The sequence below is a fragment of the Megascapheus bottae genome, chromosome 2 (assembly GCF_031878675.1).
Source record: "Megascapheus bottae isolate mThoBot1 chromosome 2, mThoBot2.hap1, whole genome shotgun sequence".
NCBI lineage: Eukaryota > Metazoa > Chordata > Mammalia > Rodentia > Geomyidae > Megascapheus > Megascapheus bottae.
Genome location: NC_143510.1, coordinates 58,113,757 through 58,257,935, shown reverse-complemented (window position 1 = coordinate 58,257,935; position 144,179 = coordinate 58,113,757). Strand labels below are relative to the sequence as shown.

The 144,179-nt window shown below is 42.0% G+C and overlaps 2 protein-coding genes across 3 annotated transcripts; one reads left to right on the top strand and one right to left on the bottom strand.

Annotated features, from left to right (window-relative positions):
* Positions 1-26,573: 26,573 nt before the first annotated feature.
* Positions 26,574-96,142, bottom strand: Tbc1d30 (TBC1 domain family member 30). Of its 2 annotated transcripts, XM_090328005.1 has the most exons (13): positions 95,701-96,142; positions 92,126-92,290; positions 70,468-70,529; positions 69,181-69,246; positions 66,425-66,550; positions 63,317-63,502; positions 57,331-57,499; positions 54,558-54,726; positions 49,476-49,581; positions 40,285-40,397; positions 37,536-37,675; positions 34,102-34,308; positions 26,574-30,847 (listed from the first exon to the last, which is right to left on the bottom strand). In XM_090328005.1, the coding sequence occupies exons 1-13, from the start codon at positions 96,125-96,127 to the stop codon at positions 30,087-30,089; spliced, it is 2,697 nt and encodes an 898-aa protein (XP_090184131.1). In that variant the 5' UTR covers positions 96,128-96,142; the 3' UTR covers positions 26,574-30,086. The 2 variants fall into 2 exon arrangements, with proteins under 2 accessions (XP_090184131.1, XP_090184128.1); XM_090328002.1 differs by lacking the exons at positions 92,126-92,290; positions 95,701-96,142 and adding an exon at positions 74,240-74,420.
* A 6,121-nt stretch (positions 96,143-102,263) lies between these two features.
* On the top strand, positions 102,264-133,068 carry Gns (glucosamine (N-acetyl)-6-sulfatase). Its single transcript, XM_090327997.1, has 14 exons — positions 102,264-102,604; positions 108,065-108,124; positions 112,406-112,612; positions 114,367-114,432; positions 115,520-115,618; positions 117,265-117,432; positions 119,773-119,855; positions 121,081-121,199; positions 123,063-123,166; positions 126,391-126,492; positions 129,783-129,890; positions 130,228-130,338; positions 131,686-131,846; positions 132,834-133,068. Exons 1-14 carry the CDS (start codon positions 102,410-102,412, stop codon positions 132,910-132,912), a joined length of 1,662 nt encoding a protein of 553 aa, XP_090184123.1. The 5' UTR covers positions 102,264-102,409; the 3' UTR covers positions 132,913-133,068.
* Positions 133,069-144,179: the final 11,111 nt, after the last annotated feature.

The following is a 144,179-nucleotide window of genomic DNA, read 5'->3' as shown; positions in this document are numbered from 1 at the left end:
TCCTTCCTTCCTTCCTCCTTGCTTGCTTGATGGAGAGCAGGCTGTCAGCAAACTCCTGGGCTCACTAATCATCTTGCTTCAGCCTCCTATGTATCCAGAGCTACAAGTTTACATTCTATATCACCTAGCTCCAAAGTCTCAATGTTTTTAAGCAACTACTCCTACATAGATGCCTCCTCATTGTAGCATAAATCCTAATACAGATTTATGTAAACTAGAAAGGGAATCCCCTGTCATTTGATTTCCATTCTACTGACGTTCCCCCAAATAACAAACCACTGCTAGGAACTTTGCAACTGGTGTTTTGTTCATTACAAACTTGACTATCTGGTTGACTTTATTCAGCTATATAAATGGAAATTAATGGGTATGGTGAACCTGAGGGAAACTCCTCTGTCCTTCTACATGTGTCCATCTGAGGACACATCTCAAGACGCCACGCCCTCCAGGACTCAGAAGGCAGGACTGCACCAGACACTGGGTCAGCCAGCACCTTAATCATAGATTTTTCTACTTCTGCCACAGGAAGAAACAAACATCTGTTGTTTATACATCCCAGTTTATAATATCCTGTTATAGCACCTTGATTAATTTAGACACTTATCTAATGAGCAAGAAGCAAAGCAAATTCAGACTCATTTGGAGAGTTTCTCCAAGCAACCACTGTATTCCAATACCTCCTAAGGCGTCTGAAACATTCCAGACAGTTATGGCCATTAAACTGCCAGAATCTAGATCTTCCTTTCTCTAGCATTTTAGGTCAGTGTTTCCTGAGCTCTGGGTGAGAATGTGAGGTTGACATCATCACAACGAATCGGTTACACTCACTAAAGGACAAACACTTTCCTTTGCTCATTATTGACTACAAGAGAGCTGTATTGCTCCTGGGGAATGTAGAAACTATTTTGAAGAATAAAAGGATCCCTAATGTATATTCCACCTGCTGCTGGTGGGTCTTTGAAAGCCATTCATTACCTTCCCTGAATAATTCCAGCTGTTGCTCTCCTTTGTGCTGGCTTTTATGAGCTGTAAGGACGGATACATAAGGTGTAGGTCAGGATTTTAGGGAATGTAGAATGCTTGCCCTCTCTACTCGACACATGCTTCTCTTTTCTTTCCTCTTCCTTCCCTCCTGGAATTAATAGGGATCGAGGTTGCGAAAACATCTCATTAAATGCTCTGAGACAATTCTGGTCTTATGCAGATGTCTACAAAAGTGAAATGACTTCATCTGAAGTCATATATGACTTCAATATCTGGGGGTGAGGAGGAGGAGGAGTGATGGGCTTATAATATTTATGTTTTCCTGTCTCTTGTCTGAACTCGTAGGCAATTTCCAAAATAAAATCCTTACGTGTTTTTTCCATCAGTTGAAGAAATTCGAATCAATATTATAGGCAGAGCATTTCCCCTTGTTTAAATTCCCCCCACCCTCTACCTTACAATGTGTCCACTATAAGTTTGTGTCATAAAACCTAGCATAAAATTCCCTGTTGCTTAAGTTGCTCATAAATGTGGAGTATGTAGTCATGATATCCAATTCCTGACCTGAACATAAATTTCCTGTGGTCTTAGCAGCGCCTTTAAGGGGAGCTAATATGTTCACCTGCTTGTTTTCCAGGCAATAAACCCAGAACAGGTGAACCAGGAGGAAATTTGAATAAGATCAAAAGGTAGAGTGAAACGCGTATATGCAGCCATCTGGAGGATCTCAGCACTGCCAAGCGCTGTTAAGTGGCATTTCTAGTTTTCTCTTCTTTTCAGCTCCAACTTGTCTTTAAAAGGAAGTTCATTATTCTCACACAATGGCAAATAAAACATGAATTTCTTCTCAGCACACTTCACCAGCATCTTTTTTTCTCATCAACCCCCAGGTCTCCCTCCTGTTGCTTCAATATGTATTTACCCTTTTCTAGCATTTTACTTTGTTGGATGCACTTATTTGGAAGTTATTTTCTCAGTTATTAGTGGGATTATTTTTTTACTTTGGATTAATTCCATTATTAACTGATGGAATAATTCAGCAGATGACAACACTTATTGCTGAAAAGAATTTTCAAGGCAAGAAATAACAACTATTGCAGTAGGGGTATAATTAGCTGAAGAGCTCCGGGACAATACCCAGGCCAAAAGGTAGGGTGGTAGCCTTGAGCTGAAGTGCTCAGGGACAGCACCTAGGCCTAGAATTCAAGGCCCACGACTGACAAAAACAAAAAACAAACCAGCCCCCCCCAAAAAAACCCAAAATTGGAAACAAGCTAAAGTCCAGTAATATAAGATTGGTTAAATAAACCCTGAAGTGTATGTAAGGAAGAATATTGCTTAGACATCAAAATAATCACCTATGTCAATGGTCATAGGTTTTTACAGATAAGAATATCTGCTACACATTAATGAAGTAAAAAAGGCAAACTACTACACAAGTTGTATAGTTATAGCCTCTAAAAAAAGTGTAAGTTTTCTCCTGTGACATTCTTTGAACAGACCACACATACTGAAGTTCAATATGTACACTTCAGAGATCTGTCATGCTAAAATACCATTACATTTTCCTCTCCCATTACAGTCAAGGAAAATCAACAAGATTTCCCCATGAAGAATTGAGCCTTTAAACTCCCTCATGATGGCTCATTCCACGCGTGCTATTTTGGGGTCAACATGACATATATCTCTCTTCCATTTTAAAATATTTCTCGTTGCAAAGAAGCGGGTTTTATTTGAGGAACTTTTGAGGAACCCTGACATAAATACACACACATCAAGGACAGCTATTTTCACATCGTGTCAAGAAATATTTCATTGTAGTGGCTTCTTTTGAATGGAGGCCAAAGCCTGAATTGGAATTGGGTAAAAAGAAAAAGTCTCACAACTAAGTCTCTCTAAAACAGATTTAGTATGCATTTCTATGAAGAGCTTTACACACATTTCCATTCTAATTAAAAACATAATTGGTAACATACATCTTGATGCTCTGAATATTTTGGTAAAGAAAACTCAAAGACTAACAATTACATACATCTCTAGGAAGCCTAATTATTAACTTAAGGTAAAGATCAAAAATACCTTTCAACAACAACAAAGGAAATTTTAATTTTCACTCTTGATAGCTAATTATCAAATTTTGATAATTAGGAGTTGAAATCAAAGACAGTCGTACTCTGGACACTAGGTAATACCTCAACTCGGGCTGTCACAGAGTGGGTGGCACTCTCTAATAATTCTGCAGTGGGATCCAGACATACAGAAGTCTCAAAAGAGCTTCTAGGGGCCGGGAGTTTGGCCTAGTGGCAAGAGTGCTTGCCTAGCATGCACGAAGAAACCCGGTTCAATTCCTCGGTACCACATACATAGAAAAAAAAAGCTTCTAAATCTCTAATATGCAGTTATAATTCAGAAGTACTGTACCTTCAGAATTGATTAGCAATTTCCAGAAACTGAAGTGAAACAGATGGTTTTTGATTGATTGCTTCATTGGTTGGTTGGTTTTTGGTGCTGGGGATCAAGGCCAGGACTTGAGCAAACTAAGAATACACTGTATCACTAAGCTGTATCCCTATCATCTTCTCCGGAAATCATTCAGCTTGAATGATGACCATTGTCTCTTGGTTTCTATGGCAATATAAGTAGCTTTAATGCATTATAGAGTTAAGGAAGAGGTTGAGTTTCACATTGGAGTGGATGTGTAGTGAACTGGGAAAAGGTCATTAAGACAAAAGAGCAGAGAATATAGGCGGGCACAGTGGCTCACTCCTGTAATCCCAGCTACTCAGGAGGCTGAGATCTGAGGATTGTGATTCAAAGCCAGCCTGGGCACTAAAGAATTAACCACCACAAAACAGGAAGTGGTACTGTGGCTCAAGGGGTAGGGCAGTAGCCTTAATCTGAAGAGCTCAGAGTCAGGACCCAGGCCCAGAGTTCAAGCCTCATGTCTGACAAAAAAAAAAAACAAAGAAAAGAGTAAATAATAGTGATTTTCACAGCTTGCTGTGCCTCCCTAGCGGTGTCTTCCAGAGTAAAGAGCACTGAAACAACCGCTGGCTTGTTGTGAGGACACTGTTAACACACGGGAGGTGATGTAATAACCTGCATGAAATGAACCAACAAAGCAACTGTGGCTGTAGTTAGACCACACTGGGAAAACCACCAGGTCTAGAGCTTCTTTTGTAGGTTAAACACAAGAAAGTGTGACAACTTCAGAGCACAAATGTGATGTAACATTCAGGGGACAACACAGCACACCGGGCCATCAAAAATGTTCCCGAATGATTTGGATTAAGTTCTAAAAACTGAGTGCCAGGGATTGTATATAGAGATTCCCTTCTTGAACACTTGTTTGTTAAACTTGTCATTTGAAATATGATGTCAAAATCAATGTTAATAAATTCTTTAATAAAAAAAATGTTCCCAAATGCACCATGAAACAGCACAGCTCTGGACATTCACTGCAAATAAGTGTCCCGGGCTAGGACTAGGTAGAAGGGTAGAGGCACTCAGATATGGCTACCATGTAAGTAGACATAGGACTTGAGGCCGAGGGGATTTCAAGTATAAGAAAAAGAATGGAGAAGGCACAGCTCCAAGAATCATTGAAGGAACCAGAAATACTTGGCCAAAAACACCACCATCTGGCCCTGAATAGGGTTTAAAGAAAGAGAAGCTCTTCACATGTTTCTTTGCGACTTTGAACTCATGACTCATAAAGGCAAAATGAAACATGAACTGTGTGGCACTAGAGGGCAGATGGATAGAAGACGGCACGTGAAATGAGTTCAGGGTCACAAGTCTAGCACTTGTAAATTAGTAGGAGTTGTGATCACTTCTAGTCTAGTTAACACCTGAGTGGTTACACGTCATTTTTATTATGTTTCCTTTCTATTACTTCTCTCTTTGTATTACCATTTGTTTGGCTTCTATGAACCATAGACTTCATTTTAGAATAGAAAAGTTGTCATCAATTACACAGTATGAAAAAGGAGCATGGAGTTTTCTTACAATGGAGGACAGACCCCACTGCTGTAATAGAAATCTACCCTACCAAATAGAGCTGTAGGATTTGTTCAGTATTCTTCAACAATCTTGACTTAATTGCTGACATTTAAGAGCTGGGGAATCCATAAGCATCCAAGAAGCAAGGCGACATTGCTGCCCTCTTCCCTTTGGCAAAGAGATCCAGCTCCCTGGTGACCATCCATCCTGTCCTCAATCTTGCTTCATCCACTTACGTCACATGCTGAGGCTTTGAGAGTTGGAGTGTGGTCCCTCCTCTCTGTTCAAGCTCAAGATAAATCAACGTAGTCCTCAACCACCGCTGGCGCTCCTCCCTGAACAGGCCAGATGTGGGGGAAGCAGGGGCTGGTCCACGTGCTGGGAAGACTGAGTCATCTTCTTAGGAAACACTTCTAAGCTTTTCAGGGCTGTGGCTCTTTGGGGAAACCTCATAAAGACTACTCATGCTTTCTCCAGGAAAACTCACAGCCACACACAATGTTGCTTCTAGTTTCGGTGGCTGGATGACCCCTGGATGTTACCATTCAACTTAAATTTAAGATACCAAGTCTACCTGGCCGAACAACACACCCCCACCCCAGCTCTAATTTAGATGTTTCTCATATATGCCCAGATCATTTATTGATGGGTTCCCAATAAGGCATAATGACATTCAATGTGCTACACTGTGAACAGTGAAATAATATGAACTCTGGTTATATGGTTGGTCCTTTCAATAAGGCAAACAAGTAACATCTAAAATCCGCTGTTCTTGAGAACTGTTTGCTTCCCTGGGAACTCCTGACTATAACCAATAAATAAAATCCATTGTAAGATCAGATGTCAGAAGGGACTCCCTAAACCTATAATTAAATTATGTAGGCAAATATCAACTACGTTAGACAGAAGACTTTAAGAAATGAAATAGAGAAAGTAGAGTTATGGTTCAAGTATTACAATACCAGCCTTAAGCAAAAAGAGCTCAGGGCAGTGCCCAAGCCCCAAGGTTAAGCCCCAGAACCGAAACACACACACACAAGTTCACAACAGCAAATGAAATTCACAAAGTGAAGCTGTGGCTCAAATGATAAGAGTGCCAGCCTTGAGTGGAAAAAGCTAAGCAAGAGCATGAGGCATTGAGTTCAAATCTCAGTACTGGCACCAAATACCAAAACTCATATCCTAAAAAAGAGAGAGAGAAAAAAAGAAGAAATGAAATGAAACAACATTTATTTATTTTCAAACGAACAAATGCTTCAAAGCTACTTATTGAGCATATTAATAATATTTTATTTTTATGTTTCTCTTCCAAATGATTCCCCAGGTCCCTTTCCTACTTTGTAGAGCTTTCAAACTTCTTCATAATTCACGCACAAAAATCCAGTGGCTCACACCTGTAATCCTAGCTACTTAGGAGTCTGAGATCTGAAGATTATGTTTCAGAAGCAGCCTAGGCAGGAAAGTTCATGAGACTCTTACCTCCAATAAGCCAGAAGCAGTGCTGTGGCTCAAATGGTAGCATGCTAGCCTTGAGCACAAAGAGGCTCAGGGATAGTGCCCAGGCCCTGAGTTCAAGCCCAAGGACCAGCAAACACAAACAAATTTTAAAAAGTATATATATTAATAAAACCCTACTTTCCCTCAGCAAATGGAGAGGGTTAAAAATACAGCATCCAAAACAAACAAACAAACAAAAAAGAATTGCCATCAAACCTTTAATTTGGCACATGCCTTTCCTGTGATTTAAACCCATCAAACCACAGTGGTCCCTGGATAAAATTAGGGTCAGACAAAACAAAAACAAAATATATAAAAGATGAGACTAGAAGAGATTAGGAACAGTCTTCGGAACTGATAAAATAATATAATGATAAATAAATAAACTAGGCTCCCAAATCAGACCAAGAGCAATATTTTAACGAAGACACAGGGAGAAGATAACTATAAAACTTGATCAATGTTTTTCTTAAAACAAGGAAGTGTTTTCTCAAAGCATATTTCATCAAGCAATCTTATGACTTCAGAAAGCACTGGATAGAGAAATATTCCCCTGATCCAATAAAACTGTATCATACCATTTAAACAAACTGCCAAGAAATAGGACATTCTGGGACAGAATTTTGGCTCAACCCACCATGTTGTTATATCACCGTTTAGAAATGGAAAAATCAATTATGTGACTGAAGGTCCTGCCTGTTTTGGAATTACTAAAGGACTTTGAAATAATAGATGAAAACTTTTCTCTTGTGTATGCTCTCACTGGTATAAGGGTGCTTTTTCCAGTTGGCACTCAAATTCACATCCTTTAGACACATTTTTTTTTCTGGCCAGAAATGCCAGAATTAGAGCAGGACACACAATTACAGCTTTGACTTTAAGTCTAGCACAACAGTGAGTTTCATACAGTGATAAGAGTTCCCAGAAATGGGACTCATGAAGACTCTATATTATGGTTGTTTTTGTTGAATTAAGTTGCCTACGGGTTGCATTTCTCAAAAGCCAAATACGCTTTTCATCTGGAAATGTTCTACAAGGTGAAGCAATGAACTGGTGAAATCATATCTTCACTTCGTAACTCCTAACTAGAGTGTATACTAAAGGAATGCACTAAAACAAAAGCCTTGGACTTAAGCAAATTAAGCAGAAAAAAATTCAAGGAAGCCAGGAAGGAACAAGACCAGCCAAATAAACTATCTCTGTCTACCAGTGAAGGAAGTTTTGAAAGACCTAATAAACATGAGTTTTATTTTCCTTCTGGCATTAAGAAATTGAAAACTCCTTCTTGGCCTTGTGAGTTTCTTTCTTTTTTTTTTTTTTTTTTTTGCCAGTCCTGGGGTTTGAACACTTTTTGCTCAAGACTAGCACTCTGCCAATTGTGCCACCGCACCACTTCTGGCCTTTTCTGTGTATGTAGTGTCAGGGACTCGAACCCAGGGCTTCGTGCATGCTAGGTGAGCATGCTGCCACTAGGCCAAACTCCCGGCCCTGCAGGTTTCTTTTGAACAGAGGTATGAATGTAAGCAGGATCATGTTCCACCTGAGTCTACTGCCACCAGCCTTGAGTGTGTTATCTATCAAAAGCACCCCATCCATGTCTGCAGCAAAGCTTCCCATCCACATGCAGTCAGAATGCCCCTACCATCTCCTCTCTACTCCATCCTACACATCCCTGCCCCTTGGCTAGGAAACATAGCCCACACCGCTACATCCACGAAGTAAGAGGAGGTAGAAAAGGAAGCCTTAGAAAATTCAACCGCACACTCTTTTCTGAACACCCTTAATACCCTCTTCGAGTTTTCTGTCCTAAGTAGGCTTTAGAAAAAACAAACAGGAGGGCTGGGAGTTTGGCCTAGTGATAGAGTGCTTGCCTAGCATGAACGAAAATCGGGGTTCGATTCCTCGGTACCACATACAGAGAAGAAGCCGGAAGTGGTGTTGCGGCTTAGGCAGTAGGGCTCTAGCCTTGAGAAAGCCCAAGGACAGTGCTCAGGCCCTGAGTTCAAGTCCTAGGACTGGCCAAAAAAGAAACAAAAAAACAGGAAGGACTAGCCTATGTTCACATGAGACTCCATATACCTTCTGATATCTAAGTCCCAGAACCCAGCCACTGTAAGCTTACTAAAGTTTGACTGTCTCTTCCCCAGTCCTGAGTACTCTAACGGAGGCCCCGATGTAAGAAATGGAATTTCTCCACCTCCTGAGGTACAGTCCTATGGGATTTCAAGAGGGAGAAAGACACAGGAAATAGGTCGGTAATTCATGTCACATAAGACATAGATTTTTTTTTAAATTTCCCCAGAGATGCTGAGCATATTTCTCAATCTAACATCCAACTTGTATTTTAACATCCTCAACTCATATTTTGGTTGGTTCTCATTTGGCATTTATTTTGTTAAAGAAGTCTCTCAATAGAGTCTGTCAATAGAATTAATTTATTGGGATCACAATTAGTTCTAAGTCAAGGAATGAGGACATCAGAAATATATAGAGATATGGCTTCCCCCACCCCTGTTAGCCCTAGGCTCATTAAAAGCTGTGTGTCTATAATACATAACATTACTTTAGATTTTTCTTTTAGAAATTATTCAAACTAAACAATCCGAGGGCCAATGAAACTTCTTAAGTAGAACAAGAAAAAGACACAGAATCCTAGTGGTGCCGGAAAGACTCCAGGGCACATAAACCTTGAGGTCAGTACTGCCTAAAAGCTAAAAGAAATCATAATAAGACTTAGTTTCTTTTCATCTTCAAAGTCCTTCCTAAGCTCTAAATCATTCATCCTACCGCACTACTGTAATCATGCGATTTGGCAGAAGCAGGAGACCTTTCATCTCTGGATCACAAAGCGCTTTATAAATGCCAATTAATCCTTACAACTGCCCTGGGAGGTGACGGAATATCAACTAACCCATTTTGTGTATAGAGAGGTTAGGTGATTTGGTCCAACTCACATAGCAAATTGACAGCAGAAGAGCACTGGTCTGAATATTCTGCATCTAGCTGGAGAATCTAGATCTGTACTTAAAATATGCATGTATGGTGGCTAGCTCATCATGGGTGCTTGGGTAACGATTTGTCCACGAATGATAAAATGAGACATCTATATTTTTAATTGCCTGCTGAATGTATCTGGGTTCTCTGCCAATGTTCTCAATTCGGGTTCAGATTTACTCTTCCCAACTGGCTTGGGTTCTGAAACTTTCATTCACTTGCCCTCCACCCAGAGCCCACAGGAGAGCAGAGGACTTATTTTAAGCCCTGTAGACACATTGGTGAGAAACACAGGCAGCAGTCTTCTCTTGCATGCAGAGAACACAAGGCAAATAATAATTAAGACCAGAAATAATGTCAGAGAATCAGAAGGTAACATAATGTGACAGTTAAAAAAATGTTTTTAATGGCCAGCTACTAGAAACCAAAGGGTCATCCTGTCACCACTAGCAGATACCAAAAAAAAAAAAAATATGCCAGAGCCTCCAGCACTAAAAACTGCTTAATATTCCAGCACCTTAAGGCACAAAATTCTAATTTGTTTCTACTCTGTACAACAGACAGCAAAAATCCTTTGGTCCAAAAAGACCTAACCATTTGTCTTCAGAGATAATGAGAAAGACACAGATGGTGTTGTAGAGTCCATGAGCAGAGTGATGGCGCCACTTCCTGCGCATTCGCTGACTTCCAGGTGTAGCCTGCAATTGACACTGCCCCAAGTCACAGCATGGACCGGGGCCTCTACAAAGGCTGCTTCCCTCCTTCATTTACAGATCCATGTATCCATTTATTATGGACTTACTAAGCATCTATTCTGTATCAGGCTCTAGGTTCATTTCTGCCCACAATGGGCATGAGAATCCAAGCCAACAATGACCCATCACTCAACTCTTTTATCTGCTTGCTTGCTTGCTTGCTTGCTTGCTTCCAGTCTTGGAGCTTGAATTCAGGACCTATGCACTGTCCTTGGGCTTTCATAAGGCTAGTGCTCTACCACTTGAGCCATATCACCACTTCTGGCTTTTTCTGTGTATGTTACCACATACACAAACCGAGTTTTACACATACTAGGCAAGCATTCTACACCTAGGCCACACTCCCAGCCCTCCTTGTCTTTTTCATACAGCTTGTTTTTCTGCTTGTGAAGTAATTTTTGGACCAGTATTAATTAAAAGGGAGACAAATATTTATGGTTTTCTCTTTTTGGTTTTAGGTTTGTTGTTTTTTATTTTATTTTATTTTGAAGGGTGGCTGTTTTCTTTGGAAACCAAGAGGCATTATGTAGTTCAGGTTGGCCTGAAAATTGCTGTGTAGTCCAGCTTACCTCAGACTCACAATCCTCTTAATTCAGCCTCCTAAATGCTGGGATTATATGTGTGCACCACCATATCTGGCTTTTAGAATGAACTATTGTTATGAATTACATTTTTCACTGTTACTTTTAAGGAAGTTTTAGGATTACAGAAAAATTATCCCTTGTCTCCTATAGCTCTGCACTCTTGATCACTCCTAGAAATGTGTATTTGCTTCCATAAAGAAGCTGGAGAGGCCACTGAGTACCCTCACCTTATACTTTAGGGGTTTCCAAACTTCACCAAAGTACTTCGTAGAAGAATCTGCGATACAGAAATTGTAGCCTTGCTGTGATCCAGCTGTGCTCACGTAAATTCCATTCATGCTTTCTGAAGATGGCAATATCACCGGATCCATCTCCCTACTCCTTCCTGGACTCATTTCTGTCCTATCCTGAGTTGAATTCAGTGGGTTTGAAGACAAAGTGGAAAGTTGACCCTTCTGGCAATGACATTAATAGTATCTGGAGATTCACCTTGCTAGGAGATGAGATTGTGAAAACATGTTCACTTTTTACAAGGCACAGCAGATGATTCCAGGGCTCTTGAGCCCTGGTTTGGAGAGGGTCTCTTCTCACTGATTCTCCAGGTTGTTGTGGTCTCTTCTCTGAACATACCTAAGAAGGTTAAAGTTCCATCAACTCCATCAGGCATCATGGGTTAGCTCAAGTTTTGTTACTATGAGAAGAAACGTGAAGCTAGGTAGTGCTACACAGACCCCCCCCCCAAAAAAATGCGTTGATTTGGGTCACCATTTGGGAGGCTGAAAGTTCAAGGTTCCACCAGATTCTGATGAGGGCCTAGGTCTAATGTTAGAGGTGCAGCAAATACATGAGCAAGAGATTATACCATATGTAGGATGTCAGAGAGCGATCCAAGGGTCAATTTTGCTCGTAACATAACTTGCTCTCTCAAGGACTAATTTAGCAACCCACGATCACTGTCTGAATATGTTCTTAACGGCATGCCCTCAGTGACCCAAACAACTTCCACTCAACCCATCCCTTAATCATCCCACCGCCTTCCACACCGCCACCCTGAGACCAAACTTTCAGCATAGAGATTTTTAGGGATAAACCACATCCAAACCACAGCACATTGTAACTGTCATTTAGCCCATGACAGCAGAGATTTTCCTCCCAGGTGTCCATATCCTGTTTCCACTTTATCAAGAAAGAATCCACAAAGAGAGATGAGAAGAGGCTCAAATTAGAGATCCTCAAATTAGAGACTTGTTCCCTAGAAATGACAATTCACAGAACAAATTTCTACTGAAGCTATCTTTTTTATTGTATTTTATTGTCAGGGTGAGGTTTGGAGAGGTTACAGTTACATTTGTCAGGTAGTGGGTATATTGCTTCTTGAACATTGATACCCCTTCCCACATTTTTCTCCCACTTTTCCTCCCTCCATCCCCTCCCAATCATCTTGTTTTTTTCCCTTCACTTCCCATTTCATATAAACAAATAAACATATATACACACTCCATTCATAAGGAAAGGGAAAGACTTGGAAAAATCATATTAAATGAAGTAACCAGATCCAAAGAAACATAGTTTCCCTCATTTGTAATCAGTAATAAATATCTAGGACTCTCCTAGCAGAGGATCCAAGATATGGAAACAAGAGGTTTATCTTTGTGATTGTTGTTCTTAATGTACTATGTGAAGTTATTCCTTTTCTCATTTTTTCCCCTGATGGTTTATCTCATGTTGTTACTGAACCCATTTTTCTAAGGATATGGTAACTACATTCAACATGTTTAAGAAAATCTGAAAGCATCCAGGGTGTTAGAAATTCATCGAGAGAAAATGATGGCCATAAGCTGGATACTGGTGGCTCACACCTATAATCCTAGCTACTGGTGAGGCTGAGATATGAAGTTAGCAGTTCAAAGCCAGCTGGCTCAGGAAATTCCATTAGATCCTTAACTCCAATTAACCACTAGAAAACTGGAAGTGGAGCTGTGGTTCCAAGTGGGAAGGCACAACACTTCTTCGTGACCAAGGAAGAAAGTAAGAAAGAATGAATGGATGAAAGCGAGAGAAAGAGAGAGGGGGAAGGAAAGGAGGGAGGGAGGAAGGAAAGAAGGATGGAGGGAGGGAAAGAAGAGGGGGGGGAGAGCTGGACATGTTCTTCCTTGAAGCACATGCATTTAACATCAATCCTAAGAAATTTGTTGATGAAGAAAATGAGGCTCTGAACAGTGAAAGGGTCAGCTCTACATCAAAGAGTCAGGATGAGCTGGAAAGTAAATGTCCTGGCTCTTCTTGCATTCATTATACACACCTGGTGAGGGTGATTTTTCTTTTGACCTCACAATTATCCCTATTTTCCCAATGAGAAAACTCAAACTCAATTAGGTTAATCCATTGGTCTCCCTCCAAAACCTGCTGCTGCCCTCGGGCCATGTTTCAGTCAACAAGGAATCAGTCTGCTCTTCTCTGTGTTCTCTCCAAGAGTGGAGGAGCGTTAGGAGCCAAGTACACCTCCTGTGGTTTCTGCTCCCGAGGTTGGAGATGAGACTAACCTCAAGGAATCAAGGCTCTCACATTATCAGACACCAGGCTGGGCAGGCACAACTGAAACCTTACAACTAGCTACCACAAAATCACAAAGCCTGAGCTCTAACACATATATACATACACACAATTGATTATATGTTTCATACAATTAATTCCATTCTTCCCTATGCATTTCAGCTGGGGCATTATGTCTCTTTCCCCCAAAGGAAAAAAAAAATCTATCACTTCTAAACCGAGGTAAATAACTAGTCCTTGTTGATTCTTTGTGCATTTTTAAGTCTTTGCTTCACAGTGGCAATTAGGGTGATATCATCATGGCCAAGGCCTTCTAATTCCAGAGTACCACTGCCTCCATAAACTTTGGCTCAACCAGAGTTGGTTTTTTTTTTTAACCAGGTGTTGGAAATCCACTTCATTTGCCAATATGTTGGGATACCTTAGAGAAGGGATGTGGGTATTTAGAGTTGACAAGTCCATGCCTGCAAGGAGACAAGGTAAGGATTTCACATGAATGCATCTCTACCCACATGCCTGTGATGACATGTGGTTCAAAGATCATAGCTCAGTGGACTCTGAACCCAGTGTAACCTGACTCACATTTCTCTTTCCTTCGGGTTTTTTCCTTTTACTTCCCAACATACGCCTTCACATATCCCCACTACCTCTACCTCTGCAGTATTATAGCTTTGTCTTTCTCCAATTTAAGAAACATATGAGGTAAAGGCAGGGATCATACCACACTTTGAAGGAAAGCTTGAAGCTACCTATCACTTTCTGGGATCACATAGTATCAATATGATTATCAATCTAAAAGCAAATAGCTCATTAAAGGTAGTGATAAGCCAGGCACCGGTAGCTCATGCCTGTAATCCTTGCTACTCAGGAGGCTGAGATCTGAGGATCTCGGTTCAAAGCCAGCCTGGGTATGGAGGTCTATGAGACTCATCTCCAGTTAACCACCAGAAACTGGAAGCCTTGAGCTAAAGAGCTCAGGAAAAGTGCCCAGGCCCAGAATTTAAGTCCCACGACCAACAACAACAATAAAAAGTAGTCATAAACGATCCCAAGTTGGACAAGTAGGATTAGAAGTAGGGGATTTTTGTTGTTATTTTTTCCATGCTGAGGATGAAACCTAAGACTTAGAGCAGGCTTATAAAGTAATTGACTGGGGCTGGGAGTTTGGCCTAGTGGTAGAGTGCTTGCCTAGCATGCGCGAAGACCCGGGTTCGATTCCTCGGTACCACATACTTAGAAAAAGCCAGAAGTGGTGCTGAGGCTCAAGTGGTAGAGTCCTAGCTTTGAGAAAAATCCAAGGACAGTGCTCAGGCCCTGAGCTCAAGCCCAGGACTGGCAAAAAAACAAACAAAAAATAAAGTGATTGACTACTGCGCAATAGCATTAAGCTCAGGTCTTTTTAAAAAAGAATCTTCAGTATTATACATTTTACAATACAATTAACAAAACATCAAAATTTTTAAATCAAATTTTAAGGCTTCTCACTGAATTCATGGATCCCCAAGTATCTTCGAGATAGAAGTTATTCTTTATGGTGTGTGTGTGTGTGTGTGTGTGTGTGTGTGTGTGTGTGTGTGTGTGTGCTTGAGCTGCAGACACACACGCGCACGCGCGCACACACACACACACACACACACACACAAAAAGGAACAAATATTACAGTTAAGATTTACTGTGTATTTTGTATATGGCTTGTTAAGCACATAGTATATTGTATTAACCCTCCAGAAGCCCCATAAGCTAGATTCTATTTTAGTTGTGTTTTTATTGATGAAGAAATTGAGCCTTAGAGAAATTAACTTGATCAGGCTCACTACAGTCAGAAAGCCAAGGAGGCCTTGGATATGGCTAAAGTCCACACCCCTAGCAGACCACTCCTATGAGATGTGTACATTTCTCATATCCATGCAGTCCACGACATCGGCCTTGCATCTCCCCCACTTTCTTGTTACCATAGCTAGTCCCCCAGTGAACACACAAAGAGAATCACACAGAGGCCTGCTTGGACATTCCTCACAGTGCCAAACCAGCAACAGGCCCTGATAACTCCTAATTAAATGCTGTTCCCTGGCTCTAAAGGAGCAAAAGGCTTGGAACAATAGATACATGTGTGCTATTATTTGTTTCAATTATCCTTGTTGTTCTGTTCTCCATTTTATGGATAACTGAATACCAGCTGGAACCAATCCAGGCAAATTAAGTTTCTATTATTGACAGTGAAATAAGGAAATGAAAATCAGGACCATATTCCTAAATGGGCTCTCAGATGCTTTCTCTGTCTCTTCTGGGACCTACTACCTGGATGAACTGTGGGAAAAAGCAAAGTTCCAGTGGTTTGTCATGGGGGAAAGCCTGGGTGGGGATCCTTTCTTGGGGAAGGTGGAGCTTTGGCTGGCCATTTGGTTTTCCTTCTTCGTGATTTCAACAAGTACCGACGACATCGGGGATACCTCCCCTGTCTACCTTAGAAAAGCACTGCTACCCCACCTCTCTTGGTATGACCACCTGGAAGAGACCTGATTGGAAAAGCATATGTTGCAGCCTGATTAAATTTGCTAAGTTAAAGAGGTATTCAAGTCAGGAAATGAAAAAGAGATGAGCCATATTGCTTTACCTTGGGGATCCTAGCATATTTATATGGTCATCCATGAGGTAAGAACATGGAAGGGTTCCAAAGTGTGGCATGATCTAACCTGTGAGACTATTTTCTTGTTTTCCTGTCCATATTCCTCTCCTTGGGGCAGCCACGTGCTGTCTGATGCTAAAAGTTCCCAGTCAGAAAACTTGTAACCTTTCTCCAAAGACTCTCCCAGGTAAATTAGTAAGTCTGATTTTTCTTTCTTTTCTGTTCTCTTTCATCTCTCCTCATTCTATTGCTTATATTTTTGGTATTAAGCTAAATAAAATGTGTGTTTTGGTGGTTTACACATCTCAAATACTTGCTGTTTGTTATCATGTTCCCTGAAGCCATTTCTGGGTCCTGGCTCTGTGCTTTTGGTTACTTTAATCTCTTCTCATAAATCAATTCCCTTCATCATTTTTATTGCTTTTCTCTAAACTCTGTCCAATTTGTCTACATAATTTTAGTGCTGGGTGTCTAAATATAAGTTGCCGGACCAAACTCCATATTGGGAAGGATCTCAACAATTAATCCCCTACCTGAATATTTTCAAAGGGCCTTTCGTATGGTTCTAAATACCCCTAACTTCTTTCCTCCATTAGTGCATCAGAAATATTCCCAGAAGAACCAGATGACATCATGAAGCCACATGTCACAAGACTCCATTAAAAAAGAGGCTACTATTTTTTTCCCATGGTCCTTTGGTCCACAGTAATTAAACCAACTTGCAGGACTTAGCATATTTTCTTTTTTTTGTTGTTTTTTTCTTTTTCCAGTCCTTGGCTTGAACTCAGCGCCTGAGCACTGTCCTTGGATTTTCTTAAGGTTAGAGCTCTACCACTTGAGCCTCAGCACCACTTCTGGCTTTTTTCTATATATGTGGTGCCGAGGAATCGAACTCGGGTCTTAGTGCATGCTAGGTAAAGCACTCTACCACTAGGCCAAACTCCCGGCCCAGGACTTAGCATATTTTCTAATGAATGATATCAAAGAAAGATTTCAAGGTATTTTTCACAGATAACTGCATATTTACACAGGAAGACTATTTCTAAGTTGACTGTTTAGATAAAACATTCTTACCTAGTAAATCTAAATCAAAAATTATACTATGACACCAGGCCTCAAAATACATCCAATCAAGTTATAAAATATGAGCAAGCCTAAATTGTCCAAGAGTAACATAAAAGGGAAATACTCACATGCTGGCAACAGCCCTACAAATTTACCCAACTTTTCTATAGAGTAATTTAGAGCTCCGTATCTAAGATTTTGACAAAATGCAAGCCTTCTGACCAAAAGATAACCAGTGGTATTACTTCTAGGAAACAGTCCTAAGAAAATAATTGGAAAAGGGGAAAAAATATAAGCATAAGGATGATTATCCAATAACTATTCATGATCATGAAAAATACTAAGAAAATAAAACCTTAAAAATTTTTAGAGTGGCCAGGTGTTATGGCTCATGCCTGTAATCCTAGCTACTCAGGAGGCTAAGGTCTGAGGATTGCAGTTCAAAGCCAGCCCAGGCTTTGAACTCCATTTAACCATGAGACTCCAATTAACTATCAGAAAACCAGAAGTGGTCATGTTGCTTAAGGGGTAGGGTTGTAGCCTTGAGCTGAAAGCGCCCAGTCCCAGTGTTCAAGTCCCATGTCTGACAAAAAAAAGAAAAAGAAATGTATTTAGAGTGCTTGAGAAAATGTAATTTTAAAAGGCACACAAGTTGTACAGAAAACACCATTTTGTCCAGGATTCTTTATAGTAATGGGAAAAATGAAAATAAGTGCAACATAGAATGAATGGTTAAATAAACAATGCTCTAGCTCTATTTTTCTCACAGAAACATACCTATGGCTTGTTAAGCTACTTGATAAAGGATTCTATGAGGATGAAGTGACAGAGTGATTTTTTACTTAGAAAAAATCCCTACCTCTATGCTCATATATACTTAGGAAAGAACTTGAAATAAATATACCAAAACACTCATGGGGATTGTAAGTGGTGGGCTGAGACAGGATTTTACCTTTTTGACTGTATTATCTGACCACAGACCAGTAAGTCTGGTTACTTACAAAATTAAAATTAGCAGAGACATGCATCATTTTCTTTAAATTATAACCTTAAATTATAATCTTATCAAAATGTGTTGAATTTCTGTTATCAGGACATAAAAATAAATCAAGGTTATTCTCCTGTCCTTGGTGTATACCTATGTGCAGTGCCCTGGGACACATACAGCTCTGGTTTGTAGCATTCAAGAGGATCTGACACCTCATTCAGACTTGAAGGATGATCAACCAAAGGGAAGGAAAAATCTAAGTTCACCACAATGCCTGTCAGGCATCAAATGTACTTCTTAAAACAAACAAACCCAACAACAGGACTGGGGTACAGAATGGAGGGAGGAAGGGAGAGCAAATGTAGTCATTATATTCAATGTATACTACGTAAAAATGTATACTATATTATCTGAGAGTTTGGACAGGAAGGGGAAAATGGAAGAGAACAAAGGAAGCAGGTGACATTACCCAAGAAACAATGTACTCATAATTTGACTGACAGAATTGTAACCCCTTCTATGCAACTAAATAATAATGATGATGATAATAATTTTTTAAAACCCTGAGATCTGATGATTGAAGTCTGAAGCCAGCCAAGGAAGAAAGACCATGAGGCATTTCCAGTTACCAGCAGAAAGCCAGAAATGGAAATATGGCTCAAGTGGTAGAGTTCTAGCCTTAAGAAGAAAAAAAAAAGCCAAAAACCAAGTGAGAGCACAAAGGCCTGAATTCAGATACCATTATCAGCACCAGAAAACAAAACAACAGCAACACACACACATACACACACACACACACACACACACACACACACAACTTCCTTTGCAACTTGTTTGTATTCCTGTGCAATAACACTAGCATAAGATTTTTTTTAATTTTTTATTGTGATTAATAGAAGGGTTACATTATATTCACCAGATAGAAGGTGCATAACTTCACAAACATTGATACCCTTTCTTACAGCATCAGATATTTTTATGATAATCAATTATCTTTATAGCATATACTTGTTATCATGACCAGTAAAACAGTGACCCAATGTATATGACAAGCATTTGATTGATTTTGCTAATAACCTCCTATCAGTAAGGAAGTTCAAGATCCAAGATCCAATACAACTAACAGTTCACTGAAAATTAGATCCAGTCACACTTCCAGTAAAGAAATACCCATTCAGGGGTCGAGAGTTTGGCCTAGTGGTAGAGTGCTTGCCTAGCATGCATGAAGACCCGGGTTCGATTCCTTGGTACCACATGCATAGAAAAAAGCTGGAAGTGGTGCTGAGGCTGAAGTGGTAGAGCTCTAGTCTTGAGAAAGTCCAAGGACAGTGCTCAGGCCCTGAGCTCAAGCCCAGGACTGGCAAAAAAAAAAAAATACCCATTCAGAGTTACACTGTATCTACATTGAGCTAGGCACTGAAATATCTTCCTAAAATTCTCCAGTGTTCTTCCTCATCCTCACACCTACAGAAATGCCTCCTTCATCCTCACCTGACTGAGCAATTGCCCATTAAACTGAGTGTTGATAAGTTTTCCTTGGTGCCATTCTGAAACACTGTTGTTTTTACCCACTTTCCAGGTCCTTGCACCTCAGACAGAGAACAGTGACTTGATTTCAGATGCTAGGGATCACTTTTCATCAGATAGAGGAATAATTCTGTGAGCAATGGTATTTTTTTTCTCTGCAGGTGATCTGTAGACATTCACTCACACCAAGTCTGTATAGTCTAAATCATCAGATCTGCCTTTGGCCCAGGAAGCCAATACCCCAAAATATCCTTGGACCTCTGCCTCTCCTTCACCTGTATCCTAAATCATTTCAGGTGAATCATTTCAAGGGCCTTGATCTTGACCTGGGACCCGACGTGTCAGGTAATTTCACTTCTTGCTCAAAACTCTTCAATCTCTGTGCTAGACAGTTTTTTGTCCTTGTGACAAAACACCTGATAGAAAGAGAAGGAAAAAAAATCTAAAGAAAAAAGGATTTGTGTTGGTTTAGTTTTGATATTTAAGCCATAGCCACATTGCTGTGGACTGGTGGTAATGCAGAAATTCAGGGTGGTGCATGAACATGAGAGAAGAGTGGCTACATCATGGTAGCCAGGAAGCAGATAAAGAGACAGACAGAGACAGAGGAAGACAGTGAGAGACACAGAGAGAGGCTTACAACAAGATACCCTGCCCATTAACTACTTCTTCCAACTAGATCCCTGTCCCCCAGAATTTCCATCACCTCCCACTGACACCATCATATTATGATCCATTGGCACATTCATCCCTTGATGTAATGACAGCCGTCGCTATGAAATCACCTTCCCAAAGCCTCACATCTAAACACACTGCATTGGAAACTCAATCTTCAACACCTTAGCCTTTCAGAGACACTTTGTATCCAAAGTATAAAAATATCTTCTTCTTACTTAGAGGAAAAGGCTGAGTCCATACAAGAACCTAGAAGTCACCACATGCACTCCCTCCTGTTACTTTTACAACCTTATAAACAGCTACCATCAGCCTGGTCCACTGAGATGAGAAAGCTGAGGGCCACAGATTTGGAAGAGAAGTCAAGAGTTCATGTTGGAATGCTTTTATATATCCACTGCAAACATTGTGAGGCTTCTTTGATCTACAAGTCTGGAACTTGATTGTCTTTAAGAAGCACACACCTGGAGGGTTGAACATAAATGTAGAACAAGAAGCTTGGAACAGATCAATGAAGTAAACACTGATAAGGCACATCATGGGTTAAGCTCTGGGGTACCCAATGTTAAGTAATAGAACTAGCAAAGAAAATTGAAAATAGCTATCAATAATGGCAGGAAAACCAAGAAAGTGTCGTATCTATAAGCTAAGGAAAAATACCCTGCCAGTGAATCAAAATCCATGAATCTAAGGTTTCTGTCATAGGTTCATATTAGGGACCTTTCCAGGAAATAGATAATAAAAACAGTTGCATCCCAATGTACAATATAAACATTCTTTTCACCACTATGCTATTAATATATCACATATCGTTCTTGTGGTTCTGATTATCTATTGTCCTGATTGTCTGATTATGTGTCCTGTTCTGATTATCTGATTGCCTATTGTCCTTTTCTTTTTGTTCCACAGTTTAATTACGTAACCTAGAAATGCAGGTAGTATATGAATAGGGCATAGGATGTGGAAATATCAAATCAACACTTATGACTAAAATTTTAATTATTAACTATAATATTATATTATACTAAACTTGTCATTTGGCAAGATGAATAGCTAAGAACAAAAACTGGGGAGGAAGCTAAGATTACAGACATGAACCACAATGCCCAGCCATTTGAAGTTTTTTTAAAGCACTACTTTGACAAGATGGTAAGTAGAATCCCAAATCCAAGCAAAGGATTACTCAAAATTCCTTGATATTAAATCAGATCCTATTTAAAAAGAATAGTCCAATCCATCTAAAGTTTCAATAAAGCAAACAAACAGAAGCAGGTTTTGCAATCTGCCAAAGAGGCTAAACACACTATATGTATAAACACACTAAGTAAACAAGAGATAAACACACTGCCCTACCTCCTAAGTGGCATTCATTACCTTGAATTAATCAATAGCCACTAATGGGTGGATAGATGGATGGAGGGATGAATAAAGACTTTGGTTTATGGTAACATTTTTCTATTAAACAAACAAACAAACAGGGCCAGGTGTTTGACCTAGTGGTAGAGTGCTTTCCTAGCATGCATGAAGACCAGGGTTCGATTCCTCTGTACCACATACATAGAAAAAAAGCCAGAAATGGTGCTGTGTTTCAAGTGGTAGAGCACTAGCCTTGAGAAAGCCCAAGGACAGGACTCAGGCCCTGAGTTCAAGACCCAGGACTGGCAAACAAACAAACAAAAAACAATTACAAAGTGTGGGGGGGGGGAGTACTTTATAGTAATCAGGAGAAAAAAAGACCCCCAACTCAAATCTACCTCAAACTCAAATGAACCAGCATTATTATAGTATATAACATCTGAATACGGTCTTATTGGATGGAAATTTCCAAACTGAGTACAATCATTGCCACTACAACTGCAGCAGCTGACATTTGGCATGAAACAACAGTGACATCTAGCGGTCATATAAGCCAATCACAGTCTACACAAAACAAGTGAGAGAAAAAAAAACTCAGACTTTCTTATCCTTCCTTTGTATCTCTTATTCAGCCTTACTTGATGGGAAGTTGGTTGGAAAATCAACAAGTAAAATAGAAAATCATTACAATAATCTATGTAGAACTCACAAAGCACTTTATCCCACATTTCATATCCAGCCAAATCTTGGATACAGATCCACTAAGCGTTTGCTACTACCATGTATCAACTATAGTCTTTGGGAGGATGGGGTTGAGAGAATTTGATGGTTTTGGGGGGGGGGATTAACTAGATGGGAAAGAATCTTTAAGACATTTATGAGATGAAATTCTCTGATATTTTTCTCTTACACTTGTCTCTCATCTTTTACTTGAAAGCATTTTTTTAGTAATTCACCCTTAGTGCACCTTTCCAAAACTTTCATCCTAGACTCTATAGAAACTGCAATTCTCTTTAGACTTTCCAATCATCTATGAAATATCTGATTACATAGAAATGCTCTGAACATAAACTGGAAGTGAGCAGGGAGGTAGTTACCCAAATAAAGTTCAACTCTGCTCATGTTCTTTCACAGCTGGGTTGGGTGGGAGTTTTTTAATTTAAATTTTGATTACTATCTCTTCTTTTTGCCAGTCCGGGGGCTTGAACACAGGACCTGAGCACTTTCCTTGGACTTTCTCCAGGCTAGAGCTCTACCACTTGAGAGCCACAGCACCACTTCTGGCTTTTTTCTATGTATATGGTACTGAGGAATCGAACCCTGGTCTTGGTGCAAGCACTCTACTACTAGGCCACACTCTTGAGTCCCTAGTCTCTCTTGTTTATTATTTATTTATTTTTATTAAATTTTAAATTTCTACACCTCACAGAATTCATTTTCTTTCACTTGTCATTCTCCTCTAGACCATCTTTCTGTCACTTTGTTCCCTTCCAACACAGACTGGAGTCTGTCACACCCTCCCTTCTGTCATACTGTCTTCTCTATGTGACTACATCCTTCCCCAGCCATACTTCCCCATAGTGTGGAAGCCTCCTGTTTGTCATCCCTATGTCCTTGATACACGTTAAGCCCTGTAACAGAAGAAATCTATAGCTTTATGGAGTCTGTGAAGTTCCAGCTTGCCTGCCTGGCCTTGGGGTGTCCAGAGAGCCTGTCCCAGGATCTATTCTTTTCTATAACAGAGCTATTCCTCACAGCAGGGAGACCTTATTAATCCCGGGTTACCTTCAGGAGGAACCTGAGATGCTGAGTCAAACCACTTAGTTTTGTTGGTGGTGTTTTTTTTTTTTTGTCCACTGTAGGACTTGAACTCAGGACCTGGGCACTGTCTCTGAGCTCTTCAGCTCAAGGTTACAATCCTACCCCTTCAGCCACAGGGCCACTGTTGTTGTTTTTTAAGCTAGGCTGTAACTAGGATTTCCAGTTCCCACACATCTCCATTCTCCCACCTCCAACCAGTAACAGACTCCACTCACTAATGCCCAAGGGAATCACGCCTGGAGGGACTTTTGCTCTTTCTCTGGTCCTGCTATTCAATGACTATCTCACACAGCTGATCAGTTCTCCTACCCTAACCTCTAGAAAGAACCAGGACTAGGGAGTTTTGCTTTCACAGAGGGGGAATTAGGTGCCTTTCAGCTTGTCTTTAAGTGCTACTGGCAAGAAAGAGAGGCCCTGGAGCTATTGTAAAGAAATTAGTTAAAATAACAGAAGAAAAGGAAAGGCTTGAGGTGACTTTATGCAAATGTAGGGCCATTCAAGGCATTCTGCCTGAGGGAGATAAAGTTCCATCCTACTTTCTTCCACCTAGTGAAAACCTAATCTGTTTGAACACTGTTTCTTTGTCACCCTCTTATTAGTATTGAACAACATGAATTTTTTCTTCCTATTAACAACAAACTGTTTTTTCCTCTTTGAACTAAGAGATGACATTGGTCCTGCCAGCTTTACTCATGAGTAGAAGTCTGGGCAGGTGACCTCAGCGCTTTCCTGTTCCAGCTACCTGGCTCCCACTAGCTGTGAGACTAGAATGTCTTCACTTTCATTTTCTGCAAAACTAAAGTTTCCAAAACTGGGAAGGCTTTGACATTGAATAATGAGGATAGGGGGAATAGTTCTCCTTCATTCAGTTTTTCCAAATGCTAGTAACCCTCTGTAGAGGCCAATCTCCTGGGGGCTGGTATAAAATGTTCGATCACCTATTAGAAATCACAGCTGAAGTTTGTGATATTTACATATATGCATGTAATGTAATTTGTCCAGATTCATTCCATCTGTATGACTCTGAGCCTTCCTCCTCCTTGCCAGTTTTAATGGGTTTCGTTATGCTATTTTCATACCCATGTAATACATTTCTGCCATTCTGTCATACTCCCTTTGCCCCCTTACCTGCTCCTTTACCCTCCTCAACTGCTTTTTCTTTCCTTTTTTTTGGGGGGGGGGGTAGTGTGGGGAGGTACGGGTCCTGGGTCTTGAATTAAGTGCCTTGCCTCTGTCCTTAAGCTTTTTTGATTGTCTAGTGCTCCACCACTTGAGCCCCAACTCTGCTTCTGGCAATTTTTAGTAGTTAATTAGACTTAACTCTCGTAGACTTAAGCTGCCCAGTACAGCTTTGAACTGCAATCTCAGATTTCAGCTTCCTGAATAGCTAGGATTACAAATTTGAGTCACCAATACTGGGCCCCAACTGCTTTCACAAATCGTGTCTTTTTTTTTTTTGTCACTTTTATCTGCATAAGGGCATGAATATGAAGTATTTGTCTCTCTGAATTCAGCTTATCTCACTTAACAAGATGATCTCAGTTATATCCATTACCTGTAAAAAATTCAGTTTCCTTCTTTATGGTTGAATTATACTTCATTGCATACATATCTCATTGTATTTGTGTGTGTGTGTGTGTGTCTCAGTCCTGGGATTGAGCACTGTCCTTGGGCTTTCTCAAGGCCCTACCACTTGAGCCACAGCATCACTTCAGCTTTTTCTATGTATGTGGAACCAAGGACTAGAACCCAGGTCTTCATTCATGCTAGACAAGCACTCGGCCACCAGGCCAAACTCCTGGCCCCACCACTGATGCATTTTAGCAAAAACAGAAATGCACTAGATAGTTCTGAGATAGCAAGCAAAGACCCCTGCACAGTGCCAACCTCATCAGGCAAGTGCAGAAGCTCTCCAGTCCAACTCTGACTCAGAGGTGGAGAGACTCTGGAAGAGTCTGTGGAGTACACAATGTAATACTGTGTTTTCTGCCTCTGCTCCTGCCCCTCTTCCTTACATTAAGTTCTTCATTGCTAGACAATTTGCTTCCATGGGGGATTCTGTTTGCAAATTTCTATTAGTAAATTTAACATTCATAATGAACATTTTACACATCACAATTTTACTGGTATTATTTGCAGCTCTAACATAACTAATACCAACTCTTGTTGGTAATAGTGCTCATTAGGTTTGAACTCCGGACCTAGGCACTGTCCCTGAGCTCTTTTGCTCAAGGCTAACCCTCCACTACTTTGAGCCACAGTTCCTCTTCTGGGTTTCTGGTTGATAATTGTGGTGAGTCTCATGGACTTTCCTGCCTCAGCTGGCTTCGAATCACCATCCTCAAATCTCAGCCTCCTGAGTTAAGCTAAGATTACAGGCCTGAGCCACCAGCACCTGACCTGGCTAACATATTTTTTTTTCAGTGAAACCTGGTAATCATCATTGTCATGAGTACAGACATACCAGGTCTTGCAAGATGGAATTAGAATTCGTTGGATAAAATTCAACCCCTGCCACTTTTAGCAAGAAAAACACTTGTAGCAAACAAAATATAAAAGGTGACTTCCTTGACCTGATAACACTCAGGGGAAATGGCAGCAAACTCCTCACTTAAAGACCTGAAGTATCAAGAATTAGATATGACTTATGAGATTTCCTTCTTCAGGACTGCCCCAGGAGGTTAAGCAGATGTTTAACCACTGCGCTACGTCACCAGAGGGAATGAGAGATACTGAAGACTAGTAGCAAAGTTTCTAAGGAAGCTTCAACATTAGAGGTTAAGATAGAAATTTAAAAGGGGGGGGGGAAGAAGGAAGGGAAAGAGGGTGTAAAGGAAGGAAGGAGGGAGGGAAAGACAAACGCTGATTGGTTGTGGGAACTATGACAAGAACAGGTACTGCAAAGACAAAGACAGCCTATACTTAAAGCTTGTCAAAAACTGTTGTGCTCATGCATGTACACACACACACACACACACACACACACACACACACACACACACACACACACAGAAGAGAGAGAGAGAGAACTGATGACATCCAAAACATCTATTATTTTTCTAATTGGGAAAACAGTTTTAATGTTCAGCAAAGAAAGTCGTTTGGAAGAGAGATTTTATGAGGATGATCGCCAACTTGAGACTTATTTTGGGGGGTAATAACTGTGGTTTAAACTCAGGGCCACTCACTTGCTAGGCAGGGGATGTATCATTTGAGCCACTTCCCCAGTCCTTGATTGCATTTGCTTTGATTTTGTGGTGATGGTTTGTTTATGTGATTGGAATAATTTTTTCTTTTTTTTTTTTTGCTTTAGTTATCTTGCAGGTAGGGTCTCCCGTCTTTGTTCAGGACTAACGTCAGGCCAAAATCCCCCATCTGTGGTCTCCTGTATTGCTGTAATTAGAGGCTTGTGCTACCACACCTGGCTTACTAGTTGAGAAAGCATTGCTATCTTCTCTGCCCAGGCAGTCTTTGAACCATGATCTTTCTGATATCTGCCTCCTCCTGATATTAGACCAAATTGGGATTATAGGCATGAGTCACTGTGCCCAGCTATATTTTTACCCTATTGTATTAAAACAAATGAAAATGTTGGAAAGTTCACATATATACAAATATTCATTCTCAGTCTCTCCTCCTCTTCCCCCTCCCTCCTTCACTCACATTCAGAAACCTGCTATTCTGCTTGTCCTAGGGCACACTAGATCAGGGGTAGGGAGATGGAGTCTAGTGGGCTGGTTCCTCGGTTCACATGAACAAGTGGGAAAATGAGAAGAGAGAGAAGGGAGAAGGTATGCTAGCACAGCACTTCACGCCTACACTCAGAGAACAGCACAAACGCCACAACAATGGGAATCTTTATGCATATATCTTTGTAATCAGTACAATTCTTGAGAACAAGAAAGACAAAAACAAAATCCAGGAATAAAATATTCCAAACAGTAACAAGCCCATTGGTCCACATTACAAACTAGATTTAGATCATCTAGAGGTGGTTTTGTTTTCTGTTTTTTTTTTTTTTTTTGAGAGGACTGAGGTGCAGAGTTGACACTTAGAAAAAGTGCTGAGAAAGTAGGCATATCTAGACAGAAAGATACGGCTACCTTAAGTTCTCCTGGTGTTTGCATATGCAGGGGATGTGCAGGTTCACGCTGGCCTTCATACATGCTGTGGAAGAGACTACTGTGGAGGTCTTTTATTTTCTAAAGTAGGCAAGGCTTAGAAGTTGATTCACATTGTAATTACTTAGTATAATGCATGCACATGTAACTGGCACAGAGTGCTTGACAGAAATCTGTCTGACCTTTACAATGCTGACAAGGTCATTTTTTCCTCAGGAGACTGGTTATCTTTTGATTATTCATTCAGCCAAACTTTACCAGTCCATGCCACGTTATACACCCACCTCTCAGGAAAGGAATGGATGAGAAGGGACGGAGACACAATACAGCACCTGCTGCTCACACTAAGACCCCAGCCTTCCCTGGCCCTCACATTTCCCCAGGAAGCTGAGTCCAGAGAGGAAAGAACAATTCTCCATTGAAGCCAGCCATCCCTCCACAGGAACATGTCATTCTGACTCATTGGAGGTGATAGAGCAAAGATTATGAAGTGGAATCATTCTTATCTGTAAACATTAGCAGATGGGGGTGAGGAAGCCATGTCGTTTTGCTTAACTTTAGAAAATGTTGTGTGTCTGTCTCCTGGGGGTGGTATGCAAAAGTAAGTCCAGCTCTCCGCCCCATCCTTCCCCAAAACAGGCTGTGGGGTGTGCCTGCTTGTAAAGCAGCTGCTGCTAGGCTTCAGATGGCTCAGAACTCAAGCCCAGAACTGCAACCATTTGTTAGTCACCCTTTCCATCTTCCATTCCTTTGGAGGTAAAAATATCCAAAGGGGATTACAGGGTTTCTCTCAATGCCTATGTCATTCTTCTGTGTTCTGTTCTAAGAAACCCACACAACCAGATTTCTTTTTTTGATCAGTCGTGGGACTTGAACTCTGGGCCTAGGCATTGTCCCTAACTGAGCTCTTCAGCTCAAGGTTAGTGCTCTATTCCTTGAGCCACATTGCTACTTCAGCACATTTTTATTTGATTATACAAAATGAGTGCCTCACATCGTACAAACCCTTGCAACAATTATTGCTATAGCAAACAAAATTGCTCAAACTTATATTGATTGCTCCAAAAATATTTCTGCAAGCACAGCTTAGATCTTGAAGAGAAATATGTGTGTCTGTTCTTCTAACGATGGTGGGATGGTGCAGGGACCCTGCATTTATCCAAACCAAAGGTGCATGGCACATGTTGAAAATGAACTAACTGTGCAGGATAAGGAGGTCAGAGCCAGTTTGGGGAATATGCTATGACAAGCTGCTGTACCATCTGGAGAAAGATCATTTCAGTCAGGAAAGGATGTCCTGTGTAGTTTCCCAGTCCTGGGTGGTAAAAGCCCTCAATCATCAGTGAGCCAAGTTTACTGCACTGGAGAAACTACAGCCAAGTCCCATGGGATACCAGGAGGCTTTACCTTGAATAACTGAAGAAGTAGGTGATCATTCTTGGGTGGCACAGAGTTCTCAACTGCATAGTGAAGATAAGAGGTACTACCTCTGACCCACTGGGACAAGAGCAGGAAAAATAAAGAGTGGATGAGAGAGAACTTAAAAGCACTAAGGCCTTCTCCAGAGAAAGGCAATATTCAAGTAACCACGTACTTCAACCAAAAAAAAAAAAGGCATAAAATTCAAGTAACAGTCGTAAGTGCTGTGTTCTGGCTTTTGAACAGAGCCCACGTGTCTCTGGCATAGAGAGCTGGTGGGTAAATGAGCTGCAATGAGGACTCAATACAAGCTCCATGCAGAGCTCAGCAAGTCCTCAGTATCACTGAGTACCAGTGCTTTCCTCAAAAAAAGAAAAGGAACCTGGGAAAATCTTAGTGGAATTAACACAGTCCATAGCAATTGCTTAATGTCTACCGCAATGGCGCTCTCTGCAAACCATCTTCAATTTGGTTTTCAACCTTCATTTCCAACAGATTAAAAGTTTTCTTCCTTTCACAGGTAGAAATAGAACATTACAGAAAGTGTATTTGATTTTTTTTCCTGCTACGTTTTAGCATAAGAATTAAAAAAACAATCTGGACATGATTACTGAGGGAATATTCACACACATAAACCATCTCCCAAAAAGAGCAGGAAAAGGAAAATCAGGACTTTTTTTTTTAATTTATAGTTACTGTTCTAAAAAGCTGGTGTGTGCATGCTTGAATTGAGTATTAGTAACACCCATAGAACTGGAAGGTTTGGGGGTATTGGGGTCATGAAAAGGCCCTCAGAACAGAAGCACAAAAGAGGGCTTAGCAGCCTAAAGACAGTCTTTTCTAAACAGTTCACAAGGAAAGTTGGGGGGAAACTTCACACTTGAAAACCACAAGATTTATTTTGCCACAAGAATCCACTTTCTCTATAATCCAGGGCACCGGGAAACTTCCCCACTCCGGCTCCCATCACAGAACTTCCGGTCCCCATTTCAATGGGCTGCTGTCACTCACTGCTGAAACTATACTGGTCTTCACTGGGTGAATAAGAGTGGAAAGGCGCAGCTGGGACCCGAGTGCCACCAAGCCAGGGGGAATCCAGATACCAGTCACGGGGAGACATCACCGTTTCTTAGTGCCACTGTTCCCGTGGCTGGATTTGCTGACGCTCCTACTCATTTGAGGGAAGTGCACAGTTGGGGTTCTTTCTGTAGGACCATATAACCCCAAATTCCTGGCAGTGGCTGATTTCCGCAGTGGCTTCACACTAGGAAAAGGACTAAAGATGGGGGTTTTGGAGTGGCTGCCTTGGGGAGGTTTGCTGGTGGCTTTGTTCTCTCCAGGTATAGCGTCAAGTGGCTCTGGGACATGCTTCACCTTGGGCTCAGTTTCAGTGAGGTTATCTTGGTTCAATTCCAAGGCTTCTAGCTTCACCTGAACAGCAGCTACATCCACATCGCCATCCCTAAACACTGGCTCTGGAGAATGCCCTTCTATTGTCCTCGTGGTGCCTCCGTCTTCTCTGAGAGTTGTTGCTGTACAACTGTTGGAAAAGTCTTCCATGGCCCCCAGGCTATTGGTCTTACAGCCCTCATTTTGCTCTTCTATCAGTCCGATAGTGTCCCCACAGCCCAGGTGACTCTTGGTCCTCGGCATGTTCTTTTTGTGGACTCGGATGTGAGTCCGCCAGGGAGAGTTGAGCTTTGCTTTAAGATCTTCATAAGGGACAGGAGATAGTTTGCCTGGTGCATGGCCAGGAATATGGATAACTGCATTCTTGGCAGCTCTATTTGTCATTTTCATCTTCTTCCCTAAAAGAAGGTGATTTATAACTGGAGAATTGTTTACCTGAGATGGAAGAATGCTGGTCACTGGCCCTTTGTCTGGAAGAAATGTTGAAAGATTGCGTGAAACACCTCAGAGAAACATCCATCTGAACACCTTATTCCCGCCCCCCCAACTTCCTCTCCCCACGATGGACTACCCAGATACTGGCAGAACCATGTGACTGAGGACAACAGAAAAAGAAGTCAACCCTAGCTCTTGGATATGTTATGGTTCTTAATTGCTTTTATGTTGACGGCTTGGTTCCCAGCCTAATGGATCCAATCATTGTTGATTAAATCATGAGTCCTCTGGCCTAATCAATGGATTTATCAACTGATGAATGGATTCCTAATTGAATGGACTATTTATTGGGAGGTGGTGGAAACTGCAGAAGTGGGTCTCTAAAGACATGTCTTTAAAAGGTCTATCTTATCACTGGCTTCTTTTGTTTAATTTCTTGGATGCCATGAGGTAAACAACCTCCTCCACCAGGCCCTGCCGCACGGTGCTGTCTCACCACCTTAAGCTCTTAGTAGCGGAGCCAGGGCTGAAAGCCCTGAGACCATGAAGGAAGATATATCCTTCCTCCTTGAAGCACTTCTCTCAGGGATTTGTCTTAGCAATGAAAACCTGGATACAAAAATAAACAGGAATTCTGCTGACCCTTTAGTTTTAATGACAGCCCAATCTCTGCATTTTGTTTTGTTTTGGTTTTTGGCCAGTACTTGGGCTTTCTCAAGGCTAGCGCTCTACCACTTGAGCCACAACACCATTTTTGGCTTTTTCTATGTATGTGGTACTGAGGAATCAAACCCGGGTCTTTGTGCATGCTAAGCAAGCACTCTACCACTAGGCCAAACTCCCAGCCCTGTTTTTTGTTTGTTTGTTTGTTTTGAATTTAGCAATTCTGGCTCTGTTTAAGAACCTCAGGTCTTATGTCTAGAAACCTTGGAAAAAATTTTAAAATAACAAGACAAACACTATGAACATATGGATTATCTGATTTCAGCTTCTGAAAGGCAGCTGAACATGACAAAATGAGAGACAGCAGAGTGAGAAAATGCTAACAAACAGTATAATAAAAGTACAGTGGAATCATGCTGTTTAGTGACTGGTTTTAAAAATGAAAAACCACTTCTGTGTCTTCAACAGGCTTTGAAAGCCAAATGACAACGGGAAAGCAACAACAGTTTTATTGTCCTGGAAAGTACTGTGGACAGCATCACTGTCTGCCTCCCTGGTCTCTGATGCAGCCTTAAGTATATATCCTAGGGATATCAGAAACAGCTGAAGTAATAGGAAGCAGGTCCTTCTGTCATCTTGATGTTCACATCTCCACCCTTCTTGACTCATAATTCCAGTCCCACAGCAAACCTGAAACTGACTCTACATTTTAACATATCCTCAAGAGACTGATATGTATACCACAATTAACTATGCAAGGCTTTAGAACTTGGCCTTTGAGCATCTATCTATTCTCAGCCCTGATTGAGAAGAACCAAATAAATCATGGTCTAGGGACCAGCAAACTTTTTCTTTCAAATATCAGGTTGCAAATATCTCAGCCATTGTGGTATGGAAATAGCTTTCAACAACATATAAACAGAATGAGTATGCAGGGTGTAGTGGCTCATGCCTGTAATCCTAGCTACTCAGGAGGCTAAGATCTGAGGATCAAGGTTCAAAGCCAGCCTGGGAACAAAAGGACCTGAGACTCTTATCTCCAATTAACCTCTAGAAAAGGGAAGTGGGCCTTGGCTCAAGGGTAGGGGGTATTAGCCTTGAGCTGAAGAGTTCAGGGACAACGCCCAGGCACAGGTGTAGGGCAGTAGCCCTGAGCTGAAGAGCTCAGAGACAACACCCAGAATGAATTCAAGCCCTATGACCCACCAAAAAAAAAAAAAAAAAAAAGAATGAGTGTACCTGTGTTCTAATAAAGTTTTCTCTACAAAAACAATGGGCAGGATCTGGCCATAAACTACAGGTTTGTGGGCACTGACTACAGTACAAGCCACTGCGCCAATTTAAAACTTAATGGAATTAGTTTACCAACATACGGGGACTTTTTCAGTGTAGTTGAAAAACAACTACGTAAAGAATCAGAACATCTGGGCTCTAACCCTGACTTGACCCATCACTAGAGCTAGAAATCCTGGGCAATTGTTAAGCCTTCCTCATAGATGTAAGAAATCAGGAAATTAATGTACAAGTATTTTTAAAATTAAAGTGTTATCATGATTACTTTTTTGTGTGATTTCTTTCTTAATGATTCAGACTAAAAAAAAAACTTTTAAAAGTTACTATTGAACTGGTTAGCAGTGACTCATACTTTATAATACTAGCTACTCAAGAGACTAAGATCTAAGGATTGTAACCAGAACAGGAATGTTTGTGAGACTCTCATCTCTAATTAGCCACCAAAAAGCAGGCTCAAGTGGTAGAGTGCTAGACTTGAACACGAAAGCTCAGGAATACCACTTTGGCCCTGAGTTCAAGACCCAGGACTGGCACAAATTGAAAAAAAAAAGAAAAGGAAAGGAAAGGAAAAAGGAAAAGATTACCCATTTCTTCTAACTAAGGGCAAGGTGAATTCAGTTTCTGTACAAGAACAGTCACATGTTTCTATGCCATTGAAACACATGTCAAATTCCTATTTTGATTAATTCTTGACAGGTATAACATTATAACATTCACTTAGAACAAAGAAAAAACGATCATCAAATCAGCATCAATTAACAATAAAGCAAATTGTATAGTTAAAAATTTTAGGATGAAAGGAAAAGCTTTACAATTCTTGGAAAAGAGCATTTCCAACTGCATTATAATTTGTTCTTCTTAGCACTCCCCAGTTACTGCTAACTCAGCAGCCAGACACAGGCTTAATAATTTTGTTTCTTTTTCCTCATCACAATGTCTGTTCAATTATTGTCTAAAAAACTAGAGAATGGCTTAATTCACGAGCACACAGATGACTAAATGACTATTTTCAAATTTCCTAAAATTTCTAACGTTTCTCAAGGATTGCATGATGTGGCCATATTCTAATCATCTGGAAACCTCTGTCACAAGCCCACATAGGAGACATATTTAATAGCATCTACTGCCTGCCCTTTGGACCTAAAAAGAACCCATGATCTTTTTCTTCTTTAGAGCCCGATAGGATTAAAAAAAAAAAAAAACGAGAGCTAAGTATGCTGTTCTCTCAAGCTATCTGACTTCTAGAGGCTGAGTTACCACTGGCAATTTGGAAATCATTTGTCCCTTGCATAAGTTGAGATTAAGCTGAACTTGATTTAAAGCACCCCATTACCTGCTCTGATGTACACCTGATGGACCTGCTGCTGCTGCTTTTTTTTAATTCGAGAGTATTGCTGCTTCAGGGCGTTAATGTCCGTGGTCATGCGTTCTGTCATCATACTGCTGAATGCAGCATGGTAGTCGCTGCGACAGGAATTGATTGCCCCTGGACTCAGCTCTGCAATGTTGTTAGAGCTCAGATTCTGCTCCTCATTTGGCTCTGAGTCAGGAAGGAAACACAGAGAGCTCATCAGTGAAGGAGAGCAGGACCAAATGAGAATTCATTACCCTACAGCTCTATGGAATATCTCATCCTCCAGGAAATACTAATCCACAAAACATGCCATGGACTGCATCTTGCGTTTGTTTGCTTGGTTCTTTTATCTTTGTTTTTCACTCTTTCTTGCATTTTCTTATTGTGTGGTGTGTTTTTCTATGTATTTCAGAAGGTATTTATAAATGATTTTTTAATTATAATTAATAGAGGGTTACATTATATTCGCCAGATAGAAGGCGCATTACTTCACACACAATGATACCCCTCTCATGTGTTTGTCCCCATTTCCCTCCCCTGTCCCCTCCCCTCATCTTGTTTTCCCCCTTCCCTTTCCTATTTCAAATAAATAAACAAATATACAATATACCAGATAATAAGGTAAGATACTATAACAATATGAGAATAACCAAGGGACAACAAAAGAGATGAGAAATAGCATTGTACATTAAGAACAACAATCATACATTATATGGCTCTTGTTTTCATATCCTGGAGGTCCTTTCATTTAGCCTCATCCTATATGGCCTTATGTATCTGGGTTTTGAGCTATTGTAATCCTCTGCTAGGAGAGTCCAAGGTTTGTACTAATTATTACAAATGAGGAAAACCATTGAGCCTATGTTCCTTGGGATTTTCTTTCCTCCTTCTTTTATTCCTTCCTTTCTTTCCTTCTTCTCTTTTCCTATCTTTCTTCCTTTCATTGTTTCTCACTTTTCCTCCATCCCCCTCCCTTCTCCCCCTTCTCTTGTCTCTCTCCTGTCAGGACTAGGGCCTGAATTTAAGGCCTGGTGTTTTTGCTTGGTCTTTTTGCTCAAGACTGGCACTCTACCAATGGAGCCATGCCTCCACTTCCAGCATTGCTGGTTAATTGGAGAAGAGTTTCAAGGACTCTTTCTGATCAGGCTGGTTCTGAACCTCAATTCTCACTTATCAGTCTCCTCAATAGCCAGTATTATAGGCAGGGGCCACATGTGCTTCTCTTCCATTTTCTTATCACCTAACCATAGGTCTGAAATGAGCTGTGTAGGTTCATTCATTTTGCTACCACTTTGTTTATTATATAGAGATAAGATCAACTGCTTCCACATAAAGATCAATGCCTAAGGTCTATGCCCTTATGTCTAAATATCAGTGTCTAAAGTTATCTTAGAGAAATGTAACACCTGGTACCTAAAATCATTGTGTAAATGTTTATACAACCATATAAGAATTATCATGTGAAATAGGGAAGGGAAGGGTGGAAAACAAGATGATTGGGAGGGGGTAGAGGGAGGGAAAGGGGGACAAAAACATGAGAAGGGATATCAATGTTTGAGAAATAATATACCCACTACCTGATGAATGTAACTGTAATCCCTCTATACATTACCCTGACAATTTTAAAAAATGTATAAGGGATTGACAGTTTGTAATGTTTAGATCGCCATTTTAAATAAATTTCTCTTAAAAAAGTCAAAGGATCACAATACCTCAAAATCTATGTACATATGGTCATATAGGATGAGACTAAATGAAATGAACTGTTGGTTGTGGAAACAAGAGGTTTATCTTTGTGATTGCTATTCTTAATGTACTATGTGAAGTTATTTCTTTTCTCTTTTTTTCCACTTATGGTTAGTCTCATGTAGTTACTGCATCTGTCTTTTGTTATCTGGTATACTGTATATACACTTATTTGTTTATTTGAAATTGGGAAGAGGGGGAAAACAAGATGACTGGGAGAGGGTGGGGGAGGGAAAGGAGGACAAAAATATGAGAAGGGGTATCAAGGTTCAAGAAGTAATGTACCCACTAGCTAACAAATATAACTGTAACCCCTCTATACATTTTCTCAAAAATAAAATATAATTTTTTAAAGTTGGAAAAAAGTCATATATTTGACAGATTCATAAAGATTTGAGGACCACTGTACCATCAGAAATGAAATTTCCATCATCTAACAAATACTTCCTGTCTACCATGTACTGTGTCTGATATGATTCTGCTCCTGTGACACTGAAAGCAAGCAGAGTTGTCCCGTAAGTATCATTACAACTATGGCAGGAAAGAAATATGCTATTTTAAGAATGTACCCCAACTCTGCACAGAACCAAGAGAGAACAAGGTTTCTCTACAGCAATACTGTTGGGTACCAGCTAAAGATGGAGAGATTTCAACTATCCCAGCATCTGTGAGGACCATCTCTCACATAAAAGCTTAACCTTTCATATATACACTTTATTACTGAAATGATTTCCATAAGGAAAAAAATTAAGAGGAACTGCCAGTTTGAACAAAATATATAAGTAAAACTTAGACAAGGATTTAAAGAACACTTAGGATAAATTAATCGAATATTAAAAGCACTGGAAGAAATTCTGAGTTCAGGCCTTAGGGTAAAGTTGGGGGAATATAATAGCTGTCCTCAAAACATTACAAGATGTCAAGTAATGAGAAAGTGGACTTGTTTTATTTGTTCCAGAAGGAAGAACTATTAGAACCAGTAGTGGAAGTTGTCTCTTTGCAACTAGAAATCCCAATCCAAAGAACCTAGCAACGTGTTACATGACATGATTAAGTTTCTTGTCACTCAAATTCAAATAGAGGCTATCATAATTTTAAAGATTTAGTCCTTAACCAGGCACCAATGGCTCAAGACTATAATCCTTGCTGCTTAAGGCTAGCAACTTTACCACTTGAGCCAAAGCACCACTTCCGGGCTTTTCTGTTTATGTGAGTATTGAAGAATTGAACCCAGAGCTTTCCTGCATGCTAGGCAAGCACTGTACAAGTAAGCCCATTCCCAGCCTTTTTGTGTGTGTGTGTGTGGGGGGCACGGGGCTTGAACTCTGGGCCTGGGTGTTGTCCCTGAGCTCTTCTGCTCAAGGTTACCACCCTACCCCTTGAACCTCACCACCACTTTCCTTTTCTAGTGCTCAATTGGAGATAAGAGTCTCACATTCTTTAGTGCCTGGGCTGGCTTTGAATCATGATCCTCAGATCTCAGCCTCCAGAGGAGCTAGGATTATAGGCATGAGCCCACCCCAAGCCCATCCCCCACCCCCGTCACTCCCAGCCCAAATATTTTTACTGAAGACTTTTAATAGTAGTTCCAGTTCATGGAATTACTAAGACATCTATAAGACATAATACTATAACCAATATATGATTCTCAAGAGCCACTCATTTACCTTTAATCTGCTTTTGATACTTCTGCAGTTCTGGTGTGAGGAACCCACTGAAAGGCCCAAGACACCCCACAGCATTCGCAATGGCATCCTCATCATCTAGGTCATTCTCCTCGTCACTGTCTCTGCTCTTACCATGTCGTCTTGGGAAGCATAAAAGAAGAAAAAGATAAATTCAAAGAAAATAGTGGCATTTAAACAATAGGCAACACATTCCTGTGTTTTAAATGGCTTATTTATATAATTATAAAATTGATTTTTTTTTTGCTGGGTGCAGTGGCTCATACCTGCAATCCTAGCTACTCATGAGATCGAAGGATCTTGGTTCAAAGCCAGCCCAGGCATGAAAGTCCATGAGACTCTTATCTCCAATTAACCACTAGAAAAACTGGACATGGTGCTATGGCTCAAGGAGTAGGGCAGTAGCCTTGAGCTGGAGAGCTCAGGGACAGTGCCCAGGCCCAGAGTTCAAGCACCACGACTGACAAAAAAAAAAATTGAAAAAAAAATAAAGTCTCCCTCCCACCCCAACTTCTGCCCAGTTTTTGACCCATCTAATTCTCACAGATAGATAACCAGTTATCAATATTTTACACTCATCCATTTATCTACAGATAAGCAAATATAACTATATAATTTTTGTCTGTGTCTATATTGTAACATACCATATTGTCTTCTATATCTCGCTTTAAATCATGTTAGAAATCTTTCCATAGCCTGGTGCTGGTGGCTCATGCCTGAAATCCTAGCTACTCAGGAGGCTCAGATATGAGGATTGCGGTTTGAAGTCAGTCTGGGCAGGAAACTAGGTGAGACACTTATCACCAATAAACTACTCAAAAAAGCCAGGCAGTGGCACTGTGGGAGAGCTTTTGCCTTGAGCAAAAGAAGCTCAGAGAGGACAGGCAAAGAAATCTTTCCAGCCACATAGCCTTTTGGGTGGTACTTCTTGAAGTTACTCTGTTCAAGAGTCAAATAGTTTACCTAGTAAATTACTGCTAGTCAGACATAGAGAAAAGCCTTTGCATAAAGATCTATTTACTCTGAAACTCTGGTTTTATTTACTTGTTTTATTTCTGGTGCTAGGGTTGAAACCAGGGCTTCATGAATGCTATGCAAGTGCTATGACACCGAACCATCTCCCCAGCTCTCCTCTTCCCTTGTGTACAGCTGTACTGATCCACAAAGCCCACATTACAGAACCAGGCCAGGCATGATGCCCGCTCAAGTGATTCCAATTGAAACAAAAACACAAAACCAATTGAAATAATACTGCAGGAGAAAAGCATCTATATAGTGTTTTCTCCATTTTGGAGAATTCATAAAGGTAGAGTTGCTGAGTCAAAGGATATATGCATGGCTAACACTGGCAAATATTTCCCAAGTGGCACAAAACCTGTAGCAATTAACCTTAAACTACACAATGGAGATGAGAGGCTGCTCCAGGCCAGGCACCTCCATCCTAGCTACTCAAGAGGCTAAGATATGAAGATCAAAGATTAAAGCTTGGGAAGACAAATGTGAGAGATTCTAATCTCCAATTAACCAGTAAAAAATGAAAGTGGTGGTGTGGCTCAAGTTTGTAGAGCACCAGCTTTGACAGAAAAAGACAAATATAGAGCTCAAATTCCTGAGTATAAACCCAAATCCTGGGGAGAAAGGTAAGAGAGAGACTGAGGAGAGAAAAATCTGTTTCTATTTTTTGAGATTCTTTTAGTATACTAATGATATTGATTTTGTATAACACATATTCTTAGTCTTTCATGATTTTTTTTAAAACTGAGTGACCAATTTCTCATTAATTTCCAAAGATTGCATATCTTAGAGATATCAGCCCCTATCTTGTATAGAATTTGATTTTTCTATAAATGCTTTCGGGTCTGCTTATTTAGATTGTATTTTGCTCTGTTTTGGGCGTGGTCATGCAGCAACAATTTTTGTGTGTGTGAAAGTCCTGGGGCCTGAACTCAGGGCCTGGGTGCTGTCCTGAGCTTTTATGCTCAAGGCTAATGCTCTACCACTACAGCCACAGTTCCACTTCTAGCTATTTGGGTGGTTACTTGAAGAGTCTCACAGACTTTCCTGCCTGGCTGGCTTTAAATCGGTGATCCTCAAATGTCAGCCTCTTGACTAGCTAGGATTACAGGAAGACCCACCAACACCTAGCCAGACAGTCCTTTTTTTTCTTTATTATTTAAAGTACTTTTTTTTTTCAGTGTTGAAGCACTTACTAAGATCTCAATTTCAAAGAACTGTGAAATTCTGCATTTCTTCTACTAATTCATTATTTCCTGAAATACTTTCAGCCACATGGTACTCACCCTGATGTATGGTATGAGGCAAGATGATAACTTTCCTTCCAAATTACCTTTTACTGAATAGCGTATCTTTTCACCATTAACTTAATTTGGCAACTTTTCATATGCAGATGTCATATATGTACTTGTCAACTTCCAGTCTTTACTGTCAACTTCCAGTCTTTACTGTCATTTAAAATTAACTAATCTGTCTATTTGTATACCAGTTCCACATTATTTTCATTCTTGAAATATGTTCTACACTACGTTGGAAACTATGTTGTCAAAATTTGCTCATAAATTTAAATCAAAACCTTTGGGAAGGAGTCATTCAGATTGTAAGTACCAAATTACTTTATACATAGTTTCAAGACCCTAATAAATATTAAGCTACCATAAAAAAACCAAATGCATTTAAAAAAAAAAACAAGAAAACAAACAATAAACAGCCTTACCCAGGAAGGGAAGTGGGTTTCACTGTAGCTGGGAATGGGGTGATGTTGTACGTGTATTTTTCCCTCAACTCCGCCAGTTGTGGGAAAGGAAAGGGAGCCATGGAATAAACCGTCTGGAAAACAAAAGCAAAATTGCCTCGTCTGAAATGGTGGCTTTACACAATGCATTAATTCAAGAAAGACGGTGAACATTCACGAGGTGCAGAATGCTGAGGCAGAGGCTACTCTTTACACAGCAAGTCATTTTTCACCTCAACCTTCACCTTGAAGAAAGAAAAACAGCCGGGCACAGTGGCTCATGACTGTAATCGTAGCTACTCAAGAGGTTGAGATCTGAGGATCACCGTTCAAAGTCAGCCCTAGCACTAAAGAATATGAGACTCTTTTTTTTTTCCCCCATAGGGAAGGTCTGTTTATTTTTTTTCCTTTTAAAAAAATTTTCAATGTATAGTAGGGTTACGGTTATATTCACCAAATAGAGGGCGCATTACTTCTAACACATTATATCCCTTCTTATGTTTTTGTCCCCATTTCCCTCTCCCCACCGCCTCCCCTCAACATGAGACTCTTATCTCCAATTAACCACTAGAAAAAGGGAAGTGCGGCTGTGACTCTAGGGGTAGGGCAGTAGCCTTGAACTGAAGAGCTCAGGGACAGCCCCCAGACCCAGACTCCAAACTCCACGGACTGACAAAAGAAAAAGAAAGGAAGAAAAAAAGAAAGAATACTGCAGATTGAGCAATCCTAAGAAAAATCTAGAATGCTCCCCAAATCCCAAACTTTCTGAGTACCACCATGAAGTCATAGGTGAATAAAAAATCCATATGTGACCTCAGAAGGAATCACAGGCAACAAAACAAAACAAAACAAAAACCCTCACAGGTCACACTCAATTTATAGCATTAAATTATCTTCAAAGATCTATAGAAGGCACATATGAAACATAAATGAATTTGATGTCTTCTCTTGGTTCCTATGTCTAAGATTTCTTATGATATATATGTAAATTTCCAAATATGATTAAAAGAATTCCAAACTCTGAATCAGGAATGATTCAACCTGTGTTGACAAACATAACAAGTCTTCACAGCACCCTGGCTGTGGATGGGCAAGACAACTAGTCAGTGTGGGCAGTGAGGGGAGAGGGGATTGGAAAGTTCCTCTTATCATTGGATAGATAGGTTAGCTCAAGACATCCACAGTGCCTAGCACCTCTGTAACAAAGAACCAAAAACATCCTACAAAGGTAGAGCTTGTTGGTTTTTTAGTATGTGATGTTTATTATGGATATGAACGTCAGCCTTCTGGACAAAATTAAGTCTGGTAGATGATCCTGTGATGCTGATCTTGTGACCGATTGCCAAGTTTTCCCCATAGATTATCACCTTTTCAAATGTCTGTGATGGAGTTCTAGGTGAAAATTGCTAGCTGTTATCTGTTATTTATGAAGGAAGAAAAATGCACTTAAAAAGTGACAAAGTATAAACTTAGGCTGTCAAAAAAATCTATAAATAGAGAAAAATGTCTGCACTTACATCAGAATTTTAAAATTATGTATCAGCCCATCAATAAGAAGGCAGCAATCATGCTTAGCTCTCTTATTTTTATTATTAAATTAATTGCCTCATGCATATTTCTTCAAGCTTTCTGATTTTTTACTCACCAGCAAAATATTAATCAGTTTTCATTTGTCCCAGGAAGCAAATCACTTTTTTAGGAAAAGATCTTCTAATGCTATTTAGCATTTTAGCAGGACTATTTCTCTGGTAGGCTTTGATGTCTACTTGTGTGCAAGGGAGGAAAAGGAGGGCTGTGCGGAGAGTTTGTTTTATTTTGTTGCTCAGTGTCACTGTTGTGAAGATCCATGCAAATCTGACTGTCCCCAAGCTTCCCGACGTACGTGTGTGCTTCATGTAGCAACCCAACATTCCAAGCCAGTGAATATTAGCTAATGTTCCCTCCCTTTACAGTCTGTGCTGTGGCTCAAGTGGTAAAATACCTCCTAGAAACCATGAGGTCCTGAGTTCAAACCCCAATACTACCCTCCTTCCAAAAAAGTATGCTTTAATGTCTCTTCCCTTCTGTTTTTCATGCTTATTATACAAAGCTACACATCCTCTAGTGACAAAAGTCATCTTAAAGCTGCATTACTATATATGCAATATTCCTGAATGTACCCAAAGGCCTTAGAAACCGTACAAATGTACTAACGATACAGTGCTACCTCACTCCCCCAAAACAAAACCAAACACAGACGGTAACCAGTCATGGTGGCACATGTCTATAATCCTAGCTACTCCAGAATGGAGGTAGGAAGATAGAGAAGTCAAGCAAGTTTGGGGCAAGTTAATGAGACCCTATCTCAAAAACACAATACAAACAAAAGGGCAGGGGATGTGGCTCAAGTGGCAGAGTGCTTCTGGAGTTCGTGGGAGGTTGAGCAAGGCTAGTAGCAGTTGGGAGGGAACAGAAGGTATCCCGTGACTGCACAGGCATGAAGTGTGAGATGACATCAGTCCCCAACCTTTCTCTCTCTCTCTTCTTTTTTTTGTTAGAGACTGGATTCAAACTCTTAGTCTGACACTTTCACTGACTGGCTGACGCTCTACCATGCAAGCCATGTCACTAACCCCAGCCTTTCTCTTTTCTGAGCTTCCCTTTCCTTATCTGAAATTAAATAAATAAAAGAATGTAAGCAGGACCCAGTGATTAGGATAGTATAACAAATCTCTCTCACTGCACCATAGCTGAAGAAATTAAAACACTAGCAACACTGGTGCACATTCTCACCCACTTTTCCCTGATCATGTTACCCCTCCCCTCACAAAGGAGACTCGTTATACTGGGAATTTTTTTGTTGTTGGGGTAATGTTTAAAGGGGCTACAGTTATATTCGCCAGGTAGTAGGTGCATTACTTCTCCCACCTTGACATACTTGGATTTGATATATTAATCCCAGCTATTTTAAAGACAGACATTGGAGAATTAAGGTTTGAGAGGATAAAATGGTTCAGTAGATTCCATCTCAACCCTTGGCTGGGTATGCTGGCACACCCAGGCAAGCACTGCTCAGAAATAACCAATAAAACAGGGATAGAAGCATGGCTCAAGTGGTAGAGAAAATACAAGACCAAGCTCAAACCCCAATACCAATAAAAAATATAAATATAGATATATATGCACACACATATGTATGTGAGTGTAATGTGTGTGTGTGTGTGTATGATGTGAAACAGAACCACAGTCCCCTCTGAGGGAACAGAGAGGTGGTAAGATCAGGGGGAATGTATGAGAATGTGTATAAATATATTGCTATTATTTTATTTCTTAAGGTGAGTTGTAGTTATATGGGTTTTCCTTTACTATTCTTCATATATTCTGGGTGCCTAAAATGTTCCATATAAGTTTATTAATAATATGTGTTCTTTAATTACACAGATGTATCCAGTGAGGATGGCAGGACCACTGCAGAATTCTCTCCTCCTTGTTCTTCATACTGTATCTTGGCTCCATCCACTCTTTTGAGGGGACTTGAGAGATGCACAATTCTTTCCTTAGCATGCTAATCATAGACTCAGCATGGTACCTCTTTCTGGGCATCAGCAGGAACAAAATGGAGCCTATTGCAACTGACCAGGACACACAGAATGTGATCCCACGGCTGGGGATCACCCAAGAGTCACCCCTCCCCCCACACTCATATGATATTTTTCCTTAATAATTGAGAAATTTGTTTCATCTTAAATTAAAAAAAAAACACCACGTGGATTCAATTTTAAATGAGATTACTCACCTCATCAAAATGAGATGACTAATGCTAAGATGTTTTACTGAAGACAGACAGTGGGGTGTCTAGCTGAAAATTTACTTGATTTATGTTTACTTATAACAAGATATTAAAATATTCTTGGCCCAGGGAAGGAAATTTGCCAGGGAGAAATGAGGAGACCCATGTCCAGGCCTGAGCGGCTTCTTTCTATTCACTCAGTAGAAGACACAAGACCAAAGACCAAACTCGCTCTACTGAGGTTGCCTTTCATGATGAAACAAAGAAGGAAGGTCTCCCTCCATTCAATCCTCCAAACAACTGTATCTCCAGCACATCACCACAGTGCTCAGGATATGTGGAAACCTCTAGGCTTCTAACTTACAAATTGGAGATTTGCAGCTCGTTTTTTAAGAGATTTTACTGATCTTTTGCAGTCAAAGTATAGTACAGAAACAGGATGTTAGAGTTTGAAGGGGATGCAAGCCTAATTTAGCTCAACCCCTTGAAGAACAGATGGCCTCAAAGGCGCTGTCTAAACACTAACAACTCTAGGCGCACACCACTCTCTGCAGGGCAGGCGCTTTCCATTTTTGACAGAAGTAATTAATCAAATGCTGACATCCGCAGTCTTAATATTTCCAACTTATCACTGATGGAAGGAAGTGAACAGTCCACAGACGGATAGATCCTGCCTTGTGGCATGTAAGAGCTGCCTCCACCTAAGAGTAATCCATCCCCAAGCATCGAATCAACTTTTCTCTCTGTTGTCCTCAAGGAACTTACCAGAAATATTATCAAAAGTCCTGCTGAACTGAGAAACGTCTGTTCCTTCATCCACTTTCCTACCATTTCCCTATTTAATGATATATTGATTAGCCATTGCTAACTTGAAACAAGTGATGGAATCCACAGAGGGAGGCATTTGTTCTATTTTGTTGGCATCTGTCACTTAGAGAGGAACAAGAAAAACCAAGAGAGGAGAATCCTTTTATCTCTCCAGCTCAAAACATAGAACTTATATTTAGCTTACATTTTTCACTTGAAGTTAGATGACAGATTGACCATCCACCACAGCCACATTGCAGCCAGTGACATTTTTCTTTATAAGTGCATACAGAGAAGAGAGTGGCTTGGAATAGCATTTCACCATTTCTTTCTGTAGCATTTTTTGATGCAAAGGAAAAACCAACAAGTCTATTTACTATCTGAACTTCTCACATACACTTAAATAGACATTTATATTTAGGAACTGTTGAAAAGAAATATTTCCTTTTTCATTATTGACATGTTTTACAAGAAACATGAAAACAACTTGTACAAAATTAGGCTTGCTTTGGCTTCTCCCAGATGTTTCCCTTGACAAGAGAAATGCTTCTAAAGTAGAACCAGTCATCCCTCAGCCCATACTTCTCCCTCCAGGATTTTCTCACTATAAGATTTTCTTTGTCCCTGATTCTTTTTTCTAGGACCTAATTAGAAACTCCTGGAGAAAAACAGGCTATCCAACATCCCTTCCAGAAATGTTTAAACTCGATGAGAATGATGATTTGGCCTTATTCTTCTAAAGAGGATTTCAGCATTTATTTTAGAAAGGCATCATTTGCCTGAGGAGGCTGCGTGTGTCTGGTGCTGGGCAAAAGTATCAGGACAAGAGTCAGGACAAGTCTCAGCCCTGAATCTATGACTAGACAAACCAGGAAACTAGCAAGCCGCTCACTCACCAAGACTCAATTTCCTCTCTGTAAAGTAACAGGATTAGATGAATTGATGAGTGTCTTTTGTTCAAGACAATTTTCTTCTAGGTGGCCTACAAGCTACCTGTATCAGAATTACCTGTAGGCCAATTGTCTGCATTTCAATATAGTCTTGAAATGTTTCTTTTCTTTTCTTTTCTTTTTTGGTCAGTCCTTGGGTGTGATCTCAGGGCCAGAGTGCTGTCCTTGGGCATTCTCAAAACTAGAGCTCTACCACATGAGCCACAGGACCACTTCTGGCTTTTTCGGTATGTGTGGTACCGAGGAATTGAGCCTGGGTCTATGTGCATGCTAGGCAAGCACTCTACCACTGGGCCAAACTCCCAGCCCTTGAAATGTTTTTTTTTAATATATATACAGTCAAATCTAAGAACCACTGCCTCAAGATCAAATATGTATTCACTTGGCAACCAGTTATATTCTGAGTCTTCTGCTAGGTATTATGAAGGGAGTCACAGGAAACTCCTTTCATTAAAAAGGCTATCTCTTCTTCTCTACAGACAGGGAAGATTAATATGCATACAAAAAACACCAAAAACATATCAAATATTCTGCAATTAGCATTACATCAATGGCCAAAATCTTGAGTGCCAAAGAAGGACCAGAAGAGGCATCATGGATGAGGGCTAATATATCAGAGACTTGAGCAGGGCCCAAGGGGGCAACCCAGAAATTCAAAGATGGAGCCACAGAAGGAAACATGCCCTACAGAATCATCACACTCCTCCCTTACCCTAATAGCCACAGTCAGTTTTATCTCCTAAATATGTCTCTCTTCCCTTCTTGTCTTTACCCTTCACTGCTCATCTGAAGCCTTCCTGGTGTAAGACTTGACCTTTTCAAATTCCTGCTTCAACAGAGCCTCCTGACAGAAAACACCAACTGTTTTCCTCCCATAGCTTCTTGATATAAATGGAGTGATGCAGTCCTTTTGTGTCTTTGTTCATACTGCTCTCTCAGTCAAACTGCCTACCTGCTCTGCATCTGTGCTTACATACACACACACACACACACACACACACACACACACACACACACACACACCAATTCTCATCCATTAAAGATAAACCTACACATTAATTCTTTCAAGGTAGCATCTCCTGACTTCCTCTCTTCCCTCCTCCAGCTCCTTGTGGCTATGGGGACTTAGGTCTTCTTTCTTTCTCATCCTCTCAAGCCCTGTGCACACCTCTTGCAGTACATGTTTGTACAGTGTTACAGGAGAGTATGAATTCCCTGCGAATAGATTTCATATCTTATTCCATATGTGTTTCCAACACCCAGCACAACAGTTGACATTTACACATGCTCAATAAATATTTGAAGAAGTTAACACAGAGCCTAGAAAATGTAGGTGGAGCCTTTGCTTTACTAGAACTGGTGAAAGAATTCGTGGGAGGTTTCAGTATGCCAAACAAGGAAGCGGATAGTAAAAAAGGAACACCACTCTGGCAGTAAAATGCTGATAGCACTACAGCAGAAAGAATGTGGAAGTAGAGGCCATCATATAAAAGTGTCTTTAACCCAGCAAACATTGAGAACAGACAAGAAAAGAGAAAACTAACCACAGACTTTCAATATATGTTCACTTTATGAGTTAATAAACCTATAAAGAGACTCTGGTCATGCTGGGCACAGTGGCTCACACCTGTAATCCTAGTTATTCAGGAGGCTGAGATCTGAGGATTGCAGTTCAAAGCCAGCCTGGGCATGAAAGTCCGTGAGACTTGTATTTCAAAATAACCATCAGAAAACCAGAAGTGGCACTGTGGCTCAAGTGGTAGGCAGTAGGCTTGAGCTGAAGCACTCAGGGACAACACCCAGGCCCAGAGCTCAGGTCACACAACCGACAAAACAAACAAACAAACAAAAAAGAGGTCCTAGTTGAAGGCAAGTACTGACTAAGCAAGCAAGCTCCTGTCCTTAAGGAAATTGTAATATTCATCAGGAGGTGAAATGAAGTGAGACGCAGGCTTAAGTTGGAGTAGAATGTGTGGGAAGTGCTCAAGAAGGGTGCAAATAAAATAGTGAAATAGGAGCTGATTTTAATTGAGCAGATGAGAGTAGTTTCATGAAGGAGATGAGATCTGAGCTGCAACTTTCCAAAGGAAGGTGTGAAGAAGCAGAAGTGCAAGCCTGGGCAAGAGAGAGCAAAGAAGCATGGGAGATAGTGTGGCCTGATGGGAAACGGGAGAGGGTACAAAAGGAAGAACTGACACCACAGCTGAGAAGGTAGATTGATGCCAACTAGTCAAAAGTATAGGATAGTAAGCTGAGATATCCACATTGTTTTGTAGGCAGTGAGGAACTATGGGAGTCTCATGAATGAGAGTAAAGAGATGTTTGTCAGTCCTGCTTTGGTCACATGATTCTGACAGATCTCTCATTCATGGAGAGGCCAGGTATGGACCTCCAGACACAGAACTATCTAAATAAAAGACACTTCCTTCCAAGGAGGAGTGAGCAAAGGCCTCCATGTGGAAGAAGTGCTGGAGTCAGAGCACAAATGTCAGAATCAGATCGTACTTCCTCCTTCCAGACAAACAGGGAAGTCCTATCAGGTAGTCAGTATTCTCTGTCGATGAGACAGGGATCTGCTAAGAACAAGAAACTCGGAAAAGAAGCTAGGAGTGCCAGGAAGTGAGCAAAAACAAGAAAAAAATGAAGCTCACTTCTCAAGCCCTAAATCACTGTCCACATCTTTATCTTGTAATCTACTGACTGGACTTCAACACCTGAAAATAACCCCAGACATGGAACCCAACATGAAAGCCAAAGTTGAGACCAATGAAAAAGAGGGAGATATTTTTTTACAAAAGAAAGAGGCAAGGCCCTAGACCAATGTCCGGTACAACCTACAGTGGGTCAGTAGTAACAGAAAGAGGCAGAAAGAGTTCAGAGTACTGGAGGAAAATGAGGATGAAATTATATTACAGAACCAAATGGGAGAGAGAGTACTAACAAATCCCTTAGCTTTTCTCCTTCCCACTGTCCATTTCAATGACTTGATGAATATGATCTTGGTAAAGTAACATGCCAGAAATTAGCCAACCCCTTCAACTCTCCTTCCTCTAAAATTCTAAGGAATATAGAATAACCTATATGGAAAATAAAGTAAAATGAATATTAGAATAATTTTTATCTCAATAACTCATTAATCCCAAATATTTCACCCTATAAGTCTCCCTTAGACTTAAGTTCTTAAAGTTGATTTAAATCAGGTTCAGATTAAGCACCTAATGCTTTTGTTCTGTCCTATTTTATTCTCAGTTTAGTGTGTGCGCTTGTGGTATATGTATGTGTAGTTCATGTACTTGTACATCCTAGTACTAGAGTTTGAACTTGGAGCTTCTCTCATTCTCACTTGGCTTTTTCACTTGAGGCTGGTAATCTACTACGTGAGCCATGCCTCTAGTTCCTATTTTTATCTTGTACTTAATGATTTTAAGCAACACAGTTGGAATGAAAATGCAATGGAAGAGCCTTCATTCACATCTCGCTTCCTCTTGGCCATCGATTCTTAGCAAATCACACAGACTCTTGGTCAATTACAAAACTAAATGTCAGAGCTGGCTAAATACATTTCCTAGAACCACCACTTCCTATTGCCTGTGTTTTCCGGGGTCCCTGGAGTTTCCACTCCCAGGCTGGCACAGCTGCCCACTCACCTGCATGAGTTCGTGGCTTTGCAGAAGGTCGTTCTCCAGCATCTCTTGGGTGAGGCGTCCCATGGTACTGTAGAACTCATCTGCTGTTTCACAACATTCTATCTGCCTAGGTGAGCAAAGGCCAGAGAAGAGGACACATTTCAGTCATTCTTGCTGAATGTCTAACAGGTCCACACCATGGGTACAAGACATGCTGCCTCTTGTCATCAGATAAATCAAATAGGCAACCAATAAAAAACAAAATCTCTGACACAGCCTGCTACATGTAGAGAAAAGAGCAAAAGCACCAAGGCAAGCAGGGTACAGTGGCAGATCCACTCATGTCATACCAACTTACTCTGGAGGTTGAAGTAGGACAATTACTTGAGTCCAGGAGTTCAAGACCAGCCTAGACCACATAGCAAGATCTTATGTTTTAAAAGAAAAAATTAGAAAGAGAAAAGGAAAAATACAAAGAGATGAATTTTGATGTACCTATTACAGATTGGGTTTCCATCCCCTCAGTGTCTTTACCATGCCCACATGAAACCTTCTACATATCAGCAAACTCAGCACTGATCAGAAATGCTAACTATAAGCCAGGCACCTTTCAGGATGTTCAGACCTGAGGATTTAGATTTGAAACCAGCTTGGGTAGACAAAACTGTGAGACTCTTATAGCCAATGAACTAACAAAAAGCCAGAAGTGGAGGCATGGCTCAAATGTGTTTCCTTGCACAAAAAAAACTAAGAAAGAACGTAAGTCCTTGAGCACAAGCCCCAGTAACAGCATACAAAAGGGGGATGGGAGTGGGAGGGAGAGAGAGGGAAGGAGAGAGAGAGAGGGGAGGAAGGAGAGAGAGGGGGAGAGAGAGGGGGGAGGGAGAGAGAGATAGAGAGAGGACGAGAGGAAGGAAGGAAGGAAGGAAGGAAGGAAGGAAGGAAGGAAGGAAGGAAGGAAGGAAGGAAGGAAGTTAACATTACAAAATTGGGTACTGAAGTCTCCTAGTGGAGGCTGAGATTTGGGGATTGCAGTTCAAAGCTAGCCTGGACAGGAAAGTTCATGAGAGGAAAGTCCATGAGATGCTTGTCTCCAACAAACTACTCAGAAAAAGCTAGAAGTGGCACTGTGCTTCAATTAGTAGAGCACCAGCCTACCATTTGGGATAGGGCCCAGGCCCTGGGTTCAAGCCCCAAGACCAGGGAGAAAAAAATGGATACTGAAGAATAGTTACCCCCTGAAAAGAATCAGCTGGTATAAGCTTTCAAGGATATCATTAATAGAATAAAACCAAACCACAGTAGAGTTGCAAGATCAAAAATAAGAGAATTTTTTTTTTGCCTGTCCTGGTGCTTGAATTCAGATCCTGGTCTCTGTCCCTGAGCTTCTCTGCACAAGACTAGCAGGCTAGTGCTCTTTTTCGGATTATGTGGTACTGAGGAATTGAACCCAGGGCTTCCTACATGCATGCAAGGCAAGCACCCTATCATTAAGCCACATACTCAGCCAAAAATACGAGAACTTTTATCAGCATATTTCATTAGTCCACAGAATATTTTCATAGGCAGAAGTTTCTGAGTTCAGGGACCTAGGAGACAGGGTAGAATTTAACCTTCCTTCTAAAAGGGGAAAAAAGGAATAGTCCAAATCAAAGTGGTAGATATCTTTTATTTATCTAGTACCATGTTTTTGTAAAATTAGATAGTATGTTGGCCAAAAAAAAAAGTATCCCTCTATAAAGTGCTTGCCTAGCATGCATGAAGACCCGGGTTCGATTCCTTGGTGCCACATACATAGAAAAAAGCCAGAAGTGGTGCTGAGGCTCAAGTGGTAGAGCTCTAGCCTTGAGAAAGTCCAAGGACAGGGCTCAGGCCCTGAGCTCAAGCCCAGGACTGGCAAAAAAAAAAAAAAAAGTATCCCTCTATGCATCAGAATTATAATAACAATAAATATTTTCAAAAAGTAGGTGTGTGTGTGTGTGTGTATAAACCTAGTCTCCACAGTGCTATTTCAATACCATTGCCAAAATCACGTAACTAAATTAATGAAGTGCTGAAGCATTATTACAAAAATTCAGCAGATGGACTTAAATGAAAGGTAGTTACGTTTACCTCAGGGGATAAAGAAGAAAATTAAAATGCTTCATGAATTAACTTGGGGGAAATGTGCTTTGGGCTGCTGTTGGGGGGCGAGGCGGTGCATGGGGGGAGTACTTCACAGACACCTACAGACCTGATGAAGGATACAGCAAACTAACTGCAAGACCAGAATGAGAGGAAACATTGCACCGCCAGAGGGAGCCAGTGAGAGCTGAGGCTGGAGCATTCCCAACAACAGATTGCAAAGGCCTCAGAGCAGCAGAGCCTCTTCAAGCCAGGCTTTTAATAGGAGTGAGGGAACAGATGTGCCCTTGGCAAGGTCAGCTGGCAGGCAGAGCTGCAATGTGGGTAAAATCAGGAGACCACGGAGGCTAACTCACAAAGGGCTAGGAATGAGGTAATGACAGAGTGACAGTAATTGTAGGCCAGAAGACAAAGAACTTAAGAGAGGCCTGAGAAGGTGCTGATGGCCTGCAACTTACAGACTACTTACAAATGCCAAGTTGCTGAAGCAAGTGAAAGGAGAGGCCCCCCTGACACGGGTGTTACTCAGAACACAGAAGCTGTAGGTTACCCACATGCCACTTAGGAGTTTTCTGATGGAGTGTTTGTAGAGAAGAGTCATCCAGAATCACTAAGATCTAGGCATACTCATTAACTGCGTGACTGCAAGCACGTTAATTAACCTTCTAGCCTAGGAGCTTTCTCGGTTGAGCAGACAGGAAGGAATACTGCTAGTTCACAAGGGTATGAGCTAATGTGTTCTGACTGCTTAACACAATGACACTGTTAGCTCTGGACAGGCGTTGATTGCCTGTCCTTACATCTCACAGTTGAATGCTCACAAAGGATAGAATTACAATGAGCAAAACTCTGACACATTTAAAATCGTACAGACCAATATATTTTGCATATCATATATATGATATGTGAATATCAGTCAGATAAATAGATGTTGGGTAAGTAGATGCCAATATATGGAGATAGACACAGATATCTGTAAGTCAAATATATGTAAGTCAAATATATATCAGAATCTCTGGAACTTCATAACAATAGCTATTTATTAGTAGTAGATTTATATCATTAAAAACACAGATTCCATAGCCAGATACCCTGTGAGACAATTAAATGAACTCCTCTGGGTCTCAGTTCTGCCATCTGTAATATCAAGTTTATTATGCGTATCTCACATGATGGTAGAGAACAGCATGATTCAATGTGCACGAAGAACGTGGAATGATGCTTATGCATTGTAATCACTCTGATTGCTGGCTCCAAGTTGCAGCTATTCCAGTTTCAACAGTGGGATAATCCCTCCAATTTTAATCTTACACACTGGTGGTTTATTCATTTCTGACATATTATTCGTGGATACCCATTCAAGTTATGCATCGTTTTATTAAAGCAGTATTGACTCATCACTTGAAGGGCAGAAATAGGAAGATGATGTGTTCAAGACCAGCCTGAGCTACACAGTGAGAGCCTGACTCAAAAAAAAAAATTAAAAAGCTAACAATAGGGGTCGGGAGTTTGGCCTAGTGGTAGAGTGCTTGCCTAGCATGCATGAAGACCTGGGTTCGATTCCTCGGTACCACATACACATAGAAAATAAGCCAGAAGTGGTACTGTAGCTCAAATGGTAGAGTGCTAGCCTTGAGAAAGCCCAAGGACAGCGCTCAGGCCCTGAGTTCAAGACCCAGGGCTGACAAAAAAAAAAAGCTAGGCTAAGGAATAGGAAGGTCATGGTTCGAGGGTAGCCTGGGTAGAAAAGTCCATGAGACCCCTTCTAAACCCATAGATGGGTACATGGTTTATGCCTATCATCTTTTACAGGAGGTTGACAGGGGAGAATCTTAGTTCCAGGCTAACCCAGCAGAAAAGTCCAAAGACCCTACCTAATTGAACAAAACTGGGTGTGGTGGTGCACACACATCTTTAGAGCTACAATGAGATGCCTAAATTAGGTAGGTCATGGTTCAGATCATCTGGGCAGAAAGCAAGGCCTTATCCCAAAAATAACCAGTGCTAAAAAGAGCTGAAAGCATGGCTCAGTGAGATCAAAGATCAGTACCTGAAAGAAATGTTTTTTTTTTCTTTTTTGCCAATCCTATGGCTTGAATTCAAGGCCCAGGCACTGTCCTTGGGCTTTCTCAAGGTTAGTGCTCTACCACTTGAGCCATAGCATCACTTCTGGCTTTTTCCATGTATGTGGTACCAAGCAGGGGCTTCATGTGTGCTAGGCAAGCACTTTACTGCTAGGCCACACTCCTGACACATTTAAATAAATTTAAAACAAATCTCAACAACAAGAAGAAAATGTCTCCAATTCTTAACTGCAATGGTTTTATCCAATTTATTCCTAATTCTTCCATTACCCAAAGATACAAAGTTAATGAAGTCACTACAATATATTAGAGATGAGTGGAAATACCCTATCATGTTCAGTTCACAGGCTTGCTATTAGTAAGGAATATAAGTAAAAATCCATTAGTAACATGTTTTGGCAGAACTAAATTTCAATGTAGAAGAAATTCTTGGTGAAAGGAGTTTTGTGTGTTCTGCTACTGACAGAAAAGTACACAGCTAGGCTAGAGCCCCCGGTGCAGGTAATCTCATTTTATTTTATTGCAGTCTGGTAAGGCAGAGCCTTTTATAAATAATCAAGATTGTGATATGAGCCATCATATCCTCTAGATCTTCCAGTTTCTCCATGTAAGTTCCCCCCTCCCTCTGAAAAAAACCAATCACCAGGACATACACACATACTGAGAAGAAAAAGATCCACAGACCTGAAGTAGCATGATACTTCCCTAAATAGATTCCCCTCAGCCCAGAACAATCAATGAGCCAGCTGAGATCTCAACAGCTAAAAGTATGCCAACAAATTTCACAACTTTCTAGTTCTTTCGCTCTCAAACATCAGTGTTTTACACTTGAAGCACACACACACAAAAAAACTATTTCATGCCAACACCGGATAACAGCAAGGAAAACACTTACTCTGCCAATTTTGCCCAGATAGCCAGTGATACCCTTAGGATGATTTCTGAACCTTCAAAGAAAACTGAATCCCAGATCTTTAAAACGGTGTGGTTGGGGAGGCACGTGGCAAAAAGAGTGAGAAACCACTGCATCGTGAAGACATTTGTAAGTGGGGGCTCATATCCTCCTGAAACAAAACAAACACATGGAATACCTTCAGGGCTGATAAATGGCTAGATGCCCAACTTCTTCTAACCACCCATGACTGCCCAAACATGTCAATATCTCACAGCCAATTTCCTTCCCATCCCTGAATCCTGGGTCACTGCTACATACAGTCTTCCCTTCTAGAAACACAGAAGGAATCTTATGGAGCCCATTAGACTAAAGTTATTATTAACTACTTACTTATTAAATGTTTTACATAATTCTCAAACCACAGTGGAATCGTAGCTGGGGAAAAATATCTCAACATATTTGGAAATTAAGCAACATCAAATTTACAAATATTTTTATAGTTTGTTAAACTTGTCATTTGAAATATGATGTAAAATCAATATTAATAAATTCTTTAATAAAAAATGTTATATATACTTATAAACATATAAGATGTAAGATACATATATTAAAATAACATTTTATATAAACATAACTACATAGACATAAAAATCTGCTGGGATATATACTCTATAGACATATATCTCTATATTAAATAGATTGATATCTATGACATACAAACCCTCAGCTTAATTTTAATTATGTTCTAAAATCTATGTGCCAGTGATTGTATATAGAGATTCCCTTCTTGAATACTTGTTTGTTAAACATGACATTTGAAATATGTTGTAAAAATCAATGTTAATAAAATTTTTTAAAAAATACTTTATAATATTTATAGTGTATGTATATCTCTACATTATACAGTTTTAAAGAAAGATTCAGGAACAAGCCAATTCTGAAATTTCTGAATTCACTTTAAAGAGTCCCCTCCCACTTCCTATTGCTAACTAATGTAAGTGTGTGTATATTAATGAGATAATAAAGGCAAAGATACTTAGATTGGCCCTCTCTTGTGGTTAAGTCAGTATAAACAATCATCTCAATGTGACCAAAAAAGAATTGTGCACTTTCTTGCCCTTGTATTCTTCTTCCTAATCTAAAAAAACATAGTAAAATAAATGAGACTAGAACTTGAGGACATTTCTTATAGCCAAGTGCAAGGTGCTTGGGGCTGGAGGGAGGATGGGAGGCAAGGGGTTGGGGCTGGAGGGAGGATGGGAGATGAAGATGGATTGGGAGGCAGGCAGTGGGGGGGGAGGGGAGGAGAATGGATGGCTCAGTAAAACCTGCCTGTCTATAAGACAGTCAAGACACTGTGTATCTGGAAGAATTATGAAGTTCATAGAAGTTACACGACACACCAAATTCAATCAGATCATTTAAATGGCTTTAGAAGAAAACACATGAGAGATACCTAGGTACCACTAAAATTTCCACAGTAAAGGCAATCATGCCATTCAGCATACACCATGTGGAAAAATGAACTTGTGGACAGAGGTGGGAGGGGAAATAGAGGGAAACTGAAAGGAACGGGGGACATTGTCTTACAAAGCAGTAGCCCATCTATACAATACCTTAATAATAACAATAACCTTCTTTATTTTTTGCCAGTCCTGGGGCTTGAGCTCAGGGCCTGAGTGCTTTCTCCAGGTAGAGTTCTGCCACAGCACCATTTCCAGCTTTTTCTATGTATGTGGTACCGAGGAATCGAACCGAGGCCTTCATGTATGCTGGGCAAGCACTCTACCACGAGCTCAAACTCCTGGCCCCTTGGAATTTTTTTTGTTTTGGACTCAGGGCCTCAGCACTGTCTTTGGGCATTCCTCAAGGCTACTGCTCTACCACTTGAGCCACAGCACCACTTCTAGCTTTTTCTGTGTATGTGGTCCGGAGGACAACATATGGTACTTTGGTGGCTGGGAATGTGGGGCATCATTTTGTGTATGTGTTGTCATATATTTGTACACTTTCTTTGGAAAATGTCTATTCGAGTTCTGTGACTGTGTGTGTGTGTGTGTGTGTGTGTGCATAAGCACGCATTGGCCATTGAATCCAAGGCCTCCTACATGCTAGGAAAGCACTCTACCCCTGAGCTATCTCCCCAATCCTATGTCTCCAGACTTGAATGTGTGGGTCAGACAGGACTCCTGGTGTATGCCCCCCAATAGGTGCTGGCAGCCATGTATAGCAAACTTTTGACTATTCTTTCTGGTGTCAGAGCACAGGTGAGAAGTACAGGCAGGGTGTCTAACTAGAGTAACCCAATTTTAGTTCCAAGAGCCAGACAATACCTTCTAGATAGCAGTGACTCTCAGAGCTTCCTTTGCATTACTTCAAGGGATCTGGAAAAACCAGTTGGTACGAAATTGTAACTATAGCCTTTGTTTTAAAGAACTCCTACAGGTTTGATGCCAGCTCAGGGCAGTTGAACTCCAGAGTAAAACAGGTATACCATTTTCATCTAGAATTCAATATATCCTGTTAGTTGTTGATATGGTAACAGTGCAGTTTCAGGCTTCTCAATTCATTTTCTACCTAGGGCCAGTTAGAAGTTGAGATTCTGTATGTTTTTAATCTTGTTTCTATTCTCTGGGTATCTAAACTGCTTTATTGCACGAAACTCTTAAAACAAAAATACCTAGCAACCTTTATTTCCATTCCAGGTTTAAGCTCATTTATAGAGTACAATCAGAGAAGCCAAATATTTCCAAAGGCAATGACTCATCCCTACCCCCACTTTCTTTGTTTGCAGTTCTCTGCAGAGTATCCAGGTGCTGAGATAATTCTGGGAGTTTCAATCTCAAGAGGTCCCTGAAGACAGCCATATCTACAGACAATGCCCGGAGATTATTAACAAAATAGCTTTCAGGAAGGACCTTATCAATCAGGTAAATCATAATCTGTAGGAGAAAAATAAAAGAGAAAAAAAAGATTGTCTCATAACAACCAGGATCCCAACATATCCTAAATAAAAAGAACATAGTCAAATGGGTAAAAAGAAGCTAGCCTAAGAAAATCATCCTTTCAATGTGTCAGAATCAAACATTTTAAATTTTCAAGGCTCACTTACACCCTATGGAGGGAGTAGGTAGCCTAATATCTCATCACTCAGACCCCAAGTCTGCTGTTAGCTGAGATGGCGAGAAAGGCTGGCAGACCTGAGCTCACCCTGTACATTCTTGCAATTATTCAACACTTAGCCTTAAGGAGGAATGAGAAAGTACAACGAAGTTTCATCACCAGACATCTCATGAACTTCAGGATTTGCTTCTTGGTGTCCACAGCTTTTATTACCTGCATGTGAAATCCAAGACCCAGCCTGTCATAAAACACCCACACAGAAGCACACATCCACTTCCCTTACCAGCAACTTGAATCATTAGAGCAATTTGCTGCTGGGTTTTGATCCTCTTTTCTTTTCTGAGAGATGCAGCCAGGCCTTTTCTGAATAAATAAAACACTTGGGGCCAGGATTTTGGCCTAGTGGTAAAGTGCTTGCCTAGCATGCATGAAGACCTAAGTTTGATTCCTCAGTACCACATACATAGAAAAAGGCAGAAATGGTGCTGTAGCTCAAGCAGTAGAGCTCTAGCCTTGAGAAAACCCAACTATAGTGCTCACGTCCTGAGTTCAAGCTCAGGACTGGCAAAAAAATAAACTTTTAAAATCTGTATTTCTTTGATCACATTGTTGAACAAATTTTTTGAATTACATTTTCATGCTGGTTTTTCTACTTATTTTACACCTTTCTAAAATGTTAAACACACGCACACACACACACCCCAGAACGATTCAGCAAAACAAAACGATTCAGCAGATTCTTGGTCCTTTCCCTGTCAGCCTGTGTGTTGGATATCTGCTCCCTAAAAGATGAGCTCATGCCCAGGGTGTCTGCAAATCAGAGATGCCTCTGTATGTCAATAGACAAGTTTACTGTTGTGGGGTTTTTCTGTTGCTGTTGTTTTATTATTTTCAGGATCCCACACAACTCTATTTAAAAAACAAATATTAGCCAGGTGCTGATGATTCTCACCTATAATCCTAGCTACTCAGGAGGCCGAGATGTAAAGATCATGGTTTGAAGCCAGCTTGTACAGACAAATCATGAGACTTAACTCCAATTACCACCAAAAAGTAGGAAGTGGAGCTATAATAGAGCAGTAACCTCAAGCAGAAAAAGATAAAGGACAGTGTCCATGCCCTAAATTCAGGCCCCAGTTACTGGCAATATATATATATATATTCTAGCTCTATCACAAGCCCACTTTCTCCTGGTGTGTGGGTTATAATTTCTCTAGTTTTGCTTGTGAGAACTGACTCTTACAGACTTTTAGTACAGAGAGCAAGCGCAGCGAGTCAGCCTTGTTATGTGAGGAGTGGAATTACCAGGAAAACACATCATAACCTGGGAAGCAGCTTAGGAACATGAGACATCCACTCAGTTGTCAGGGCAGGTAGGGGGTCGGGAGGGCGAGGAGGGGGAGGGAGAGCAGATTCCCAGCAGAGCAGCATTCCCCAGTAGGGACCCACATTCCGCATGCCAGGGAAAAAACAAATCCCACACACCAAGAAAAAAGCAAATGCGGGCCTGGAGTTTGGCCTAGTGGTAGAGTGCTTGCCTAGCATGCACGAAGACCGGGTTTGATTCCTCGGTACCACATAGGTAGCAAAAAGCCAGAAGTGGTGCTGTGGCTCAAGTAGTAGAGCCCTAGCCTTGAGAAAATCCAGGGACCATGCTCAGGCCCTGAGCCCAAGCCCAGGACTGGCAAAAAAAAAAAAAAAGAAAAAAAAAAGGCAAATGCACAAAATTACAAAGGCAAGTTTAAAGGCAACTAGCTGTGACTTATTACACTTTTTACCTAAGGATAAATTATATAGTACCAAGAGAAATACTCTTTTTTCCCCTCCCTTTGGCAGTGTGATGCTTGGAAATCCAATCAGGCCATAGGGTAGGTAGGCAAGCAGCCCCTTCCACAGAGCTACATACAGCCCTAACCTTTCATTAAAATATTCTGATCACACCCCCCCCACAAAGAAACAGTACATCAAAGTTTAAAAATCAAATCGTTCTTCAACTACCCTAGTAATTCTTGGGATAATAAAATCCTCATTCTAAAATCATCTCCAGGGGTTGGAGATTTAGCTCAATGGCAAAGCACTTGCCTAGAAAGTGCAAGGCCCTGAGTTCAGTCCTCAGCTCTGCCAAAGGAAAAAAGCTAAAAAAATAAATAAATAAATAAAAATAGGAGGGCAACTAAAATCATCTCCAAGTTTAGTGTTAAGCTCACTCACTCACTCACTCACTCACATCCATGACTGAATTTCAAAGGCCAAATTTTGCTCTTTTATTTTGGGGGGAAGAGAGAAAGAGGTCCATACAAGAGTTTGAACCCAGGATTTTAAGCTCTCCCTTAGCTTTTTTTGCTCAATGCTGGATAGCTCCATGTCTTTTTTTGTTGTTGTTGCTTTGGTTTTTTTTTTTTTTTTTTTGCTGCTTAATTAGAGATACAATTCTCTCAAGTTTGTCTACCTAGACTGGCTTCAAACTACAATTCTCAGATCCCAATCTCCCAAGTAGCTAGGATTACAGGGCCTGAGCCACTGGAGCTAAGCTCATATCTTAAAATATAATAATAAACATGGATAAGTAGCAAGAGAGCTTTAAACTTTTAATAAATACAAACAAAATAGTTACTAAGGGGGAAAAAATCCAACACTATTGCTTAAAAGCAAGAAAGGGGCTAGAGATTTAGCTCAGTAGAATGGCATTTGCCTGATAAATGCCTAAATACAGTCCTCAGCTTTGGAATGGAAAGAAGAAGAAGGAGGAGGAGGAGGAAGAGGAAGAGGTAGAGGGGGAGGGGGAGGGAGGGGAAAGGAGGGAGGAGGGGAAGGTTGTGGTAGGGGAGAAGGAGGCAACAAGGTAAATGGCTGCAGGGAAAACACAGACATCCTATAATTTCCTTGGCATCAGAAAGCTTTCTTCATGACCCCAGTGATGGGAGCATGAACCAGTGGTAGAGTGATTGCCTAGCATACACGAAGGCCTGTGGTCCTTGGTACCACATACATAGAAAAAGCTGGAAGTGATACTGTGGCTCAAGTGGCAGAGCACTAGCCTTGAGCAAAAAAAAAAAAAATGTCCAAGAACAATGCCCAGGCCCTGATTTCAAGCCTCAGGACTGGGGGGAAAAAAAGAGCCAGGCATGATAGCTCATGCCTGTAATCCTAGCTACTCAGGAGGCTAAAGATCAAGGGTCTAAGCCAGCCCAGGCACTAAAGTCCATGAGACTCTTATCCCAATTAACCACTAGAAAATGGGAAATCATGCTGTGGTTCAAGGAGAGGGTGGTAGCCTTGAGTTGAAGAACTCAGGGACTGTTCCCAGGCCCAGAGTTCAAGCCCCACAATGAGAGAGGGGGGGAGGGGGGAGGGATAGAAAGAGATAGGAAGGAAGGAAGGAAGGAAGGAAGGAAGGAAGGAAGGAAGGAAGGAAGGAAGGAAGGGCTAGCTTGTCTACCTGCCCCTAAAGGATGATGATGTAGCATATGTCCTTAGGTGTGGGCTTATTTACTTGGGGGTAAAAATACAAACACTTCAGTTCACAATTCTATCCAACTCCAACCTTCTATGAGTGTTCAGCTTCTCAACCATGAACCTTTTCACCATTTCAAAGTTTGTTTTCCTAAACTTCTCCATCCCATCCTTCAACCAGAATCCTCTATTCTAACTTTTCAACAGAATACTGCTCATTTGAGTCATACACATTACATTTAAAAAAAACCAACCTGAGTAAAGCCGCTTGAGTAGACAAAATGACTGTAAGTTTAAATGCCTGAAAGTTATTGACTTCAATGACTTTTCAGAGATTTGTCACTGCCTTCCTCCCCTATCCCTGCCCCAGCCTATTCAGTGAACAGGTGGCTTCAATATCATTGCCTTAAATACACCAATGGGAAAGAATGATAGGCCGGATGTATAACTGAATCTCAATCAACAGGGATAAAGCATTTATCTTTCCATAACACATTAGTGACTGAGACTATCACTCAGAGTCTAAGGGGATGAGTCTTGAACACAAAGATTAAACACCCATCTCATCCATCACAAGCACCGCAATCAAACCAAGTTTAAAGGTACAAACATGAACTGGCAGCCGACACTGCCCTACGCAAATAAGGCAGTGGCTGCCCTCCACATTTGAAAGGCTTTCTTTTCCCCATACAGAGTATACTTCTGGTAACTCATTGACTCACATGCAAACTTATCAGCTTGTATTGTTAGTGCTCCAGAATTATTTTTAGCTAATACAGGCATTGTAGGCATTAAAGAGTAAAGGATGATATAATTCACTCCCACAACTTTTCTCCATGCAAACATTCCCATAAACACCTTCAGCCAACCCCCTCCTTACCATGCCCCAAATAGGAAAAGCAACCAAATACAACAGTCTACCAGAATTAAACACAGTGGGACAGTAGACAGCTTCTTCTTTTTTATTTTTATTTTTTTGCCAGTTCTGGACTTGAGCTCAGAGCCTGAGCATTCTCCTTGGACTTTCTCAAGGTTAGAGCTCTTCCACTTGAGCCTCAGTACCACTTCTGGCTTTCTTCTACGTAGGTGGTACCGAGGAATCAAACCCAGGTCTTGGTGCATGCTAGGCAAACTCTCTACAACTAGGCCAAACTCCCAGCCCAGGTAGAGAGTTTCTATTAGGAGGCCCAGCTTCTGGTATGAACCCATCATCTTGAGTATGGGATGGCCCCTGGAGACCATTTGGAATAACTACAAAATGGGAAAATGATGTTTGGCTAATGATTCTGTAACACATTCTGATGGATTCCAGCCCGCCAGTCTGGGAGATGGAGGGGCATAACCAACAGAGCAGAGGCATCTAGCCAATCACATCAAGAAACTGAGACCTCTTTGTTCAACAGACTATGAGGAAATGAAATCTTGTCCACAACACAAACAAACTTGACAAATGCTCCCAACCACCACTGAATCTTCAGATAAGACCACAGCATTCAACAGCATCAACACCACAGTTAGGTATCCTTGAACTCACTAGGCCATGACCAGATCAAAGAAATGGTGCTACGATACATGCTTGCTATTTAAAGCAGCTAATTTGTTACACAAACACACCCACACACGCGCATACACACACACACACACACACACACACAAATGGATGGTTAAGACAATTAACATTTAACTTGCTTTACAAAAAAAATGCCTTACTTAAGGCATGGCTATCTTAAGACCAAAATACATTCATTTACTTCACAGTTGGCAGCTACACACATCTGACATTCCACCTGGCTTCAATGTGAGAGAAATGCTATCATAGGTAATTACAAAGGATAGAAAATGACATAGGGCTCGGAGTTTGGCCTAGTCGTAGAATGCTTGTCTAGCATGGATGAAGACTCGGGTTCAATTCCTCGGTACCACATACATAGAAAAAGTCTGGAAGTGGTGCTGATGCTCAAGTGGTAGGGCCCTAGCTTTGAGAAAGTCCAAGGATAGTGCTCAGGCCCTGAGCTCAAGCCCAGGACTGGCAAAAAAAAAGAAAAAAGAAAAGGACATAACTGCTATCATGCATGAATTATAAAGGTACTGACAAGAAGAGGGGCATGAGAGTAGAAAATTCTGGTTCCAGTTTTTCACACCAAACGAATCTCAATTTCCTTCATGAGAGCCTAAAAACTCACTTTCAGTGCATCCCCTTCGTTGCCTTCCATCACTTCCAAAATCAGCGCAGCCAGGATGTTGAAGCCTTGACAGTACCCAACATTCTTGTTCCACCGGGCATAGGCCAGCAGCACACGCTTCAAAACGACCCTGTCTTGCTCAGCCTCTTGGCCACAGTAGGAGCTGCAGCCTGTACGATGGAGATCCTAAAAGGGAGGGAAGGTTTATTTAAAAAAAAAAAAAAATATATATATATATATATATATATATACACAACTACATAGACATAAAAACTTATGACTCTATAGTCATAATGGGGTTTTTTGTTTTGGGGGGGGTTTTTTGCCAGTTCTGGGCTTAAGCTCAGGGCCTGAGCACTGTCCTTGGACTTTCTCAAGGCTAGAGCTCTACCGCTTGAGCCTCAGCACCACTTCCGGCTTTTTCTAAGTATGTGGTACCAAGGAATCGAACCTGGGTCTTCGTGCATGCTAGGCAAGTACTCTACCACTAGGCCAAACTCCCGGCCCCAGTCATAATGTTTTATTACGTTAATACGTATCTATGATATACAAACCCTTAGCCTAATTTTGATTATGTTCTAAAAATTAAGAGCTTGTGATTGTATATAGAAATTCCCTTCTTGAATACTTGTTTGTTAAACGCGTCATTTGAAATATGATGTAAAAATCAATGTCAATAAATAAAAATAAATAAATAACTCCTATCCTGTCACTAGTGGCTCATACCTATAACCCTACTTGCTCAAGAGACTCAAACCTAAGGATCACAGTTTGAAGCCAGCCTGAGCAGAAAAATCTGATGGTTTCTTTTCTCCACTTAACTAGCAAGAAAGTGGAGGTGTGGCTCAAGCGGTAGAGCAGCAGCCTTGAGCGAAAAAGCCTAGTGAATGTGAGGCCATGAGTTCAAGCAATACCAGCATGTATACACACACACAGACACACACACACACACTCCTAATAATCCCTTCAAATTAAACTCTTTATACTGCCTCTCATTAGGCAGAACAAAATGGTCAACTATCAGCATAGGTTTTAGTTTTTAAAACATATATACAGCTTATTCATATCAGGCAAAACATCATCTAAATTTTCCTTTTCCTAGTGTTTTTCTACTATGCTAAGAGAAATTTGCAATGGGAATTCAGTCAAGCAAATTTTCTTAGTTTCCAAAATTAACACAAAAAGTAGCTCAACAAAAATTATATTATGGTTTTATATAAATTAACATTTTTAATGTGCATCTGTTAGCTATAAAAATAGATCATTTCAACACATGCATGATAGTTGCTAATATTATCATTTGTATAACACATGGTATAATATTTAGCTATCAAAATTCTAGTATGACATAAAATCAAAATAGCAAAAAAAATACAATCTGCTGGGCACTGTATCTCATACTTGTAATCCTAACTATCCAAGATGCTGAGATCTACGAATCAAGATTTGAACTGAGCCTAAGCAGACTCTTTTCTCCAATTAGCCAGCAAAAATTCAGAAGCAGAGCTATGGCTTAACTGGCAGAACACTAGACTTGAACAGAAATAGCCAAGCAGGAAGGAGTACCATGTACTGAGTTCAAGGCCAGTACTGGTAAATAAAATTTTAAAAAAGAAGAAAGAAAAGGATGAAAATACAATCTTTATGAAAAGGAAAATCATTCTATCAAAACTGCTTTATCAATTTTTATAAGAAGGACAGAAACATTTGTTGTTTTGTAATTGTAATAAGGCCAATATCTTATTTATCAACCAATAATCACCAAATGTAGTTTTCAGGGTCTAAAGTCATTTCTCCAACATTTCTTTAACATACAATTTAGTTCAATGAAAAACATCTTCTTGATAACATCATTTCTGTTGAACATTGTCTTAATTCACAAGTTAAACATAGAAAAATATTTCAAATATGAAACGCTTGTCTCTGTGCAACCTATTCTGAAATTATAAATAAACACTTGAAATGTGAATAATGCATTGGTTTGGAGTATGCAAAGTGAATTAATTGCCATTTATTTGTAACTGTTGCCTGAAACAGACCAAGTTAGATCAGGCTACAGTTCATACTAGTTAGTACTTTCTCCTTAAAAAAAAAAAAAATATAACCAAGCCCAGTGCTGTTCGCTCATGCCTGCAATCCTTGCTACTCAGGAGGCTGAGATCTGAGGCTCACAGTTCAAAGCCAGCCCAGGCACAAAAGTCCATGAGACCCTTATCTCCAATTAACTACCAGAAAACTATAAGTGTCACTGTGGCTCAAAGTGGTACAGTACTAACCACGAGCTGAAGAGCTCAGGGACAGAGTTCAAGCCCCACAACTGACCACAAAAAAAAAAAAAATGTATATTCAGCCATCTTACCATCTTATGAAGCCAAAGAAAATCTAGATGAAACAAGCTTCCTTTTAAAATCCCAGCTTAGCATCACACTGTAAGGCACTCATGGGAAATCAAAACAGCTTAGCATCACACTGTAAGGCACTCATAGGAAATCAAAACCCATGTGCCAGAGCTTATATAAGAGGATTATGTTGATATCAAATGGAATCAGCATCCATGTTTTAGCTCTAGGCTCTAGTCAACTGGAATAATTCATGTATGCAAATCATAGCTGCCTCCACAGCTGACTCCAACCATAACCATAACCATCTGATCTGAAGTAGATGACACTGATGTCCCTGGTACATCAGTGTACCAGCTATCTCTATCAATTAACAGTACTATCAAAGTCTCTGATATGAGCCAAATGATTCTGGATGAAATATACTTAACTTCAGAGGTTTTTTATATAAGACTCCAGCTAGTAACACTGACCCAGTGGGTCAAGTGAAGAGAGAAAAAGGAAAAGAATTCAAGTCTCCTAACATAGGGGTGCAGTAAATTGAATCTGAAAGGGAGCTTATTTATGAACATTTTCTTTTTACTGACAACACTTAAACTTATGGAGAGAGGTATAATCTGTTCATTAATGAAATGAGAAGGCAGAAAATGTATAGACACGCAGAACATAATAAGGAAGAAAACATTTCGTCCTCTCTATCCAGGGATCATTTGGCTCTCAGAATCTTTTTCCTACATTAGAATACCAGACCAAGTTTATGGGGCATTACCTTGACTATCTGAATTCCCATGGAATCATCATCAGGATTACTCCTTTCATTGAAAGTGAACCGCATAGTTTTATCCCAGTCGATGGCAATACTGTGCAAATAATGATCTGCCAAGGTCAACCAAACCTAAAATATTATATCAAGATTAGAAATTTACTTCAAAATTAGTTCTTGAATCCAACAAGAGAATGGGAACTGTTCCTAGACATAGCTTGGACAATGAAATTTTTGCAGAACTAAACTATATCTATTAGAGCTTTCCATTTATTCACCCCATACACATTTGCTGAAGTAACAATCTAAGCAATGGAGATTCCATTCAAAAAACAAACCAATTTTTTAATCCAAATTTTGGGTTAGTTCACTGATCTGTATAGTCCTATATGCTTGTTTTCTCTGGCCTTAAATTCTTCTCTACCCTTAAGCAAGAGCCACATGGTCATTCATGGTGAATGGGTATTTTTTTCAACATATACCTACCTGTCTTTAAATCATCACTTCCCACATACACAAATCTAACAGATGAGCTCCCATAATAAATAGCTTTTTTTTAAAAAAAAGAGCCACTGGATATTTTTACTCCTTTATTTTACCCCAAGGGAAAAAATCTGTTTCTCAAAAATGTATTTCATAATGCTACTTTAACATTTATTTTGAGAAAACCTCTATGTTCCAATTCTAGGAGTATTAAGACTACATTGATAGATGTGTATCCTAAGAGCGTATTTTGATTTGAACATAATTGTACCAGAAAGAACACTGATTACTATTTCTAATCAAACCCCTAAGCACTGGACTTTTATGTCCACATGCCCAATACCACCCCAATTATACATATACTATAGATACACCTGCTCCCCCATCTATGTCAACAACAATACTCCCTTTCTAGTCACTCACACCCTTATAGGATCTTCTTATACCTATATTCATTAGGACAAAGCTCAGCTTTTACAATATACCTAGACTGTGACCCTTTTCTCCATCTCCACTACCAAAATCTGACCAGTCTCTTGCTTTCATTAAGTCTCTTATTGTTTCCTTCCATCTGCCCTTGCCCCTCATATTCTTAAGCAGTATGCAGCATAGTGGGTCACTCTCATTCTCAAAACCAACTTGTGCTTCCCATCGTACATCAATTAAGGAGCCCTAGTCCTCTTATAGCCAAGAAGGCCCTTCATGACCTAATCCCCCACTGCTTTCTCTTTGCTCCACCCCCCCAGGCCTCTTCTTTTGTTTGAACATTGCTAGTGCATTAGCTTTGGCAAGTCACTCTGCCTGGTGTCTCCCCCCTCCCAGGTAGATAATATGACTTTTAGGTCCTCCTGAATTGCTACATTCTACTTAAATATCCTACTTTTCAAAAGATGTATGAATTGCCAATAAATAGATGATCCCTGGACATAAAGGAAATGCAAATCAAAACAACATTGAGATTCTATCTCACCCCAGTAAGACTGGCTAGCATCAAGAATTGAAACAATAACAAATGCTGATGGGAAAGAGGGAAAGAAACCCTATTACACTGTTGCTGGGAATGTACATCTACCCTGAAAGGTGATTTGGAGAATCCTCCCAAAACTAAACACAGAACCACTCTATGATCCAGCCCCACCCCTCTTGGGCATCTATCAAGAGCACTGCAAGTCAGTATTCACTAAAGACACCTGCACATCCATGTTCATTGCTGCACTATTCACAAGAGTTGAGCTATGGCACCAGCCCAGATTCCCTACAACAGATGAGTGGAACAAAATGGTACTCAATGGAATTTTACTCATCCATTAGAAAGAATATGGATGAATCTAGAAGAAAACATGTTAGGGGTGTGGGGGGAGGGTAATGGGTAGCAAGACATGTGAAAGGGTATCAATGTATGTGAATTAATGCACCTTCTATCTGGCGAATATCATGTAACCCTTTTATTAATTACAATAAAAAAAAGAAAACATGTTAAGTGAAGTATGCCGGGCTCAAAGAGATAAATGTCAGGTTTTTTTCCTCTCATATGTGGAAGCTAGATATAAAATACACCTAGGCACGATTACATATACAGGGCCCGATGCATTTATACACAAACTGACTGAAGCAGAGCATACTTAGGAGAAGAATCCAAAAGCATAACTCTGAATAGTACTGTTTATGAAAATAAGTACCAGGAAATGGAAACATGATTTGGCTTTGGAGGGGACAGGTAAAGCGGGAGCACAGGAATGAAGAGAGGAAGGTGAGCAAATGAAATCATTATATTTAATATACACTGTAAAAAATAAGCAACGTAACTTATGGGTAGGGATGGAAGGAAGAAATTGGAGAGAATGAAGGAAGGGGTGATACTGTCTAGAAGCACTGCACCCATAACCTCACTTACAGAATTGCAACCACTTTGTACAACTACTTAATAATAACAACAAAAACTTTATACCTTACTCATGACTACCATTCCCTCACACTCTCTAATTTTCTACTCTGCTTTATTTTCAAAGATGGCACTGATTATCACCTGACATGTTTTACATATTTTATGTGTTGTAAGCTCCATGAGGACAAAAACTGGTGTCTGTTGTTACCTCTGCTGCATATCTCGTGCCTAAAACAGTATGTGACATAGGACAGATAATAAGTACTGACTGCATACATGAGCAATGAAAAGATGAATATCAAGTTACCAATCAACAATATAGTTTTTATCATTGCAGATATCTTAAAGGACAGTGGTGATCTTTCTGTATTGTAGCCCTAAGAACCCACTTTACCTTTCGCCTCCATTCCTTTGGTATCCCTGTTGATAGTCTGGCAACTGCCTTGAGAGCATCATACCACTAGGAACAAAGAAGAAATGCCAGTGGAGTAATAATGTTGACATCAGAGAAGCCTGGTTAAAAACAATACAACAAACTAAGATAACTAAACAAAGCTGTGTTCAACAGAAGTAATCAGACTGGGAGCTATGACTGCCTCTCTCCTAAGTACCCTAAAAGCACCAGTCATGGGGCCAGGAGTTTAGTCTAATGGTAGAGTGCTCGCCTAGCATGCACTAAGACCCAGGTTTGATTCCTCAGTTATCACACACATAGAAAAGCTGGAAATGGTGCTGTTGCTCAAGTGGTAGAGCTCTAGCTTTGAGAAAGCCCAAGAACAGTGCTCAGGCCCTGAGTTTAAGGTCCAAGACTGGCAAAAAAAAAAAAACAAAAACACCAGTCATCTGATAGCAGTATATATCCAATAGTTGAGTGGCTCCGGTTCAAGAACCAAAACATGGACTATCATGAAACTATACATGTTTTTTAGAATTTTTCACACTGATATTAATTTTTTGCCAGTCCTGAGGCTTGAACTCAGAGCCTTAGCACTGTCCGTTGGCTTTCTCAAGGTAGAGCTCTATCAGTTGAGACACAGTACCACTTCTGGCTTTTCTGTTTGTGGTACTGAGGAATTGAACCCAGGTCTTTATGCATGCTAAGGCAAGCACTCTACCACTAGGCCAAACATCCAGCCCCTCACTAATATTATTTATAAAGAGTGAAAAGCTGTGCATCAATGGCTCATGTGTGTAATCCTAGCTTCTCCAGAGGCTGAGATCTGAGGAATAGCACCCAGGCCCTGAGTTCAAATCCTGTGACTGACAAAAAAAAGTGAAGATTTCATTTCAAGTATAAACTCAGATGACTTGTAGCTTCAAAAGTTTTTTTTTTAAGGTCAGGAGTTTGGCCTAGTGGTAGAGTACTTGCCTAGTATGCATGAAGCCCTGGGTTTGATTTCTCGATACCACATACACAGAAAAAGCTAGAAGTAGTGCTGTGACTCAAGTAATAGAACCCTAGACTTGAGAAAGCTCAAGGACAGTGCCTAGGCCCTGAGTTCAAGCTCCAGGATTGGCAAAAAAATAAAAGTTATTATACATCAAATGGAAAAACAAAAATTTTGACATCTAAAAGTAGGAGAGAGAAAGATAAAGACAAAAAATCTGACATGCATATCAAAGCATAATCTCACTTTGGGAATATATGTCTGTGCTGGTATTTCAAAACAAAAATAGTTACCTGCTGAAACCCATTTTGACCTAAGGATGGCTCAAGCGTGAACTTCAATTTTGTATCAACTCCTAAAAGAAAAATACATAAGACAACTGTTATTTCTAGAAACTATAATGAGTTGTATCAAAAATAAAAACCAACTTGATTCTGGTTGGTTCTGCTCAGTTTTCATAGAAATATTAGCCATATATTTTGCACTAAATTTTGTCCATCCTATTAGAGTAAAAGTATGTCAATTAATAAAATGAAAAAATGCTCTACTGAATAGAATAGGAGCCTATTATATAGAAAGGTGGTTTCCACAGCAACCTAGAGTAACAGAAACAGAAATAAGAGATATGAGCACATGTCTGGGTAGGAAGCACACAGACTCCTTTCTCTCTTTGGTTCCAAGGCTCAAGCAAACCATCTTGACCTCAATTCCCTTGTCTATAAGATGAGGATAACAATGGCTATATCAAAGGATTGCTATCATGATTAACTTTAAGTCTCCTCACATGAGTAATTAATATTTATAAAATATGGGAAAAGGAATCTCTATATAAAGATTGCTTTTCTAGGATTCTTGCACTAGATTTAGACTATTAATAAACTTCAGTGGAAGTTTAATAAAGAATAAAACCTGGCACCCGTGGCTCATGCTTATAATCCTAGCTACTTGGGAGGCTGAGATCTGAGGACTGGGGTTCAAAATCAGACCAGGCAGAATAGTCTATGAGACTCCTATCACTTGCACTGTGGCTCAAGTGACTGAACTCTAGCCTTGAGCACAACAAGGCTCAGGGACAGCCTCCAGGCCCAGAGATTAAGCCCCAGAACCAGCAAAAAACCAAAACAGAACAAAAAAAAAAAACAAGTAAAAACAAAAATATACACACAAAATATTATGATGACGTCATGGTTCTAACACAGAAGTACCTTCCTGCCTGGCATATACAAGGCCTATGTACAAGCCTTAGCACAGAAAAATTAAGACTGTTGTGTGTTATTTTAAATTATTATTTTAAATTCTGTCTTGGTAGACTTATTCATTAAAGATCTAAAAATGTGCATTTTTTACAAGTGTGCCAATTAAGCTTTAGGCTACAAGTTAAAAGAGAACTGAGGGCCGGGAGTTTGGCCTAGTGGTTAAAGTGCTTGCCTAGCATGCACAAAGACCTGGGTTCGATTCCTTGGTACCACATATATAGAAAAAGCTGGAAGTGGTGCTGAGGCTCAAGTGGTAGAGCTCTAGCCTTGAGAAAGTCCAAGGACAGTGCTCAGGCCCTGAGCTCAAGCCCAGGACTGGCAGAAAAAAGAAGAAAAAAAAAAAAGCTCAGTTCTGAGCAATCTACCACTTTAAACTTCATAAACTCAAACCTCAAGTCCATGGACGAGAACTCAATAAACAGAAACTATAAAAAGACTATATGATTAATGCTTATTCTTGGCCCTTTCTCAGAATTCCAAATCAGAATTACGTGTTGTTGAAATGAAAATACATTTAAAAGAAACTTACTTCTGTTTAAATGCTACAAAAATATGATCAAATCTAAAACTGCTATATGTTCTTTTTTTCTATAATTTCAAAATCAACGAGATGACCCTTAAGTTGCTTTTTTTTTTTTGCCAGTCCTGGGCTTGAGCTCAGGGCATAAGCATTGTCCTTGGACTTTCTCAAGGTTAGAGCTCTACCACTTGAGCCTCAGCACCACTTCTGGCTTTTTTCTATGTATGTGGTACCAAGGAATTGAACCCGGGCCTTCGTGCATGCTAGGCAAGCACTTTAACCACTAGGCCAAACTCCCGGCCCTTAAGTTGCTTTTTGAAATGACATTACTTACAAGTCCAAGCATCAAGGAATATCAAACATTATCAGCAATCTTCGGTTTTACAAATTGCCAACATCAAATAATAATAGTGTTACCTCTTAGATGTTAATTGCAGGGTAGACATACTGGAAACCTCTTTACACCTTCCCCTGCTCAGGGAATGATATGGTCAGGACCAATCCCATAAAATAACAAAAAGAGTAGTAGATTGAGAGGGAGGAATAAAGGAGGAAGGGAGGGAAAGGAAGGATGGAGGAAAAGAAGAGAAAGAGGGAAGAAAGAGGAAAGAGGGGAGAACTAGGAAAAGAGGGAGGAAAGAAAAGGAGGAATGAGGGGGGGAGGAAGGGAAAATAGATATGTCAACTTTGCCCAAGCCTGTGACAGGGTGCACATGCTCCTCTTATGCCCTGAAGGGTTCTGCAGATAACACATATTCGGTCCTAGATTTCTAAAGGCAAGCTGTGGTAGAGAATCTCAGGCATGCAATCAATGTCTTGATATTTGTTTTGGAAGCCTGTCTAGACAGATGATTTTCTTCTCCCAAGGAATATTAAGTCCCCCGCCGATTCTCATGTCTGTTGACATGCTCTGAATGAAGTCTTGTCCCCAGTGATTACACAACCGTGCCAAGACCTCCTCCAGCTCTCCAGCACCCAGAAACAGACTTTGTGATGCAGGTGCTGTCCTGGGTGCTGAACGGACTAGCTTAGAAACATGATGTTTGCTTTATTACAACCCAGACCAGGAAATGTCGGTCTGGTTCTGACTTTTTCCTGCCACCCACCGCTGAGTTCCTAGTGTGTTTGATCAAATGAACTCCTGGGACTTTTTCGGAGCACCTGCTGGGGAGTCGTGTCAACTGGCACTCCTTGCTGAAACCCACCTAGGGTTCAGTGAACCCAAACCAAAACTATCCTCCCTGAATCAAAACTGAATTAAGAGGTTTCAAGGTGGAACCGGATCGTCCTGCGGCTTGCACGCAGACTCTTAAATCCAGTCATTTTTCACCTCCCATTCCTTTTAACAGAATAAGAGGAAAGGTTTGTGTTTCCTCTGATCATCGCACCTGCTCCGGATTCAGACATACAATACACTTTCCTAACCGTGGGAGCGAGATTAAAAAGAAAAAGGGGTGAGGAGGTGAACGACGATGGTGAAGAGAGCTGCAATCTCTGCAACTAGACACCTCCAAAAAACAAAGAAACCACGAGGTTCGGAAAGGGAGCGATGCCTTCCACCCCTTGGGGACCCCGTGCCTGGGCAGCGTCTCCCATAGCTGGGTGACAGCAGGTCCCCAAAGGCGCTGGAAGGCCGCCGCCTGGAGGCCAGCGGGGGCCACCGTGGGGGAACGGCGAGAGAGCCCTGCACTCCCTCTGCGCCCACCCCTGGCCGGCCATCTCTGCGCCCGGGCGCCCCTCGGGGCTCTCTCGAGGGAGGACGGGGAGAAGCTGGGGTGTGTCAACACAGGGCGATGGCAGGGCGGGCCTGTTCTCACCCAGCCAGGCGAGCTCCCCACCGCAGACGCACACCAGAGGCTCCAGGACAGCTCACCCGGGCAACCAAGCCACAGCGACTCGATCTGTCCTTCCCAAGCGCTGCCTCCCCCCATCCACAGCCCCCGTCCTCTCGGATCTCCGGTTCAACCCTGGGCCTCTCACCCACCCCCGCGTCTCATTCAAGGTCTGGCTTGCTCAGGAGCCCCGGGTACAATAGGTGGTATGGCTGCTGTGAGGGCAGCCAGCCGCCCGCACTTCCCCACCACACACCCCAGGCTGAGCGCAGCGCAGGCCGCGGGGTGGGGTAGGGGGTTCTCGGGTGGGCGGGCTCTCCACGCGGCGGGATGCCGTTGCGCCCCCGCCCCAGGCCCGGCTCTGCGCTTCGCCCTCCCAGGCCAACCCAGCCCGGAGCGCGCGGAGCCGGAGGCGCAGCCCAACAGCCCGCGCTGCAGCCAGCGCCTTGCCGCTCACCCGGCTCCAGGGTGCAGAGCAGCCGGGGCGCGGTCCGGGAAATGCAGCTCCGTTTCTTGAGCACATTGCTCAGGATGGTGCCCACGCCGCCGCCGCCGCCACCGCCCTGGCGTTTCAGGCATCTTCCCCCGCGCCGCAGCGAGCCGCTCGGCTTGTCCTGCCGCATCCGACAGCAGGATGCGTCCACCTCGGGCCCCCGCTGCCCCGCCGAAGGAGCGGCTTCCCAGGAGGGGATTGCTCGGTCCCCGGAGAGCGAGGGGGCCCTCGCGAGCTGCGAGGGTGCTGGGAACGATCGAGGGTCCTAGGGACCTGCGAGGCACCTTGGGAGCCTCTGGGTACAGCGAGGCGGGCGGGCATCTGCAGTGCGGAGCCTGCACTGCACGGCTCCGGCTGGAGAGAGCTGGGGCGGGGAGGAGCTCGGGGAGGAGCGCGCAGGAGACAGAGGCGGTACCTCCGTCCCCCATCTCAGCGACGTGGTGCGCAGTCCGGGTGGCTAGTGCCTGTGAGCCCAGAATTGGGGAGGGGTGGGGAAATGGCAGGGGGGGCGGGGAGGTTAAGCCTGGCATCCAGAGAAATCAAATATAAAGAATGAGATTTCCGTACTTCTCCCAGGAAAAAAAGATTGGAGAGGGCTCCGAAGGGATCAAGCCTCAGCAAGCTGCCAAGGCTCACCTCCTGTGAGCAGCCTGGAGAAAGGTCAGCCCGCTGCAGGACCGGCCTGGGCCTCGCAGCACAGCCTAAGCTGGCAGATGGTGAAGCACAGCTTCATCCCAAATTGAGCTGATTTCTCTCCTGGCAGCTTGGACAGGGGTGGAATGCACAGCGAAAAGAACAATGCAAGGCTGTTTGGGGGAGGGGGGCGAGGAATGGATTTCTAGGAAAATGTGACTATTTTTAAAGGGGTTTTTATTTTTAAGGGTTTCCTCATCTCTCAGGAGCATCTCCAAAGCTGATCTAGTATTAAGCCTGCAATGCTAGATCTCAAGAGACTGAGATCTGAGGATTGTGGTTCGAATCCAGTCCAGGCAAGAAACTCTATGAGACTTATCTCTAATTATCCACCAAAAAAAAAAAATCATACCTGGAGCTTTGGCTCAAGTGGTAGTGTTAGCCTTGAACAAAAACCGTCTGGGGCAGTGCCCAGGCCCTGAGTTCAAGTCTTAGCACTAGCACAGAAAGAGAGGGGGAGGGGAGAAGGAGAAAGAGACAGAGAGGCGATAAGTCAGAAATCTCATACACTCTTGCTGGGAATGTAGATATAGAACCACGAAGTGATCGGGCCATAATACCGCAAGGACTGAAAGCATACACAGAGATGCCTGCACACCCCCACAGGACTGAAAGTATACACAGAGATGCCTGCACATCCATGCTCATTGCAGCACTGTTCACAAGAGTAGAGCAGTAACAATAAAGAAAATGTATTTCCCCCTTCCCTATCCTATTTCAGATAACCAAATACACATATATACAATATATCAGGGCGGGGGGAAGGAAATGGGGACCAAGGCATGAGAAAGGGCATCAATGTTTGTGAAGTAATGCACCTTCTATCTGGCGAATATAATGTAACCCTTCTATTAATTACAATACAAATATATGAGGGGGGAAGAAAATGTGGTCTAGCCAGGCTCTGGAAAGCCCAAGCCTGTAATCCTAGCTACTCCAAGAGGCTGGGATCTGAGGATTATGGCTCAAAAGCAACCAGATCAAGAACATCCATGAGACTCTTATCTCCAGTGAATCACCAAATAATTGAATGTGGCTTTGTGGTAGAGTGCTAACCTTGAGCAAAAGGAGCTCCAGGACAGTGCCCACACCCTGTGTTCAAGGCTCAGGACTGGCAATAAGTAAGTAAGTAAATAAATAAATAAATAAATAAAAGAAGGGGTCAGGGGCCTGGAGTTTAGCCTAGTGGTAGAGTGCTTGCCTAGCATGCACGAAGACCCGGGTTCGATCCTTGGTACCACATATTTAGAAAAAGCCAGAAGTGGTGCTGAGGCTTAAGTGGTAGAGTTCTAGCCTTGAGAAAAATCCAAGGACAGTCCTCTGGCCCTGAGCTTAAGCCCAGGACTGGCAAAAAAAAGGGGGGGGCCAGGAGGGTGGTACCACATATATAGAAAAGCCAGAAGTGGCACTGAGGCTCAAGTGGTAGAGCTCTAGCCTTGAGAAAGCCCAAGGACAGTGCTCAGGCCCTGAGGTCAAGCCAGGGCTGGCAAAGAAAAAATGCCAATTCAATAAGCCAACATTTAATTTAAAAAATTTATAGGAAGGAAATAGTATAAAGACAGAAATGGAAAGCTGGTACTTCTTTGGACTTGCCCTACATCGTTTTGACTCTGAAATAACATGTAATATTAATGCAATTTTTAAAATAGACTAAATACTGAAAGTTCACAAAAAATTAATTGAATATTCCATTGATAATTTAGAATACAGAAAAAGTAATTATGTTGATTTAGGATGTAATATTATATCAATACAATGACAATAATATATCATCAAAAGGCAAGTAGACCTGCCAAAAATTCTTAATTTCATCCAGTAGGATTATTGTAATTAATAATACTGATATTTTAACACATACACCATAGGGTAAAACAAATACATATTTTTTTTTACCAGTCCTGAGGCTTGAACTCAGGGTCTGAACACTGTCCTTGGGCTTTCCTCAAGGCTAGTGCTCTGCAGCTTGAGCCACAAAACCACTTCCAGCTTTTTCTCTGTATGTGGTACCGAGGAATCAAACCCAGGTTTTCGTGCATACTAGGCAAGCACTCTACCACTAGGCCAAACTCCCGGCCCAAATGCACAATTTTATTTATGTCAAATGGAGCCAGAAAATGCTCAGTATAACAGAAAATATGAATGAATCAGCAAGAAAAATAATTTCCTTTAAAATACCACAATAAGTTTAAATTGGAGGCAGTTGCATAAACTTCTAGTTTTGCTTCTCAAAAATAAATGCAGCATCTAGCTGAGCACAGTGGCTCATGCCTGTAATCCTAGCTGCTCAGGAAGCTGAGATTTGAGGATCTCCGTTCAAAGCCAGCCCAAGCACTAATGACCACAAGACTCTTATCTCCAATCAATAGAAAATGGGAAGTAGGACTGTGGCTCCAGGGGTAGAGCGGTAGCTCAGGGACAGCACCCAGGCCCAGAATTCAAGTCCCACGACTGACAATAAATAAATAAACAACAATTTTTAAATGTAGTATCTAAATCAATTCACGAGGATGGGCAACTCAGCAATATCGAATACCTCATAGCACTCAAGTTATGGTCTCTAAAAGCCACTCCCCACTAACACACAAAAAAGCTGTTCTTAAGCAGTGATTGATTACAGGTCTGAACTAGGAAACGTACAAGGTGATCTGAATCATTTGCTGAACTCAGAGAGGAAGTGCTCTAAAATCAATGGAAATATATGTAAAGACACAGGGCCACACAAATAAATAGGCTCCTACTGGCTGAAGATGAATCCATTCAAATATCAAAATCAGTAACTGCAGTTTTACTGAAAAAAAATATTGTTTGAGTTTTATTTTGTTTAGTTGGCAGTACTGGGTTAAACTTAGGGCCTTGGCCAACCACTGGTAACTTATGCTTATAATCCTAGCTACTCAGGAGGCTGAGATCTGAGGAGCACCATTAGAAGCCAAGCCAGGCAGAAAAGTCTATGAGATTCTTACCTCCAGTCATCCACCAGAAGACCAGAGGTGGGGTATGGCTAAAAATGGTAGAGCTCAAGGACAGCACCCATGAGTTCAAATCTCATGACTGACAAATAAGCCAACGGGGCCTCATGCTAAGTGCTCTACCATGTTAAGGCACGCCCTCAATCTCTTTCTATCACTTTGTGTTTCAGATAGTATCTCCGTGCATTTGCCCAGTTCAGCTCCAAGCTACACCACAATTCTCTTACCTCCACCTTCTGCGCAGCTGGAAACATGGGTGTATACAACCATGACCAGCTTGTTTTTGAGCTAGATGTTCACTAACTTTTTGCCAGACAAGGTTGCCCTCAAATACTGATCCCATTGTCTCTACGCCTCTGGATAACTGGAATGACAGGTATAAGCTACCACGCATAGCTTGTTTCTAAGAAAGAGCCTCCCTAACTTTTTCCCAGGCCTGCCTCAAACTACAGTCCTCCTATTTCTGCCTCCTGAGCAGTCATGTCTTTTTTTTTTAAAGTGCTTTCATAATGTTATTCTCAACAAGCCAAGAAAAGTATCATTCCTATGACTTCACCACACTTATTTGGAATCAGAACATTTGGCATTTTGTGACTACCCCCCAGAAATTAACAACTATGTCAGAAATGATACAAAATCTCAGAATGAAATGGAGGGAAAAAAATCTGCTGAAACGAGGTCTTGCAAAAGTCAGCTAGATCGATGCAAGAGATAGGAGCTATTCAGTGGCAGCGCCTGCCTGAGGGTTCTCAGTAAAAGATGGACTTGGGGTTTAATCTAGTCATCTCTAATAGACTGCCTTAAGAGTCCCCAAACTCCTCAACTTCTTCACCAGGCCCAGGTTCACGGTGCATGTTCATCACTTTTTAACTCCCTTCACTCCTCTTCCTCCTCCTTCACCCCTTTCCTCTCTCCCTCCCCCTCTCTCCCCTCTCTTTCTGCACAGATACTAAGGGCTTGAACTCAAGCCCTTAGTTGTTTTTTAGCTTTGTTTACTCAAAGCTGGCCCTGTACCCAACTTGAGCCACAGCGTCACTTCCAGCTTTTTTTTTTTTTTTTTTTTGCCAATCTTGGGGCCTGAACTCAGGGTCTGTGCACTGTCCTTGGGTTTTCTCAAGGCTAGAGCTCTATCACTTGAGCCACAGCACCACTCTTGGCTTCTACGTAAGTGGTTCTGAGGAATCAAACCCAGGTATTCGTGCATGCTAGGCAAACTCTCTACCACTAGGCCAAACTCTGGGCCCCGACTTCCAGCTTCTTGATGGTGGCTTGGAGATGAGAGTCTTACAGAGTTTCCTACCTGAACTGACTTTAAACAGTGATCCTCAGATTCCAACACCTGGGTAGCTAGGATTACCGGGGTGAGCCACCAGTGCTCAGCTCCCACCCACTGTTTCTTATTAATAAAATTAATTGTACAAAGATGTCTCACTGTAATGTCTGAAGATACGCATATAATGTACTTGGGTCAAATACCCTCCCATGCTGGCAGTCTTTCATCACCCCTCCCTCTTTCTCCCCTGCTTTCTCTTAAGTTATAAAGTCACCACATTGACTGTTTTCAGCCTGCCACTGCTGATGACAGGAGGAAGAGGCCTGAGATTTGCCTTTGGTCATGTTTTTGAGGCTGAGGACTGAAGATACTGGTGAACACCCCAAATCAGAGTGTGAGAACTGTTAGAAGATGGAAACGGTGGGAGAACAGCAGTCCCTGCGTGCAGCATCTTGTTTTTCTTGCTCTCCTCTGCAGAAAAAAAAAATCTTGCACAGGTTTGTGTTCTCCTTTAACAAGAAGGCTATTCACACTCGGAGTCTGGAACTGGGCCATCAGGAAAGGCACGTCTCCACTCTGCCACACAGCCTGGAGAGAACTGCCAACCCCACCACACATGGGGGCTTCCAGAAACACCTGCCCCACACCATCCACCCCTTTGCCTTCCATATCATGGCCCCTGGACAGTCCTGAGACCATTTGTTTTCCCACGACTGCCACAGAGGAGAGAACATACTGAGCAGCTAACAGCAGTCTCCACCCCTGAGTTTCTCGGATGCTCAGACAGTGGAGGCGATCAGGTGCCTGGACAGCCACAGCTGAAGTCTAGACCCTGCCAAGGTCACCTGCCAAGTCTCCCCAGATGTGTCGTGGCTGACCAGTACCAACCACCACTGCCACCTAAAACCTTCTTGGCAACTCCATCTTGGATTGCTAGGAGCAAAGAAGCTTGTTTCCTTTCAAAAGAACCATTCCTCCTCTTCTCTTTGAGATGTATTACAAGGAAAAGCCAGACCATTCAAATAATAATTTTCTAAAGTGCTTCTTTGAAAAACCTTCCCATTCCAAAACTTCATTGACATCGAAACCAATTATTTTAATGATTCTACTGTTATGGCAATGAGCAGCAAAGGAATTAAACAATATTATTTTGTTTACATTGGAGAGGGAAGCCAGGACTGCCAACTTCTAGAGCAAACAGATAATTAAACGAATACAAAAATACAATGTTCACAAAGCAGCCAGGGCACAAGTCTTGAATTATAATGGTTATGTGACTCATAGTTTCTTATTTAATGTCTGGGATATTGTTTTTCAAAAGCAAAAGATATCATCTGAAGTCCGTGTACAGAGGGCACCAGCCAGGGAAAACTCATCAGGGGTTCTCAGAAGTCAGGCCAGCTCACCACAACCCTCTACGAATCAAGTGAACTTTGCTCACCAAAGACCACCAATAAATTCCTGTGTGAACAAATCAGACACTGTCACAGCCTGAAGCAGTTATGATGAAACAGAACATGGGGAAAGGAAGACTCATTATCCCCTTCATACTGGATAAAACCCTGCTCGTTGTACTTAAAAAAAAAATGAAAACTGAAAACGTTCAGTGATTCCCACTGGTAATCCTACTTGCTCAGGAAGCTGAGATTTGAGGATGGCAGTTCAAAGCCAGCCTGGGTAGGAAAGAGTTTTATCTCTGTGAGAGTTTTATCTCCAGCAAACTATCCAGAAAAAAAAAAGCCAGAAGTGGTGCTGTGGCTCAAGTGACAGAGCTCTAGCCTTTGGCAAAAGCAGCTCAGGGTCAGCACCCAGGCCCTAAGTTCAAGCCTGGCAAGAATAAATAAATAAATAAATAATGTTCAAGGGGCCGGGAGTTTGACCCAGTAGTAGAATGCTTGTCTAGCATACAGGAAGACTTGGGTTCAATTCCTCAGTATCACACACACACACACACACACACACACACACACACACACACGTATGTATGTGTGTATATATATATATATATTTTTTTTTTTAATCAGAAGTGGTGCTGTGGCTCAAGTGGTAGAGCACTAGCCTTGCAGAAAAAGCCCAAGGATAGCGCTCAGGCCCTGAGTTCAAGCCCCAGGAATGGCAAGAAAAAGGAAAAGAAAATGCTCAAGACAAAGTGCACAGAACGTCCCCAAAGCTGCATACCCCTCACCCCCGGCAAAGCAGAGAATTATGGAGCATTCTGTACACCCTTCATCATCAAGCCTGAGTGCTGAGAACATGGCTTCCTAAAGAGCAAAGTATTTCCTATCATGGAATCAGGCAAAGAAAGGAATTTGGAGGAAAAGAAAGCTCTACATTAAAAAAAGAAAATACCAGCTATATCCCAAGGGCTTCCAAGATCAGATCTGAGACTTCTCTGATTTCCTATTGCCGTTATTTTTGTTTGACAGCAAAATCTAAAAATAAAATTTTTTAAAAGGCCTACGTGCTTAACTTCAGGGACTGAGCAGAACTGAGTGGTGGCAATTACCAAGAGAAAAAAAAGCTCAGGGCGCCTGTTGTGAGGAGAGGGAAAGCCCGTGAGGAGCCACTGCTCTGGGGTGGAGCCAGAGGGCTCAGACAGCTACACAGTTCCCAAACATATGCTTATGGGCACCAGACATCTCTGTGGGGGCATTCGTAATGCCAGCCCCCAACCAGTAAGACATGAATACATTTCCCACTAGTGCTAACAGGGTAGGAAGGCTCTGACAGTTCACAAGCTGCCATTTCCTTCTTCTTCCTCATAACTTCTCAGGGCTTTGGGGAGAGGAAGGTGTATTGTTTGTTTGTTTTTAACTGTATTTTTTTGTCTTTTGTTTTGTTTGGGGCTTGAACTCAGGGTCTTGGCACTGTCTTTGGACAATTTTTGCTCAAGGCTAGGACTCTGCCACTTGAGCCACAGCACTACTTCTGGCTTTTCCTGTGTATGTGGTACTGAGGAATCGAACCCAGGGCTTCATGCGTGCTAGGTGAGGCAAGCACTTTATCACTAGGCTATGCTCCTGGCCTTTTTTTTTTTTTTTTTTTTTTTTTTTTGAGACTGGGGATCAAACTCAGGACACTACTTTCTAGGCAAGTGCTTTACTACTGAGCTGCATTCCAGCCCTATGGTTTGTTTTTGTGCTGGTACTGGAACTTGAACTCAAGGCCTTGCACTCTTTCTCAACTTTTCCACACAAAGCTGGCATGTCACCATTTAAGCTACACCTCCAGTCTGGCATTTTGCTGGTTAAAAGTAACATTCCATTTGTGTCTTTGTATCTGCTGTAGTAGATACTTAGGTATGCGCTCCTGCCATAGGCTCAAATGTTAAAGATCTGGTCTCTAGCTTGGCACTACTGAGAAGGAACAAGACCTTGAAGAGGTAGGTCTGAGTATGGTGGCTTATTCCTACAATCCAAGCTACTTCAAAGATAGAGATCAGAAGGATCTGAATTTGAGGCTAGCCTAGGGAAAAGGCAAGATCCAACTGTAACAAAATAAGATGGGTCAGATCTAGGGTTGGCCCCAAGCAAAATCATTAAGTTCTTATCTGAAATATAACTAAAGCAAAAAGTGTTGGGCTATAGCTCAAGTGACAGAACACCCATCTGACAAGACTGAGGACTTGAGTCGAACCCTAGTTAAAAAAAATAGCCAGGCATGGTGGCTCACGCCTGTGATCCTAGATACTCAGGAAGCTGAGACATGAGGATCATGGTTCAAAACCAGCCCAGGCACCAGTTTCCTGAAAGGTTGACATTTTCCTCAAACCTATGTAATAGTTGACCTTCAGCTAAGTGCCAGGAGCTCCTACCTATGATTCCAGCTGCTTGAAGGATGGGAAGACAGAGGTCAAGACCAGTTTGGGTAGAAAAGTTCAGAAGATTTCTTCTCAAGTGATAGCAGGACATAGAGGCATGCACCCATTATCCTAGCTACATAAGAGGCTAATATCAGAAGGTGTACAGCTCCAGAACAGCCTGAATAGAAAACCCAGAGAGACTCCATCTCACCGAAACAAGCTATGCATGGTGCTATACACCTGTCATCCCAGCTATGATAGACTACTTATAGGCAGATTGTGCTCCAGAGGCATACCTGAACAGAAAGCAAGACTTCATTTCAAAAATAGCTAGCCTAAAAAAAAAGAGGCACGATTAAATCACAGCGTGCCTGCCTAGCAGTCACACGCCCCCTGAACTCAAATCCCAGTACCACTGAAAAGCAAAAATTAAAATAGAGCCTTATGAAGTAATTCCACCAACTCATTACCCCGAAACGGCCCACACACTGAGCTGGGGAGATGAACAGCAGGAGCTTTTTTCCCTGATGAGAGAGACACACCCGCCCAGGGCAGTGGGGAGAAATGGAGGGGGCAGGAAAAAAAAAAAAGAAAAAAACCTTGTCAGTCATCTAACATCCACATTACATACAAGTAACATTTTACTTTCTTTTTATATGAAGGTCTCAGTCATAAAAACAATTTCTCTCTATCAGTCCTTGAAGACAACCAGGTGTGGCTTTCATAGTCTGTGAAATTCAGAGACCGGGTTCTGTCATGCAACAGAGAAGCTCTGAAATACCAAGGGTAAGTCAGATTCAGCTCTCAGTTCTGCCTCCTGATAGCCATTTGCCTTACTGAAATGAATTATTCATTAATGATTTTCACAAACAAAGCCACTCCCAACATCTTCCCCCCACTATAGATGAAGTGCTTTAAGAAAAAATAGTCAATTACATTTATACATCAGAAATTCCAAAATTAAAAATATAAGTAATATATGTATCTACTTCCTAATTGGAATGATAGTTTCCTTTTTTAAAAAAAATCTTAGCAGTCAGATCTACATAACCTCAGATACACAATGAGCTGGGGATTTTAGAAGTCATATTATCCTTCTATACCTGCTTTTCTATGAGGCATTTCCTTACCCCAAGAAATTGACACAAAAAAAAAGTTTCTTTTATCCAAAGCTTCTGAGGACCAGAACAGTATTTGGAGTGGGGATGTTTTTATTTTCAGATTTTCAAATATTTTCATAGACATAGTATCTATCTTGTGGAAGAGACACAAGCCTACATGCAAAGTTCAATTGTGTTTCACATACACCACATATACCTAACTTTAATTCACTGGATATGACATTCCTATTGTCCCTGCATTTGAACTGGGTCCTATCCCAGGAAGTCATATGATGTCCTGTCATTGCTCAGCAAGTTTTGAACTTGGGAGCATTTCAAGTATGTCTGACACGTACTTGTGCTGGAAGCTAAAGGTCAGGTCAAGCTTATGGTCAAGTAAGCCATATAAAACATGTTTCTTTGTATTCACTCATGAGATCATCACTTACCCACTGCAATGGCAAAGGTGCTGGTGGGGTCCTAAGAAAAGTACAAGTAGGAGCCATCTTTCTGTAAGTACTGGGATTTACAGTGGCAGAGCAGAGGGAAGAAGGGGTTGCTGATCATACTGAATACCTGCAGATACCGTTATCCTGACCTGTGAAATAATGAATGTTCAATTGTGCCCTGTTAAAACATTACCTCTGGGGCCCGGAGTTTGACCTAGTGGTAAAGTGCTTGCCTACCATGCACAAAGACCAGGGTTCAATTCCTCAGTACCACATACATAGAAAAAGCAGGAAGTGGTGCTGTGGCTCAAGTAGAGCTCTAGCTTTGAGAAAACCCAAGGACAGTGCTCAGGCCCTGAGCGGAAGTCCCAGAACTAGAAAAAAAAAATTACCTCTGGCCAAACCCCAGTGACTCATATCTCTACTCCGGAGACTGAGATCTGAGGATCTGGTTGAAAGCTAGCCCTGGCAGGAAAGTCTATGAGATTCTTATCTCCAATTAATTACCAAAAGCAAAAGTGGTAGAGAACTATGCCTGAGCAAAAAAAAAAAGCACAGGGACAGTGGGCAGGCCCCAAGTTCAAGTCCTAAGACTGGCAGGTGAATGTGCACATACACTTGTGTACTCATGCCTGCACGTGTACAAACATACAATTACCACTAGTTTCTCTATACTTGAAAACCAAGCACAGGTTAAGTAGCTTTCATCCAAAGTCATTGGAACCATCAGCAAAGGGACCAGAGCCTAAAGATGGAACCCATTTCTATCATGTAGCATTTATACCTTATATAAATATGCTAAAGGCAATTTTCTAAAATAGTCATGATAATTTTGAGTCTAGGCATGTAGGAATGTTGAGACAGAAAGAGACAGAAAGACAGTAAGCTCAAGACCAGCCTGGGCTTTAAAAACATTTTTTTTAAAAAAACAATGGAATTCTATGCTGCTGTCAGAAAAAATGACAATGCCCCATTTGTAAGGAAATGGAAAGACTTAGAAAAAATCATATTAAGTGAAGTAAGCCAGACTCAAAGGAACATAGGCCCAATAGTCTCCCTCATTTGTCATAATCAGTAGAAACCTTGGGCTCTCCTAGCAGAGATTTAAAATAGAACAAAATCTAGAGACATTAGGCCAAATAGTATGACACTAAATGTAAGGACCTCCAGGATATAGAAACAAAAGCCATATAATGAATGACTGTTGTTCTTAATGTACTATGTTATCTCTCATCTCTTTTGCCATCCCTTGGTTATTTCATATTGTTACAATATTTTACCTTGTTATCTGATCTATTTTATATGTGCTTAATTGGTTATTTGAAATTGGATAGGGAAGGGGGAAATCAAGATAAGAGGGGGGAGAGTGGGAGGGAAATGGGGACCATGTCATGAGAAAGAGCATCAATGTTTGTGAAGTTATGCACCTTTTATCTGGTGAATATAATGTAACCCTTCTATTAATTACAATAAAAATTATTTTAAAAAGGAGTATATAAAACAAACTTATAACGCGCAATTTTCCAGTTGTGGCATTTTCAAAAAGTTTCAGCTATCTTGGGGAAACCTGAAATGGATGGCTTACACAGAGATGGACAGGTAGTAGGTACTCAGTAAATATCTGTGCAATGCAAAGAAGACCAGAATCGGACTTTTTTGTTAGTCTAAAAATGGCACCTGCTCCATGTACCTATGTTCCAGCTGCTCTGCTTCCCGTGCCACACCTCATTCATCAGTACCCTTAAATTATTTAGGCACACATACTTTCTTTTGAATAAATCATAAACATCTTTGAACACGGAGACCAGTTCTTATTCATCGCTTCAGCCCTGCTCACCCCTGCCTGCAGCTAGCACGGGGACTCTGCTGAGTCCAAAACCAATAAAACCTGAAATTTCTCGTGCTTTCTTACTTATTGAAAAAATTGTTTTGTTGAATTACAAAAGACATAAGCAGGGCCGGAAGCATGGCCTAGTGGTAGAGTGCTTGCGTAGCATGCATGAAGTCCTGGGTTCGATTCCTCAGTAGCACATACACAGAGAAAGCTGGAAGCTGTATATGGCTCAAGTGGTAGAGTGCTAGCCTTGAGGAAAACCCAGGGACAGTGCCCAGGCTTTGAGTCCACACCCCAGGACGAGAGGGAGGGAGGGATGGAGAGAAAGAAAGAGAGGGAGATAGAGAAAGAGAAAGAGAAAAGAGAGGGAGAGGGAGAGAGAGGGGAGGGAGGGAGAGCACAGATGCACTGATAGACAGTTATTCAAACATTTGTACCATGTACAAAATTCCACAAACAGTATTTTTGCCAAGGTTCCAAAAATAAGCACCATTCAGATACCATGCGTGGGCTCCACTCATCAGGTGAAAATGCTTCTGTAATTCTGGGTAGGGGAGCAATCTGTAGCTAAAAAACAGAGAGGCTAAAATCAGTGGCCTCATTTGAAAGCTGCCTTCACCACTCAGAAGTTCTACACGCTCAGGTGACTTACCTCTGCTTCCTTACTCCGAAAATGGGATGGCTGGCCTAGCACCAGTGGCTCCGCCTGTAATCTGAGCTACTTAGGAGGCTGAGATCTGAGGATCACTGTTCAAAGCCAGCCAGGGCAGAAAAGTCTATGAGACTCTTAGCTCCAATCAACCACCAAAAAGCTGGAAAATGGAGCTAATGTCTTGGCCCTGAGTTCAATGCCAATATGGTATTACACACACACACACACACACACACACACACACACACACACACACACACACACACACACACACACACCAGCAACTTCAACCAAGTTAGCCCAGCTATACCAGTTAATTAAACCCTTCTAACACCACTGGAACAGAGTGTGATTCATGATACAATGCTTTACCTAGCTGGAACCATGGTAGGGCATGCAGGCACAAATCCTGGCATCCAGAGGCAGTGCTTGATGGGCTCAGAGATCACATTTCTCCATCAACCTGCCTCATATTTCAGATTAAAAAAAAAAACCTCAAAAACCTACCACCTTAAACTTTTCCAAGAAGCTACAGAAATGATTTGTCTCTAAAAATAATTTGCCAAGTGCAAAACCAGAAACAGGAAGCTCATCGTTTGCTGAGAAAGCCAAAATGAAGATCTGCTCCTCCAAGAGCAGGCACGGATGAGAAGCACTTCCGTGCAGCCTGACACTGTCTCTTGCAGAGAACAGCTGCTCAGTTGCTGTGTCCCACAATCAGGACAGCTTCTGAAATGATGATTCAAAGTTGTCTTAAGGTTTAAAAAAAAATACTTGCACTGAAATAATTCTTGCACTATTACACTAAGAAAAAAATAATGTCACGAACCAAGCAGGATGAAGAAACTTTGATAGAGTGAGCGACACTTGCTACACGCACACAATTTATGTCACAAAATTCAGCTTCTAACGTCATTGAAAATGAACTTTATAGACAAATGTGTGCCTTGCCTCCCCATCCTGCCCAAGCTCCTCCTGGTGAGAAGGTGGGGTGTGGAGGGAGGGGATGGAGTGCCCCATGGTTCCCTCCTCCACGCAGAGAACATTAGCTTAGGCCAGTGGTGTGGGCCAGCTTATAGGCTCTGAAGCCTTCTGAATTCCTAACCTGTGCACTGAGTTACAAAACCGATAAACAAGTGCTGGGCGCTGGTGGCTCATACCTGTAATCTTTGCTACTCAGGAGGCTGAGATCAGAGGATCACAGTTCTAAGCAAGCCCTGGTAAGAAACGTGTGACACTCTTATCTCCAATTAAGTAAGTCCCCCCTCCCCCCCACCAAAAAAAAAGCCATAACTGGAGCTGTCACTTATGCGGTAGAACACAAGCATTGAGCAAAAAAGCTCAGAAACAGTGCCCAGGTTTTCAGTTCAAGCAACAGAAAGCACAGGCCCTTAATATCACCAAGTAAATGAGAAAAAAAAAAAAGGCAGATTAGCAGAACCTACGGAAATCCCCAGGGAAGAAAGTTAAATGCCAGTTGTGAAGAAGAATGTCCCTTAGGATTTAGGAAGGGCCTGAGACTTCAGGTACAACACTCAGCCTTATGCTGGGGTACTCCCGAGGATGCAGAGGGGTGGGGAGAAGACCAGAGTAAGAGAGGAACATAGAGAAAAGATGGTGCTGCAGAATTAGAGCTGGCATGGATTGAGGAGAGGAGGGCCAGGCTCAGGAGAACTGGAAAACAATGTGTCCTCCTGCCCCTACCCATCTGAAACCTGCTGCAGTTTTCCTCTGTGTGGCTGCTGCTCTGATTCAGGAAGCTCGCCTGTCCTTCCAGCTGCTGGCTCCAAGCTAGAGTTACACACCATCATTCAAATATTCACTCACCGGCTTTTGCCTCCTGAGAGTTCCCAGCTCAGTTCCTCAGCTACCTCCCCAAGGTCCCTGTTATTGTAAGAACTCAACTGATATCTCATTTTCCCATTGCAGAGATTGAGGGGTGAGTCCCTCATAGCCCTTGTGAATGAATGAGTTGAGGGTAACTGAGACAGAAAATGCTCAAGAAAGGCCCACAAATGTAGAATGAAAGAGAAATCCAGCTGCATGGAGAAAACAAGGAAATGAATCATATATATATAGATATATATAAACCTTTCTAACTGGTTTGTGTTGTACTAGGAACTGAGCTCAACACCTCTTACTTGTAAGGTGGGCTCTAGACCTTGGTTATTTTCAAAGTAGGGACTTTTTCTATGTCTTGGCCCACCTGGGCTACAACTCTCCTACTGGTGCTTCACCAAGTTGCCGGGGAGGACATGTCTATGCCATTGTACCCAGCAAGTGTGCTTTTCCCTATAGCTGGGGTTACAGGTGCATACCCAGCCACTGAGTGAGATGGAGTCTTGGGAACTTTTATGCCTCGTCTGGGCTGGCCTCACACTGTAATGCCCCAATCTCTCTCCTCCCAAGCTGCTAGGATTACAGGCTTGAGCCACCATGCCAGATTTCTAACTAGTATTTAATTACAAAACTGATTCTAAAGTATGTGTGATCTGATAAATCAGAGGGAAGGAAAAAAAAAAAAAAAGCCATGATCAGGGATCAGAGAGAGGCACAGGTAGTGGGAAGAATGCCAGATTTGCGATCAGGGAAAGGAACCGGCTTGCCCTCTTGTGGTCACATTGGGTAGTGTCAGTGTGGAGGGAGAAAGGAGACCCTTTCTAATCTCCTGGACCAGGAAGATCCAGACAGACAAAAATGATGTTGCCTGAAATAATTTTTAAAGAGTGCTGTAGGCTTCTTTTAATGTCCAAAGTAGAAGTTCCTTACAAATACTGAAGAGACTATTTTCAAGAAATAGTAAGTCTAATAATGTTACTACATCGACTTGTACTCTAATAGAATAAACCATTCTTCAATGATAAGTATTTTAAAGAGGTAACAGCTTTAACAACACTGCATTAGTTAGCCAAAAAAGTCTCTATGTTATAAAAAAAAACTATGACAAGATCTACAAGGAAATATCCTATCCATTAAAACTTGGGAGTTCTGCATATCTTTTTTCCTTTTGGTTATACATACTGTGCTTATTAGCATATTAAAGTGTTATATGTCCTATGGCACTTTATAAATGAAGCCAAGGAGAGCAATAATAAGCTATGCATGGGATATTCGTTTATTAGAAGCTATTCTTTTCCAATATGAGATATCGAAATATGTTGCTCTACACATCTGCTTGCTTGTGCTAGCACCAGAAAACAAAGACATTTTTGATGAATGATATAGGATTCATTGAAAGTTAAAAATCCAAAAAACAAAAGAAACACCTGGAGTATTGCAAATATCTGGTACCCACTCATTCATCTCGGGACTGCTTTCTTTGCCCAGAATGTCTCACCCTGCTCCCCCTTCCCTCCTGCCTCCACCACATTTCTATCATTTTTTTCCTAATCCCACTCCCATGAACTGCTCCATGAGCTCCACAGATTTTGATGCTTTCTGCTTTGCTGCCATTGCCCAAACACAAAGCCGACTTTCACTTATACCAACCATCCAAACATCTTCATGTCATATGCACAAGGGAAACATGAGCCAACTCGCAGGATGTTGGGGAAGAGTAAATTATGAGGTGTCTAACCATGAAAACTTAGTGTCTCCTCAAATAATCCAAACTTGCTGATTATTCTTAAGTGTGAGAGACGCCAGCACCCTTCATATCTATCTCCAAAACACAAAGGATATTAGAAGGGTAACTCCAACCTTCCCACAGTGGAAATGTGGCCTGACAGTAAATCCCAGAGCCAGGCAACACTCCAACTGTTGATGCAATTTAACTTGTCCATTCTCAGAAAGACTCCATGAAGTAAGCATTACTATCAGCCTTTCTTTTCCTTTTATTAGAGGGGAGGTGCTGTTTCTGGGGCTGAACTCGGGGCCTATGCATTCCAACTTCTTTTGCTCAAGGCAAATGCAGGACAACACAAGCTTGTCTTTAAGGATATGTTATTTTGCACATAAGATGTGACAACAAAGGCAAAGAAAAGGAGTGTGTACATGCACTCAAGAAGGTACCAACACAGACCACATGCGCTTACATTCACCATACCTGAACTCAATGCTCTGCCATGCTGCATGTTAATACAAAATGCGAAACAAAAATGGAAATGTTAGAAGAATAGCACATAAAACTCTGTCATGGAGAACGGTAAAATTAATTCACAAACCTTAACATCTTGTATTTAAGATAAATCATTCATTTGAACCATAAAATTAGTGCACAAACCTTAACATCTCATATTTAAGATAAATCATTAATTTAATTATTTATTGTTCTTACAATGTATAAACCACATAGTTCTACTCATTACCCAACAGGTTCATTTGCTCAAGTATTTTGTCCTTTTCAAATTGCAGGGCACATCATTAGAACCTTGCACTAGAGTTTCCTCTTTTTCTGTTCATTGTTTAATTCACTTACTAGATCAACATAGAGGTCAAAGGAACAAACATGTTACTTTTAGCTTGCGCGCCTCTCTGTCTCTCTCTCTGTCTCTCTCTGTCTCTCTCTCTGTCTCTCTCTCTCTCTCTCTCTCTCTCTCTCTCTCTCTCTCTCTCTCTCTGGCAGGTTGTGGGGCTTGAACTCATGACCTTGGCACTGTCCTTGAGCTTTCTCAAGGCTAGTGTTTTACAACTTGAGCCACACACTTTTGGCTTTTGTGTATGTGATTCCAAAGAATCAAACTCGGGGCATCGCACATGCTAGACAAGCACTCTACTACTAAGCTACCCTCCAGCCCCATTTGAATGTCTTTGATGCTTTCTGAACCAGGACAACCTGAGTCTTTATTGAGCAACAGGTAAGAATAACCATTATCAAAGGAAAGTACCACCTCAAATCTGGAATAATGAAAGTAAGATTTTAGCATCAGACATGAGGTATTCACGTGAACTGAAAAGGGAAAAGAAGCTGTGTAAGCTGTTGACAGTCCTTAGTTCTGAGGGTAGAAGCCTCCACATGCACAACTTTCCAAAATATCCAAAAGCCCAGCAAGCTGCCTGCTTGGCATTAGCATTCTGTCAAACATGGCAAATGACTGTGTGGTGGGGAACTAGTGGTCTCCAGCTCTACCCGCACTTACTTCTCTTTGGCGACACGGCCTGCAAGCAGGCAGTCACAATGTCACAGTTCCTCTGCACTTTATGTAGAAGGCGATCTTTTTGCTTCAGCTGCCGGAGTAACTTGGCCGACTGGACTCCGATTCTGCACTTCAGCTCTTGAAGGATCATCTTCAGCTCATTAGGGTCTATCAGTAAAAGGAAAAAAAAAATTTTAAATAGTGCCATAAAGAACTGGAGAGGAGGGGGCGGAAGTTTGGCCTAGTGGTAGAGTGCTTGCCTAGCATGCACGAAGACCTGGGTTTGATTCCTCGGTACCACATACAGAGAAAAAAGCCGGAAGTGGTGCTGAGGCTCCAGTGGTAGAGTGCTACCCTTGAGAAAGTCCAAGGAAAATGCTCAGGCCCTGAGCTCAAGCCCAGAACTGGCAAAAAAAAAAAAAAGAACTGGAGAGGAATAAAAACCACAGTGAGATACATCTGTAATCCTGGCTACTCAGGAGGCTGAAATTTAGAGGATTGCCAATTGAGGTCAGAAAAGTTCATGAGCCTCTATCTTCAAAATAACCAGCAAAATATAAGGCTGAAAGCATAGCTCAAGCTGTACAGCATCAACCTAGAAAGTACAAGGTCCAGAGTTCAATGCTGGTACTATCAAAGAACAGAGCAACTGACAAATTCTGCATTAAACTAGAATTATACAAGTGCTATAAACTCTTTACCTGAATCAGTTTGGGGGTATTAATCACTGCTTATCTTGACAACTGTAACATATATGTTACACACATGTAATATATAGTATATATATTATATGTGTGTGTACGTACATACATACATGGTGAGATTACAAGGGCTGGGAGTTTAGGCCTAATGATAAGAGTGTTTGCTTAGCATGCATGACGACACGGGTTCGGTTCCTCGGTACCATGTACACAGAAAAAGTGAGATTACAGAAGTGGTGCTGTGGCTCAGTCGTAGAGGGCTAACCTTGAGCTGAAGAGCTCAAGGACAGCACCCAGGCCAAGAGTTCAATCCCCACATCTGACCAAAAAAAAGTGAGATTACATCATTTGAAGGGAATAGGAAACCAATGTGTTAATTGAAATAAATCAGATTCAGAGCAACAAATATCACACTTTCTCTTACTTGTGGAATCTATACTTAAATAGACAAAAGAGGATATGAATGTAGGAGGACGATAACAGGGTCTGGTAGGGGGATAAGGAAAAAGAGGGAGAACAAAAGACAACAGGGATATACTCAAAGTACATGATACATGTATGAAAATGTCATAATGAAATCAATTAAAATGTACAAAAAATTCTAACATTGAGTACTGTGTACACATTAATTTATGTAATCCTCATCACAGCACTATATTATCTCTACCCAGGAAAATAAGACTGAAAGAAGTCAAATAGCTGTCCAAGGCCACACAGTGAGTCAGGAAGAGTGGCAGGAAAACAGATAATCCAGCAGCTCTGAATAGCCATTCTGCCAGCTTCCATGCTAAATATCTAAACAGTCACTGTGTGGTGCCACAGAGAAATTCCTAACAGTGAGAAGAGAATACATACACAAGTGACCTGGGTTATGTGAGGATTTTTACTGAGGGTAGGGTATATTAGCGTGGATTATTTTTGGCACTGAAAAAGAATTAGCTAATAACAGTATTTCTGAACAGACAGTTGTATCCATGGCCTTGAACTTAGCATTCTAAGGTAGACTCTACATGGATTTGTTCATCCGAATAGGATTGACTGCCATTAAAAAAAAGGCGGGGGGGGGGGGGGGTTAGCCTAGTGGTAGAGTGCTTGCCTAGCATGCACAAAGATCCCGGTTCCATTCCTCGGTACTACATACATTGAAAAAAGCCAGAAGTGGTGCTGAGGCTCAAGTGGTAGAGCTCTAGCCTTGAGAAAGCCCAAGGACAGTGCTCAGGCCCTGAGCTCAAGCCCAGGACTGGCGCAAAAAAAAAAAAAAAAAAAAGGACCAACAGGTAACTCAACACTAACACAATGAGTAGAGTTATTGGAGAGAGAGAGAACACCACCTCCATCTGCAGAATTGGGGGAGCTGAAGAGACAGGTCCTGTGAATGAGTGGCAGAGGCACCATTCATGGGAAAACCACTCACAAAACCATACCTACATTTGGCGAGTTTCCCTCCTCCCAAAAGCAACTACCGATGTGTAAAACTTCTGTAATTAAAAAAAAATGAAAGTCAAATCCCTAATTTTCACTGTGTTGGATTCTAAAAGAACCATCGCTCCATGGAACTTCTGGCACAAGCACTCACACCTTAGGAACAGCCAAATAACTGCATCAAATGACCTGGCAACCAGGCCAGCCAAAGTCAACGCCAAAAGGAGGAAGGGGGAAGCCATTTGCAACAATTAGCTGGGGGGAAAAATCCTCACTAGGAAACTAAGAGAGGAAGCTGAAAGCTGTTTACATAGATTTGAGAAAGCAGACAGATTGATTATTTCCTGGAGCTAGTTAGTGTGATTGTACAATGGGAAGGCAGAAGACCATTCTAGAATGACTTTCATAGTTCCCTCTGATAAGTTTGCAGAGACAGTAATTCCAAAATATGTAAGTTTTCCACACCTCCCTAAAATTTTGCAAATTAAGGCGTTACTACATACAGCTCTACAACAACTACTGCGTTAAGTGAAAAAGCAAGCTAATACGAAGAATTAAGAAAACAACAACAACATAATTCCAGTCAGGACATAAACCTCAGAATTTGATAACAAACTCTAAATTAGCCTCTCCCCCACTCCATGAAAAAGCCATGTCCACTTCCTCAACTCTGCCATGCAACCAGTGCTTCAAGGCTTTCCATAAATTCCCCACCCAGAGAACCAAGCCGAAGAAAATACCCAGTGCAGTCTGCTTGGAAAACCTTGCTTTCTGGCAGAAAAGGAACTCACGCTCTTCCATGGGAGCCTGAATTCTCTAATTGTGCCTCCCTCGTTAAACCCTGTCTAGGTGGTGTGGCTAGGGCAAGAAGTGAATCACTTGTAATAGCGTGGTATCATCTGGCACGCACATCAGCAAGAGCCAAGCAGCAGGTGAGGTGAAATCGGATTCCCTGCAGCCCCTGACCGAGGGCCTGGGCGATCGCGGAGGGAATTAGGGGGGGTGGTTGGGAGACTGGAGACGGTGAACCAGCCCCTCAGCTGATGCCGTGAGGACCCACTGGAGAGGAGACGGGGCGCGGCTGGGGGAATCAAGAACTCAGGGTGTAAAAAGCGGGCGCCTGTAATCCTAGCTACTGAGGGAAGCTGAGGTCTGAGGATCGCGGCTCCAGGCCAGCCAGCGAAGGAACGTTCATGGAAGACTCTGATCTCCAATGAACCATCAAAAGGCTGAAAGTGGAGCTGTGGCTAGAACTTAAAAAAAAAAAAAAAAAAAAAAAAGCGGGGGGGAGGAGGAGGGGGAAGAATTCAGTGTGGTCAAGAGTGAGCAACAGTGTAGGCAACAGGAGTCAGATCAAAGCGGGATCTCCCAAAACGAATCCCTCTGCGCCCGGATCAGCGCCGCGCCGGGATCCGCGGTGGGCGAGGGCGCGCGCGGGCCCCCGCCAGGCCTCACCTTTCCGCCGCAGGTACCGCCTCTGGAGCCCCAGGCTCGGCCGCTCCCGCAGCTCCTGCAGCGCGCGGGAGTCCCCGACCCCACTTCGGCCGCCCAGGACCGCGTCGGAGCCCGAGGCCTCGGTGGAGCTGTCCGGACTGTCCCGGCGCTGCCCGCGGCCCCCCGGCCCGCGGCCGCCGCCCGCCGTCGCCGCCGCCTCCTCCTCCGGGCAGCTGTAGAGCTCGGTGAGCAGCCCGCTCACCAGGGACGCCGTGCGGCTCGTGCGGGGCTCCGGCTCCTCCTCGCCGTCCCACGAATCCCGGGAGCCCCGCGCGGGTGGAGCTGGAGCGGGAGTCACTCCGGGAACCGCGTCCTCCAGCCTCGCCCCGCCGGCTAACTGTAACTCGGGGCGCCCCGTCCGGCCCCGAGCTGGGGCTCCGACCTCCATGGCCCCCGGCTACCCCGCCGCAAGCAAGTTCCGGGAGGCGGTGCGGCCTCGCCTCTCCCCGCGTGGGTTGGAGGGGGCCGGGAGCCCGGATCCCCGACGTGCCCCGCCCCGATCGCACGGCCAGGGCCACGCCGCCCGGCTACCCGGAGACACCTGCGGCCGGGGAGCGGCGGGTTTCGCCCGGGGGCGCTCTCCAGTAACGGGGAGAGGAGGGCGCCGGGGCTGCCTGTGGCTAGGAGCGCCCGTCCGCTGCCACCTTCACTGAAGCATTCACCTGACCAAATCAGAAGGCAACTCGTAGCCTATTCGGCTCCAGCTAGACATAATGCCGAGCAATAGGCCAGACCCAGGCCCGGTCCTTCTCAACCTCCACCCATCTAGCATATACTTGGGATTTTATAACGCAGTGAACTTGTTTCCTCCAGTGTGTGTGTGTGGGGGGGGGGGGGGAACTGGGTCATGAGGGTTTAATAAACATTCCGGACATGACCTCTTCCATAAGTCAAGTTGATAAGAGATACTTTCTTTTTCTCTTTTGGTGGTGGTGATCGTGATAGTGACACATGCTTGCTAGACGAGTGTTCCACCACTAGAACTATGCCCCACTCCCTTTTAGATTTTTTTAATTTTTTTTAAGGTCAGAGGTCCCATTTTTTTTTGTCCCATATTGGCTTCTGACCAAGATCATACTAGCTAGCCAGTTCCTCTCTCCCACAGATGTGATGCACCACATTTGAATTTTGCGTGGAGGCATTTTGCCCCGACTGACCTCAAACCACAGTAATCTGGAGTAGTCTCCTGAGTAGTTGGGATTACAGAGCCACCGTGCCCTGAGACACATACACCCCTACGTCAGAACTGAGGTTACTATTTTACCTATAGATACTTCTTTGATCATTGCGTTCAATATTATTTTAGCACACCATTTTTGGATCCTGGGCACTCAGTGACTAAAGTGAATTATCTCATTAGTCTTCACTTTAATATATAAAAAGCAGGTAACCACTATTCCTCATTTTTCAGATTCAGGAGTTGGAATAAAAAAACAAGCCAAGTAACTTCTCCGTTCATAAGATATGGCTTGAACTTTCCTCAAAGACTGAAGTGTGTCTGGCTTTGGCTACTGACAAATCATTGTTAAGTGTAGTGCAGTTAAACACACGACTGTTCTCCTGCCTTGGGAACAGTGGAATTGTATAGCCGGGCCTCATGTTTGTTCAGCACACTCATTTTCAAGGCACTTTCCTATGAGGACCTAACCCTGTAAGTAGGCTCCTGTGTCCCCTGACACCAGTACCACAGTAAAACTGGAGTTAAGATAAGGAAAGACCTTTAAATATATATATATATATATATATATTTTACCTTGTATCTAGAACTTATACTGGAAAATCTTTCATAAAGTTTTTGTAAAGAACTTTTGCTGACATTTCCCATTAACTATATGAAATGGAGAGAGCAGATTTGATCTACTTTATTGCTGTTAGTTTGTTTGGGGAGGATTTTTTTCTCCCTTTTGTCCCAACCATTACATGAATCCCAGGAGGGAGCCCTTGCCATATGCCAGACTTTGCAACAAGCAAGACTTTCATAGGATCACACACTGAAATCCAATCTCTTTCTTTTCATTTGCTGGCCCTTCTCCTGGTTGCCACTCACTTCAGCTCTATTCTTTTTGTAGGGTTCTCTTCCAAGAACTTTGATAACCTCAAAAAGAGCTGACTGAAGTGAAGAAAGAGGCCAAGGAAACAGAAGATTATTTATCACTGAATATTCCTACTCTAATCAAAACTTCAAATACATTTCCCATTCTCCTAATCAGAAGAGAGAAAACTGACATAAAAGCTAGGAAGTAACTGGGCACAGTGGCTCATGCCTGTAATTCTAGCTACTCAGGAGGCTGAGATTTGAGGATAGAGGTTCAAAGCCAGCCCTGGCACTAAAGAGTCAGTGAGACTCTTATTTCCAATTAACCACCAGAAAACTGGCCCTGTGATTCAAGGGGTAGGGTGGTAGCCTTGAGCTGAAGAGCTCAGGGACAAGGCCCAGGCCCAGAGTTCAAGTCCCATGAGAGACCCCCCCCCAAAAAAAAAAAAAAACAGTTCCTGTGTTATTACAGCCCAATAGTTGGCAGGCCCCAGACAAGTGTCCTGTCAGTAATCCTGGCTATGTTTCATGAGACAAAACCACTGGCCTAACAGAACATGTCAAAACAAACTGTTATTGAAGCCAACTGTAAAGTGAAATTTACTTAAATTATGCTATTGCTAAGAATCAGTGTTTTAATTTAAAAATTTAGTTCTACTAAAATGATCATATGAATATTTTGGATCGGATAGAACCAGGACACAAAGTCCAATGCTACATGATAAATACAAGGAGGAAAAAAGCAACTATTTCTGAGTTCGATTTACTAGGATAGACTTTATGTAAAGCTAGCATACAATCTATAGATAATGACCATTAAAATTATTTCTATATCTGTAACCAAGTCTGTCAGTCACCATCACATATTCAGTCCTTGAAAATGACCTTAACTAGGCCATTCAATTTTTTTTAAATGTAAGGAATAGTAAGACTGGATTGCTATGATGTAAATGAACACTATTCTTGGGATGGATGGTTCCTAATACCTAGTAAATAGCTCATTTTAATTGCTTAGGGGCTGTTTACCTGCCAAGTCAGAAGAGAAATGGAACAAGGGCAGTTCTTTGTCTTCATGCAGAAGTCAGTTTTGCCTTTAGTTACTTTTGTTGTTGTTGTGTACAACTTACTATCTGCTTAGAATAGAATGCACACTGTGCTTCCAATTCAGCAACTATACATGAGGAAGATTCTCATATTTTTTTTAAGCCAAAAAGATGAAAAGTGAAAGGTAGAACAGAGATGTTAGTACTTTTAAAAGACATCAAATTTTACACAGAAAGGAAAGGCATATGTAGCAGTTAGCATGTGAGAGGAATTCATGCTGAACAGTATTTAAATCAAAAAAGTTGACTGCAATAACTTTGAATATCTATTTTGAATATTATCTTGTTTATTTATGGATTTCATGGTGGGAAAATATTAAAATATTTCCTTTCAATAACAGAAAAGTTGTAATTGCTCACAATATGTCACCTAGAGATTAAACCAGTTACCTCTCTCATCTATACTACTAACATCCCTTTTGATTCCACTTTAACATACTAATTATTTAGAAATATGTAGTTTAACTTCCAAATATTGTATGCTTTCCAAATCTCTTCCTTTCTTCATTTTCCTCTTCCTCATATCTTCCTCTTCTTTATGATGGCACCAAGGGCTTAAACTCAGGGCCTCTTCCTCAGGATAGTTGCTGTACTACTTGAGCCACACCTCCAGTCCAGCATTTTGCTGGTTAATTGGAGATGGAGTCCAGAAGACTTTTTTGCCTGTACTGGCTTTGACCCTCAGTCCTCCAGGTCTCAGCTTTCTAAGTAGGAAGATTACAGGTGTGAGCCACTGACTTATAATTACTGACTTATAATTTCATTTCACAGTGAGAAAAGAACATGCTATTATTTTTATCTTTTTAAAACTGAGGTTTCTCTCATGCTTTAACGTACAGTTTATTCCAAGATACTTGATAGTATTCCAAACACTTTAAGGGAAGGGAGGTGGTTAAACCCAGAGCCTGTCCCTGCTAAGTGTATTTTCTGTAAGGTGTAGCCTCATACAGCCCCTAGTTCTATTTATTTTGTAACATTGTGCACATCTTCTCTATCCTTGTTGGTCTTTTGCTTAATTATTCTTATAAAAGGGATATTGAGATCATTGTTGAATTATCTATTTTCCTTTCATATTTTCAAGGGTTTTTGGTTTTTTTTTCCCAGTCATGTGGCCTGAACTCTAGGTCTGGGCACTGTCCCTAGGCTCTTCAGCTCAAGGCTACCGCACTATCCCTTGAGCCACAGCCCCACTTCTAGTTTTCATTTTCTTTTTTTTTTTTCTTCCAGTCCTGGGCTTGAGCTCAGGGCCTGAGCACTGTCTTTGGACTTTCTCAAAGCTAGAGCTCTACCACTTGAGCCACAGTACCACTTCTGGCTTTTTTCTATGTATGTGGTACCCAGGAATAGAAGCTGGTTTTCATGCATGCTAGGCAAGCACTCTACCAGTAGGCCAAATTCCTGGCCCCCCACTTCTGCTTTTCTAGTGATTAATTGGAGATAAGAGTCTCACAGACTCTTTAGTGCCTGGGCTGGCTTTGAATCTCGATCCTTAGATCTCAACCTCCTGAGCAGCTAGGATTACAGGTGTGAGCCACTGTACCCACTGCATCAGTATTTTCTAATGAAACATTTATTTGAAATGTTTTAAGGAAGTGGTGTTTTGGCTCAAAATGGTAGAGCACTAGCCTTGAGCAAAAGAGCTCAGGGTCAGTGCCCAGGCCCTGAATTCAAACCCCACGATTGGGGGGAAAAAAGCCGTAAGTAGATTAGAATTTCACTTTATTTTCTAACTTGCTATGTCTGTCTTTGTTATTGGTAGTGGTTGTGACACTATTTTTTAAATGATTACTCTAAATCTACTATATCGCACTTATCAGAAATAGCTTCAGGGGCCCGGGGTGTGGCCTTAGTAATAGGCTGGGTCAGCCTAAAAGCTGAATTGCTATTTTAAATTATCAAGGTACCCTTTACTTTTTCTGTAACACATGTATTTGTAATCAAATATTTCTGTGACAGCTACACCTACTGCCCTGCTATTTAGAATGCATAAGGAAAATTGTATCTCTCTGCACTCGCCTAGAATCTGGAACAAAATTGGCACATAATTACACAATCATAGGCCTCAGATGAATCACATTCTCACCTTAAACCACAAGCAATGGCACAATTTTGGGCATCAGTGCAGATGGAACAGGTAGTGTGTGTGTGCGTGTGTGTGTGTTGTGTAAGGTCTTCCTGTAAATTTTGAAACTTCAGTACACCAGGGTTAGTTATTCCCTCAGCTCAAAGGTCTAGTCTTAAGTCTAGCTAAAGATTGCAACCCAGTATCTTGAACAACTCTACATTTTAGGGCTCATATCTTTTCTAACATATACAATATTCTGGTACACAGTATTTTAATTGTATTTTATTGTCGGGATAATATATAGAGGGGTTACAGTTACAGTTCGTCGGGAAGTAGGTGCATTACTTCTCACGTTTTTGTCCCCCTTTCCCTCTCCCCACCCCCTCCCGGGTACACACTATTTTTGTTTTTATCTAACAGTAAAGTACTTTTCAGAGCTTGTGTTTCGTATTTCAGTTCAGCTTAGAGAACACACATCGCCATCAAGGAGATGCATCCTGCTGTGTGTACTGAGCTGGAGATACAACTTGATAGTGGGACTCACTGGGAATATTTCTGTTTGCATAGCCGGTCAGCACAGGGACAAAGGAGAATTGTCCCAGAGCCAATACAGAAATATTTCGGAGTTTCTAATTTCATGAGAGTCCCTTCCCCAACCACCCCCAGAAGACTACTCAATAATGCATCTGAATGGCCCTTTTCAGGGTTTTGTTGTTCACTGTATCCATCCTCCAACATTTCTTAAGAGGCCTGGTCAAAAAAGAAAAACACAACTACACCAAAGAATATTTGGATAAAGATGTCTGGCTCTTCAGCTGAAGAGAGTGGAAATCTAGTCAGCTGGAATGAATGGCCCGGACTCGGAATCCAGCTTCCAAATCTCACTGGTTGAACCAAAGGAGAATGTTAAGCCCCGCTTCACAAAGTTGAGAGAAAATTAAAAGCGACTTAGGGGCCCTCAGGATTAAACTCGGGAGAGCTCAGCCTCTACCCACCGCTGGTCTTACACTAGCAGGCTGCACGCCTCTTCCTCGCCGTCGGCTAACGTGTGCGCACCCCTTCCCTCCCCTGCTCCTCCCCTCATTTTAATCTCTCCGCCGAAACTGGCTCCACCAGATCGCAGCCACACCCCGGGTGCAGGCCAGCACCCGCTCGGATTCCCACCCACCGCCCCGCCCCTCCCCCCAGTCCGCTGAGTCTTTCCGGTCCCCGCCGGGGGGGGCGTTTCCCAGCGGGAAGCCCCGCCCACGGCCACGCCCGCCGGCTGCAGTCACGTGACCGCGCGGCGTATTCCCCCCGCCCCCAGTCTCCGACTCACGTGATAGCGCCTAGGGAGAAAACGCCTGACCCCAGCCCCTGGCCTTGCCCTCTGCAGTTTTGGCTCCCTGCGGCTGGGCCTTTCGCCCTTCCGGGGTCCTGCGCGTCTCTCCGCCGCGTCCCGGGGTTTTCCCCGGTGACTTGTCCGCCATGCGCCTCCTGCCCCTGCCTCTAGGTGGGCCGCGGGGGGTCGGCCCCCGCCACCTGTCGGTCTGGGGAGCCGTCCTGCGGCTGGCACTGCTGCTGAGCGGCTGCCTAGGGGGATCCGGGGTGGCGGCCGGCTCCCGGAGGCCCAACGTGGTGCTGGTGCTCACCGACGACCAGGACCAAGTGCTCGGCGGCATGGTAACTCTTTTATTTCTGCCCCGCCCCTCCGTCTCCCCGGCTGACTCCCAGCCTCCCTGCACCTTCCCCACCTACCCTCGTTCCCACCCCCCCCCCCCGGGCCGCCCCGACCCGGCTCCGGTCCGTGTGGCCTTCACGTAGGGGGTCTGTTTGGGCCTCAGTACTGTAGGCTCGGGGTTGATTCATTCACGTGCCGGTCCAGCTGGACCTTACTGCTCTGGAGTTTGCATTCAAGCTCAGGGTAAACATGTGGACGCCGTGGCAGGACCCACTGAGCCCACGGAGAGCAGGTGCTGGGGAGGGCACACCGGCCCGGATTGGTTATCTTGCAAGGGTGGGGAACTTTTTTTTTTTTCTGCCAAGGACCACACTTGGATATCTAGTGATAAGTAGATAGTTATCATAGTGATAACTATGGGCTATGCAAAATGATCAATTACAGGCACATGGGCCACGGGCAGCCCAGGAGAAGCCTTCCAGTGCCTCTCCTATTATGTACCAAATGATTTCCCTGGTCTTCTACTCAGGTCTGCTGCTCCCCACCTCTGCACGATCCAGTCCAGCCTCCTTTCTAAAAAACCTAGGCCACCTCTGCGTTTGTGCCTGGGTACAACGTCTGCGCCTATAAAATAAGTGCTGAAATGAGCTGATCTCCAATAGTTCACGGTGTTTTGCTCCACGAGAATCAAGGACAGTGAACTAACCTTATAGAACAGGGAAGCATTACATACTGTCAGCCCTCATTTTTTAGGTCTTAGGGCTCTTGTCACGAGACTTTTATTCTTGTTCGGAGTTCATTTCGCTCTAGTATCTAGTATCTTTAAGTTCTGGAATTTATGATTTAAGAATATCCACTCCAGACACTTGACAGAGGCCCCCAGAAGCCAGTTCAAGGCAGTGCACCCACTAACTCTTGACTCTGGTTCCAGCTTTCCTCACGAATTCCGCCCCCCCCCCCGTTTTTTTTTTTTAAACAAATGTTCAATTATTTTCCGCTTTCAGTTCCCTTTTCTTGATTTCAACTCAATGCTGAAGCATTTAGGAAGGAGGTTCCTAACTTTTCCTGTGTGGTAACACCTTAGCTCCACAAACTTGTGGTTCCAACCCACTGAATGAGTTGTGAAATCATTTACAAGAGTAGCTACCAACATTTTTGTTTTCCTGTGGAATAGAAAAGAATGGAATGATCTATATGGTACTCATGTCCACATATATATATTTCTGGGTTGTGAAACAAAATATGCTCTAAACCCAGTGCACTGAACAGTAGGAGCCTTTCCCCACTTATAGTTGACATGCTGCATTTGAACTCCACACTTCTTTCTTTCACATATACTTCTTCAGTAGTTTCTTTCAGCTATGTTGATACCAGAAGCCTTGATTTAGTTTCCTTCTTAGGTTTTGCTTCAGTTTTTCTACCATTCCAATTGCTGTACTTGTGTTCTTGCTCATGGAACCTTTTTTTCTTTGTAATTTGTGTTCTTGAGGAATGTTTTGGTTGTGAAGAACAGACTATCTTTTCTGGTGATGAATGCCCTTAATAAAAGGTTAAGCTTAATTACCCCTGTTGACAATGAAATTCATTTTTTGAATATAAGATGTTCAAGTTTGTTGGGTTTCCTTTTTTATTGACCATAGCTCTTATCTGTATATATCTAAGGTCTTTTTAAATTTTAATACTATTTTTTAAATCTATAGGAGGTTCTTTTTTCAAATAGATATTTGTCCTGGCCAGAGGAGTTGGAGGGGAAGAACAAATTAAAATATAATGCTTCCAATTCTTTAGAGAATTCTGACTTCTTCCATCTTTTTTCAGAATATCCTACCAGTGATTGTGAGACTCAAGGAGGGAGAGCTAAGACCATCATGATTAGAGAACCTTTTAGAGCCAGGTGGAATGTGAGGTGTTTGGACTCGTGCTGCTGTTTTTATAGGAGTCCTCTGCCGTACATATTAACACTAAAAGTTAGAGATCGTTAAGCAACTTGGCCAAGGTTCCTATAGCTATTAAGTGCAAAGCTTAGATTTCTTCTGTTCCCCTTTTCCCATGCTTTTCTCCTGTTCCAGAACACTGGTAACCCCGACCTGTCAGATCTCAGCTCATCCACAACAGCATAGTCAGAGAGTCTTCAGGTGACATTCTAGAATGTCAGTGGAGTCACTGTCCCTCCTTTAGTTTGTACATGAACTCTACATAGTATCTTCATTTTTGTGAAAAGAGATTTCTCTGACCTAAAAAAAAAATTATCAGTGCCCCTGTTGGCAAAATAAGCAGTAATGAACATCCCATATTAACCCAGGTCAAGAAGTTGTAGCACTTCTGGAGTTCTGGTTTACTGTAGAATTTAGTTATTTTTATTTTGGGAGTAATGGGTTGCATTCTAGGCTGATGCTTTGCCACTTAGGCTACTCCGTTAGTCTTACATTTTGCTGGTTATTTTGAAGATGGTGGCTAGTGAACTTTTCTCATCTCAAATTGCAATCCTCAGATCTCAGCCTCCTTAGTAGCTGGGATTATAGGTGTGAGCCACCAGTGCCAGCTAAGATTCATTATTAGCATATAGTTGTGCAGATGTGGGGGGAAACGTCTTCATTGTGACATTTCCATACATGTATAGTATATCTCATTAACGTCTTCCCCCTCTATTACTTTCTCTTATCTCTCCCCCCCATTAAAGCAATTCTAACTGATTTCAATGTTTTGCTTTCCTATAGGGGTAAAAAGTACTTTGTATCTATCATCTTCGATACAGTCTTTTATTTATTTTTAAATTTTGTTGTCGGGATAATGTATAGAGGGGTTACAGTTACATTTGTCAGGTAGTAGATGCATTACTTCTCACACATTGATACCCCTTCTCATGTTTTTGTCCCCGTTTCCCTCTCCCACCCTCTCCCAATCATCTTGTTTTCCCCCTTTCCCTTCCCTATTTCAAATAAGTAAATGTGATACAATCTTTTGTATATTCATATCAGCTTTAACATTTCACTGTATCTTGTTTCACTTTCCCCAGGGAACTGTTCTTTTTTGTTTTAAAAACAACTTTTTTTTTTTTTTTTTGACCAGTCCTGGGCTTGAGCTCAGGGCCTGAGTACTGTCCTTGGACTTTGTCAAGGCTAGAACTCTACCACTTGAGCCTCAGCCCCACTTCCAGCTTTTTTCTATGTATGTGGTACCAAGGAATTGAACCCGGGTCTTTGTGCATGCTAGGCAAGCACTCTACCACTAGGCCAAACTCCCAGCCCCTTAAAAACAATTTTTATTTAAATATAACTATGGTACATTGGGCACACTATCCCTCACAGAAGCACAGATTACTTTTTAAAAAAAAACAACAACAAATCATTCACTGTGACCTTTAAATAAAACCTCAAGGAATCCAGAGAAAGAGCCGTCAGGAAATGTTGAGGAAGAATAAATGCATGATGTCATTGCTTTTCTTAAAACTAAATGATCTGCTTTTCTTAAAACAAAGTGATCGCCGTTATAAAAGACAAACTGACCATAGAACATCAGAAATGTCCAAACTATTTCAGAGCAGGGAAATAATTGACTCCTTAAATAGTTTTCATGGAAGAGATTTTGCTTGGGATAAGTAAAGTAACATGTCTGCTCATGTGAGAGTTAAGTGAGCTTCACCTGACCAGCCACTGTCAGTTCAGATTAGCACAACCATACACATTTTCACTGTGCTCTGTTCTCTTACTTCAGACTTAAAAGCACAGATTATGGAAATCGCGTGTCCTACAGTTACTAATAGAAATTTCATAGGCTAAAGTGGAAAATTCCTGTGCAGCCCCACATCGCTGTCTGACTACATTCTTACATTCTTATCTGTTCTTACCTCTCTTTCCCCTTTACCTGTTGGGCTGCTTCTACCACACTGAGTTGTCTTCTGTTCCTCACAAATGACTCCTTCCTGTGGCAGCTGTTGTGCTGCCTGGAAGGGTCCTCTCCTGGATGTTTGCCTCACCAGGCCCTCATTGTGGGGCTTGTAGCAGCAAGCCCCTCTCCTCTTCCCTCTAGTAATGTCACCTTATCCTGGTCTGTTCTTGTCTTAGCATTTTTCACTCTCTGAGAGAGTTAGTTGATCCTGTTATTTATTTAGATCATAAGAGCAGAACCTTATATGTTTATGTCCACCATTGGCTAGATCAATGCCTGGTGGGCATTAAATGTAAACATCTACACACGGTAGAGACTTATTATAAGCCAAATATTGTCCAGTGATTTAGCATACTTAACCAGACAAGTTGATGACTACATTACTTCCAATCCATTCAGGATTTCTCCATCTGTGACTCTTCTCCCCACATACTTCACATTTTCATTCCCCTTCTTTTAGTCCTCAGAACTTAGATTCCTTGTCAAGCCAGTGTTTTATTCTTCCCACTGTTCTATTCCTGAGGACAGCCACTCCCAGTAAGGTTTGGAGGAGAGCTGGTGACATGGCTTCTGGAGGTTAGCATGGATCTTCGATAGTCTACTGAGTCTTAGGATCTACTCATGAAATGTTCCAAGCTTGTCTTGAATAAGTTAGAATTCTTGGCCCTTTGAATTTGTGAGTTCCTTAGATTTTTCTACTATCCATTAATCAGTAAGGAAAATGTCATTTATACATTGTTGAAAATGAATCTTGTTAGCCAAGACTGACATTTGGAATGTCACTCTTTAGGGAATTACTATGCAAGCTATACTTAAGACTGCATGCAATATGCTCTTAAGTTATCAGCTGCCTTACAACACAATCGTTTCAACATTTTTGCTACCTAGATACTTACATTTAAGTGTCTACCTGCTTTTATCTTCACCCTAGGATGAAGCTAATTGTTCTGTGTAGATATCAGAATCACAGATAAAAAGCAAGGATATAAAGTAGTTTCTGAGTAGCCTTCTGCTTGGTAGAGGTCTGTGCATACCTGTGTGTGTCTGCCAGCCATCCAATTTGCTACCACAAAGAGGTAATGATTTATCTGGTGTAAGAGGCATTGAGCTGGTAGTCCCAAGAGCACCTGTGGGCTCCACCATTGAGTATCCGAGACTGGAGGCAGTCTCTGAAATTGAGGGCCTTATCCGGCTTTTTAAGTCTTAAGTGTTGTCTTCTGAGAGTGTTAATGCATCTTTCATATCACTTCCTGCACCCTGCTTCTAGAGATAAATTCATGGAGATAGGACAGCTGTCTACCATTGGACTAGTGACCAGTAAGAAAAGGGCACCAAAATTTCATTATGTTGAAATCAACATCCATAGAACAGTACTGTCAGCTGTACAATTCCTTTTCTGCTAGCACTATGAACCCTAACCTCTGCATAAATAGTCAAACTTGGCTATTGCCTCATGTCAAATAAAGCTGACTATTTGGGAAATAAAGTGGTTAAGATGTAGCAATCTCTGAATGCAGTCTCTGTTTTAGAATCTCAGAAGAAATGATTTAATGGGTAATTTACTTGTTTTACAGACACCACTGAAGAAAACCAAGGCCCTCATTGGAGAGATGGGGATGACTTTCTCCAATGCTGTAAGTTTTGAAATTGCTTCAATCTTATTAATCTCTGTGCTCATATTCTAAGATGTTCTCTCTAAGAGTCCAGTATAATGTGTATGTGCTTTTTTCCCTAGTTAAATTTCTTATCTGAAGGAATTACTTTATTATGTGGTGTATATTATTTTGGAATTTCTACCCACAAAACATATAATTGTTGCAACTTTGCGGGGGGAAAGGAGAGGGATTTTTTTATCCCACTCCTGAGACTGGAACTCTGAGCCCAGAGTCTGCCCCTGGGCTCCTTTGCTCAAGACTAGCACTCTACCACTTGAGCCACAGCACCAATTGTGACTTTTTCTGTGATTAGCTAGAGGCAAGAGTCTTACAGATTCTCCTGCCCAGGCTGGCTTTAAACTGTGATCCTCAGATCTCAGCCTCCTGAGTAGCTAGGATTATAGGTATGAGCTACCTGCACTGGCTGGATAATTCTTTTATGTGTGTGTGTGGGGGGGGGGGGGTCATGGGCATTGCCCCTGAGCTCTTTAGCTGAAAGCTGCTGCCCTACCCTTGAGCCAAGCCCCACTTCCCATTTTCTAAAGGTTAATTGGAGTCTCAGGTCCTTTTGTGCCTGGGCTGGTTTTGAACCTTGATCCTCAGAACTCAAGTCTCCTAGGTAGCTAGGATTACAGGCATGAGCCACCACACCCTTTCCCATTTCTCCACTTCCTACAACTTTTTTTTGTTTGAACTCAGGCCCTGGACACTGTCCCTGAGTTTTTTTTACTCAAGACTAGTGTTCTATCACTTTGAGCCACAATGCTACTTCAGGTTTTCTGGTGGTTAATTGAAGATATGAGGGTCACAGATTTTTCTGCCTGAGCTGCCTTCAAATTGCAATGCCCAGATCTCAGCCTCCTGAGTAGCTAGGTTTACAGGTGCCAGCCAACAGTGCCCTGATACTAAAAAAATTTTTTTTTGCCAGTCCTAGGCTTGAACTCAGGGCCTGAGCATTGTCCTTGGCCTTTCTTCAAGGCTAGTGCTCTACCACTTGAACCTCACCACCACTTCCGGCTTTTTTTTTTAATGTATGTGGTACCGAGGAATCGAACCCGGGTCTTGGTGTATGCTTGGCAAGCATTCTACCACTAGGCCAAATTCCCAGCTCCTCCTAAAACAATTTTAATTGGTTCCATCATACTGTTTCATACATGGAAACAACTTGGACCATATTCATCCTCTTTCACCCATTTGCACCATCCACTCCCCAACAGATCCTGTTCCTGTTTCTCTGCACCCAGTCTCCCCTCACGACAGCTTTCATTGAGCTTCTTTATGCTGTTTTCATACGTAGTTGCAATGTATTCCAAATTATTCACCCACTATCTTTTTACCTTGCCCATTCTCCTCCTAAGAGGTCCTGTGGATTTTTTTTTTTTGCCAGTCCTGGGCTTGAGCTCAGGGCCTGAGCACTGTCCTTGGACTTTCTCAAGGCTAGAGCTCTACCACTTGAGCCTCAGCACCACTTCTGGCTTTTTTCTATGTATGTGGTACCGAGGAATCGAACCCAGGTCTTCATGCATGCTAGGCAAGCACGTTAACCACTAGGCCAAACTCCCGGCCCCGAGGTCCTGTGGATTTATGTCTATGTTTGTGTAAATATGTATACATTATATATATATGTATGCATACAGCTGCATACATACATGCCCATGAATATATATCTTTTAGATCTAGTTTCCACATAGGAATGAAAAACAGAGGAAGGACTGCATAACCAGATACAGTAAAAAATGTGAAACTGGACGTACAAGTCAAATAAAACAAAATGGGAGAGAATTAAAAGTTGCCAATTTAGAAATTATAGAAATGAATTATAGAAGTGAACACTTTTTTTCCCCCCAGTCTTGGGGCTTGAATGGGCCTGGGTGCTGTCCCTGTGGCTAGGCTAGAGCTCAACCACTTGAGTCATAGTGCCACTCCCAGCTTTCCCTGAGTACTTTATTGGAGTCTCACAGACTTTCTTACTAGGGGTAGCTTCTAACTGTGATCCTCAGACCTCAGGCTCCTGAGTAGCTAGGATTATAGGCATGGGCCACCAGTACCTGGTTTGAAGATAAACTTAGTAAAATTAAGAGGAACCAGGCGCCCATAGGACCAGATCCTGGTGTTCTTAGGTGGTCAAGAGGCTAAAAGGATTGGGGTTTAAGCAGAAAAATCCAAGAGATTTCATCTCTAGAAAATAATCAGCCACAAAAGCTGTGCTGGCTGAAAGGGTAGAGATCCAGTGAGACCCAGTACCAACAATCATACATATATATATATATATATATATATACATACATACATATATATATGTATGTATGTATATATATGCATATATGCATATATATATGCATATATATGTATATACATATATATGTATATACATATATATGCATATATATACATATACATACATACATACATATATATATATATATATATATATATATATATATATATATATATAATGGTAGGTGCTGCTGTTCACACAGTTAATCCTAGCTACTCACCAGGCTGAGATGTGAAGATTGTGGCTTGAAGACAGCCTGGGCAGGAAAGTCCATGAGATTATTATCTCTAATTACCCACTGCCCACCCCTCCCCCAAAACAAAGCTGGATCTGGACATGTGGTTGGATAGATAAAGAGATAAGAGTAGAAATGGGAAGTATTTGTAATTGACTAAATTCATCTGTTACTCAAATCTCATGTTAACAAGAAGCTAGCAACCCAGGGCCAGGAGTTTTAGCCTAGTGATAGAGTGCCTGTCTAGAATACACAAAGGCCTGGGTTCCATTCCTCAGTACCATATACACAGAAAAAGCTGGAAGTGGTGCTGTTCCTCAAGTGATAGAACACTACCCTTGAGAAAGTCCAAGGACAATGCTCAGTCCTGGGTTCAAGCCCCAGAACTGGAGGGGTTGGGGGAAGAAACCATACATCATTACTATAAAAAATACCAATCTAGGGGCCAGGAGTTTGGCCAAGTGGTGGAGTGCTTGCCTAGCATGCATGAAGACCCGGGCTCTATTCCTTGGTACCACATACATAGAAAAAAGTCAGAAATGGTGCTAAGGCTCAAGTGGTAGAGTTCTAGCCTTGAGAAAGTCCAAGGACAGTGTTCAGGCCCTGAGCTCAAGCCTAGGACTGGCCAAAAAAAAAAAAATATATATCCATCCACATGTCCAGGTCGAGTTTTGTTTTGGGGGGGAGTGGTAATTAGAGATAATAATTTCATGTGTGTGTGTGTGTGTGTGTGTGTGTGTGTGTGTGTGTGTGTGTGTTTGTATATACACACACACACACACATACACACACCAATCTAAGCTGGGCGCTGGTGGCTCATGCCTGTAATCCTAGCTACTTCAGAGGCTGAGATCTGAGGATTGTGGTTCAAAGCTAGTACTGGCATAAAAGTCCATGAGACTTTTATCTCCAATTAAACTGCCAGAAAACTGGAAGTGCCACCGTGGCTCAAGTGGTAGAGCTCTAGCCTTGAGATGAAGAACTCAGGGACAACATCCAGGCCCAGAGTTCAAGTCCTACAACCAACCAAAAAAAAAAAACCCCAACCAGTCTGGACTAGGCCTGTGGCTCAGCTGTGGCTCAGTGGTATTTTGTGTGCCATGCTTAGCATATGCAGATGCGCACAGCCCTGACTATAACCATTAGCATCAAAAAAGCCAAAACTAAAACCAAACCCAACTTGAAGGCCAGCAAGAGAGGTCCATACTAGATTCTTTTGAAGGACCTATTATTTGAAACATACTGTGAGTGTGTTTGAAACATACTGTGAGTGTGTACCTGAATGTCATTCCTTCCCTGTATTAATTCATGCAAAGTTGTTGGGAGATATGGACAGGTTATTACTGGTAGAGTGGAGAAGGCTCTAGAGATCAGCCTAACTTATACTTCTCACTTAGGTTAGACTCAAGGCAGTCTTCAGATTACACCTTGATCCTACATGCTGTGTTCCTGACATAAGTTTTGTTTTGTTTTGTTTTTGGTAGATGAGGTTAGAATTATTGTTACCTCTTCAGAAAGAAACCAGCTGAGAGAGAAACTTAGTTACTTGATTGATCTGCTTTTCTGTCTTCTCTGTGTGATTTAATACTATTCTGAAGTATGTCATATGTGAAGCCAACATACTCTAGAAGAAATTTAAGGCCATGAGCTAGCTTAGAGTGTTGCACAACTTCCTTTGTCCTCTTTAGAAATGATGAGACATCCATCTTTCTTGTATAATTTTTTTGTTCCTTCTGTTCCCTTGTAGTATGTGCCAAGTGCTCTTTGCTGCCCCAGCAGAGCCAGTATCCTGACAGGGAAGTATCCACACAATCACCACGTTGTCAACAACACTTTGGAAGGAAACTGCAGTAGCATTTCTTGGCAGAAGATCCAAGAGCCAAATACTTTCCCAGCAATTCTCAAATCAATGTGTGGTTATCAAACCTTCTTTGCAGGAAAATATTTAAATGAGGTATGTTGAATGATCTGTTCCTTGTGTGAATTAGTGTAATTCTTAAGTACTTTTTCATTACTATCAATTCAAGTCATAGTCATGGAGCTGTGTGTGTGTGTGTGTGTGTGTGTGTGTGTGTGTGTAATATATAATACAATGTATGCAATGTTATGTATTTGTTTAATTATATGTTATATAATTATATAAGTAAATTTGCCCATTTAAATTTGTTATCCTATTTACTGATCTGGAGGCTGAGGTATTCTTCCTATTCCCATCAGTACTTATTTAAAAATTGCCCTAAGACTACTATAGTCTGCTTCCCCTTTTTCTCAAGAATGCTGTCATGTGCCATGCTGTCAGAGTATCTTTAGTTCTTCTTCCCCTTTATCAGGAGCCAAGGATCCTCTTAGACTTTTCCCTCCGATTTCTTAGAATTATTTGTGTATTATAACAGCTTCATGTTCAAGTCATTTTCTAAATTGAATAGTTAAGAGTAGACTTTGGAGAGATAATGATAAAGGAAAAGAGCCTGGAGCCTGGGGCAGTCAGGTGGCTTCTAGGCCCAGCTTCAGTGGTAATTCACTGTGACCTTTCCATGTCAGTTCTCGTGGTCCCCAGTCCACCAAATTGGCCTTGGCTTTTAGTCAAAGTATATTTGGGTCTGTTTGGAGTTAGCTCTTAAAGTTAGACTGGGCGTGCAGGATGAAGAGGTACATTTTTCCTCTTAAAATGGTTACTATAAAGGTGGTTTGCTGAGGGGTTACCATTTCATGAAGTTGTGCATATTCGTACACACTTTGCCTGCGGTTGCTAGAGGTCTTAATATCAGATCTGAATTTTCCATTAATTTTCCCTTCTCCCAATACTCAATGGGATCTGTTTACCTTCTAGGCTTGAAGGAAGGTGAGTCAATTTGAGACAATCATAAAAAGTAGAAGACAATCATAAAAAGTAGGAGGTGTGGCTCCTAAAGGGAACTCAGGCTGCTTTGCATATTAAAGATCATCTGATGTACATGGAGAAGTAGGAGAGACATTTTAAAGTACCGAGACAGAGACAGTTCGTAGGGGTTAAATTCTGTCTTAGGTGATCAGTGCGCCACTAAGTTGAGATAAAGAGGGCCATTCTGTGGTCTCTTCACGTACTCATCTCATCAGATAAGTGCCGCTCCAAAGTAGATTTCATCAGACCAAGTGAGGTAATAGACTGATAACTCATGGTGGGATTCTTTTGGCAGTTATTAGCCACAAGGTCAGTTGGCATATTCTGTCTGTGCCATTAGAGCTCAGTCCTCACTCTACGAATGGGACTGTCAGATAGGCCACACAGACTGTTGCTGTAGTGGGCCAGAGCCTTTGCAGGCTATGTAGATCCATTGCAACTGTGCGCCATTGCCACTTGAACAGGAGAGCAGCCACAGTTGCCATGTGAGTGAGTCTGGCTATACTCAAATAAATCTTTATTGCCACTGAAAGTTGTGTAACTGTCACATTTCACAAAGTATTTATCTTTTGACTGATCTTGTTCATGTAAATAGTTAAAATCCTTCTCAGCCCTTCCGAAACAATTAGCAAGACAGAGGTAGCCCACTGGCCATAGTTTACCAACTCCTGCTTCAGTAAAGTTCCTTGAGCAACAAGCTCTTTATTCTATAAGAAGTCTATATGTGTTGAGCATCTGTTATATTTCAGACATTAGCCTAAAAGTACCAAGTTTCTGTTTCCAGTTAGGCTTAAAGAGTTTAATATCCTGCTTGTCTGTCTTTTCAGTATGGAGCTCCAGATGCAGGTGGACTAGAGCATATTCCCCTGGGCTGGAGCTACTGGTATGCTTTGGTGAGTAATTATTGAAACAGGTGACAACTAGACACAGCCCAAATGCAAAATAGGTATAACTCTAATTCAGTACCAATAGAGACAAAAACCCTTGTTTTTGTTCTTGCTTTCTATTGAGTTTCCCTTTCCTTTCTGGGAAATTATTCTTGCATTATAGTGGGGTTAGCATTGTAGTTGACTGTTCTTCTTATGCACTTTTCCTTTTTTTCCATATATTTTTTATTGTAATTAATAGACAGGTTACATTATATTCACCAGATAGAAGGTGCATTATTTCACATACATTGATACCCTTTCTCATGTTGCGCTTTTCCTTTTTTTGTGTGCTGGAAATCATCCTGAGTGTCTTGGATAGGCTAGACAAGCATACCATTGAGCTATATCCATAGTTCCTGGTTTTCTGAGACAAATCTTACTTTGTAGTTTAGGCTAATCTTGACCTTAACTACATAGCCCAGGCCGGCCTTGAACTCCATTTTCCTTTTTTAGTCTCATAAGTGCTGGGATTACAGGAATGGACCACCATGTTTGGTCAGTGGTGGCATTTAAACTAGGGACAAATTTTTGAGACTTTGCTAGCATCAAAGACCCTTTTCAGAAAATCCTATTTAATATTGACTTGAGTAGTTGCTCTATTTTAAAAAAAACAATTTATCCCTTGTCGGGAGCAAGAGTGGAATCAAACTGTACTTTGATTTGCATCAGATAATTGCTTGATTGTCTTATTGTTTTTTGGCCTTCTCCTGTTCAATTGATCTGAGATTTACCATATGAATGTAACCCCCAACAGTTCCCTGATTAACCATCTGGATGTAACACCTGGCGGTGCCCTGGTCTCAAGAAGGGATATAAACTTTGAGTTGAGAATAAATGGGGCGCTGCAGTTTTTGCCTGGGCTGCAGACCTCCCGGACCCGATGTGTTTGTCTCTCTTCTAATTTTTCCAGTCCCTGCCCCCTATTTCAGGAACCCCAATTTGCTGCCAGTAGGCCCCGGCAATCCCTATTTTAACAGAATATAGGTTAGCCCAGTACAGACTATACTGTATGCTGACCATATAACAAACTTTATTTTCCTCTTTTAAATAGGAAAAGAATTCTAAATACTATAATTACACCCTCTCTGTCAATGGGCGGGCCCGTAAGCATGGAGAAAACTATAGCGTGGACTACCTGACGGATGTTCTGGTGAGTGGCTGGTGCTCTGGCCTTGCAGGTTGGCCTCTCATGTGACTGAAGGCTCTGCCTAGCAAACCTCTGGTCTTCCTCCTTTGTGTTGATAATATAAACACATAAAGACTTGTTTATCTGCTGAAGAATATTTTCAGCCAATAAAAACTATACAGGGTACGTTAGAATGGCAGCTTCATGAGCCTGTGTGAGTAGAGGCACAGGAATATGGGAGTTCTATGGACAGTGTGTGTGTGTGTGTGTGTGTGTGTGTGTGTGTGTGTGTGTGTGTGTGTACGTACATACATACGTGTAAATCACTGAAGGCAAGTGAATTTGAGAACTTCTTGCCTCTAATGGAAACACTCCATTTATTCACCAAATAATTCAGCATCTGAGATAGCAGGTGTTCAGGAATAAATCAGCAGAGGTAATTCTCATGGGAGGAGGCTTGGAACCTTGGTCCTCAAATCTCAGCCTCCTGAATAGCTAGGATTATAGGCATGAGTCACCAGCAACTACCTCTTTTTACTTTTTTTTTTTTTTTGCCAGTCTTGGGGCTTGAACTCAGGGCCTGGGCACTGTCTTTGAGTTTTCTCAAAGTTAGCACTCTACCATTTGAGCCACAGTACCACGTCCAGCTTTTTTTTTGTATGTGGTACTAAGGAATTGAACCCAGGGCTTTGTGCACGCGAGGCAAGCACTACCATTAGGCCACACTCCCTGCCCTCTTTTTACATTTTTTTAATTGTATTTTATTGTCAGGGTAATGTATAGAGGGGTTACAGTTACATTTGTTAGGTAATGGGTACACTACTTCTCAAACCTTGATAGCCCTTCTCATGTTTTTGTCCCCTTCCCCTCCCCTAACCCCATCCCAATAATCTTGTTTTCACTTTTCCCTTCCCTATTTCAAATAAATAAGTGTATATACAGTATACCAGGTAACAAAGTCAGATACAGTATAAACATGAGATAAACCATAAGGGGGAAAAAAAGGGAAAAAAAGTAACTTCACATAGTACCATCAAGAATAACAATCACAAAGATAAACCTCTTGTTTCCATATCCTACAGTTCATTGCATTTAAGGCATAAAGTATGTATACTGTAAGCTTCATTAATGTAAGTTAATACTAAAATGGCCAAATCACTATTTCTTTTTGTTTGCATGAACAAAAATGTGTAGATTATGTAAGTCAAAGTCTCAATTGCTATCTTATGTACTAAGTCTTTTCTAAGCATTGCCCAAACCAAATGTATTATTCCAACAATATTCTTTTTTTTTTTTTTTTGTGGGTCATAGGGTTTGAACTTGGCCTGGGCACTGCCCCTGAGCTCTTCAGCTCAAGGCTGCCTCCCTACCCTTGAGCCAAGCCACACTTCCAGTTTTCTAGAGGTTAATTGGAGATAAGAGTCTCAGGTCCTTTTATGTGCCTGGGCTGACTTTGAACCTTGATCCTCAGATCTCAGCCTCTTGAGTAGCTGGGATTACAGGTGTGAGCCACTGTGCCCGGCTTCCAGCCATATTCTTGCATGTGATTGTGAAAGAGGAGCACACGTTAGGATTAGCAGCTAGTGTGATCCTCTGCCCACAAGAAGTCATTTATCTATTAATGATTCAATTTTGGGTTGGGTAAGGTGACCTGTCTTTGTATCTGTCAGGCTAATGTCTCCTTGGAGTTCCTGGACTACAAGTCTAACTCTGAGCCATTCTTCATGATGATCTCCACTCCAGCACCTCATTCGCCTTGGACAGCAGCACCTCAATACCAGAAAACTTTCCAGAATGTCTTTGCCCCAAGAAATAAGAACTTCAACATCCATGGAACGGTAGGCTACCGCAGCCCTTAAATAAAGGTATACTGAGGATCCTGAGCTTTTGTGGTACACTGCTTAGGAAGCCTTCAAGCACACAAATGGTTTTTCCCTAAGGGAAAGCCTTCCCGAGAAAGTAGCATTTGGAAAAAATCAGTGTATATTATGCAGTGGAAATTTCATGTGATTTTTTTCATGTGTAACAAGTATTATAGTTTGATCAAATTCACTCTCTGTATTCTTTCTTCTCCACTTCCCTAATTTTTGGTTGTACTGGGTTTGTACTTCAAAGCCTCACCCTTGCTACACTGAGGCTCTATCACTTGAGCTGTTTCACAGAACTGTTTTAAACTGCAGTCCTCAGATCTTAGCTTCCTGAGTAGCTAGGATTACAGTTATAAGCCACAAGTACCCAGCTCTGGGTTTATTTGTTTTTTAAATAGGCTCTTGGGAATTTTTTCTGCCTGAGATGCCCTTAAACCACAATCCTTCTACTCTTAGCCTCCTAAATACCTAGATTATGAGCATAAGTACCCAGCCTTCTCCACTTTTTAATGCAGTAGTCTATTTTCATATGTGTATATGTAGTTGGAAGGCAGCTACACTGAGTATTATACTAACACCCACATGTTCAATCAGGTATAGTAATATTGTTCCTTTTCTAATATGACAGAGCATAAACTTGCTTCAGAGGAAGAGGTAAAGCTCCTGCCACATACCTAGTGAGCAGATGGAAAGTCCTGAATCCAGCATTGTCCCTTAGGCTCTCCTGATAGCCACTGGGCTCCCCCTGGTAGAAGGACTGTCCCTGAGAACTGAGCTGGACCCATAGCAACCTTGCTCAATGACTCAGTGTTCCAAAGGTATAGGTAGATGTGGGTGTTACAGTACAATGTGCTTGGGAAGGGAAGCTGAATAGAAAAATGAGCCAGTACAGGGGACACTAAAGCCATAACAACCCAGATATTTGCCTGTGTGCAAGTCAGCATTCCTCTCTAAGTTTTAAACTCCAAGTGCAAATCTAAATAGTTCTTACTTAAATTGAAAGCCATATTTTTAACAACCATGACTGTTCATAACAGTCTAGATGAGTATTTCCCAAGCTATGTCTCTCAAAGCATATTTTAGTTAGTAGGTTACACTTCCTTTCATATGGGGTATAGTTCATTTCCTGGTTCAATGGCAGGTCTCCACTGCCACTGTCTGTCACCCAGAAAGCACACTTGTCAGGTAGAATTATATTGTAGAATGAGCCATAAAGTCAAACCCAGTGCTGTTTTTCTCAAGGAGATGTGGAAGGAGTTTAACTTCATTTTTTTCTACCTAAAGTACATCTTGATTCTCTATGTAACTGAAGTAAGGAGTCAAGTATATAGAAACATCTGGCACACTGTCTGCCATGCTTTAAGTGTGGGCTTGTTACAGATGATTTTGAAGCTGAGAGAACAGGTTTTAAACTAGAAGGCAGAGCAGTTTTTAATCTGAGATCCAAAAGAACTTAGTGGAAGTTACTATGATCAGTAAGTTCAGAGACTTTGGGTTAAATAAATCACTCTACTGTAGGACTTCTCAAAATATGTGTGGTCTGATGTGAATGTCCACCAAGATTTTTTTTTTTTTTTTTGGTGGGTCATGGGGCTTAAACTCAGCGAGGGTGCTGTTCCTGAGCTCTTCAGCTCAAGGCTACCACTGTACCCCTGAGCCTGGGTGTTGTCCCTGAGCTCTTCAGTTCAAGGGTACCATCCCACCCTTGAGGCAAGCCCCACTTCCCATTTTTCTAGAGGTTAATTGGAGATAAGAGTCCCAGGTCCTTTTGTGCCCGGGCTGGCCTTGAACCTTGATCCTCAGCCTCCTGAGTAGCTAGGATTACAGGCGTGAGCCACCATGCCCAGCTCAAGAAGATATTTTATATAGCATTTCTCAAACATTAACTAAAGAATACTAAGGAATATAATTTGGAAAATACTAGCTTTGTATTTTATGACTAAACAAGGAAGAATTAAAAGTATAGGGGAGTGTTTTCTTTGTTGTTGTTGTGGTTGTTAAAAATGTGACTTTTGTCTCCATAGGAATAATCCTCAGGTTTGGACTTGAAGCCTTAGGAACTTGCTATGGTAGCTACTGGTTTCCCAGTGGCATTACTAAAGCCTCTATTAACACTGCAGCAAAAGGCATTTTCCAGTTCAGGAGATGGCTGGAAGCTAATAGGAGTTGGTTTCTTAGGTCCTAGAAAGTCTGATATTACTTGAAGAGATTCCATTTCTGTTTTGCTAACGTAAGAAATCTTTTCTTCTATCTACTTGTATGATTATGTTGACTTGGCATTAACAACTTTTTTGTCTTTTTTACTTTTAGAACAAGCATTGGTTAATTAGACAAGCCAAGACTCCAATGACTAATTCTTCAATACAGTTTTTAGATAACGCCTTTAGGAAAAGGTAAGAACTGTAAAAGGTTGTTTTAAGGACGGGAGGCTATAGAAGGTTACCTCTGAAATAAACCCAAGGGGAGAAGTTGGTGGGAGAGATACTTTGTTGGGCAATGGCTATCTCAGAAGCAGCTATACCTTTACATTCTGCTGTATGAAAGGGGCCTTGGACCCTAGGAATACAAAAAACAAAAAATGTTTTTAGTTAGAAATTATTTTAAAAAAATACATATTACAAACTTGAACCATTTAGTTCAATTTTGTTCCCATGTTTTTAAAGAAAGGGTTACTGAGAAATCAGCTCAGCTAGGGTACAGAGTATTTACTTTTGTGTTTGGAATTTTTAAGAAATGCAAAATAGAATTCATGACTTCCTTTTAGGGTGTATTTAGCATACACCAGAGGTCAGCAAGCTTTTCTATAGGATTAAATAAAAAGTAAATGTTGTAAGATTTCCGGTTGTGCATTCTGTCACAAATTACTCAGCTCACTGATATAGTAGGAAAGCAACCCTAGGCAGTATGTAAATGACACATTGAAACTTCATAAAACACAAAGTAGACAAGCTCTGGCTGGTGGCCGTGGTGTGCCTAGGCTGCTTACATTGCTAAACACATATTTGAGTTAGTCTGGAGTAACCTGCACCACAGTGGCAGCCTTCTCTTCTGATTATCTCTACTCATTAACAGTGGCTGTAAAAAAAGTTTTGTTTTTCTTTTTTCTTTTACCAGTCCTGGGGCTTAAACTCAGAGCCTGGGCACTTTCCCTCAGCCTCTTTGTACTCAAGGCTAGCACTCTACCACTTAAGCCACAGCACCACATCTGGTTTTATCTGAGTAGTTTATTGGGAAAAGGCTCATAGACTTTCCTGCCTGGGCTGGCTTCAAATCGTGATCCTCAGATCTCAGCCTCCTGAGTAGCTAGGATTATAAGCCACTAGTACTTGGCTATAAATCTTTAACTAGTTACTAAAAACATTAAAAAAAAATTTTTAATCTCTGTTGTTTCTTAGGCAACAGTTCACTTCAGAACGAACTGATTAGGTTTTGGAATTTTCTAACCTGTCTTGTATAGTCACAGTCTGGGCAACTAAAGTTTGAGATTTGAGTGTTTTGTTTTGTCATGTGGTTTGTTGTTGTCATTTTGTGGAGGCAGGTGCTTTATGTCTGCCTGTTTGTCAAGGTGGTAATTCCAAAGTCATTCTGCAGTCTCATGCTACCTCTGTTCACATCCAGATGGCAAACACTGCTCTCCGTGGATGACCTTGTGGAGAAACTGATCAAGAGGCTGGAGTTCACTGGGGAGCTTGGCAACACGTACATCTTTTATACCTCAGACAATGGCTATCATACAGGTGAGGGGCCACGTCAGGTGTGCATGTCACCTGAGACAACCTGGTAGCCCTGGCAGAAATTCTAGTGCTTGTGCACCTGTAGACTTGCCAGGATGGTCTTTCCCTCAAGACCCCTGGGCTTAGAGTATGCACCCTTCTCACGTGGAGAAGCCAGGTTTCCCAACTTTACTGATTGGAATGCAGGTCATTTGGTATCTCAGAGAAGAGAATGAACTTGGGTGGTGGGGGGGCAGTACTGGAGATTTCCTTCATGCAACACTCATAAAACTGAATACGAGAACAAAGGTAGGATATTCTACACAGGAAAACAAAAAGGTTATCTTGGGAGAAAAACTTACTTGGAATTTGTTTCTTACACATTCTTGTGTTTTGGAAATTGCATGGTAAGTCAGCTTCGTGTTCTTGACTTTGGTCCTTTCTACGTGGATATTTTCTTCTTTCCTCTATTAACTTCCCCTTGAAATGAATTAACCTTGGGTTTGCTGGCCTAAAAGTAGATTGACTAGGTATTTAATGTGTTTATCATGAATATTTTGAAACACTCAAAAGTTGAGAATGGCATGGCACACACCTGTCGGCATCCCTGCTCAGGTGGCTGATGTAGGAGTGTTAAGCCTAGGAGTTCGAGACCAGAAAGGGCAACGTAGCAAGAGCTATCTTTTTTTAAAAAATTAAAAACAAAAAACAACAACAAAAAACCCAGTAAAACAACTGTCGTAATCCTGTTCAGATTTTCAGGTGTGTGAAGCCAGTCTTGAGTCTTTTAGGACTTCCCAATGTTTTCCTGTTTGCTGGGTCTTGAAGTCATTCCTCCATGAGCTATGAGTCCATGTTATCACCCACACACATCTGATGTCTTCTGTGTCGCGATCCATAGTCCATACATCATCTTGGTTTTTTAAGTCTTGTCTCACTTGAAACTCACTTGATATTCTGGGAAAAATAAATGTTTTATCCTTAGAATGTCCCGTATTCTATATTTGGCTACTTGCCATCTTATGAGGCCTTTACTTACTAGTTTCTATTTGGCCTTTCCTGTGACTTGGTAGAACTGATAGAACTGATTATTTTCAGACAATGCACTGCTACTACCATGACACCTCATGAAACCTGTGGCGTTTGGCTGTCCCAATGTGTAGATAGCAGTGTGGAGTTTCCTGCAATTTCGCTGTTTTTCTCAAGACAAGGTCTTATCGTGTAGTTCAGACTGACTGACCTCAAACTATTGATCCTCTTGTCTTTGCCTCCTGAGGACTGAGATTAATAGTGTGTGCCCTCATACTCAGCCTGCCAGTGTGAAGTGAAGGATGAGGCAGTTTCAGCCTGAATCCTTTCTGGGAACCTCTCCAGCACTGAAATACCCCTCAATGATTTTTTGCTTAAATTTCGCTATTTCTTCCAGCCCAAACGGCAAACTCTGTTATAATTCTATCCTTCCACATGTTATACATGAATTCCTCAAAGACCTTCCTCACATCAGTTATTTGGTTGTCTGCAACTGAGGTTCATTCAGGAAAGGCAGGATAAATATTTGATGGTATTTAGTCACTGCATTCAACTGATCACGTTGAATATTGTGCGTACATATTTATGTATTTGTGTTATAGCCCTTTCCATTCGTTAATTCACTCATTTTGTTGTACTGCAAAATAGGACGTCCCTTCTAGTTACTTATCTGAAAGAGGTGGGCTTTATTGCTTTTTCTGACTTAGTACCTAAGAAACCCAGGTAAACAAAAGCTTCCTGGTAAAATACCAGCATTAACACAAAGTATATTTATGTTTTGCTGTCAATTAAATGAATGGGAGGATTTGCACTACACATTGTTTGGCTCTATCTTAATTTTGTGTATTTTATTTTCAGGACAGTTTTCTTTGCCAATAGACAAAAGGCAACTGTATGAATTTGATATCAAAGTTCCACTATTGGTTCGAGGGCCTGGGATCAAACCAAATCAAACAAGCAAGGTAAGTGTCTGACTATGAGGTTGATGCTGTACAGGTGGCACTTCTCTGAGAAAAGGCAGCTGTTGGTCCCTGAGGATGAAGTCTAGCCAGTGTGAGATCACGTGTTTCTAAGCATTTTTCTTTTGGCTTCCACCTCCTCTCTGAATTTTTTTTTTTGCTAGTCCTGGGCTTGAGCTCAGGGCCTGAGCACTGTCGTTGGACTTTCTCAAGGCTAGAGCTCTACCACTTGAGCCTCACACCACTTCTGGCTTTTTTCTATATATGTGGTACTGAGGAATTGAGACCAGGTCTTCATGCATACTAGGCAAGCACTCTACCACTAAGCCAAACTCCTGGCCTTATTTTTTTTTTTTTCTGTGTATGTGGTGCATGCTAGGCAAGCACTACCACTAAGGCAAACTCCCGGCCCCCACCTCCTCTCTGAAGTATTTGTGCCATCATACATATCATGTCACATCAGCTTTTTTTTGTTCTTTGGAAACTAAGTCTTTGTCCTGCACTAGTGACTTCTTCCTGAAATAATGAAAAAGAAAAATGATACAAGTTTGGGCAACATCCAGAAAGATTCTGACTGCCTCTTGAGGTATGGGACAGGAACAACATCTGCCTTTCTTTCCTTCTTAAATGAAGCTGGTTATGAGAGGCAGCCCTCTGTTTGGCACCCACTTTGCTGCAGGACAGAGGTGTCTGTGGAATTGGCTCCAGTCCAGTCAAGCTATGGACTCTCTAGGGACTTCCATTTCCTGTGGCCATCTCCATCCTGTTACACCCAGCTCCCACAGCTGTTCAGGCTGCTCAGTATACCTGGAGGATCTAGAGCTGGGGCTGTTATCTCTAATGGTGGAGACCTGGCTGGAGAGCTCTGTTCTCAGTAACATATGGATTGCCTGTCCCTGAATTGTGTCCACTGACTGGCAGTTTCTGACAGCTGGAGAGATGCAGAAATTGATTCAGAGCCAGGATGTATAGCACTTGTCCTCCAAGAGTCATACTAGCTGTCAGGAAACCTGACCCTTTGTTTGTAAAAGTGGCAGGCTTAGTCGATGTTTTTGTCTTGTCTTTTTCTCCAAATCTCTTTAGCCTCTCCTAGAGTATTCCAAGTTTTCTTAACAGTTGTACATACTGTTACTCCTCAGCAAAAGCTTGTTTGTCCTGATACAAGCTGTTAGCTTTGTTTTACTTACTCCTTGTGTTATTGTTATTGATTGTGGGGCTTCCACTCAGGGGCCTGGGTGCTGTCCCTGAACTTTTTTGCTCAAGGCTAGAACACTTGCACTTGGAGCCACCATGCTACTACTTTCTTTTTTCTGGTAGTTAATTGTAGATGAGTCTTAGCAACTTTTTCTGCCTTGGTTCTCAGATCTCTGCCTCCTGAGTAGTTAGGATTACATGTGTGAGCCACTGGCACCCGTTCTTGTATGTCATTTCTTACTTACAAAATGAAGGAAGTTGTGCTTCCCAGGATTACAGTAAGGAATATGTAAGAATAAACCTAACATATGGAAGACTGAGTACACTTTAATTCTTGCTCACTGCACCATTTTCAGGCTTTTCTACTTGGTGACCAGGTGGCTTGAAAACTTAGTCCAAAAATTTCTACTTAGGCCACTGCAGTGATCTCCAGTCTCAGTGGGATAGTCCAAATTAAGATGTTATTGTGTAAAATATAAGATGGGTTCCAACACAGATGCAGAATCTCATTCTTTCTTTCATGCTTATCACCGTAGGAGTAGGAATATTGTTGTAAATTATATATGTTGACGGTGCTAGCTTAAGCCCTGTAGAGGCACTGTGCATAGAGGGAAAATAAGTCTAACAAACCAAGAAAATATGACAAAGTATAAGTACACCACTGCAATTAATTTCTGGAATTTTGTCTAAAGGTTCTGTCTTAGGCAATTTAAGGAAATTTTTGTGTCTACACAGTTGGAATAAGTTTCCTGCAGCCTTGAACTTTTTTGCAAACTTGAGTTCAAAACTAGTCTGGGCTACATAATGAGATCCTGTCTCAAAAAAATTAAATTAACAACAACCAAAAAAGCCTAATGAGGGGCCAGGAGTTTAGCCTAGTGGTAGAATGCTTGCCTAGCATGCACGAAGACTAGGGTTCGATTCCTCAGTACCACATGCATAGAAAAAAGCTGGAAGTGGTGCTGAGGCTCAAGTGGGAGAGCTCTCACCTGGAGAAAGTCTAAGGATAGGGCTCAGGCCCTGAGCTCAAGCCCAGGACTGGCAAAAAAAAAAAAAGCCTAATGAAACTTTTTTTTTTTTGCAGTACTAGTGCTCAAACTTAGTACGTCATACTCACTAGACTGGTCCTCTGTTGCTGAGCCGTGCCTAATGAAAATTTTTATAGCCGGCCACTGGTGACGTGCGCCTGTAATCCTAGCTCCTCAGGAGGCTGAGATGTGAGGATGGATTCAAAGGCAGGCCAGGCAGGAAAGTTCATGAGACTCTTAACTCCAGTTAACCACCAGAAAATCAGAGTGGAGTTGTGACTCAAAGTGGCAGAGCACTAGCCTTGAGCAAAAAGCTCAGGAACAGTGTCCCATGACTAACAAAAAACAAAAACAAAACCTCAAAACTTTTATTTTGGCGGTATACTAGGGCTTAAACTCAGGATCTCATACTTGCTCAGCTGGTCCTCTATTGCTAAGCCATGCTTCTAGGTGAGTTTTCTGCTGGGTAGTTTTTAGATAGAGTCTCCCTTCCTGCCCAGTTGCATACCTGGACCTCAGTCTGACTAGTTTAGGCTTCCTCTCCCTGGGATGACAGTGGCACATGACTGCATCCAGCTTCCCTGTATGGAGATGGAATCTCACAGACTTTTCTTTTCCCAGGTTGGCCTAGAATCTCAATCCTCCCAATCCCAGCCTCCCATGAAGTTTAGATGACAGGCTTGAGCCACTGCACCCCACTATAACTTTTCTGCTCATGACAGTCTGAAACTTCAATCTTCCCATTCTTAGACTTCCAAGTAGCCATGTTTATAGGATATAACCACTGGTGCCCTGCTTTTATAGGAAATCTTTTATTAAAAAGCAATTCTATCACTTTGTATACAAATAAAATGTCATATTTGAACATATGAAAATGTAAGATCAAAATGAAAATGGGATGTGAGGATTCCTAGTCTCAGGTTGTAGGAATGAGAGTTTAGTATGGATGGAAGAAGGAAATACGCCCAGCTATGCTACTAGCTCATTCTTTCCTCATTCTTGTAGGTGCTCGTGGCCAATATTGACTTGGGTCCTACAATTTTGGACATTGCTGGCTATGACCTGAATAAGACGCGAATGGATGGAATGTCCTTACTGCCCATACTGGTGAGTACGAGGCCCTCCATCAACACTGAGCTGAAACTCTGAATAAACTCCAGGAGTGTAAAGCTCAAAACTTACAGCTATTCAGTAGAAGGACAAAGAACAGAATTATTCTCTGATCTTGTGGTGGAGAGTTTTCTAGAGGAAAAAGACTGATTGGACTTCATTCAGCATTCTTTAATTTCCACCTTTTCTCTGTCCTCCCAGAAAAACCACTGTAAGCAAACTTGATAGGTGACAAATTCAGAAGATATTAGCAACACGTGAAAAAAGAATACATAGTCCTAAACTATGTAAGTTCTGGGAAGCAAAAATGAACAACCCAGAATTGGCCAGAAAAAAAAAAGGCAAAAAATCAGCTCACAGAAGACTTAGAAATGACCAGAGTCAAGGCAAAAGAAGTAAGGAATGCTTAGCTAGAGGAGGCCTTGCTTACTTATAACCTAGCAAAGATTAAAAAGATGATATCCAATATTTGTAGAAGTTTAAGGAACTGGAAATTGCTCATACAATGTTCACAGAGGTATAAGCAGTAATGCCTATCAGGAGGCTTGTTTAGTAAGACACATCACAGAATATTCTGGATGGATTTGTTCTAAGAAAACCTTCTCAGGAAACAAATCCATCCAGAACTTCTGGAGTGCCGACTGTGGCATCACAAAGTTGTCTTTGTCTTCTTATCATATAAACTGCTCACATTACCTGAAAAGTGTTGGAACGCAGAAGTAATTACTCCCAATCTATAGTGTGTACCTGACTGACTAAATTTATTCCTAATTAGGAAAATAAGAGTCTATTGTAGGGGTAAGCACACCTGGTCTGTATATTTAATTCCCTGCACAGCTCTGAAAGCAGCACTTCAAGCCATGACTCTGCCCTTCATGTGCAGACATTGAGGTGTTTCTAAGTCATTCCTGCTTATTCAGGCAGTCGATGACCACAGAACAAAATGAAATCTCACACCCTTGGGTTGCATTAACCACTTATGTGAGACACAGTTAAAATATGTCTGTCAGAAAGTTGTGTTGGACTAGCAGGGGCTGGTCTAGCCTCACCTCTGTTTGGGGGAGTAAATTAGATGAGAACATAATAAGAGCCTGACTTAACTGCAAGGCCCATAACCTAGCGCTGGGACTCTACAAGCTTCCCGATTGATTTTATTATGTAGTGCCATTCAAGAGCCACTCCTCCAGACTGCATAGGTACCATTTTCTCCTAGACACTTGACACTAAAGAGTGGGGTTCTGAGGTACTCTCAAGCATGGCAGATCAGCTTTCCTGACTGGCAGGGAGGGGAGAGTAGTATGAGCATTTAAGGAGGAAGACGTGCTTCTGAAGCTTGAGGGACTGTTCAGGCTTCGTTGCCCACAGTGAGTTAGGAGACAGTTTCTCTCCTACGCCCCCTTTCTTAGCATTCAAGACCCTTTAAAAGCTAGTGCCTGCTCCTCACGAAACGCATCCTGTGTTAGTGTTCACAGGCAATGGTTTCCAAACTAACACTCTTCAGAGGGTTGAGGGCTTTCGTGTGATCCCTACACCATCGGGAGCTCAAATTCTCAGAGGCTGCTCATGCTGCTTATGCTCGTTTTTCGTTCAGATTTTACTGTGCTTGCAAGTCACCCAAGGCGCTTATAGAGACACAGCTTTTTGCCAGGTGCCAGTGGCTCATGCCTGTCATCCTAGCTATTCAGGATGCTAAAATCTGAGGATCCCCATTCAAAGCCAGCCCACGCAGTAAAATAGTTGAGACTTACCTCAAATTAAACACACACACACACACACACACAACAAGGTGGAGCTATAGCTCAAGAGGTTCTGGCATTGAGAAAAAAAACCAAAAACAAAAAAAAAACAACTCCCAGGACCAGCACAAAAAACAAAAACAAACAAAACACAGAGCTTTTGGCTTATTCGGACTGAAATAAGGGCTGAGGAAATAACTCAGTGGTAGAACACTTGCCTAGCGTGTTTGATTTAATCCCCACCACCACTGAATGTGTGGATGAATGAATGGTCCTTCTCAGCTAGAATAAGTAGAGCATCAAGCTGGAGATTGTGCACTTCCTTAAGGTTCCTGCCTGACCTTCGAAAAGGAAGGCTTTGGCTCACATCAAGAGCCTCTTCTAACCAGGTCTTCCTGAGTTCTTCTCACCATTTCAAATCTAGATTTTTGCTTCTAGACTGACTTCTTAAAGCACAGTCTTAGTTGTGTGAAATCCCTGCTCAAGACCTCCTCTTCTACAGCTGGGGGATAGCATAAGTGGTAAAGAAAGACTGTGGGCTCAATCCCCAGTACCAAATAAAAGGAAGAAATTACAGCAAAAACAACAGCAACAAACCCCCCCCTCCTCCCTTGCTGCCCCATCACCTGGCTTTCTACTTGTTTATTCATTCATTCATTCATTCATTCATTCATTCATTTATGAGATAGAAATATTCACTATGTTTTCCAGAGTGACCTCAAACTCATAGGGCTCAAGTGCTCCTCCTGCTAGATCAGGATCAACTGATCATCCAAGTAGCTGGGACTAGAAGGGCTCCCACTGTGCCCAGCTTGTGTGCTGTTGTTTATAGAGCAGACATGGAGCCTCTTCCTGTGTGAGCCCCAGTCCATTTTATCCCCTCCGAGAACATATGAAAGCTAGGTTTCACACAGCTAAGGGTTCTCTATTCATGTGCTTTTGATCCAGAAACTTGGTCTCCTTCTACGTTCTTCCTCTTTCGCCATTTGTGTTCCTATCCTAAAGTTTTGCATTTCACATGCTGCTGCCTCTGTTCCACACTGCTAATGGGCCCTGGATACTGAATGGTTAGCACGTGCATTGTGCTCTCCTTCTGAGCCCCTGGGAACCTGGCACAGCGCTTCATGCGCAGCTCCAGTCTGTTTTGTTTTGTTCTTGTCTTCATAACTATTAGGTAAACTTAGAACAGTTCTTAGAGATTATAAATGGTTTTAACAAGCACAATCCAATCTGGACTTCAAACAACTTGCACCCAGTAACTGATTCCTGTTGAGTTACTTTGTTGGTGTCTGTTTCCTGGCTTGCTTCACAGAAGTTGTCTTGGGAATGAACTATTAAATGTTCAAAGTTTTCACCCATCACTTGAAAGGCTGTAAATACCAAACCCAACACTTAGTAGCTTTTATATACATCACATCAGCCATTCCCTTTAACCACTTCCTTTTAACTCTCAAATCCCCATTATCAGTTTCTTGGAAACTTTGTCATCTTTGATGTCACAATCTGTATGCCTCACAGAAACCACTTTTGCTCTTTCTTTTTTCCCCCTAGAGAGGAACTACTAATGTGACTTGGCGATCTGATGTCCTCGTGGAATATCAAGGAGAAGGCCAGAATGTCACTGATCCAACCTGTCCTTCCTTGAGTCCTGGAGTGTCTGTGAGTAGCAGCTTACATCGGCTCCCTGACAACACAGCAAGGCACTATTAACGCATGAAGTATTAAGTAACCCTTGGGATGCTACTCGTGAATCACCCCGTTATCAGAAGGTTCACTTTGAGTTCTAGAACAAGAGCATGCACCTGGGTTCTTCCCTTAGCAGCTCCCTTTACCTGCTCCCCACCCCTCCCAGTAGGGGTGGTATCTGATGAAGATGGGGTCCCACCTGTGATGTGACTGCCACATTCCTTGTCCTGGTTTCTGCCCTTGCAGGCAACTAAGTTGATGTTGCCATGGAAAAACAATCTTCACTGAACTTTTAAAATCCTCCCCACAGCAATGTTTTCCAGACTGCGTGTGTGAAGATGCTTACAACAATACGTACGCTTGTGTGAGGACAGTGTCGGCGCTGTGGAATTTGCAGTACTGTGAGTTTGATGACCAGGAGGTAAGGATGACATCTGTCTGCCCCCGTCCTCCTTTGCCTGCTCCCCAGGCTCTGTTGATTGGATTTGGGGACTAAAGAACTGTTCCCAGGGCGTGCCTCGGAGAAGACACATTCCTTCTCTATACTTCTACTTTGTTTCCTTGCGAAAAGAGAATTTCATAAGGCTGCGTCTCACTTCTCACATCCTCGACAGGACACACACATTCAGTGCTCAGTTCACTGAAATCCGCAGTGATATGGGCCTGTTCTGCTAGCACCCCTCCCCCACCCCGTAGTTGGGATGAAAGCGAAGCTCCGTCAGAGCTGCACAGAGCCCAAGTATTTCCTAGGAAGCTGAGGAGCAGCTGACTCAGAAATTCGTGTCCCCACCCCACACCCCCTGGTGTTGCTCCATAGACTCGAGTGGGGTGATGAAGTCCCAGAGCTGCAGCCTCAGAAGGTGGGGTTTGGCCCACACTGATTACAGTTGGTTATCTGGAGGATGCCATGGATGGATGCCAGTCCTTTTGGAGCAGATGTTTTTCCACCCAGGGCCCACCTTCCTCTTGCAAAAGTACATGGGACAAGGAAGAGAACCTCCACCAGACTCCTTGTGATGGTGTCAGCTGGACTCACACCAGCGAGAACCCCAGTAAAGGTGGCACTTAGCACTTCCTTCTTTGCTTGTCATCTGACTCCACCCATATTAGTCAGCATATTGATTACAGGGTGGAGTTCTGAAACTAGATGTTACAAGTTAAAACCTTTGGGGCTCACAATTTGACCTAGGAAAAAAGCTGGAAGTGGTGCTGTGGCTCAAGTGGAAGAGTCCTAGCCTTGAGAAAACCCAAAGATAGTGCTGAGTTCAAGCCCCAGGACTGGAAAAAAAAAAAAGTTAAAATCATTGTCCTCTAGATGATGTTATGCATCCCAAACTACTATGTAAAACAGGAAAATGTTTATTATAACACAAGCCTTTCCATATATTCTCATTTGAACCACACAACTTTAAGGTAAAAGTAAGCCTTCAAATGTTAACGTCACTGGCCTTATTACAGAGTCTGGTTTCTGAGACCTGGCCACTGAGAGCCTGCCTCTGCTCTCTGCTCTGATCACAGGAGTTAGGTAATGGTTCATCTTTCTGCTGGCCCAGAGGCGTGAGTGTATTTCCAGCACAAGGCTGCAGACCCAGTGCATGCATGCACTGTCATCCACGTGTACAGTTTGGCTCTTGGAGTATCTTTGGACCAAATGATGTTTTGCTGAGCCTTGGGTTTTTGTTTTTACTTACCTCCTTTCTTTAGAAATACCTTGCCTTAGGAATTATTTCTTCCTGGTTTTCTTAACCTCTCCCCGCATGGCCCCTAGGTGTTTGTGGAAGTTTATAATCTGACCGCAGACCCAGACCAAATCACAAACATCGCTAAAAGTATAGACCCAGAGCTTTTAGGAAAGATGAACTACCGGCTGATGATGTTACAGTCCTGTTCTGGGCCAACCTGTCGCACTCCAGGGATTTTTGATCCTGGGTAAGTTTCCTTTGTCTTCAGTTTCTTTGCTGGATTGTCCTGCATTTCTGGGAGACAGTGAGAGTCTGGCTGGCCTTCGCTGGGCTGTTTTCATTCTGCTCTGCTGCGTAGCCTGTGATGCTAGGGAATAAGCTCTTGAACACAGGGCTGCTTCAGCCTCGGACACAGTGCTGCTCTCCGTCCTTTCCTGCTGGGGCGGCTCCTGGGCTTCTGTAAGCTCTCACCTGGTGCTGTCCTGTGCTAGAACTCCCAAGATTTCATGCCTCATAAGCCCCACACAGAGAATTCACGTGTGAAACCCGCATGAAAATAGTACACAATCAGTGTTGGACTATGTAACCCTACACCTGCCAGGCCAGATCTGCTCCTCCCATCCTGGGACCTCCCGGGACCTGTCTGTGTCTGTCAGGAGTGACTGCATCAGCACCCCTTGAATCCCAGCTGCTGTAGCAGGAAGCATGTAACCGTTTTATGCTTGTTGAGTATGAAGACAAAAATCCAGACTGTCACTGGAGAAGGGTTATTTTAGTTCCACACTGTAGTCCTGAGGACAGAGAGATTCCTCGATGGTAACTTATTTAGCCATCTTAGTGTTCAATTGTATCTTCTCTTCAAATTAAAGACGAAATAGGAGAATGAGTAGAGAAATTAAACAGGCTACTTACTAGAGATGATGTTTACTGTTAAATAGTGTATGTACAGACAGACACTAAAAGGAGATGAGAGTGGTGAAGTAGCTCAGTGGTGGAGGGCTTGCCTCGCGTGTTCAAACCTTAGGTTTAATCCCCAGCACTGTGTAGCAACAAAAACCTAGACAGCCATATATATGCATATAAAAACCAAATTGTACCCTATAAATTTGTACAGTTCCATTTTGGTCATTTCTTTAATATCCTTTTCTATTATTATTATTACCAGAGTACTAACAAGACTGTTGAAATATTCAATAATTAGAGTGGATGTGGCCATTTTCTTTCCTCATCCCAGGTACAGGTTTGATCCCCGTCTCATGTTCAGCAATCATGGCAGCATCCGGAGGCGAAGGTTCTCAAAACATTTTCTGTAGCGACCGTGCCCAGCCTCCGCTGCTGGATCCCTGCACGCCTCTTTCTCATAAAGTGATTGCAGTAGGTGTCTGTAGCTCCTTCTCTGCGACCATGCCTGGAAGAGCTCTGGACTGGCCGTTGTAAGTCCTGTTTGAAAGAGCCACCTGATAGCCGACTCTTGTTAAACTGTGACTCTGCCCCTGTGAATCAGCGGTGGTGGACCCTGGCCTTTTTTCTAAGTGGACGAGCACTTCTGAGGTCTGTCGACACCACGCCCCTCCTGTCCCGGGACCACTCTTCTGACCATTCCCATGTGGCCCAAGTCTGAACTGATAAACGTATTCAGGTAAATGGCAGTAGTGTAGGACACACAAAGAAGAACAGCTTTTGGTATTTAGCTGTACCTACTATCAAACGACCTACATAGCACTTCAGGCTGATCACTTTACCATCCAAATACTAACCATGTGGCTTGAAAAATAACCACTAGAGCTGTGAACCATGTGATTAGGAAGGAACACCTTCCTGTTTATAAAAATCAGCAAGGCAGATCTGTCCATTCATTCAGTTGGTGTTTGGAATTCTGGGCTGGTGCTTCACGGAGAGCAGCAGGCTCCAAGTAGCTCCTGGAGGCGACAGTCATCTGCTTTCCAGTGGCTGCCAAGCCCGTGGGACTGAGGTGTCTCTTCAGAGGCATTCCTCTCCAAAGTGACTAAGGTACAGCAGTGGCGGGGGAGGAGAGGGGGACAGGACTGCCTAGAGTTTGGGAAAGTCATTTTCTGAGAACCTCTGGGAGGTGAGTAAGGCTTCTGAGTTGAAGAGGTGGAATCTGTACTTGGAACGAGTGAAGGAGATGCCTGCTCTGTAGAGCGCCTGCATGCCACTGCCACGTGCTACTTCCTTCTTTTCACCATTGTTCTCTCCGTTTATACTGAGATGGAACCATTTCCAATAGTGGATGCAATTACCAACCATCCCATGTCCTTCTTGCCATTCAGATAGGTTCATTCTGTCTTGAATAATGAAGGTTCCAGTTCATTTTCCCCTGTGAAATTAGACCCTTTATGTTCTTGGCTGTTTAGAACATTTATGTTTCTTGGCTGGAAGATCAAGTCCATCTCTTAACATCGTCACAGACAGGCTAATTATTGGTGGGAAAGCAGAGAAAAAGGAAGAGCTGTGGATTCTAACCTATTCAACTCAGACAATAAGTGATTAGCTTTACTCACTGCCTTCTGTTGAGCTTTCAGTTCTTTTTAAGTCAAGGCCATAAGCCACTTTTCTATCAGAATTCCAAACAGCTGTGATGCATTCATAGCTGTTGAGTTTAACCCTTTACCTCTCATGACTCCAGCAACTGTGATGGTATCTAGAGGTAAAGAGAAAGTGAGCATTTCTGCTATGTATCCTTTAAGAAAAAAAAAATTTTAACAATCCTGTAACTAAAAGTAAACTGCAGAGTTGAATATGGCTATTGGCTTTATTCTCCATTTTGATTCTTGACATTATCAGTCAACTTCAACGTTAATGAAACCTGACCACTGTTACTCCCAAATAAAAAGAAACAACTCTTACCAGGTTGTGGGCTATGATGTCACTTTACTCAGTTTTGGGATGCTGGTTCCAGAAAGCAGATGTGGTCATGAGAGTGACAGGAGCATCTGCCTCATGGCTCTTGCCTTCAGCAGCACGTGTGGGTGGTGGGTGTGCTGAGGCCCTCTCTGTACGTTTCCTGATGTTTGAGTGAAGAGACCTCAGTTTATGGCATGACTGAAAAATGCACAGGTGTTTTGTGACCGCTCACGTATCAGGGATCTGCTGCAGGAAGCTATCCTCACTCTTTAATTGTGCTGATTGGGAGTTGGTAGGTTTTTTCCTTGTAAGGTTAGGACCATGTCTATTGGTGATCTTAAGAACAGAAGACCATAAAAGCACTCAGAATGAAGAGATTTTTGCCTTACACGATTTCCTGTTCTAAAGCTCTCCCTCACACAACCATTTCCAGCATAGGTAGCACATTTTGAGCATCTGAATTTGACACATGGTGCTGTTACAAACACCTTTTAATTCATAATTCTAGGCCTTTTGTACAAAATACTAAGGATGACCATGCAAATTATACCTTAACCATTGAGAAATGTTTTTAAATTTTTAACCATCTAGAAATTAGTCCTTTTTTTTTTTTTTTCTTTAACGGAAGAAGAGAAGGTGGCTGAGGATCCTTAAAAGAAAGCAAAAGGTATTTCCAGCTGACCCACCGATGGACTGAATGGGCGTATGTGGGTTTAATTTTACCTCCACTCTGTCTTCAGTGAATACTGTAAATTCCTGTTTGCAATTATCTGTTCCCAGAAGTTACTCTGCCCCAGCTCTGTCATCTCAGTCACTTCATTTAGAAAGTGCCCTTCAAAGAACCCTGTTCACTGCTGCACTTTTCAATGAATTAAAAATTATTTCTGTTCTAGTGGGAATGTGTCCTTTGTTTTGGTTAACAAGTAATATTTCTGACATGATACTTTCCTTGATGATACTTCATGGGTTTGTTGTTGATGGTGGTGGTGGTGGTACTAAGGAATCTAACCTAGGATCTCATGCACTCCAGGAAGCACTGTACCACTGTTACACCTGCTTGGGGTTTTGTTTTGTTTTGTTCGCCAGTCCTGGGCTTGAGCTCAGGGCCTGAGCACTGTCCTTGGACTTTCTCAAGGCTAGTGCTCTGCCACTTGAGCCTCAGCACCACTTTTGGCTTTTTTTCTATGTATCTGGTACCAAGGAATAGAACCTGGGTCTTTGTGCATGCTAGGCAAGCACTCTACCACTAGGCCAAACTCCCAGCCCCACACCTGCTTTTTAATGCTGAATCACTCACAAGGATAAACAGGCTATTTCCTCATCAGATTCTGTAATCCCTACCTGAGCCACTTGTAGGTACATGGTCCTTACTGATTGATAAACTCTGGAGTGCCACGTAAGAAAATCCTTCCTGATAAATCATTTTTCATTTTCAGCTCTAGAGAAAACTTGTATTGGCCTGCTTTCAAGTAGGTAAACTTCCCTTTAAAGGTGTTTTAGCCTTGCTATCTAATGAGTCAATCATTCCCCCCTCCCCCCCCCCCCCCCCCCCCCCCCCCCCCGCCCAAGACTGAACAGGGCCTTACACTTTAGCGGGCTGCTGGCCACATGGTCTACTCCCAAATACTTAAATGCTGTTACAGCAGAAAATAGCCCCAGACAATATATAAAGAAGCATGTGCGGCTCTATTACAGCAAAACTACAAGAACAATAGCCCACAATTTGCCAACGTCAGACCTCACAGGTCATAAACCGTATAGAAAATAAGATGTTGGACACTCAAGGTGCCAGGTTCCTATAGAAAAACAAATGCTTTGATGTTTTTATAGCAAAACTAGTTAGCCTGTTACTAGTTAATAGACTCCTGGGTTAGAGACAAAAGAACTACCCCAGTGTAGCATGCAGCACAAGCCTGCCAGATCTATCTTGACTGAGAACCCTACAGGCATGATGCCAGTCCCACCCTGCACACACACAGAAATTGTTGCAGGAAGGGAATGCTGGGCTTGAGACGCAGTGGGTTTGCAGCAATCAAGACCTGACCTCAACCTCAGTCAGTGAAAATAATCCAGAGAAATGACCTGGATAAAAAGTGCTTTATACTTTGTGGTCTTGGCTTGCCCAGAAAGAATACCTGGGGACTGTTGGTACACTGGCCCCTCTCCCAACAACTCACAGCTGGCTAGTAGCAACCTAGCTCGGTGCTTCTGCTTCTCCATCTACACATGCTAGAAAACTAGAATGGACCAAGAACAGCTGTTGTCTGGAGAGCTTTTGGATGGAAATCTAAAAAGTATCTGAGGTAAGTAATGAAGATGCCACTGGCTTTTTAGATTGCAAGAAGAGGTCAAAACTGAAAGAATGAAGGAGGGAAAGAACATCAGCCAAAAAGTTTAGGTCAGACTTCCACCCTCCCCATATTTCTTTGTCTCTCTGTCTGTTTCTGTCTGTCTGCCTGCCCACCCCACCCTCCCCCCCCCCCCCCCGTTGCTGGTATTGGGGCTTGAATGAGAGTTGGCTTATGCTTGCTCACAGCTGGCTCTCTACCACTTGCCATACCTCAGTCCAGCATATTGCTGGTTAACTGGAGATGGAATCTCTGGGGACTTTTTTTCCTCCCAGGCAGGCTTTGAAGTGACTATCAGCATCCTAAGAAGCTAGATTACAAGTACAGGGCACTAGTGGCTGGTGTTCAAGACTTACTTTTGAGAGCTATCCAGTTCTTTAAATATGGGAGAAAAATGAAGGTAGAGTCTCTGACCACTAAACAGATATAAAACCAAGACAGTATGGCACACCCACAAAAATCCTCACCACTGTGGACACAGGAAATTCTATCAGTGTCAAAGAAAATATTCACACTGATAGACTTACATGCAGACTACTGAGTTGGTCAGAATTCCCACCTATTCCTGTTGAGATTGTACCCTGCCTGTCCTGTAGAACCAAATTCTCCATAGAGTTCATCTGTTCATTCGCCCTTTCTCTATCACACTGCTGGATCTAAAGTCTGGTCACATGTACACAGTGAAGTCTGTTGAGCCAACATACCTCAGCCCCAAAGACAGCTATAAACATCTGCTGAGACCACTTCCAGAGGCCAGGGAATCAATAAACAAGACAGGATGTATGGTCGTGCATGCCTATAATCCTGGCACTGAGGAGAAAAAGGAAAGTAACAAGCTCAAAGTGAGCCTCAGATATATAGTCCCTCCTTGACCGCCCCTCCCCCAAACCATAAGATAGTTCTAAACTAAGTTGGTATTTTTGTTGTTGGTGGTGGTGGTCATGGGGCTTGAACACATGGCCTGGGCACTGTCCCTGAGCTTTTCTACTCAAGATTAGTGCCCTACCACTTCGAGCCATAGCAACATTTCTAGTTTTCTGGTGGTTAATTGGAGATAAACTCATGAGCTTTCCTTCCTGGGTCGACTTTGAATGTCAATCAGATCTCAGCCTCTTGAGTAGCTAGGATTACTGGTGTGGGCAGCCAGTACCCAGTCTAAATGGAGGGGGATTTTAAGACCACTTGCCTTTGAGACCCCTAATCTATACATGTCCTTGTAACATGCAGCGCTCATGATGATAGAGAAAAAGAGACAAACTCATTTCTTCTTAGCATTTGTCCATGCCAGCAGGTTTTTTATCCATCAGCTTATAAAGCAAATTAGTCAGAATTTAAATTATCTAGCTTCAAGTTCACCTTTATTTTTTAAGTTGGATTTGGCTTGGATATAGCCAATCACCAGTGGCTCACACCTGCAATCCCAGCTATTCAGGAGGTTGAGATCAAAGGATCATGATTCAGTGTCAGCAGCCCAGGCAGACAAATCTCATTTCTCTCTCATTAACCAGAGAGAAACTGGAACCTGAGTTATGGCTCAAGTAGCAGACTATCCTCCATGAGTAAAAATTTGAATGAGGTCATGAGGCTGAATGCAAGCCCCAATTCTGATGTGTGCATGCACACGCATGCACGCGCGTGCGCGCACACACACGCACACACACATACACACACACACACGTGCAGGTCCCAAGGAAGGACCGTTCTGCTGACTGTTCCCAAACCCCTGACCCATGGAACATACTAATATAACACAGGTTGTTTTAAGGTTATCTGGAGCACTGTCTGCATGACTAGAATAAAACTAGTTTTTTTTTTTTTTGCCAGTCCTGGGCTTGAGCTCAGGGCCTGAGCACTGTCCTTGGACTTTCTCAAGGCTAGAGCTCTACCACTTGAGCCTCAGCACCACTTCCGGCTTTTTTTTCTATATGTGGTACCAAGGAATCGAACCCGGGTCTTCATGCATGCTAGGCAAGCACTTTAACCACTAGGCCAAACTCCTGGCCTCAAATAAAACTAGTTTAACAAGGGAGAAACAGAACCAGGCCTTTTATCAAAACCTATTTAACTAAAGGTACCTGGCACGGATCACGGCTGTCCAGTGGCTGGAAATTTAGCTTGTCTCCAAAAGGGAAAGCATATTAAAGAGATTCAAAATGTATCAAGCCCATGTAAAAGCTTCTTTGTGGAATGGATGCCAAAATGTCCACAGCACATGTTGGAAAATATTTTAATAGGCTCCTCTGTCTGGCAGGGTCTAGTCACAAATCCAGTGGGTCTCCGTAACTCCCTAGAGCTGGTGCGGGGGGAAGAAAAGCAGCCCCGTGGCAGCTGCAACAGGCCAAGATTCTGGCTTGCTTTCAGAGGCACCTGCTGTCACCACTGCCCTCTCCTCCTCCCAGTGCTGGGAAAGCTGCTTCCATGCAACACAAGCGATTCTGCTCCTGCCTAAGTCCCTAGGAAAATGGCTGCTTTTGCATATTTTTCTCTCTCTCCAGCCCCATCTTCCCCGTCTCCTAGGTGAAGTGAGCAGCAACTTGATTTAAGCCTGAAATGGACACAACAGATAGATCATCTGCAGTCTAGAATGAATAATTTTCCATCACCTCTCAAAGGCCTTCAACTCACTCTTGCAGATGCTCGTGGAGAATGACGTCCACTGGGCCACACCTGCTCCTCCACACAGGAGAAAACGAAATCTCCAGCCTCTTCCTTCCTCCTGTAATGCCCAGAAAGTGCTGCTTTAGAAGTTCAGCCAGAGGCGAACCTGGAGTGCAGGGCACTGCCGGTACGGTCTGCCCTAAGAGGAACTTTTAGTCCTACCTTCAAAGTGCCCAAGTGGCTGTTTCTATGTCTTATGAAATATTTACTCCCATAAACTTCACTCCTACAACTAAGAGAGAAGCAGCAGAGAGTAGAAAATAGGGTTTGGTCTCCAAGGAGACAACCATCTGAGATTTTACAATGTGTGAAAACACTCACTAGAGACCTAGGTCCAGGCCTCCAGGCCACACCTGCACGCAACCATCTTTGGTCTGCATCACTTAACAGTGGGTTTTATACTCATGAGCCAGCATGGGCATCCACAGTCCCAGCTGACAGCACAACTTGGTTCTAATGTATCAAGGAAGGGTTTTGTGACTATTTTGTGCAGCCTAAGGGAAGACCTTGTGTGATTTTCTGGTCTACTGATTGCCCTGAAATCTTCAGTGCTCTGTTTTTAACTCCATTTCCTTCTGCGAGCATGCATTTTTTTTTTAAATGCCAGGTCCCCATGCACCTTGCTCTGCTTCCTCCTCAACCATGTCTAATCAAAGATTCATGTCTAATCACAAGTAAGCACAAGAAAAATGCAAGAAAATAAAAGTTCACAGCTTTCAAAATGAATGAAGAAAAGCAAGTAGGAAAATCAACACACACTACACATTACACAAGTGTTGCTTTACTTCTTTTAGCAGTTTAAGGCTTTGGATTATGCAAACTGGTTTGCATGAAATTTACATTGCTGTTTAGGGGTCATTTAAATGTAGGGGTGCAGCTCAGTGGCAGGACATGGCTTTAGCATACATGACGGCCTTGGTTCTATACCCAGCACCAAAAAAAAAAAAAAAGGTATCACCCCCTATCTTGGCTGGCAGAGAAAGAATGAATTTGCATGTCAGGGGAAGGGTGACTCAAGAATGGCAAGATCCAACAGCCATCTAATAAACTCCAATGATAGGCTGCCAAAGGTAGTTTAATCCAAGTGACATGTTTTTGGCTCAAAAGATTTAAATTAAGCCTGGGTGGTGGCTCACACCTGTAATCCTAGGTACTCATGAGGCTGAGATCTGAGGATCATGGTTCAAAGCTAGCCCAAGCACTACAAAGCCAGAGATTTCTTTTTTTTTTTTTTGCCAGTCCTGGGCTTGAGCTCAGGGCCTGAGCACTGTCCGTGGACTTTCTCAAGGCTAGAGCTCTACCACTTGAGCCTCAGCACCACTTCCGGCTTTTTTCTGTATGTGGTACCGAGGAATCGAACCCGGGTCTTCATGCATGCTAGGCAAGCACTTTAACCACTAGGCCAAACTCCCGGCCCCATGCCACAGATTCTTATCTCCTATTAATCTCTAGAAAACAGGAAGTGGGGCTGTGGTTCAAGGGTAGGGTGGTAGCCTTGAGCTCAGAGACAGCGCCCAGGCCTGGAGTTCGAGCCCATAACTCCCCCCCACCAAAAAAAAAAAAAGATTTAAATTATTGGAATGCACTATTTTTAAATTTGAAAAAAAAAAAAGGTTTTAAACCAAATAGAGGGGTGGGAGAGAGAGAGTGCTTAGAAAAGGGTCCCTCTTAGAAAGTGACACCTAGATTGATATCTACCTGAATTTTAGTGCCAGCATGAGAGGCAAGCCTTTCAGATGAAGCAGTAAAGAGATCTCAATATTGCAATAATGTGAGTTTAGAAAACACTACCATATATCATACCAGGACTGACAGTGGACAAGGTACTGTTCTTAACATTCACTATCTTATTTTAGCCACAGCTGGGCTATAAACAAGTGCTTCCCCCTCCATTTCATAGGGGAAGAGAAAGTGACAGTCACAGTAGTTTGCCATAGCAAATTTTAACTCCACCCTTGCTCAAGATGAACTCTTGATATAGGGAGAAAGCTTTAGCCCTACAGTTTGTTCCTCATAATAAAGAGCAAAACAGCAGGAGTGCCCATAACAATATGTTACCCCCCAAAAAAACATCAGAAACAAGTTCCCTTGATGCAAACGCCCCACAAATTCTAAATTCTCCTCCTAGAGACCTCAAGGAAGCTATGTGTGTATAATCTTCTAGGTTATACACCTATAGGACCTCAATTTGAACCTCCATGACAACTGGCAGTGTGCTATACACATGGACTCTGGGGCCTATCACTCTCTCATTTAATCTCCCTAGGTCCTAACACCACTGAATGAATGACATTAAGAAGCTCAGAGTTAGCTGGGCTCGGTGGTTCATGTCTGTTATCCTTGGTACTCAGGAGGATAAGATCTGAGGATGGAGGTTCAAAGCCAGCTCGGGCACTAAAGACTATGAGACTCTCATCTCCAATTAATCACTAGAAAAGGAGAAGCGGGGCTGTAGTTCAAGGGGTAGAGCTCAGGGACAGTGCCCAGGCCCAGAATTTCAAGCCCCATGACACACACACATACACACAAAGCAGCTCAGAGTTCTATTCAAAGAGCAGAACATAATTAAAGTGTTTTTAAAATGGAATGCTCCAAGAATACAGGTATCACAGAACACAAGCACATTCGACAATATACTGAAATTCTCCAGTACTATTACACTAAGTTCCATAATTGTAATTAATTCTCACTAAAGTAAGTATATTATCCAGGTTAGAGAATGTAACTGAGGGGCCAGGGATTTAGCCTAGTGGTAGAATGCTTGCCTAGCATGCACGAGGTACTGGGTTCGATTCCTCAGCACCACATACATAGAAAAAAGCTAGAAATGGTGCTGTGGCTCAAGTGGTAGAGCTCTAGCCTTGAGAAAGCCCAAGGACAGTGCCCAGGCCCTGAGTTCAAGGCCCAGAACTGGCGAGAGAGGGGGGGGGGGATGTAACTCAGTGGTGGAGCACTTGGTCTAGCACTGGAAGAAAACAAAATATCATGTACCTTACTATGTTTACAATTTGACAGTAAACTTAAATGTTGTTGTATGATCACATGTATTTAAGTTATATACTGCAGATAACTAAAGTGTAGATTCCACAGCAAGTGCATCTGACATTTGACAAACCTTTCAGAAGCTAGACAAAACATGTAAGAGAACTTACCTTTGGTCAAAAGAACAGTAACTTTTTTGGGGGAGAGAGGGGCAGGTCGTGGGCTTGGAACATAGGACCTGGGTGCTAAGAGCCTCTTCAAGCTCAAGGCTAGTATTTTACCACTTGAGCCACAGTACCACTTCCTCTTAAAGGGAACATTTCAATGTGAGGACCTAGAATAGGAGCATAACTGGATGACATTAAAGGAAAAATTAACTCAAACTAGAGCTCCTCCCTACCCCTGCCCTTCAAAAAAAAAAAAGTGTGAGGATTTGTCTTGAGCAAACAAGCAATTGTTTCTGCAGTAGACGCCAGCAAGGTATCCAGGCTTTCATCTAATTCATAGATTGAGGACTCAGTTCCCAAGAATATGTCCTGTACACCAGATGCTACCTAAAAGCACACATCAATTAATTCACCTGTTAACAAGTGAGCCTCTGATTCACTATAATAGATTATGATTCCCATGACCTGTGAGTCATGGACTCACAGGACTTCGAGTAACTCCTATTTATGTTTAATGGTCTAACATGAAATATACTAGAAAGGACACATGAAGAGATGCACCCAGTGAGATACATCAGGATCCAGGAACTTCTGTGTATGTGCAAGTATCTGAAAGCTGATGTTTTAGGGTATTTCATAGGCATGATGGGAAGCCAAACAACTGTATGGAAATATGACAAGAAGAGACAAAAAGATTATGACTAAATGGAGAAACCCAGAAAAGCCTGTCTGTTCAGATTCTTGTTGCTTCTCAGAGCAGCATTCCTTTCTTCCATAGACATAAAAGCTTCTTCTTTAGGTGCTAACAGTGAATCAATGGCCCTGCACAGGCTAGGGAGGCACTCTTACCATTAAGCTACATCCACAGCCCAAAGAAATTTCTTTGGGGTAGCTTTAAGCTAGTAAAAAAGGGGGTGATTAGTTTCTACAATATACCTTGGGAAAAAGATATCGCTAGTTTCTATGGCTTGCCCTTGGGAAGGAAGTTATAAGCCAAGAATCATGAACTAAAAACAAAAAGTATAGAATCACAACAATTCTCTGTTATTTGCAACCTAAGACTATTTTCTGCTGTGAGCATGATTCAGGTGGTAGAGAATCTTCTTAGCAAGTTTCTGTAGCACACACCAAAATGAATCAAACAATTAAAATAAAATTACTAAAAGCTATCAACTACTAGCAAAATTCTTTAACCCTTGCCCTGACTCTTGCATTTGTTACCCAAGCTGAACTCCCAACCTAGACTGACAAAACAAGAAAAACTATCATACTATCTCAGCAATAGAGTAGCTAATGGCTACCCCCTCCCCCACACCGTCTCATCTCCTGGGCTGTTTCTACAACTCCTCTAGAGGGCAGCAGAGAAGCAAGGATCTTCACATACAGTAGGCACAGAGACAGAACACCAGAGAGCCAGATAACCTAGCCCTAGCCAGGCTACAGTTTCCAGTCTCCATTCCCAGTGTGCAAGACCAAGCCATACAAATATTCAACCTATGTCAAAAGTGGTGTGTTCAAGGGTCAGAGACCTTCAGGCAAGGGTATGGTATAAAGGAGGGA

What these genes read in the sequence shown, in the direction of transcription:
- Gns (XM_090327997.1), top strand. Translation starts at nt 102,410, where the DNA reads ATGCGCCTCCTGCCCCTGCCTCTAGGTGGGCCGCGGGGGGTCGGCCCC. An exon ending in ACCAAGTGCTCGGCGGCATG is followed by an intron (nt 102,605 to 108,064) that starts GTAACTCTTTTA and finishes CTTGTTTTACAG; the next exon opens with ACACCACTGAAGAAAACCAA. An exon ending in GGATGACTTTCTCCAATGCT is followed by an intron (nt 108,125 to 112,405) that starts GTAAGTTTTGAA and finishes GTTCCCTTGTAG; the next exon opens with TATGTGCCAAGTGCTCTTTG.
- Tbc1d30 (XM_090328005.1), bottom strand. Translation starts at nt 96,127, where the DNA reads ATGGAGGTCGGAGCCCCAGCTCGGGGCCGGACGGGGCGCCCCGAGTTA. An exon ending in CAAAGGAATGGAGGCGAAAG is followed by an intron (nt 66,551 to 69,180) that starts GTAAAGTGGGTT and finishes ATAATATTTTAG; the next exon opens with GTTTGGTTGACCTTGGCAGA. An exon ending in ATCTGGGCAAAATTGGCAGA is followed by an intron (nt 49,582 to 54,557) that starts GTAAGTGTTTTC and finishes TTGCTCACCTAG; the next exon opens with GCAGATAGAATGTTGTGAAA.